General features: G+C 44.4%; 1 protein-coding gene and 1 long non-coding RNA gene across 2 annotated transcripts; both read left to right on the forward strand.

Annotated features, from left to right (window-relative positions):
* Nucleotides 1–3,927: 3,927 nt before the first annotated feature.
* Nucleotides 3,928–77,024, forward strand: LOC143785848 (uncharacterized). Its single transcript, XM_077274988.1, is given in 4 exon segments — nucleotides 3,928–4,297; nucleotides 22,782–22,898; nucleotides 29,933–31,278; nucleotides 74,918–77,024. Coding segments are annotated over 3 exon segments (2,967 nt in total). The 5' UTR covers nucleotides 3,928–4,297; nucleotides 22,782–22,837; the 3' UTR covers nucleotides 76,478–77,024.
* On the forward strand, nucleotides 65,780–68,241 carry LOC143785849 (uncharacterized). Its single transcript, XR_013218112.1, has 2 exons — nucleotides 65,780–66,059; nucleotides 66,915–68,241. It is a non-coding gene; the product is annotated as an uncharacterized LOC143785849 (long non-coding RNA).
* Nucleotides 77,025–144,179: the final 67,155 nt, after the last annotated feature.

Consider the following 144,179-nt stretch of genomic DNA (forward strand, 5'->3'; position numbering starts at 1 on the left):
AGCTGTTTCCTATGATTCTGGCCCAAAACATGACTCCTCCACCTCCTCGCTGACGTCGCAGCCTTGTTGGGACATGGTGCCATCCACCAACCATGCACTACTCCATCCATCTGGACCATCCAGGGTTGCTCAACACTTATCAGTAAACAAGACTGTTTGGAAATTAGTCTTCATGTATGTGTGGGCCCGTTGCAACCATTTCTGCTTGTGAACACTGTTTAAGGGTGGCCGAATAGTAGGTTTATGCACCACAGCAAGCCTTTGAAGGAGCCTACACCTTGAGGTTCGAGGGACTCCAGAGGCACCAGCAGCTTCAAATATCTGTTTGCACCTTTGTAATGGCTTTTTAGCAGCTGCTCTCTTAATCCGATGAATTTGCCTGGCAGAAATCTTCATCATTATGCCTTTATCAGCACAAACACATTTGTGCTCAGATACAGTCACAAATCTCTTAACAGTACGATGACCACGCTTATGTTTTTGGAAAATTTCTAATGTTTTCATCCCTTCACTAAGGCATTGCACTATTTGACTCTTTTCAACAGTAGAGAGATCCTTTTTCTTTCCCATGTTACTTGAAAACTGTGACCTGCTTAATAATGTGGAACATCATTTTTAAGTAGTTTTCCTTTAATTAGAATCACCTGGAAAACCAATTATCACATGTGTTTAAGATTGATTTCAGTGATCCATTGAGCCCTGAGACACAATACCATCCACGAGTTTATTTGAGAAACAAAACAATTAAATCTTTATGACACTTAAATCCAATTTGCATAATTTGGAACACAGTGTATACAGGGTGGACAGCGGGGTGAGCAGCTTCTGCCCCCTGATATCTCCAGTATTAGATCAGATAATTATCGTGGTTTTGAGTGTCTGCAGCCTCTTCTTACCTCTGAGCCCTGATATCTTCCGTATCAGATCAGATAGTCATAGTGGACAGCAGTGTGAGCAGCTTATTCTTACATCAGCACCCCTGTTAGCCTGTCCATCCGTGGGGACCCTCTTTCCAAGTTCATATTGATGTAAGTGTTGCCATCTTGCTCGTTTTAGCGTACGGTTTTCTAATGTGACTGTCACTCCATATAAGGGGAATTTAACCCCGATATTGTTTTTTTTCTGAATACAACCAGCTTGATAAGACACCAAGGCACTACGTGATATAGTGTATAATGTTGTGTCCCCATTCTTCTGTAAATATCCAGTAGTATTATGTATTGTAGCAATTTTTTATTATTTATAGAATTCAATAAAATAATTTTTAAAAAGTTTATGCTCTTTTTGGTTATTTATTAACCATTTTTGGGACACATTGTGTTTAATAGCCCATTTTTCCGGTAGGTCTGAATGCTTTTCTCCCAACAAACGGCATTGTGAGTTATCAGAGCCCCTCTACAAACACTACTATAAGTAATGCACACCACAATTATACTGATACAAAAATAGTTTTATTGGCACACACAATAACAATTAAAACCTAATTAAAACCAGAAAATCATGGCCGCTCAGAGTAGATAATGCAATGCCCAATAGCACCAAAAAAATGCATGAAGAATCCCCAAACTAAACCTAATGGCTCATGAGGCAGTTGTGATGAGTACCCAACAGGAACATCCCATCGGGACCCTAAACAGGACCCCATGAAACAAGAGGACCACAACACACCAGTCCAATAACTGGCTGTTTGAAAGGATCCACTAACGTGGAAGACCCATGAAGCTGAAAACAGTATAAGGTTTAGTTAACAAGTCCTCAGCATGTGAGAGAACCAACCCCTCGAATCCGGGCTCTGAGCGGGGAAGAAACCGTGGCCCCACGTGTGTCGCCCCAACAAGTAGGGCTGACGAAGCCCGGATATGAATGAAAATCAGATCCTGTACACTGGTGACAAAGAGTCTGGATGACCACAGAATGCATTTTCTTTATTAAATAAGTTAGTGAGTGAAACTTTAGGTAACTGCTGGGAAGAGATGACATGTCTGCCCTTTGTGGGTAATGATTCTTTCTCTACCTTCTTAAGGAATAATTGGGTATTGTAGGTGAATTTCTATTTAGTGGAAAGAGAGTGCGCCAAAAGCGTCATTGAGTGATTTTGGCACGGTACCGTGGGAAGTTGGCTCGCCCGCAGCTCATACCCAATCCATTCAGCCGTAGAATAGAACATTTCCCTTCTTCCAGCTGGCTGCTCTTCGATTTTGATTTAGACCCAGACCAGCTCTTCCATCAATGTTCTTCTACTATTCTGCTCACTATGCCCTGAAAGCGTCACTATGATGTGTGAGAAGAAATCACAAATATTTTCTTTAATTACATCCTAATCAGATAAATCTATAGACAAATATTAGCATAGTGATGGTGTATCGCTAGGATGTGCCCAACCTTTTTGATCAGCGGATGTCTAAATTTCACTGAACCTTACCTCGGCCTTCACTTTCATCCTTAGGCCCCCTTCACATGTCCACATAATATTGGTGCCAGAAAAAATGGTACTGGCATCGTCAGCGAGCCTTTTTGTTTTTTACCTGTATGGCTTAAAGCAACACTCCAATGTTTTGTTTAATTTTTATTTTACCGCTGGAGTGGTGCTTAAAATCCAAGACCCATACATACATACATACATACATACATACATACATGCTCCGAATGGGCTCCATATAGTGCTCCGTGCAGAATGGGCTCCATATAGTGTTCCATGCCAAAGCCACTTGCTTCTTGTTAGGCTACTTTCACACTAGCGTCGTACTCGGCCCGTCGCAGTGCGTCGGGCCGACGTACCGACGCTAGCGTTGTATACGCCGCACAACGGGGGCAGCGGATGCTGTTTTTCAATGCATCCGCTGCCCCATTGTGAGGTGCGGGGGGGAGGGGGCGGAGTTCCGTCCGCGCATGCGCGGTCGGAAAAGACTTTCTCGACGCACCAAAAAACGTTGCAAGCAACGTTTTTTGGTGGCGACGGACAGACGCAACACGACGCCACCGTCGCACGACGGTGGCGACGTGTGGCAAAGCGTCGCAAAACGTCGCTAATGATAGTCTATGGAGAAAAAACGCATCCTGCAAGCACTTTTGCAGGATGCGTTTTTCCTGCAAAACGACGGATAGCGACGTGCAGTGCACGACGCTAGTGTGAAAGTAGCCTTAGGCCGGAGACACACTGGTGCGAGATACGGCCGAGTCTCGCTGGTTAAAAGCAAGCTGTGGCGCCGGCACTCCGGAGCGGAGCGTGCAGCTCCATGTATTGCTATGCAGCTGCACGCTCTGCTCCGGAGTGCAGGTGCCACAGCTTGCTTTTAACCAGTGAGACTCGCCGTATCTCGCACCAGTGTGTCTCCGGCCTTAGTCAGATGGTGCATGGAGCTCTCAGAGACAGACAGGTGATTGCTACAGCCCACTAGTTTCCCTGAAGACTGAAATTGAGCAGCTGCGAGGAGAATATAATGTCATCACTGAGCACTGATTGATGATATAGGAAGTTAGGGGCTTAATGGCTTTAATTTTGATGTAGCAAGGACGAAACTGTCCTCAGCAGTGTACCCTTTACAAATTTCAATTTCCTCCTATATAGTCCTCCATACAGTATTATGGACTCGACGTAGTTCTCTATACAGTATAATGTACCAAATATAATGCTCCATATAGTATGAGCCATATATATTACTCCATACAGTATGAGCCTCATACAATGATCCATACAATATAAGCCCCATATACTGCTCAATTCAATATAATATAGTGCTCCATACAGTATAATGAACCCCATATATTCCTCTATACTGTATAATGGACCCCATATATTGCTCCATACAGTATAATTAGCACCAAGAGAAAGAGTACAAAAAATCCACCATACCATAAAATAGACAAATTTTATTAAATGGTTATCAAATATCAACACAATATGTAAACAATACTAAAGCACCATAACAAAAACAATCAAGGAGACATGCTGGTACAGCAGAGAGAGGGTGGACGACATATAGCCAAGGGTAGGCTGGATCGTTTAAATCACCAAGGATTCCTGTGTGGACTGGTTGTTGTTTTCACATTGGGTCTGGGAATTGGTTTTCTTTGACCTTACACATCACAACCCATAGGTGGGGGAAACATCAATATAAAGAGCCATATAATCTAATTATCCTGACCCTGCCTGGAGGTGACCTCACAGGATGGGGGATGAACAACAACCGACCAGGTCTTAAAAATGTGTGTACTTTTGGATGTTGGTCATTTCTTGGAGTCAGTTGAATTGAAGACTTGTCCCGGTTTCTGCCTCTCTGAATCCTAAACACAAAATGTAAGTGATCGGTGTCTGGTTTATTTCCTTTTATTTTAAGAAAATTATATGCAACTTTTTACTGTATGTCATTTATTATCTTCCTCTTGTATTCATTAACACCTTCCCAACTGGGGGACTTGCCACTCTTTTATACTTTTTTGCTTTTTCCTCTCATTTTCCACCAACCATAACTTTTTTTTATTTGTTCCTCACCATGGCCATGTGATGGTTTGCTTTTTGTGTCCTACACCAAATATATATATATATATATATATATATATATATATATATATATATATATATATATATATATATATATATATATATACTATTTTAGAATAGATAACGATAATTTGATCATCATGTGTTACATTTTGTTGCGATGTCCGAAGAAACAACTATGACTCTTTCACAAGTCCTGATATTTCTGGTACTGGAAAAACCAGTACCGGAGATATCCGTGTCTATGTGTTTCATTTGTGTGGTAACTGTATGCAGCATCATTGTCACATGTACCCAGGCCTGGGCATCAGCGGGTACTATTCACGCTGTTCCCTGATGTTGAAGACCGCTCACATCATTGTCCCCTGCTCGCACAGCAATCATCTGTGAGCAGGGGGACTATGTTGAGAGTTGTAGTCAGCTGATAATCAGCTGGGGCCTGCGCTATCAATAAATAATTAAAACAAAAATGGCGGGGGTTCCCCTGTATTTTGGATAACAAGCCAGGCAAAACTACAGCTACAGGCTGTAAACATTCAGCTGTTAGTTTTATCAAGGCTGGTTATCAAGAATAGAGTGGTCCCCTGCAGTTTCTTTGAAATTATTTAACTCCTTAGTGACTGAGACAATTTTGACCTTAATGACCAGGCCAAATATTTGAAATCTGACCTGTGTCATTTTATGTGGCTATAACTATGGAACGCTTGAACAGATCCCACTGGTTCTGACATTGTTTTTTCGTGACATATTGTACTTCATGACTTGCGTTTTATTTGTGAAAACACAGGAAATCTGGCAAAAAAATTGCAATTTTTAAATTTTTATGCCCTTATCCCCTTGCTGACATCGGATGGTAGGTCCGAAGTCAGAAGCCCCGCTTTGAGGTGGACTCTGGCGGCGAGCCCACGTCAAAGCCGTGACATGTCAGCTGTTTTCAACAGCTGACGTGTGCCCGCAAAAGGCTTGGGTGGAATCGCTATCCACCCACGCCTATTAACTAGTCAAAACCTGACAGTGGCATTTAACAAGCGCTTCCAGCCATCGGCCGGAAATACACACGCTGATGACCCCCGTCACGTGATCAGGGGTCAGCAGTGCATCGGCATGACAACCAGAGGTCTCCTGAAGACCTCTATGGTTGTTGATGCCAGATTGCTCTGAGCGCCACCCTGTGGTCGGCGCACATAGCAATGCTGTAATTCTGCTACATAGGGGCGATCTGAGCATCATTCCTATGTAGCAGAGCCGTTCAAGCTATGCCAGGTTCTAGCCTCCCATGGAGACTATTGAAGCATGGCAAAAGTTAAACTTTTTTTTCATATTTTTAAATCACCCCATTCAAAATAAAACAATGGAAAAAAAAAAATCAAACCCACACATATTTTGTATCACCGCGTTCAGAATCGCCCGATCAATAAAAAAAAAAAAAAACTGATTGCTAAACAGCGTAGCGAGAAAAAAATTAAAAATGCCATAGTTTTATTTTGGTCGCCACGACATTGCATTAAAATGCATCAACGGGCGATCAAAAGAACAGATCTGCACCAAAATGGTATCACTAAAAACGTCAACTCGGCACGCAAAAAATAAGCCCTCACCCAACCCAAGATCACGAAAAATGGAGACGCTAAGGGTATCGGAAAATTGCGCAATTTTTTTTATTTTTTTTTTTTAGCAAAGTTTGGATTTTTTTTTTTTTTTTTTACCACTTAGATAAAAAAGAACCTAGACATGTTTGGTGTCTATGAACTCGTAATGACCTGGAGAATCACTATTGCAGTTTAGTTTTAGCATTTAGTGAACCTAGCAAAAAAGTCAAGCAACAAACGTGTGGGATTGCACTTTTTTTTGCAATTTCACCACACCAATGGTGTCGTTCAAAGGTACAACTCATCCCCCAAAAATAAGCCCTAACATGGCCATATTGACTGAAAAATAAAGAAAGTTATGCCTCCGGGAAGGAGGGGAGCGAAAAACGAAAACACAAGACAGAAAAAAGCTCTGGGGTTAAATCAGTCATGTCACACAATAGTTACTACATAGACATGTGGAAAATGTTATTTATTATGTTGGTGACTTCTATTTTAAACCAAGATGATGCAGTAATTTAGTTCAGCCACCAGAGGTCTCCTTTGAGTAACAGACAGACGGAAAACTCTGGAAACAGGAAATAGAGACTTAGGCTGGTTTCACACTTGCGTTTTTGTCTGCAGCGTTTTTTGCACAAAAAACGCATGCGTTTTCCCCCCTATATTTAACATTGAAAACGCATGCGTTTTTTTTGTTTGCGTTTGGTCGCGTTTTCAAACGCATGCGTTTTTTTTCTGCATGCGTTCATTTTCAAAAATGCAACCTGTAGTATTTTTTTGTGCGTTTTTTTTTTTGCCGCGAAAAAACGCATGCGTTTTTTCGCGGCAAAAAAATGCATTGCTGTCTATGTAAACGCATGCGTTTTTAAGCACATGCGTTTGTTTGCGTTAAAAACGCATGCGTTTTTATAGAAAAAACCCAGAAAACAGACTGAAAAGCCACCCACCACCATCAAGGTGATAAAAGGGATCCAAACCCTAACCCTAACTCTACCCCTAACCTCACCCCTAACCGTTTAATGAACATTTTCTGACAGTCATAGTGCCACGTATTTAAGTGCCACGTATTTCAGTGCCACGTACCACGTATTTCAGTGCCACGTATTTCAGTGCCACATACCACGTATTTCAGTGCCACGTATTTCAGTGCCACGTACCACGTATTTCAGTGCCACGTATTTCAGTGCCACGTACCACGTATTTCAGTGCCACGTACCACGTATTTCAGTGCCACGTACCACGTATTTCAGTGCCACGTACCACGTATTTCAGTGCCACGTATTTCAGTGCCACATACCACGTATTTCAGTGCCACGTATTTCAGTGCCACGTACCACGTATTTCAGTGCCACGTACCACGTATTTCAGTGCCACGTACCACGTATTTCAGTGCCACGTATTTCAGTGCCACGTACCACATATTTCAGTGCCACGTACCACGTATTTCAGTGCCACGTATCACGTATTTCAGTGCCACGTATTTCAGTGCCACGTATTTCAGTGCCACGTACCACGTATTTCAGTGCCACGTATTTCAGTGCCACGTACCACGTATTTCAGTGCCACGTATTTCAGTGCCACGTATTTCAGTGCCACGTACCACGTATTTCAGTGCCACGTACCACGTATTTCAGTGCCACGTACCACGTATTTCAGTGCCACGTATTTCGGTGCCACGTACCACGTATTTCAGTGCCACGTATTTCAGTGCCACGTATTTCAGTGCCACGTACCACGTATTTCAGTGCCACGTACTTCAGTGCCACGTATTTCAGTGCCACGTATTTCAGTTACGTTTAGGGGTTAGGGTTACGGTGACCAGGACATTCTTCTAATAAAAAGCTACCCCTAACCCTAGTTAATTCTACTATTAGTGGATTTTCTAGTTGATTTTTTCATGGGAAAAAAAAAAACGCATGCGTCTAAAAAACGCGGCGTTTTGCCGCGATTACATGCGTTTTTCACACATGCGTTTTTTAAAAAAACGCATGCAGATAAAAACGCAAGTGTGAAACCAGCCTAAGAGATTTTCCTGCGTTGATGAGGAGAAAGGAGCCTGTTTTGAGAGAGGAGAGGAATCAATCTCCTTCTTGTTTGGACAGTGTAATTTTAGGGAAAACGGCTCCTGTGAGAAAAGTGTGAGCGGTCACCGACTGTGTACTTAGCTAGGGATAGCTAGCATACCTCCCAACTTCTGAAGAAGGCAAAGAGGGACAAAGGTAGGTGCGCCGGCTGCGGCAAATTTTAGGCCACGTCCCAACCACACCCAGTCAGCACTGCTGATCACACTTTCATAAACAGTAATTATAAACAGAAAAAAATATGACCACACATGACGCTCCATACTGTATAATGGCCACACATGATGCTCCATACTGTATAATGGCCACACATTATGCTCCATACTGTATAATGGCCACACATGATGCTCTATACTGTATATTGGCCACACATGATGCTCCATACTGTATATTGGCCACACATGATGCTCCATACTGTAGAATGGCCACACATGATGCTCCATACTGTATATTGGCCACACATGATGCTCCATACTGTATAATGGCCTCACAGTGCTCTATACTGTATAATGGCCACACATGATGCTCCATACTGTAGAATGGCCACACAGTGCTGGCTGTGCAGGAGGAGTGGAGTCCCATGCGGGACTGCGGGGCACAGTCTCAAAATTGGGACAGTCCCGCAGTATGAGGGACTGGGGGAGCTATGAGCTAGATAGAAGTCGCTACCTATTCAAGTGCATGTAGGATAGCTGCGGAGACACCATCACGTGTTTCTCGACGCAAGCAGTGAATAGCCAGACCTTTCCCCGGGAAGGAACAACCACGGGAAGGGCAGCATCCAATAAAGGAAAACATCCAATACAGGAAGACCACCTATGCCAAGCATGGTATCCATCCACAGACAGCTGTTTCGGGGTGTTTGCCCCTCATCAGTGTGGAGTAGGAATCTGGCTATTAGGAGCAGTGCCTAGTAAAAGGCTGTGAAGGAACAGATGAATGACCTCGGGGAGACCAAAACATCCAACACCGCGGAGACACCAGTGTTCTGGATCACTGCGTTGAGAAACACGTGATGGTGTCTCCGCGGTGTTGGATGTTTTGGTCTCCCCGAGGCCAATCATCTGTTCCTTCGCTACCTATTCAAGGACACAAGGTCACCATGTGATTATAAGTGATAAGGAAGATTTATTCTTCGGGTTGGTGCGATTACAGCAATACCAGATTTATATAGGTTTTGCCAATATCACACAATAAAAATGATTTGTTTCTAAAAAGTAGGGGGTGTTTGTTTTTGTTTTTTTTGTTTGTTTTTTTTTGTCGCCGTATTCTGAGAGCTGTAACTTTTTTTTTTTTTCTTGCAAACGCTGTGTGAGGGCTTATTTTTTGCAAACGAGCTGCAGATTTCCTTCATAAAAATTTGGGGCACACAACCTTTTTTTGATCGCTTTTTATTCAGATTATTCAGAACAAATCTGCAGCAATTTTTTAGAACAAAACCCAGCAATTTAGTTATTGTTTGTTTTTATTTTATTTTTTGCGTCATTCACCGTATGGTAAAAGTGGCAAGACCGATTTGTTCTTCGGGTCAGTACAATTACAGGGATACAGATACAAGATTTATTTTTTATTTTTTTAGCTTTGCTCTTTTTACAGACTAAAAAAAATGGTGTACTTTTGTTTGTTTTTGTTTTATCACAAGCGCTGCATTTTGAGTGGTGAAACAGATTTTAGTGATTTGTGTGCACTTTATTTGGTGGGGGGGGTTTTTTTTTTTTTTTTTGTTACTGTATTACATGTTTTATTTTACTACTTTTCAATTTTCCACCGTGGGACATGTATAATAATTTATTTTTATTGCCTGTCTCATACACTGCTGTACTCGTGTACAGCAGTGTATCAGACTGTCAGAGACTCACTAACTGGTGCCTGTGACTCGGCTTATAACCAGATCTCACAGGCCACCATACCCTGGGGTCATCACATGATCTCAGGGTACCGTGGTAATCATAGGGACCCACGATTTTCATCACGAGGGATCCGATGGTTTCTAAGGGGGTCTTGTGACCCCCTTATAAAAACTTAAATACTGCTGTCACAACTGACCACAGTATTTAAGGGGTTAATCGGCCCTGATCGGTCGCAAAACTATCTGGTTGTGATACCGCAGGGTGTCAGCTGTCACAGCTGACACCGACGGGAATCCCTGCCGCTCGCAGGCGCTATACCCTTATTCTTCAATGCCGTAACAAAGCGGCGCTGACGAATAAGTACCCTTAAAGACCACCATTAAAAGGCGTATCCTTGGTCATTAAGGGGTTAACAACGTAATTTAAAAAACGTGGGGTCCCCCCCACACACTTTTTTTACAACCAGCCAAGCTAAAGCAAACAGCTGGTGGCTGGTATTTTCTGGCTGATAAGGGGGCATGGATATTGGGACCCCAGCCTAAAAATAGCAGCCATCCTAGAAAAGGAGCATCAATTATATGCGCCAATTTTGGCGCTTTGACAGGCTTTTCCCACTTGCCCTGTAGTGGTGGCAAGTGGAGTTCATATTCATGGGACTGATGTCACCTTTGTATTGTCCGGTGACATAAAGTCTATGGGTTGGTAATGGAGAGGCATCAATAAGACGACTATCCATAACTGATCCTATAGTTATATTGTAAATATACACAGCCAGATTAAAGTCCTTTATTTGAAATAACAAGACGCAAAATGTTACTTTTTCATTTAAAAATAACAAGCATACAGTAGTTATGCTCACTTAAAGCCCATTCCATTGAAGCTATGGTCTCCTGTAAATAAAAACAAAAATAAAAACCGTATCCCTCACCTGTCCGACGTTCTGTCTAATCCATGTCTGCCAAGTTGTGACTTTCCAGGGTGAAAACCACTGGAGAATGAGCTGCTGCGAGCATAGCATCAGTGAACAGTGGTGACCTCATCGAGCTTACTGAAAGTCACTAAGGCTTTGTTCCCAGCCGGGCCGATGAACTGCGGTGACCTCAATGAGCTCCGCGCTGCACCGTGAGACTTTTTCTTAGGCCGGAGTCACACTAAACGTTTGACAAATCGGTCCGAGTCTCCCTGCAGAGATTTGTACATGTGTCATGCGAGTACAATCTGATTTTTCACACCTAGCATCCACTTTACATCCAAATGCAGTATGATTGCTATCTGATTGCAATAAGATTTTAACATGAGCTTTTACATACAGCAATTTTCTATCTCATTTACACATCGTATTCAAAGGAAATTTTCATCAAAATACAAACGCATATTATTTATTTAATTTTTTTTTATATAGCGCTAACATATTCCGCAGCGCTTTACAGTTTGCACACATTATCGTTGCTGTCCCCATTGGGGCTCACATTCTAAATTCCCTATCAGTATGTCTTTGGAATGTGGGAGGAAACCGGAGTGCCCGGAGAAAACCCACACAAACACGGAGAGAACATACAAACTCTTTGCAGATGTTGTCCTTAGTGGGGCTTGAACCCAGGACTACAGCGCTGCAAGGCTGCTGTGCTATCCACTACGCCACAGTGCTGCCCGTATTTTAAATACCCCGGCAGAATTTTTGCTTTCTTGGCCTTTTTTTCAGAGAATATGAATGATAACACCAAAACTTTTTCTCCACTCATGGTCAATGGTTGGGTAAAGCCATTTATTGTCAAACTACTGTGTTTTCTCTTTTTAAATCCTAATGATAACCCAAAAAATCCAAGTGACCCTGATGAAAACTTCACATACCCTGGTGATTTTGGCCTGATAACATGCACAGAAGTTGACACAAATGGGTTTGAATGGCTACTAAAAGTAAAATCCTCACCTGTGACCTGTTTGCTTGTAATCAGTGTGTGTGCATAAAAGCTGAGTGAGTTTCTGGGATCCAGACAGACTCGTGCATCTTTCATCCAGCCACTGACATTTCTAGTTTGTGAGTCATGAGGAAAGCAAAAGAATTGCCAACGGATCTATGGGAAAAGGTAGTTGAACTGTATAAAACAGGAAACGGATACAAAAAGAGATCCAAGGAAATGATAATGCCACTCAGCAACGTTCAAACTGTGATTAACAAATGGGAAATCGGGGGCTCTGTAAAAACAAAACCACAGTCAGGTAGACCAACAAAAATGTTCACAATTGCCAGGAAAATTGTTCAGGATGCAAGGAAAATCTCAAAAATAACATCAGCTGAAATACAGGACTCTAAAAAAAAAAAAATTAGCGGTGTGGCTGTTTCAAGATGCACAATAAGGAGGCACTTGAAGAAAAATGGGCTGCATGGTTGAGTCGCCAGAAGAAAGCCATTGCTGTGCATATTCTACAAGGTATCTCTCCCACAATATGCAAAACAACAGAGACAAGCCTCAAAACTTCTGGAACAAGGTAATTTGGAGTGATGAGACCGAAATTTGAACTTTTAGGTCACAACCATAAACGTTACATTTGGAGAGAGGTCAACAAGGCCTATGATGAAAAGAACAACATTCCTACTGTGGTGAAATGTGTCTGTCTATCTATCTATCTATCTATCTATCTATCCGCACCTAGGTGTTAATAGGTACTTCCTTGGAACTAGTAGGAATTCTGTCTCCAGATCTCACTAGGAGGTCTGGCTAAGGCCAAGAACAAAGGAACGCTTGACACCTCTGAGTGCTTGGAGGGGAGATGTTAATTGCTTGGAGGTTAGCTATTCCTGGGAACGATCTCACAAGTGTCTCCAGAGGAAAATAATATATATTCATTAGTAGAGCGGCCGTGCCCAATCAAACAGGCAGCAGTTATGATATTGTCCTGAGGGGCAGGTCTAGAAACCTGACCACAGACCAAAGTTATAAATTTAGGCTGCAGACAGAGAATTGTGTTCACATGTTGCGGGCAGCCTGAGAAGCTGTGGTGATCCAATCTACATTCGTCCTACCCCAGGGAGCAGAAAGCAACTACCAGTTAGATGATTTTCTGTAAGTTTTCTCCTGTTTATTTTGATACTGTTTTGCATAAGTTGTATGTCTTTTTATTATCATATTTTTATACCTTTTCTTATTGTAAGCACTGACCCTTTTGTTATTAAAGTATAAACTTTAACAAGTTGAACCTTGAATGTTCTAAAAGAATCCATAGCCTTAAGGTGTGTGAGCCTTATGAGTGATAGACATATTTTTATTAGTAGGATTATTTCTGGGACTCATCGCCCATATATTCGATGAGTGGTGGCAGCGCGTATGAGCGGGTGTGTGGCCTGGGTCGGTGTGTGATTTATGCTCCCATTACAGCATAGGACAGAGGTTGAATGCTGGACTGAGAGTGGGGAGATAGATTAACCCTTGCAGGCACAAACCCAAGTCACGTGTGAGAGCAGGCACGTGACGAATAAGTGACACCACGGAGTAGGGATCCGTGACACCTACTATAAAGCATGGAGGTGAATTGCTAATGTTTTGGGGATGTGTGAGCTACAAAGGCACATGAAACTTGGCCAAAGTTGAAGGAAAGATGAATGCAGCACGTTATCAGCAACTACTGGAGGCAAATTTGCACTCATCAGCCCAGAAGCTGTGCATGGGACAAACTTGGACATTTTCATGTTAGGCAAAATTTGTTGGGGAAGCTATGTGTTAGTTTTAGATAGCACAAGTGATGCCTATGTATCCTAGGGATAGAGACTCTAACCCATGAACTGCAGTCATGGTGGATATAGTATTGCTCTGAATAGGAATTAGATTGATTAATGACTCTGATGGTTTGTGTATTCCTTCCTTTCCTTATCCTCCTGCCTATTTTTGGTAAGTGCTGTTGTATGATAGAGGTATTCAGTTATCTCTGTTTTGTATATGTGTTTCCTTTACATTTCTGTACCAAGCCCATGAGGTGAGGGAAGGGACAGATTAGGGTTTAACAAGATCATAGTAAGGTTGGAAACCCAGGCCCCTCTACCATCAAGAGTACCCGTGAGACAGGGATAATTAAGGTCCCAGTTCCAGGGACAGTTTTAGGCCCATCTCCTTTGCTTACGTCTGTCACAGCGTGACACCTACATACAGATCCCAAATTGTCCTCCTTACAGTGTACTGACTCCATATAGTCCTCAATATAGTATATAATTGCCCCACATAGTCCTCCATTCTACTATATAATTGTCTAAGGGTACTTCCGTCTGTCTGTCGCGGTTATTTGTTCGCTGATTGGTCTCGGCAGCTGCCTGACATGGCTGCCGCGACCAATCAGCGACGCGCACAGTCCGGAAAAAAATGGCCGCTCCTTACTCCCCGCACTCACTGCCCAGCGCCCGCATACACCCCACCGCTCACACAGGGTTAATGCCGGCGGTAATGGACCGCGTTATGCCGCGGGTAACGCACTCCGTTACCGCCGCTATTAACCCTGTGTGTCCCCAACTTTGTACTATTGAGGCTGCCTATGCGGCATCAATAGTACAAAATGTAATGTTAAAAATAATAAACAACAAAAAAAAAAAAAACCTGCTATACTCACCCTCTGTAGTCTGCTGAGCCGCTCGCAACGCCCGCCATCTTCCGTTGCAGGTTGCGGTGGCAAAGATGGTATGGCAGAAGGACCTGCCGTGACGTCACGGTCATGTGACCACGACGTCAACACAAGTCCTGCGCGCCTGCGCGGAAAGGACTTGACGTGACATCACGGTCATGTGACTGCTACACGGTCAAGTAACCGCGACGTCATCACAGGTCCTGCGCTCAGACCAACCCTGGGACCGGAAGCTGCCGTGGACTACAAGGGGCCCTCGGAAAGGTGAGTATATGTTTATTTTTTATTTTTTAACCTGTGACAAACGTGGCTGTGCAATATACTACGTGGCTCTGTGCTGTAAACTACTTCGCTGTGCAATATACTACGTGGCTCTGTGCTGTATACTACGTGGCTGGGCAATATACTACGTGGCTGGGCAATATACTACGTGGCTGGGCAATATACTACGTGGCTGGGCAATATACTACGTGGCTGGGCAATATACTATGTGGACATGCATATTCTAGAATACCCGATGCGTTTGAATCGGGCCACCATCTAGTACAGTATAATGGCCAAACTTAGTCCTACATAAAGTATAATGGGCTCCACATAGTCATCTATACCGTATATTGGGCCCCACATAGTCCTTCATACAGTATAATGGCCCCACATAGTCCTCCGTACAGTGTAGTGAGCCCCCCACATCTTCCATACAGTACAATAGGCCCCACATATTCCTCCACACAGTATTATGGCCCCAAGAAGTACTCCATATGGTATAATGGTCCCCACATTAAAAATAAAAATACTTAGCTCTTCCCTGTGCTCCAGACTCGACAGCGAGTACTCTGAAGCTTGTGACTGCTCAGCACAGCTGGAGCAGAATAGTGATGTTATCGCACCCGCTGCGCTGGGACAACAGACGCAGAAGGAGAATTATGGCTGAGATTCCTCATTCATTATTACCTTCAACTGTATCAGAAATCAGGATGCTGAACAGTTGGAGTGATGCCGGGAAGGGGGGAGGGATTGGAGCGAACATCGTGGGCCAAATATAATCACTCTGCCAGACAGATTTGGCCCGCAGGCCAGAGTTTGATGTGTAGTTCAAACCATACTGGGCTTCACGTAATTATTAAAAATGGGTAGACAACTTTTCTAACATGACCTTTATATCAGAAATGAATTCCATAAAAAGAAAAAAAATGCTTCCAACCTCACAAAAATAGCATGTATCCCAAAATACAACATCTACAGACAAAACATTGCTTAAATAATGCAAAAATAAAAATGTTAGTGCATTTATCCCCTTAATACGTCTTTTTACTGACCTGAGATATGAGACTAGCATCCCCATACAGGTGACAATCCAGCAGCTGTTGGCTGTACACTGTAGTTGACCAGTTGACCACTTGCTGTATCAGCCACGATCAGTGTTGGCACCGTCCATATCTGTTTATCCCCTTAGATGCTGCTGTCAGTAGTGACCACATCATATGAATGGTTAACAGATTGTCGGCGCTTCATCTTTAATCTCATCAACACCCTGAGATCATGATTGTGTGATCCTGATGTTTGCCATGGCAATTCACAGCCATATAGAGGCCTTAAGGTACCGTTACACTAAACGACTTACCAACGATCACGACAAGCGATACGACCTGGCCGTGATCGTTGGTAAGTCGTTGTGTGGTCGCTGGGGAGCTGTCACACAGACAGCTCTCTCCAGCAACCAACGATCAGGGGAACGACTTCGGCATCGTTGAAACTGTCTTCAACGATGCCGAAGCCCCCCTGCAGCACCCGGGTAACCAGGGTAAACATTGGGTTACTAAGTGCAGGGCCGCGCTTAGTAACCCGATATTTACCCTGGTTACCATTGTAAAAGAAAAAAAAAGGCGTCCACAGGGTTAAAACTGCTTTCGGCAAGAGCGCTGCTAATATGCATGCGCTGCTGCCGAGAGGTTCCCTGCACTGAATGTGTTAGCGCCGGCAGTACAGCGGTGACGTCACCGCTGTGCTCTGCTTTACGGCCGGCGCTGACAGTCAGTCAGTGCAGGGAAGCTCTCGACCAGAGCACGTGCATTAACAGCGCTCCTGCCGAAAGCAGTTTTAACCCTGTGGACGCCGGGGGACGTGACAGACATCAGAATGTGAGTATGTACTGTTTGTTTGGTTTTTTTAACTTTTACAATGGTAACCAGGGTAAATATCGGGTTGCTAAGCGCGGCCCTGTGCTTAGTAACCCGATATTTACCCTGGTTACAAGTGAACACATCGCTGGATTGGCGTCACACACGCTGATCCAAGCGATGACAGCGGGTGATCAGCCACCAAAAAAAGGTCCTGATCATTCCCATCGACCAACGATCTCTCAGCAGGGGCCTGATCGTTGGTCGCTGTCACACATAACGAGATCGTTAGCGGGATCGTTGCTAACGTCACCAAAAGCGTGATGTTGAAACGATATTGTTAATGATATCATTATGTGTGACTCAGCCTTTAGGCTACTTTCACACTTGTCGTTTGGCCTCCGTCGAAATGCGTTGTTTTGGGGAAAAAACGCATTCTGCAAATGTGCCCGCAGGATGCGTTTTTCCCCATAGCCTTGTATTGCCGACGGATCGCGACGTATGGCCATACGTTGCGTCCGTCATGCACTGGATGCATCGTGTTTTGGCGGACTGTCATCACGAAAAAACGTTCAAGGGAACGTTTTTTTTCATTTGTCGCATCCTGCACTTTGGAGTGCGCATGCCCGGGGCAGAGATCTCTAGCTCCTCCCGGGACTTTAGAATGGGCAGCTGATGCGTTGAAAAACTGCATCCGCTGCCCACGTTGTGCCGAATTTTAACATCGTCCGTCGGGCCGACGCTTAGCGACGGCCGCATACTGAAGGAAGTGTGAAAGAAGCCTTAGAGTCTCCCGGCTATAGCAGCCTGTTCAGAAGTTAGTGACATTTAGGCTATGTGCACACGTTGCGGATTTGCCGGATCGGCAGCGTTTTTTTTTCCACGCAGAAACACTGCAGATCCGCAAGTGATTTACAGTACAATGTAAATCAATGGGGGGAAAAAATGTTGTGCTAATGGTGCGGAAAACTCCGCACTGAAAACGCAGCAGATTCAAAAAGGGACCATGTCAATTCTTTTTGTGGATCTGCAGCGTTTCTGCACCCATTGACTTCCATGGAGTCACGCAAAACTGCAGGATGTGCGGTTTTGCTGCGGAGTTGGGTGTGAGAAACGCTGCAGATTGGGAGGGGGAAGAGTGTGTGGGTGGAGACTGTGTGTGTGCGGGTGTTTGTGTGTGTCTGCGGGGATGTGTGTGTGTGTGTGTGTGTGTTAGCGGGTCTGCATGTAGGCAGGCATCGTCTGATGGGACTACTAGTCCCATCCGGCTATGCTTGCTACAGTGACAGGTAGCCAGATGATGGGACAGTATAGTCCCTTCATCCGGCTACTGTGTTAAAGTGTAAAAAAAAAAAAACACATATAGACATACAGTACATATAACATATACAGAACATATATAGTACATACATAGAGTATACATGAGTCGCCCACCAGGGCAGTGGGGTACTCTGGACTGGGTATGGTCGCTATTAAAGAGGTTGTCGCAGTGGCTGCGACCCGGTCCGGGGCCCAGGGACTCAATTAAAGGGGGGAAGGTCTTTTAAGGGAAATTGTGATTAAAGTCTGTCATGACGCCACCTGTGGTGTTCTGTCAATAGGGGGACCGACGCTGCTTTAAAGGGGTCCTCTGGGGGATGTTGTTGCAGCAATGATGGTGATGCTTCCCACAGGTGAAGTGGGGTCCCCAGAGCTCCTAAGGTGTATGGCGATGATGGTGAATGAGTAAAGGACACAGTGTTGCAGTCTTTACCTGGTTTACTGAAGTTGTCACAGGCCTTAGTCCAGTGTACCGGCAACAGGTACATAAGGAGTCCAGGCAGCCCGGAAACAAGTGGAATCCGCTTTGCGCTTGCTATAAGTCCCTTGCTGCCTGAAGTGTCCTAACAAGGTCCTGGTTCTTTCCCCTGTCCTGGGACAGGTACCTGTATGGGTAGGCAGCTTGGGCCGTTCCTTCTGGGGTCTCTACGGTGATTCCAGGCTCCAGGATGCTGCTGTACCAAAGGTTTAAATTGTGCAATATATTTGTAGTTCTGTGCCCTCCGGTTCTGCTATGGAGCTTGCAGCTCCCCACAGCCTCAGGCTCCCGGTACCCGGTCTCTGGCTCATCGGAGGCTCACTTGCGGCCTCCTTGAGCTGTAAAATCTCTCCTCTGCTCCTTTCCTGTCTCTGTTCACTCTCAACTGAACTCTCTGGTCTATATGCCAGACTGAACTGACTCCTCCTCCAGACCAGGATCTTTATTCAGGGAAGCTGCCCTAAAACCAGGTTTTGAGCTCCCCCTCCTGGCCTGGATTCAGAAGGTGTGTGTGTGTGTGATTTACCTGCCAAAGAGATCCCTCTTGTTTCCAGGCATAGCACTACTCTCCCTGAGAGGAAGGCAACACTACTGTGGTACCTGAGCTCCTGGGGTGCCACACACACACATATATATATAGACATACAGTACATATAACATGTACATGCATATAGACATACAGTACATACAACATAGAGGACATACTCACCATTCACCTTGATCCCTAAGCTCTTGCTCACCTGTAAAAAAAAAAAAAAAAAAAAAAATTTAAGCAAATAAACCAAAAATATACACCTTGTGTCCGCAGAAATCCAATTAATATGAGTGTCCCACAACGATCTCTCATGGAGAGCTGCCGCATCAGCTCCAGGAGCTCCGGGATACAATGACGCAAGGTATCCTTCCACACTGTATCCCTCCACTGCTGTGAGTATAGTTCATACTCTCACTTTCCCATGCAGCATTGCCATAAAGTGAGATCAATGAAATACAGTAACCTCTTCAGTGATGCACTGCACTGTCTCCTGTCAGTGTGTCACTGAAGGTCTATAGAGCTGTCACATCTGATGTGACAGCTCTATAGGGGAGATCATCATGGGACACTCGTTAATAATTGGACTCTGTCGGACAGGGAGTATACGGTTGGTTTATTTTATTTTTTGCAGGCGATCGAGAGCGTCTCAGGAATTAGGCATGGTTGTAAGTATGGTAAAATTAAGAATATGAAAATACTTTTTTTTAAGCTCTTTAACTACTATAGGATTAATAATGGATGGGCGTCTTATTGACGCCTCTCCATTATTAACTGGGCTTAATGTCACCTTACAATCAAAGGTGACATTAACCCCTTATTACCCCATATCCCACTGCTACACGGAAGTGGGAAGAGAGGGCCTAAGTGCCAGAATTGGCACATCTTAGAGATGCGCCATTTCTAGGGTTGCTGAGGGCTGATATTTGTAGCCAGCGGGAGCAAATATCCATGGCCCCTCTCTAGGCTATGAATATCAGCCCGCAGTTGTCTGCGTAGCCTTTCTGGCTATAAAATATAGAGGGAACCCCACGTCATTTTTTTGTGGGGTCCCCCTATTTTAATAACCAGTAAAGGCTACACAGACAGCTGTGGGCTGATATTCATAGCCTGGGGAAGGGGCCATCGGTATTACACCCCCTTCCCAGGCTAAATATTAGCCCCCGGCCATCGGCTTTCCCCCTCTGGTTCAGAAAATTGCGCGGGAGCCCATGCCATTTTTTTTTTTTTTTTACATATTGCGTTTAAGGCTGGGGTCACACTTTACGAGAAACTCGCATGAGTCTCATACCTCAATAACTGTCACTGTCGGGACTGGAGTGTGCGGCTGCATATATTTCTACGTAGCTGAACGCTCCTGTCCGAGTGCCAGCGGCAGTGCCGGGTATTGAGGTGCGAGAGTCGTGCGACTTTCTCGTAAAGTGTGACCCCGGCCTAACGCAGATTTTTTTCTACCTATCTATCATCTGTCTGTGTAATGGAGTGTGGGCTGGACGAATGTTAAAGAGGAGGTTGGAGCAGAAATGACATCACAAATCTTTTTTTTTTTTTTTTTTTCAGTACTAGATCTTTATTTAGCTTTCAAAAATGCGTACAAATCCGCATGAAAAAAACGCACCAAAAACTCATCAAAAAACGCGGCAAAAACACAGCAAATCTGCACCTGCATTTTCTGGCAAGAGAGGGAAGATTCTGCACAGAAAATTCCACAGGCAAATCTGCAACATGTGCACATACCCTTAGGTGGTAAAAAATACACTTTTTCATTCCTGTCATGCCATTTTGCATTAATTCGCTAAAAATCTCCTGAAGGGGTAATAAACTACTGGACAGCAGTTTTTAATGTCGGGGGGTGGATGTTTTCAAAATGTATCACTTCTGCAGTTTTTCTAACATATTGGACCCCCAAAGTCACCTCAAATCTGGATAGGTCCCTCAAAAAAATAAATTTTGTAAATTTCTAGGAGAAATTTACTGCTACATTTTTAAACCTCCTTAAAGGATCACAAAAGAAAATAGCATTTTATAAATGGTGCTGATGTAAAGCAGACATGAGGGAAATGTTGTTTATTGATTTTTTTTTTTGTGGTATGACTATCTGGATTATAGGAGTAATCATTTAACGTTTGAAAATTGCTATTTTTTTTTACATTTTTGTCAGATTTCTGGAATTTTTTTTATAGATAAACACAAAATATATCAACCTAAATTTATCATTATTATAAATTATAATGCGCCACAAAAAAACTCAAAATCAGTGGGATTTGATGAAGCGTTCAAGAGTTATCACCACATAAATTTACATTGGTCAGAATTAAAAAATTTGGCTCGGTTACTAAGGGGTTAATGAAGAAAATGACTTTGCCATAATGCAGTTGCAGCGCCCCAGAGTCCTGGTCATTGCAGTACTGTTGCTCCGCCACTAAGGGGGGCTATGGTACGTCTGATGGCACTGAAGGAATTCATCTGACCAGGTATCACATACACCAATACATTTCACAGCCGGGCCTCCAGGGGGAGCTAAGGGTACTATTCACTAGGCCACTCCTCACACTTTGGTAAAACTGGGGGTTAGGCAGGAAGTTAGAGAGAAAGCTGACTGGGTTGGAACCAGGCAACACCTTGTGGCAGAGGGTGTTGCAGGGGAAGATTCGGTAGGGTCCCTGTCAGGGGTGGGATCCTGACAGAGGCCTGGCAATCAGAGAGAAAGTTACGGGACCACGCCTGCACTTCATAGCGGCGGTGCCCTAAGAAGGGATTAGAAGCGAGATTTATTGTGCTGAGTGAGAAATGAGATCAACGCACAAGGAGAAATACCAGTAGGAGTCGTGCTGTTAGACCGAGGCAACATCCTACTGAGGCGCAATTAACCGGTGGCCGGAACGCCGAGGAAGTATAGAGCTCCAGGCAATACTTCAAACCTACGGCAGGACAGTCAGTTACAGGCGGGCTGTCTCACCTAAATCACCTACGAAGACATAGGGGGCACACTAGGAGAGGGGCGACTCTAGGGTCCCGGAAGAGCTCCGAGCCTACCCGTCACATGGGTGCGTCCCAACCAAGGCATCAGGGAGGGACGGAGAAGAAGAACATCATCAGAATCGAGTTGTGAGGGAACACGAGAAACAGACACAACAGTTGTGGGGACTATCCCGTAAGCACAGCAGGGGAGGACCACAACACACAAGCGCTAGCAGGTAGGCACAGATTTCCACCTGCAAAGGGAATCCTGGAGGTGCCATCGGACCGGCCGGACTTGCGCAGCCCGGTTAACCGTACCCAGGACTGAGGACCCTGAGACCTTCAGTAAAGAGGTAAAGAGACTGCATCCCTGTGTCCTTGTGATTGATTGCGTCCTGCACCACACACCGAACTGTTATTCCGTTATTTGGGCGCCCCACAGCAGGGTCACGGATCGGGCCTAGCCACCGTGACAACCCCAGAACTGAGACACAGAGGCCCGGTACCGGGCACCCCTCGGCCCTGCGGCGGTGGGGGCGCCGCACAGTTACTTACAGTGATGCCTGCTTCCTTCACAACACGCCGCTGCATTGACTGAGGGCAGCCCCAGTGATATAGGAGGCGGAGATGTCAGTATCTTTTGGCAGCTCAGGTGCCCCATGAGCTTATAGTAAAAGCCTCCATCTAGAACATTCCATGTTAGTTTTCCTTCTGTCTGTGACTTTTACATCATTACTTTCACAGCTTTGACATCCAGGGAAATATCTGAATAATATCTGAATAACAAAGCTGAAGCTATAATGAAGAAAGGAAAACGCGATGTGCCGGATGATGAGTGGTGCAAAGAGGACGTTCCTACAGGTAACTGCCCCAGTGAGGAGTCACCACTAAATACAGAAAAGAGGCACATTCTCCTCAGTCACCGGATCGGACAATTGAAGTTTTGTTACGTGTTTTTTGTTTTGTTTTTTTGGCCACAAATATTCCCATTCAGCTAAAATACAGATTGTATAGGGCTGACAAACTAATGGTGCAATATGTAATACCGGTTGTGTATCTATAATATGGATTTAAGAATAGACTCGGATTATAGATCATCAAAGACGCGTGACAAACCTCACTGGCAAAGTATCTAGTTTAGTGTTTTACATCATATCTACCATGGTTCTGGTTCCAGGAACCTAAGTAACCTATTGGATAAACTGAACTAGCTGGAGATTTAAAAAAACTGTTTTTAAAACAATTGTCTCATAGTCACAGCAAGGAGTAGATTATAAGAGAAAGCGGAGAATTGCCTGGGCTTATCCATCTTTATATTTGCTCCATGGCCATGTCTGCCTAATACACGACTGTTGTGAATTAGACTTTTTGGCTCCCTCTTGTGGTTACTAGTGATATGACTCTGGGATTGTCTTTCCTCAGTTTGGCACCCACCTGGGCCGTTAGTCCAGGGGTGTTGCTATATAAACTTCCTGGATCCTTAGTCCAGTGCCTGGTATCGTTGTAATCAGATCCTTTCTGTTTGCTCCTGTCTGCTGGTCTTGGTTCGTGCAAAATTAAGCTAAGTCCTGCTTCTTTGTTTTTTGGTTATTTGCTTTGCTCTTATTTTTGTCCAGCTTGTACTAAATGTGATTCCTGACTTTGCTGGAAGCTCTAGGGGGCTGGTGTTCTCCCCCCGGGCCGTTAGACGGTTCGGGGGTTCTTGAATATCCAGCGTGGATATTTTGATAGGGTTTTTGCTGACCATATAAGTCATCTTACTATATTCTGCTATTAGCTAGTGGGCCTCTCTTTGCTAAATACCTAGCTCATTCTTACGTTTGTCTTTTCCTCTTACCTCACCGTTATTATTTGTTGGGGGCTTGTATCCAACTTTTTGGGGTCTTTTCTCTGGAGGCAAGAAAGGTCTTTCTTTTCCCTTCTAGGGTTAGTTAGTTCTCCGGCTGGCGCGAGACGTCTAGAACCAACGTAGGCACGTTCCCCGGCTGCTGCTATTTGTGGTGCTAGGATTAGATATATGGTCAGCCCAGTTACCACTGCCCTATGAGCTGGTTTTTTGTGTTTGCAGACTTAGTAATTATTTCTGAGACCCTCTGCCATTGGGGTCATAACACACGACCATACGTCTCCTCTGTTCTGCATGTAGCGGTCAGCGATTGTGTGAGACGGACAAAACCTATTAATACTGACGCCTGAGCATTTCTCTAAGGGCTCAATTCCACTTGCGAGGAAAACGGACGAGTGCAATCCGATAAAAAATCGGATTGCACTCGGGCCAATGTTGTTCAATAGGTGTGTTTTCATTTGTGATTTTTTTTTTTTCTCAGCCAAGAAAAAATCGCAGCATGCTGCGTATTGCTGCGATTCTCGGACGAGACTCGCCAATGCAAGTCAATGGGTGTGAGAAAAAAAAAACATGGAATACGGACCATCCGTATTCCGTCCGTTTTTTACGGATACCTTAGCATTCTGTGGCATATAACCAGTGGCGTAACTACAAAGTTATGGGCCCCGGTGCGAACTTCCAAATGGGGCCCCCCCCGCCATAAAATTCAATGTAAGCCCCATAGAATACAATGCAGCCCCCCTCATAGTATAATGCAGCCCCTCCATACAGGGGCAGTGACAAAGACACGAGCAAATGGTGACGAGGGGGCAGAGGAGAGGGAACAAGGGGGCAAGGAAGACAGGCACTAGGGGACACATGGGGGCTAGGAGGCAGGGGAGAAGGATACAAGGGGTCTAGTGGGCAAGGGAGACTGACACAAGTGGGCAAGGGAGACTGACACACGGGGACAAGGGACAAGCACAAGGGGACAAGGGAGACAGGCACAAGGGGACACATAGGGACTAGTGAGCAAGAGACTGACACAAGGGGACAAGGGATACAAGCACAAGGGGACACACAGGGACAAGTGGGAAAGGGAGACTGACACACAGGGACTAGTGGGCAAAGGAGACTGACACAAGCACAAGGGGACAAAGGAGACTGACACAAGCACAAGGGGACATAGGAGACAGGCACATGGGGACACACAGGGACTAATGGGCAAGGGAGACTGGCACACGGGGACACAAGCATAAGGGAGACAGGCTCAAGGGGACACACAGGGACTAATGGGCAAGGGAGACTGGCACACGGGGACAAGGGACACAAGCATAAGGGGACAAGGGAGACAGGCACATGGGGACACACAGGGACTAATGGGCAAGGGAGACTGGCACATGGGGACACAATCATAAGGGAGACAGGCTCAAGGGGACTCACGGCCCCCTGACCTGCCAGAGCCGCTTGCAGCTGCGACCGTAGTAGTTACGCCGCTGCCTCACACACACACATACTACAGATATCACACACACACTACAGATATCACACACACACATCATACTACAGATATCACACACACACATCAGTTATTACACACACTACAGATATCACACACACATCATATTACAGATATCACACACATACTAGTTATCACACACACACTACAGATATCACACACACACACACAGACATACTACAGATATCACACACACACACACTACAGATATCACACACACACACACACACACACACACACACACACACACTACAGATATCACACACACACATACACACACTACAGATATCACACACACACACACACATCAGTTATTACACACACTACAGATATCACACACACATCATATTACAGATATCACACACATACTACAGTTATCACACACACACACTACAGATATCACACACACACACATCATACTACAGATATCACACACACACACACTACAGATATCACACACACACACACTACAGATATCACACACACACACACATACACACACTACAGATATCACACACACACACAGATATCACACACACACATCATACTACAGATATCACACACACACACACTACAGATATCACACACACACACACACACACACACACACACATACACACACTACAGATATCACACACACACACACACATACACACACTACAGATATCACACACACACACATCATACTACAGATATCACACACACACTACAGATACCACACACACACACACACACACACACACACACACACACACACCAGAGATACCAGCTCATATACACAACTCACAATCTCCTCTCTGGTACAGGGGTGGCTGATGTAAACCGGCTGCAGCTCCTCAGCTTCTCCTGACTAAGGCTAGTTTCACACTAGCGTCGGGAACAACCCGTCGCTGTGCGTCGGGCCGAGGTTCCCGACGCTAGCGTGGTCTCCGCCGCACAACGGGGGCAGCGGATGCATTTTTCCCACGCATCCGCTGCCCCATTGTGAGGTGCGGGGAAGTGCGGGGAGGTGGGGGCGGAGTTCCGGCCGCGCATGCGCGGTCGGAAAAAGTGGACCGTCGGGAGCAAAAAACGTTACATGTAAGGTTTTTTTCTCCCGACGGTCCACTACCACACGCCCAAGCGTCGCAAAACGGACGCAACGTTTGGCAATGCGTCGCAAATGCGTCGCTAATGTTAGTCTATGACGAAAAAACGTATCCAGCAAGAACTTTTGCTGGATGCGTATTTTCGGCAAAACGACGCATTTGCGACGTATTGCAGTTAACGCTAGTGTGAAACTAGCCTAAAGCGGCTCTGTCCCGCACCTCCCCCCTGCTCTCGCCTTCTGTCCCGGGTTTATTTTGGCTTTCTCTTAAAGGGCACCTGTCACCCCGTTTTTTCCGTATGAGATAAAAATACTGTTAAATAGGGCCTGAGCTGAGCATTACAATAGTGTATTTTGTGGACCCCGATTCCCCACCTATGCTGCCGAAATACGTTACCAAAGTAGTCGTTTTCGCCTGTCAATCAGGCTGGTCTGGTCAGATGGGCGTGGTGTCTTCCCCCAGATCTTGCTTAGTTTTCCGTTGGTGGCGTAGTGGTGTGCGCATGCCCAAGGTCCCGAATCCACTGCACAGGGGAGTGAAAATAGCGCGATGTGCGACATTTCATTGGTGATCGGTGGGGGCGGCCATCTTCCTTTGGCCGCGCGTGCGCAGAAGCGGCGCTCTGCTGGCCGCGGCTTCAGGAAAATGGCCGCAGGATGCCGCGCGTGCCCAGATGGAGATCGCGGCGGCCATTTTCCTGAAGCAGAGATGCGACACCTCGTACACACCCGACTCCGCTCCGTACACCTCGTACACACCCGGCTCCGCTCCGTACACCTCGTACACACCCGGCTCTGCTCCGTACACCTCGTACACACCCGGCTCTGCTCCGTACACCTCATACACACCCGGCTCTGCTCCGTACACCTCATACACACCCGGCTCTGCTCCGTACACCTCATACACACCCGGCTCTGCTCCGTACACCTCATGCACACCCGGCTCTGCTCCGTACACCTCATGCACACCCGGCTCTGCTCCGTACACCTCATACACACCCGGCTCCGCTCCGTACACCTCATACACACCCGGCTCCGTTCCGTACACCTCATACACACACGGCTCCGCTCCGTACACCTCATACACACACGGCTCCGCTCTGTACACCTCATACACACACTGCTCTGCTACATCCACCCAAACCCCTCCTGACCTCACACAAAAGCTTACCCTCCAGCACGATGACAAACAGCACTGCACTACTGTCCTGCACTACACGGAAGCCCTTGATCATGTGACTCCAACTCCTCCCCACCTGTGACCTCATCACAGGTCCTGTGCGCACAGAGCAGTGGCAGCTATAGTAGTGGTGTGCGGCTCTCTGCGGTGGAGGGGCTCTGCTGCGGGTCAAGTGCAGTCCCACCCGTGATCGCGAGTGCACGCGCAGCAGGGCCTGTAAGGAAGAATTATTTAAAGGGCCGGCGGCCCATTTTGTAGCTTAGAGTTCTTAGGAGCCCGCCCAGTCTGCTGGACTGGGTGGGCCCCTAAGCACTGCGGGCCCCGTCGCAATTGCGACCCCTGCGACCGCGGTAGTTACGCCCCTGCATATAACACTGTAAATAGTCCTGTGAATGACTGTGTAAAAATAGTTGCAGAGAAAAAAAAACGGATTGCATACGGATGTCAAACGAATGGTACGATTGAAAAAATCGCATTGAACTCGCATGACAATCACATACTTTTCATCCCTTTTTTTTCGGTCCAGATTACAGACTGTTTTTTTCTAGCAAGTGGAAATGAGCCCTTAGTGACACAATATGAGCAAGTCCTGCACTCTTCACATGGAAGATGGGGAGCCAGTAGTTGATGTGAAGTGTTCACTGAAGAATAGATATAATTTCCACAACACACATCAGAGGATGCAATATGGAAACCAATTATGCTTTATTATTCTAAAACAGTCCAGACCACAGACATAGACATGTAATTAGAGATGTTTGTATAGACATTACTTGTACCTGAAAGCACAAAAAAGTACAGTAAAACCAAAAACACTCTGTTGCGAAAAAAATCACAGTGGACAGCAAATGCTAGTAAAAAGATGGAAAAAAAACAGGGTATTTGGTTGATACGTTTTTTGCAAAAAATGTATATTACGCCGCTCTACCAAACGCCAAGGTATACCCATATCAGAGCAGTCCTAACTAATGTATGTAATCCCTATCTGATGTATTTAAAACCTGGTCATATGTACAATACCTGTATGAGCAGGATTCAGAAAAGGAATGTCCATGTGGACACGCTGGACAGAACGGCTCCTGTGCGCACAGCTCAAAAAAAGAGGGGTGGAGGCCTCTCCAGTCTTGTGGACACAAGAAAGCAATTATGTAATACCAGAACACATGAGCTGCGCGCACAGTGAACAAGCCTGTAGGGACATGTTCACACCACCAAGAGACTTGAAAGCACAAAAAAGTACAGTAAAACCAAAAACACTCTGTTGCGAAAAAAATCAGTGGACAGCAGGTGCTAGTAGAGCGGCTTAATATACATTTTTTGCAAAAAACATATCAACCAAATACCCTGTTTTTTCCATCTTTTTACTAGCACTTGCTGTCCACTTGTTCACTGTGCGCGCAGCTCATGTGTTCTGGTATTACTTGTACCTGAGTCTGCTGACCGCACTGTCTCCGAAATCCACCATAGCCATGACAGTTCGGCCAAGCATTCATCTATTTTCTATGGGCAGAGAGAACAAAGCTGCTCCCATATCATGAATCAGTGCTTGTTACAGGTCATTACCTGCCTGTGTAAATCAACACCTAAAGATAACATGTCAGCTACAAAAATGCGATTTACCTGCAGGTATATTGGTAACCTGTAGGTAAATCATTTTTAAAGCAGGTTAGGCTGTTTTACGGGGAGAGCGGCTACCAGGAGAAATTGAAATATGTTCCCTGCAGCCGCTCACTTAAAGGCATTGAGGTGTTGCTTGAACCTCTGACAGAGAGAGGAGAGAGGTGACTGCTACAGCCCTCTACTTCTGAAGAATAAAATCGAGCGGCTGCAAGGAGAATATAATTTCATCAATGAGCAGTGAGTGATGGTATAGGAAGGTGATTTGGGCTTATTAGCTTTCATTTTGATGAATGAATCCTGATTTGTTTCCTTATCTCATGGCTTTATTATTGCAGAACATCCTCAATTTATACAAAGGGGATGATGTGCTGTCGATGATGATCATTTTTATTCTCATATAAAATATGCACCCAATGACAAATGTTTTATTTGATGTTTGCACTGGCCAATGATTTGAGAATGAACATTAGCACTGTTCTTTGTTGATTCTTTGTGAAATAATCTCATCACGTAATACACTTCAGTCAGTTAATAACAGAACTTTGCTACACATTTTGCAATTTCTATGTAATTTTTTATTTTTACTTAATGTTTTTATATTTAGATAAATATAAGTATTAAGGTTATTTGACTAAAAAAATCACATCAGTTATATTCTTGACAGATGGTCGTACCAGCAGCTCCAAAATCCAAAAAAGCATTGCACAAGACCCATATGAAGAACATGCCAACATCTCAGACATGGATCCTTTTAATGTACAATGTCCTAATTCATCACAGACTGTTAAACTAAATAAAAGTCACAGAAGAAATGTGGAAAATAAAAAAGCTCCCACAAGGAAGAAGCCATTTTCATGTTCAGAATGTGGGAAATGTTTTTCTGCAAAATCAACGCTTGTTACACATGAGAGAATTCACACAGGAGTGAAGCCATTTTCATGTTCGGAATGTGGGAAATGTTTTACAGATAAATCACATCTTGTTACACATGAGAGAATTCACACAGGAGAGAAGCCATTTTCATGCTCAGATTGTGGGAAATGTTTTACTCTAAAATCAACTTTTGTTAAACATGAGAGAATTCACACAGGCGATAAGCCATTTTCATGTAAAGAATGTGGGAAATATTTTAAAGACAAATCAACTCTTGTTACACATGAGAGAAATCACACAGGAGAGAAGCCATTTTCATGTTCAGAATGTGGAAAATGTTTTACAGACAAATCAAATCTTGCTACACATGAGAGAATTCACACAGGAGAGAAACCATTTTCATGTTCAGAGTGTGGGAAATGTTTTACTCAAAAATCAACTCTTGTTACACATGAGAGAATTCACACAGGAGTGAAACCATTTTCATGTTCGGAATGTGGGAAATGCTTTTCAGATAAACCACATCTTGTTATACATGAGAGGGTTCACACAGGAGAGAAACCATTTTCATGTTCAGAATGTGGAAACTATTTTAAAGACAAATCACATCTTGTAAGACATGAGAAAATTCACACAGGAGAGAAGCCATTTTCATGCTCAGAATGTGGAAAATGTTTTACAGATAAATCCTCTCTTGTTACACATGAGAGAATTCACACAGGAGAGAAGTTATTTTCATGTTCGGAATGTGGGAAATGTTTTCCAGATAAATCACAACTTGTTAGACATGAGAAAGTTCACACAAGAAAAAAAACATTTTCATGTTCAGAATGTGGGAAAGATTTTACTCTAAAATCAACTCTTATTGTCCATGAGAGAATTCATACAGGAGAGAAGCCATTTTCATGTTCAGAATGTGGGAAATGTTTTAAAGATAAATCCAATCTTGTTAGACATGAGAGAGTTCACACAGGAGAGAAACTATTTTCATGTTCAGATTGTGGGAAATGTTTTACTCTAAAATCAACTCTTGTCACACATGAGAGAACTCACACAGGAGAGAAGCCATTTTCATGTCCTGAATGTGGGATATTTTTTTTATTTAAGTCTCAACTTGTTAGACATCAGAGAACTCACATTGGGAAGAAGGCATTGTAATTCTTTAGTGATCAAACCTAATTTGTGAAGTCTGAAATATCACTTTTTGCTGTAATAACAATGGAATGTCTCATATCCCAGTTATTCTGAAAATATTTTTTTCCTTATGTGGTGCTTTATTTTGGTAATAACTAAAAATATGCAGTTTTCCAGCTTTGAATACCTGTAAATCGTATAGTTATACTACATAAAAAAACTTACCAAAACATTTGCCTTAATTTTTGACAGAGCCGTAGAAGACTTAAGAGACCACAGCAAAATTTTCAGTTTGTCTGATTTTTCTCTTTATAGGTATATTTTTGAGTAAAATGTAAATTGTTCTTTTACTCTGTAAACTACTGACAACATGTCTCCGAAGTTCCAAGCAATAAATTTTGTAGTTATTTTCTGAAAATGAGAAATGGCCAAAATAACAAAAAAAATGCATTGCTTGTAAATCTCAACTAATGCAAAAAAACAAGTTCATAATAATTTAGAAACAACAACACTAATGTTGTAACTCAGAAAGAGTTCAAAAATCAATATGTTGTAGAATAACCATGATTTTTAATCACAGCTTTCATGTGTCTTGGCATGCTTTCCACCAGTCTTTCACACTGCTTCTGGTGCAAAAATGTAATCAGTTCTTCTTTGTTTGATGGCTTTTGACTATCCATCTTCCTCTTGATTACATTCCAGAGGTTTTCAATGGGGTTCAGGTCTGGAGATTGGGCTGGCCATGACAGGGATTTGATGTGGTGGTCCTTCATCCACACCTTGTTTGACCTAGCTGTGTGGCATGGCACATGGTCCTGCTGGAAAAAGCAGTCCTCAGAGTTGGGGGAACATTGCCTGAGCAGAAGTAATCAAATGTTTTTACAGGATAACCTTGTATACGGCTTGATTCATACATCCTTTGCAAAGATTAACCTGCCCAATTCCAGCCATGCAGAAGCATCCCCAGATCAACACCTGGTCATCTAATGTTTAGACGGAGACCTGGAGAGGTATACAAGCCACAGTGTCTTGCACCCTCTGTGAAATTTGGTGGAGGATCGGTGGTGATCTGATTTTTTTTTTTAACCCTTTCACCCACATGCCTGTTTTCACCTTTGTGACCAGAACAATTATTTTCAGTTCTGTCCAGTGTCACTTTGAGGTAATAACCCTGGAATGCTTCAATGGATCCCACTGATCCTGAGACATACTGACATACAGTGGGGAACATACATATTTGATACACTGATGATTTTCAAGTTTTCCCACCTACAAAGAATGGAGAGGTCTGTAATTATCGTAGGTACACTTCAACTGTGAGAGACAGATTCTAAAAAAAAAACAAAAAAAAACAGAAAATCACATTTTATGATTTTTAAATAATTAACTTACATTTTATTGCATAAAATACGTATTTGATCACCTACCAACCATCTTGTCTCTCACAGACCTGTTCACTTTTCTTTAAGATTCCCTCCTACTCTGCACTCATTACCTTATTATTGTGTAATTGTGAAGTGCAGCGGAATATGTTGGCGCCATATAAATAAATATTATTATTCCTAGCTGTATTAATTGCACAGACCTCTCCATTCTTTGTAGGTGGGGAAAACTTTCAAAATCTGCAGTGTATCAATAAAGTATTTTCCCCACTGTATTGTACTTCATGATAGAGGTATACTTTCTTCAATATGACTTGCGTTTATTTGTGAAAAAATTGGAAAAAATGTAGAACATTTTTCAATTTTCTAACTATTATTTTTTTAAATTCCCTAAAAACAGAGAGACATGTTAAACCAAATAGATAAAACAATAATATTTCCCCCATGTCTACTTTACACCAGCGCAATTTTTGAAACATAATTTTTTTTGTTAGGAAGTCAGAAGGGTTCAAATTTGACCGGCGATTTCTCATTTTTACAATAAAATTTTTTTTTTATGGACCACATCACATTTGAAGTGACCTTGATGAGTCTATATGACAGAAACTACTCAAAAGTGACACCATTCTAAAAGCTGCACCCCTCAATGTGCTCAAAACCACATTCAAGTAGTTTATTAACCTTTAAGGAGCTACACAAGATTAATGGAATGTGGAAGAAAAAAAATGAACATTTAACTTTTTTTTCACAAAAATGTTACTTTATACCCAAATTTTATTTTCACAAGGGTAAAAGAGAAATAATGCACTCCAAAATGTGTTGTGCAATTTTTCCTGATCACGCCTATACCCCATATGTGATTGAATACTACTGTCATGGCAGGGATCACAAGGGAAGGAGCGCTATTTGCCTTTTTGAATGCAAAATTTGCTGGAATCATTAGCGGACGCCACGTCGCATTTGAAGAGCACCTGATGTGCCTAAACAGTGGAAACACCCACGATTGACCGCATTTTGGAAACTAGGCCCCTTAAGGAACTTTATCTAGATTTGTAGTGAGCATCTTGAACCCCCAGGTGCTTCACAGACGTTTATAACGTAAATCTGTGAAAACAAAAAATCACATTTTAAATGCAAAAATATAATTTAGTCCCAAAATTTTTATTTTCATAAGGGTAACCGTAGAAATTGTACAACAAATTATTAGGTCCATTTTCTTCTGAGTACGTTGATACCCAATATGTGGATGACTACTACTATATGGGTGCAGAGCAGGGCTCGGAAGGGAAGGAACACCGTTTGACTTTTTGAATGCAAACATGGCTGGAATAGAGAGCGGATGCCATGTTGTGTTTGGCGTGCCCCTAATTTGCCTAAACAGTGGAAAGCCCCCAAAAGTGACCCCATTTTTTAAACTAGACCCCTCAAGGGACTTATCTAGATGTGTCATGAGCACCTTAAACCCCCAGATGCTTTACTGAAGTTTATAACATAGAGCTGTAAAAATACAAAATCACATTTTACCCACAACTTTGTAGTTTTAGCCCAAAATTATTTATTTTGACAAGGTTAACAGGAGAAAATGGACCCAAAAATGTGCTGTGTAATTTCTCCTGAGTATGCCGATACCCCATGTGTGGGGAAATACTACTATTTGGGTGCACGGCAAGGCTTGGAAAGGAAGAAGTTTGTTTCGGAATGCAGACTTTGATGGACTGTCTGTGGGCATCATGTCGCGTTTGGAGAGCCCCTTATGTGCCTAAACAGTGAAAATTCCCCATAAGTGATGCCATTTTGGAAACTACAGCCCCTCAAGGATTTAATACAGGGGTATAGTGAGCATTTTGAACCCAAAGGAAGTACACAGAATTTGATAACATTAGGCAAATGGTGATCACCAGATACTGACTGGTTTTCTGACTCCACCCCACCTGACCCTCCCAAACAGTGTAAAACTGCATATTTTACAGTGACCACTTATTGTGTCCAGCCTACAGCACCTGTGCAGTTATCATGTGTCTAATCAGCATCTCGATATGACACACCAGTGAGGTGGATCGATTATTTAAGCAAAGGAGAAGAGCTCACTAACACAGATTTAGACAACTTTGTGGACAATAATTAAGAGAAAAAGTTATTTTGTGTACAAAGAAAAAGGCTATGTGCACTCGTTGCAGATTTGCCTGTGGATTTTTCTGCACAAAATCCCCAGCTCTTGGCAGAAAACGCAGACGCGGTTTTGATGCGTTTTTGGCGTGGTTTTTGGATGCGTTTTTGAAAGCTAAATAAAGATGTATTATTGAACAAAAAAAAAAAAGATTTGTGATGTCATGTCTTGTCCAACCTCCTCTTTTACATTTGTCCAACCCACACTCCATTACACTCATAGATAGACAGATAGATAGACAGACAGATGGAATGCGATTGATGTAGATATATGGATAGTTAGGCTACTTTCACACATCAGGTTTTTGCCATCAGGCATAATCTGGTAAGTTTTGAAAAAAACGGATCCGTTTTTTTTTCGCCGGATCTGTTTTTTTTTCTCATAGAGTTGTATTAGCGCTGAATTGCGCCTGATGGCCACACATTTCATCCGTTTTTTGCCCGATCCGTCAAAAGAAACTGTTTCCGGCGGACGGAGAAAATGTACAGAGGAAAGTTTTTTCTGTCCGGCGAAAAAACGTGCAGCGACGGATCCGGCGAAAAACGTATGAAACTGAGATGTGAAATGATGAATCCGGCCTCCGAATGCGGTTTCTCATGCATTTTTTCCATTGAAATCATGCACATTTTCCATTCTCTCTCTCGCTCTCTCTAAAAAAAACAAACGGATCAGTTGCATCAGTTTTTCACTATTTGCAACGGATCCGTTTTTTTCAAAAATTCGCCCGATCCTGCCTGCCGGAAACAAACTGTGTGAAAGTAGCCTAACTATCCATATATCAATCTACATCTATCCATCAGGCAGGATCCGGCGAATTTTTGAAAAAACGGATCCGTTGCAAATAGTGAAAAACTGATGCAACTGATCCATTTTTTTTTTTTAGAGAGAGAACGTAAAATGCATGATTTCAATGGAAAAATGCATGAAAAACCGGATTCGTAGGCTGGATTCATCATTTCACATCTCAGTTTCATACGCTTTTCGCTGGGCGTTTTTTCGCCGGACAGAAAAAACAATTTTCTGTATGTTTTCTCCGTCCGCTGGAAACAGCTGTTCTGACGGATCCGGCAAAAAACGGATGAAATGTGTGGCCATCAGGTGCAATCCGGCGCTAATATAACTATGAGAAAAAAACCTCGGATCCATTTTTCAAAACTCGACGGATTATGCCTGACGGCAAAAACCTGATGTGTGGAAGTAGCCAGATAGATATATGGATAGATATATCTATCTATCTATAAATATATCTATAGATCGATATAGCCATAGTTATCCATCTATAGATATATCCATAGTTATCCATGTATAGATATATAGATTTATCTATGGATATATCTATAGTTATATCCATAGATATATAATAGCGAGGCCTATGTTTCTTACTGAACGTTTAATTTAAAAAAAAAAAAAAATGGCGTGGGCTCCCACGCAATTTTCGGTGCCAGAGGGGGAAAGTCGATGGCCGGGGGCCAATATTTGTAGCCTGGGAAGGGGGGTAATACCCATGGCCCCCTCCCAGGCTATGAATATCAGCCCGCAGCTGTCTGCGTAGCCTTTACTGGCTATTAAAATAGGGGGACCCCCGCAAAAATGTCAAGGGGTTCCCCTATATTTTATAGCCAGAGAGGCTACGCAGACAGCTGCGGGCTGATATTCATAGCCTAGAGAGGGGCCATGGATATTGCCACCCCAGAAATGGCCCTTCTGTGAGATATGCCAATTCCGGCACTTAGCCCCTCTCTTCCCACTCCCGAGTAGCAGTGGGCCAAAAACCAAACCACAAAACAGGATATAGTGGAATCCTAGAAAACTCAGAACACCTAAACACAAGGATCCCTAAAATATAACTTTTATTTAACAACAGTTAAAAAATCCTCTTAACATAAACTATCAAAAATAATAACACAACAAGTTATGTACCTGTTAGGTCCTAGGGCATCACTACACTTGAACCTACCTAGCAGTGGGGGTAGGCACCCTAAGTTACTGCGGTAGGTGCCCCCACTCGACGTAGACTTACCCTCAAACGTCCCTAAGAATCCCTATATAGGGAAACCTGAAACAATCCTAAAAAATCCCTATGGGAAAATACTACCTAGCAGTGGGGGTAGGCGCTCTACTGTGAAGCGGTATGCGCCCCCACTCAACGTCGACTGGCCCTAGGGTCCCTATAAAGTCCCTAAATAGGGATAGAAAGATAAGAAAATGTACCAACAACACCCCTACACCCAAAATGAAATAAAAATAAATAATAAAAAATGACAAAAAAGAAAAATCAAAAACTATTGAGAATTCTCTCATCTATTAATTAGATGCACAAAAATATTCATATATCGGGCATCTGTAAATAAAACAGAGTATGCCCCAACAGAACTAAAGCAGGTAGGTGAACAAGATGTAATAGTATCAGTATTGTCCAAAAAATGAAGCGTATATCCAGCTTCCTTGGTGGTAAAACAGATACGTGTAGGATGCCATAATGAAAATAAAGTATTCACAAAAAAGATAATAATGTTAACTCCTAAAATCCAAGGAAATATAGCCTGGATAAGAACAGCGCCTATTCAATATTAATAATAACAAGCTGGTGCTCATTCAATAACAACAAGCGGGTGTTCAGAATATGCAAATAAATCAGCAGATTATATCTATATTGTTTTCAGTGTGCACTACAATATAGAATGTCCGTAAAAAAGATACTCAGGACATATAAACAAAGCAATAAATCATGTCATTGCCAATTAAAGTGCACAGTGCAATATAATCTGTCAGAACAAGACCCACAAGCCTGGAGGACCCCCAGAGAGGCAATGTTCCATATAAAGGGACCCAATCATCCCAATTAATGCAAGGATAATGCCAGAACATTAATACTCATCTGTAGGCTTGTAATGAACTTGTAGCACTGCTAGATAGAAGAGTCACATCAGGCGCTAGACAGCAGTCTCCCCAAACAATGCCCAACGCGTTTCTCCCCCATACATGTGGTGGGGGTTCATCAGGGGTAATGTAGCCGCAACAAAAGAAAAAGCTTTTTCTACACCATCATCATCTACCTTACTGGGAAGCCCTGGGGACATACTTCACCTGTGGGAAGGTATTCCATCTAGCTGCCATAACATCACCCCAGCGGACCCCTAAGCAGCGTCGGTCACCCTGACCGGACACCACAGGTGGCGTCACGAATAGGGTTGAGCGAAACGGATCGGTCATTTTCATAAGTCGCCGACTTTTGGCAAAGTCGGCGTCTCATGAAACCCGACCTGATCCCTGTGCGGGGTCGGCCACGCGGTACGCGAACTTGGCGCCAAAGTCGCGTTTCGTATAACGTGTTTAGCGCCATTATTGCAGCCAATGAAGGAGCGGCAGAGTGATGACATAGGTGTCAGGGGGCGTGCACAACTAATCGCCATTTTTTCGCTTGTGTGTTGCAGCGATTTGCAAAGTGTAAAACCAGGCGAGGGGTTGAGGGAGGGAGGGGGAGAGAGAGAGAGAGAGAGAAAAAAATAAAAATAAATAAAAAAAAATGTCTTCATTGGGTTTCGTGTTTCGGCCGATCCCTGATTTTTCACGGTGGTCGGCCGATTTCACTCGGCTCGACTTTTAAGACAGTCGGGTTTCGCGAAACCCGACTCGACCCTAAAAAAATAAAGGTCGCTCAACCCTAGTCACGAACACTTGACAAACTACACCTTTAATTGGGCGCCCCTTAGCAGGGCCACGGACCGGGTCGGGCCACTGTGACATCCCCAGAACCGAGACAGAGGGACCCGATACCGAGTACCCCACTAGCCTGCGCCTGGGGGCGATCCATAAGCGCATGAAGTGGAGCAGACTATAGGGAGTCAACATAATCTGGGATGTACCAGCAGGAGGCAGATTCCCAATTCAACATCCGCCTTTGAAAATAAAGCACCCTGACCCGCCTGCTGAACCAGTCTTACTGCCTCATCATGTTAAATGTAAGAAAGACTTGACAAGGATTCATCAATATCATCATTTACAGATACCCCTTTAGGAGATGACAAATAGCGGATCAAATAAAATTTTCCAATCTCCGTTTTGAGGACCAATCCTAGTGTCGAGACCCTCAAATTATCTATTGGTGATAAGGAAAAGGGGTCAGACATTCTACCCATGGTAACCTCTTTAATAAGTTTTCCTAAACTAATTCCATATGATCATCCACTGAAAAAGATTCTTAGGCCCCTTTCACATTGCATTCTTGCAGAATTTCAGGGGTCCCTTGGGGTCTCCATCCGAACCCCTGCAAAACAGGATTTGGACATAGGCGCTGACGGGGCCATAGACTATAATGGTGTGATAGAGTCAACTTGGCTCTGATGTGCATCATTTTCAGACTTATACGCCTACTGGAGGCGACACTCGGATGCAATCTACTACGACAGAATGTCTGAATGAATTCGCAAAGGAGAATGTGTGAATGGGTGACGGAAAATCTAATGTGCCAGATGACTCCATGAATCCATTGTTTGATGCATACTGTATCTTAGTGTTTAACATGGGTATGAGATGTCAGTGGCTGGGTGCAGTTGTCCTACACTGAAAGGTTGAACAGTAAGGCTATGTACACACGTCCGGAATTGCCGCGGAAATTTCCGCAGCAATTCCGGAAGTCCTTGCCGCGGGTAAAACTCATACTGAATTGGCATGCATTTTCCCTGTAAACGCTAGCATTTTGCAAGCGTAATTAGCTTGCAGAATGCTAGTGTTTTCCAAGCGTTCTGTAGCATCGCTTGGAAAACTGATTGACAGGTTGGTCACACTCGTCAAACATAGTGTTTGACAAGTGTGACCAACTTTTTACTATTGATGCATGCCCATGCAGCATCAATAGTAAAAGATAGAATATTAAAAATAATCCCCCCCCCAAAAAAAAAATCATGATATTCTCACCTTACAGCAGCCCCCTCACGATGCTCCTGTTCCCAGTAATGCCTGGCGGCAATGACCCCAGATGACGTAGCATCATGCGAGACCACTACGTCATCACAGGTCATTGTCGCAAACATCACTGGGAACGGGAGTATCGCGAGGAGCGGGAAGGCTGTGAGGACGCCGGAAGGTGAGAATATCATGATTTTTTATTTTAATTCTTTTTTTTTTACAGGTATATTGTTCGCAGGGCCTGGAGGAGAGTCTCCTCCCTCCACCCTGGGTACCAACCGCACATGATCCGCTTACTTACCGCATGCTGGGCATAGCCCCATGCGGGAAGTAAGTGGATCAATGCATTCCTATGTGTGCAGAATCCCCGTGATGCCGCACAAAGAATGAACATGCTTTTTTTTTCCGGAATGCGATTCCACCGCGGAAAAAAACTCAGCATGTGCACAAAAAGTGTGGATTGCATTCTAATAATAGGATGCTTAATGTAAGCGGTTCTTTTAACGGTTTTATCGTGTCTTTATAGCAGAGCTGAAAAAACGGGAAAAATCCTGAACGTGTGCACACAGCCTCACCGATAACCATTCACACCTTCTTCTAGTAAGGCTGTGTGCACACGGTGCAGTTTTGCAGCATTTTTTCTGCATGGAATCGGCCCAAAAATGGTAGGGATTCCTTATACCAGCAAAGTCAATGAGAATCCTGAAGTGCTATGCACATGATTTATATTTTTCCTTTCAGGATTTGTGCTGCTTTTAAATCCGATTGATTGATATCAGTACCCTGGTAAACAACTATAGGAATATATTTGTCTCTGGTGCCAATGTGGCGCCCCAGGGCCTTGGTCGTCACAGTAATGTCACTTTCCTCACGGGGAGAGTGATGTTACATTTGGAGGCAATGAAAGAGATCTCTATTTCAGGTAACACAATGCATGCAAAATATTCACACTCCAGACCAGAAGGGGGAACTCTAAGGCCGGCGTCACACTGGCGAGTTTTACGGACGTAAGAGCGCAGAAACTACGTCCGTAAAACTCGCATAACATACGGCACAATTATTCTCAATGGGGCTGCTCCTATTAGCCGTATATTACGGTTCAGTATTATACGGCTTTCTACGGCCATACAAAATCGCAGCATGCTGCGTTTGTCAGCGTACTGCGCAAAAAAATCGCCAATGAAAGTCTATGGGGGCGTGAAAAATACGGATTCCACACGGACCAGCAGTGTGACCTGCGAGAAATACGCAGCGGTGTTAGTGAAAAGTCGGTAATTCAATTGCCGGCTTTTCATTTCTCCTGCACAAACCCGACAGGATATGAGACATGGTTTACATACAGTAAACCATCTCATATCCCCCTTTTTTTTGCATATTCCACATTACTAATGTTAGTAGTGTGTATGTGCAAAATGTCAGCGCTGTAGCTGCTGAAATAAAGGGTTAAATGGCGGAAAAAATTGGCGTTGGCTCCCGCGCAATTTTCTCCGCCAGAATGGTAAAGCCAGTGACTGAGGGCAGATATTAATAGCCAGGAGAGGGTCCATGGTTATTGGCCCCCCTGGCTACAAACATCTGCCCCCAGCCACCCCAGAAAAGGCACATCTGGAAGATGCGCCTATTCTGGCACTTGGCCACTCTCTTCCCACTCCCTGTAGCGGTGGGATATGGGGTAATGAAGGGTTAATGCCACCTTGCTATTGGAAGGTGACATTAAGCCAGATTAATAATGGAGAGGCGTCAATTATGTCACCTATCCATTATTAATCCAATTGTAGGAAAGGGTTAAAAAACACACACACACATGATTTAAAAGTATTTTAATGAAAAAAACACAGCGGTTGTTGTAATAATTTATTGTACTCTCAGTCCATCAGGAACACCCTCGCTTGGAAAAATAATAAACGCACAAGATACATACCTTCTGCTGTCAGATCAGGTCCCACGAAGTAATCCATCTGAAGGGGTTAACTAATATTACAGGCAGAGCTGCGATAATCCACTCGCTCTGCCTGTAATCCCCGGGTGCTGAAAGGAAAGCAGTGATCTATACTTACATTCAGTTGCGGTGATGCGCCCCTGCTGGATGTTCTCATGAACTGCAGCCTGGGAACTTTTTCCCACGCTACAGGTCATATGAGGACATCCACCAGGGGGCGCATCACCGCGACTGAAGGTAACTATAGGTCATTGACCTACATTTCCTTCAGTCGCGGTGATGCGCCCCCTGGTGGATGTCCTCATATGACCTGGAGCGTGGGAAAAAGTTCCCAGGCTGCAGTTCATGAGAACATCCAGCAGGGGCGCATCACCGCAACTGAATGTAAGTATAGATCACTGCTTTCCTTTCAGCACCCGGGGATTACAGGCAGAGCGAGTGGATTATCGCAGCTCTGCCTGTAATATTAGTTAACCCCTTCAGATGGATTACTTCGTGGGACCTGATCTGACAGCAGAAGGTATGTATCTTGTGCGTTTATTATTTTTCCAAGCGAGGGTGTTCCTGATGGACTGAGAGTACAATAAATTATTACAACAACCGCTGTGTTTTTTTCATTAAAATACTTTTAAATCATGTGTGTGTGTTTTTTTTAACCCTTTCCTACAATTGGATTAATAATGGATAGGTGTCATAATTGACGCCTCTCCTTTATTAATCTGGCTTAATGTCACCTTTCAATAGCAAGGTGGCATTAACCCTTCATTACCCCATATCCCACCGCTACAGGGAGTGGGAAGAGAGTGGCCAAGTGCCAGAATAGGCGCATCTTCCAGATGTGCCTTTTCTGGGGTGGCTGGGGGCAGATGTTTTTAGCCACGGGGGGGGCCAATAACCAAGGACCCTCTCCTGGCTATTAATATCTGCCGTCAGTCACTGGCTTTACCATTCTGGCGGAGAAAATTGCGCGGGAGCCCACGCCAATTTTTTCCGCCATTTAACCCTTTATTTCAGCAGCTACAGCGCTGAAATTTTGCACATACACACTACTAACATTAGTAGTGTGGAATATGCAAAAAAAATGGGGATATGAGATGGTTTACTGTATGTAAACCATGTCTCATATCCTGTCGGGTTTGTGCAGGAGAAATGAGAAGCCGGCAATTGAATTACCGGCTTTTAACACATATCGCGCTGAATGAAATCTAAATACAGAATATATATATATGTGTCTCAATGACATATATATATATATACTGTATATATGTTTTCCCGAACATTTGAGCACATAAATCCATTAGATGTCGGTTTTGCAAGCCTGCGCGAAAATCTCGCAGTACGGATGCCATACGGATTACATACGGAGGATGCCATGCGCAAAATACGCTGACACACCCTGACTACGGATCACTATTTTGGGAACATTTCACCGTATTTCGGCCGTATTACGGCCGTAAAATACGGACCGTATTGTCTTACGCCGAGTGTGACGCCGGCCTAAGCCTGTTTAAGGTGAACTTCCCTATAAGACATCCTGATCTGGAGGGAAAGGAGTCAGTTCCTGTCAGGCCGGTTTCACACGTCAGTGGCTCCGGTACGTGAGGTGACAGTTTCCTCCCGTACCGGAGACACTGACACACGTAGACCCATAAAAATCAATGCATCTGTTCAGATGTCATTGATTTTGTGCGGACCGTGTGCGGACCGTGTCTCCGTGTGCCAAACACGGAGACATGTCAGTGTTCGTGGGAGCGCACGGATTACACGGACCCAATAGAGTCAATGGGTCCGTGTAAAACACGCACCTCACACGGACATTCTCCGTCTGGGGTCCGTGTGGCGTGCCGGAGACAGCGCTACAGTAAGCGCTGTCCCCCCCCACATGGTGCTGAAGCCGCCATTCATATGTTCCCTGTAGCAGCGTTTGCTATAGAGAAAATATGAATGATAGTGTTTAAAATAAAGATCCATGTGTCCGCCGCCCCCCCACCCCCTGTGCGCCCCCCCCCCCGCTGGTCAGAAAATACTTATCCGGGTCCCCCGTCGGCAGTCGCTCCTTCCTGGTCTGGCCGCGCCTCCTACTGTATGCGGCCGATTACACTCATGAATATGTGGCTCCACCTCCAATAGGGGCGGAGCCGCCTATTCATGAGTGTAAATGAGCGGCCCCACGTGACCGCATACAGTAAGCCGCGGCCAGACCAGGAAGGAGCGACTGCCGACGGGGGATCCGGGTGAGTATTTTCTGACCAGCGGGGGGGGCGCACAGGGGGTGGGGGGGGCGGCGGACACATGGATCTTTATTTTAAACACTATTCTTCATATTTTCCCTGCAGCAAACGTTGCTGCAGGGATGATATGAATCGCAGCTTCAGCACCATGCAGAGTGGGTACCACACGCTCCGTGTGGTACCCACTCGCCATACGGGCGGCACACGTGTGCCGCACGTATGGCCTCCGTGAGTTCCCAGGCACACGGACACGGATAACTCCGGTACCGATTTATTCCGGTACCGGAATTATCTGGACGTGTGGGACAGCCCTCAGAGAGATAGCGGGAAAGGAAGGAGAGGAGCCCTGTAGCCTGAAGTGCTGCAGCTCCTGGGAAGAGACACATAGAAAGCAGAATATATTGCAGTGAGCGTGCAGGAAAGCAAAGCACAGGAGAAGATACCAGAGGGGGACCAGCCAGGAGCAGGCTGCCTCCTTCTGAGGGGCAGAACACCGGTAGCTGGAATACCGAGGTTGTAAGGACCTCTACGCCTTACTTCAGAGACCAGCAGGACAGCTAATTGCACGTTACCTGTCCGCACCTACACCCAGGAGGCACGGTGACACCCCAAAGAGCCGGGTCATCTAAGAGATTCTATAAACAGGCTCCAGCCACCAGTCATATGGGTATTGTCCTATTCGACTATGGGGGACAGAGAGAGAGATATAACGTCTGTGAGGACCGTATTCGAGCTTAAGCAGTAAGGGACTACACCACTACAGCGCAAAAGAAGGCTTCTGATTTCCACCTGGATAAGGGGATGCTGGACTTGCCTCCAAACCGACCGGATTCTGCCTGCCCTGTGATCTGGTGCTCTGGACTGTGGCTGCTGAAACCAACAGTAAACAAGGTAAAGAGACTGCAACCCTGTGTCTTCGTTCTTCACTGCACCTTTCACCATTCCATCATCCATGCTGGGAAGCCCCGGGAACATACTTCACCTGTGGGAAGGTATACCATCTTGCTGCCATAACCTCACCCCAGCGGACCCCTTTAAAGCATTGTCGGTCACCCTGACCGAATACCACAGGTGGCGTCACAAACACAAACTTTATCCCTTTAAAGACCTTTCCCTTTTACATGGACATCCCAGGGCCACAGACCGGGTCGCCGCCGTGACATCCCCCTGTGAATACCGGACCCGGTACTGAGTACCCCTTGCCCTGATGGGGTGCTCCACCAACTTTTGTATAATTCTAATCTTCTTTCTGCACTTTGGTCTATCTCTATGTATAGTCCCTCTCTCGGCACAATACTTATATTTATTTATTTCTATTCTCTTATTTGATTTTTCTTCTATTGCTTTATTGTGGCTACAGTTATTTCTTGTGTTGTTTATTTCTGTATTATAATACACTTATTGTAATATCTTTTTGTAGTTCTGAGGAAGGACTTTGGGCTGAAACGTCAAAAATATTTCCTTGCACCACAATGGACACTATGTGAAATAAATCTATTTGCATCATATTCCGGAGTGCCAAATTCTTTTACTAAATTTATTGGAGTGGATTCCTATTTGTGCACCCTGAACACGTAGAGGGTGCCGCGTAGCCTTCTCTATAAACCTAGGGCTTGGTGTGAGCGACAGTTGTGGACACCAACCCCTAATCTCATTACCCCAATGCCACTGCACCAGGGTATCTGGAAGAGCCTGGGCTAAGTGCTGGAACTGGGGCTTCACATGAAATGCTATTTCTGAGGGAGCTGAGGGCTGGATTTCACTTCACTATTCATGTTCTGGGGGGAAGAGGGTTTTCTCACTACTGGACAAGTGGTGGGGACATAATGCTCCGCCAGTGTGGGAGGCAGAAAATACATAGACAACCCACCCCAGACAACTAATTATACTAGAAAGTCGAGTTAACAAACATGGACTCTGTGTGGTCGGTTGCTATGGGCAACGAACAGGTTACATTTGAGATTTGGTGTTTTTGGTTCAGGTTTACAACTTTCCCAATTAATATAAATGCAATTGAAGATTTTGGAAAATGAAATAAAGGAAAAAGTTGTGGGAAGAAGAAGAGTCAAGAGAAACAGGGGCCAGTGTCTGGCGGTCACGTGACGTTGCTACACGTCTCTCAGCGGCCGCCTGGTGCAGGCTCCTCTGTTTCCGGTCGGAATGTCCTGAGCGGCGCACACGGGCGGATACGGAAGCTGTCGTGTGACTGCCAGTCGGTCTGCGGGAAAGGAGCAGTTCGCTGCCGGCAGATCTTTCTCTGTCCTGTGTGAAGCGGACCAGCAGCCATTACCAAGCCGGGGCTGCAGCTCTTCGCCCGGCGCTGGGCCACAGCCAGTGATCATCTGGGGTTTCCCGGAGCCTTTGAGCAGCTGATTAGGTTCATGTGGTGAGTATGCTGGGACTTGTAGTGGTGGTTGCTGTGGTAACGTGCCTGCGGAGCTCAGCGCATACTTCAGCTGACCATTGCTGTTTATTACTGATTCTGGTGTCTGTAGTGTTCTAGGGCTGTGGGACTACAAATCCCACAATGCACTTGTGATGACTGGTTGCAGGGCTCTTCCATGTCCTTTAATTGAAGGGGCTGTAACAATTCCTTCACTGCAGGCTGTAGCTGGGCTGTTCTATACCCATGTAATGGAGAGTGGCCACATAACCCCAGTGCCGGACTGGGCAGTGCCCCCCAATCCTGCAGTCAGACCCCCATAACAGATACTGATGGTGACTAAATCTATATGACAATAAAAAGCTGAATATAAAACAGTCCCTGAACCTAGAGGGTAGAATGGGGATGGAGGTTGTGTGCCCCCACCCTGATCCTGCTTGGGGGTCCCACAAGTGCTGTTACAATCATTGCCTGGATAGAGGCACAATTTACAGGGGGTGCAGATTATCCATCACCCCGTAGTACAAAATGCCGCCTTTAACCCCTTCACCCCCAAGGGTGGTTTGCACGTTAATGACCGGGCCAATTTTTACAATTCTGACTACTGTCCATTTATGAGGTTATAACTCTGGAACGCTTCAATGGAAATTGGCGATTCTGACATTGTTTTCTCGTGACATATTGTACTTCATGATAGTGGTAAAATTTCTTTGATATAACCTGCGTTTATTTGTGAAATAAATGGAAATTTGGTGAAAATTTCGCAATTTTCCAACTTTGAATTTTTATGCCCTTAAATCACAGAGATATGTCACACAAAATACTTAATAAGTAACATTCCCCACATGTCTACTTTACATCAGCACAATTTTGGAACTAAAATTTTTTTTCTTAGGGAGTTATAAGGGTTAAAAGTTGACCAGCAATTTCTCATTTATACAACACCATTTTTTTTAGGGACCACATCACATTTGAAGTCATTTTTAGGGGTCTATATGATAGAAAATTAACCAAATGTGACACCATTCTAAAAACTGCACCCCTCAAGGTGCTCAAAACCACATTCAAAAAGTTTATTAACCCTTCAGGTGTTTCACAGGAATTTTTGGAATGTTTAAATAAAAATGAACATTTAACTTTTTTTCACAAAAAATTTACTTCAGCTCCAATTTGTTTTATTTTACCAAGGGTAACAGGAGAAAATGGACCCCAAAAGTTGTTGTACAATTTGTCCTGAGTACGCTGATACCCCATATGTGGGTGTAAACCATTGTTTGGGCGCATGGCAGAGCTCGGAAGCGAAGGAGCCCCATTTGACTTTTCAATGCAAAATTGACTGGAATTGAGATGGGACGCCAGGTTGCGTTTGGAGAGCCCCTAATGTGCCTAAACAGTGGAAACCCCCTAATTATAACTGAAACCCTAATCCAAAGACATCCCTAACGCTATCCCAACGATAACCCTAACCACACCCCTAACCCTGACACACCCCTAACCCTAATCCCAACCGTAAATGTAATCCAAACCCTAACTTTAGCCCCAACCCTAACTGTAGCCTTAACCCTAGCCCCAACCCTAGCCCTAATGGGAAAATGGAAATAAATACATTTTTTTAATTTTTCCCTAACCAAGGTTGATGAAGGGGGGGTTTGATTTACTTTTCTAGCGGGTTTTTTAGCGGATTTTTATGATTGGCAGCCGTCACACACTGAAAGACACTTTTTTTTTTTATTGCAAAAAATATTTTTTGCGTTTAACACATTTTGAGAGCTATAATTTTTTCATATTTTGGTCCACAGAGTCATGTGAGGTCTTGTTTTTTGCTGGACGAGTTGATGTTTTTATTGGTAACATTTTCGGGTACGTGACATTTTTTGATCGCTTTTTATTCCCATTTTTGTGAGGCAGAATGACCAAAAACCAGCTATTCATGAATTTCTTTTGGGGGAGACGTTTATACCGTTCCGCGTTTGGTAAAATGGATAAAGCAGTTTTATTCTTCGGGTCAGTAGGATTACAGCGATACCTCATTTATATCATTTTTTTTATGTTTTGGCGCTTTTATACGATAAAAACTATTTTTTTAGAAAAAATAATTATTTTTTCATCGCTTTATTCTGAGGACTATAACTTTTTATTTTTTCTTTGACGCTGTATAGTGGCTCGTTTTTTGCAGGACAAGATGACATTTTCAGTGGTACCATGGTTATTTATATCCGTCTTTTTGATCGCGTGTTATTCCACTTTTTGTTTGGCGGTATGATAATAAAGCGATGTGTTTTGCCTCTTTTTTTTTTTTTACGGTGTTCACTGAAGGGGTTAACTAGTGGGACAGTTTTATAGGTGGGGTCGTTACGGACGCGGCGATACTAAATATGTGTACTTTTATTGGTTTTTTTTTTATTTAGATAAAGAAATGTATTTATAGGAACAATATATTTTTTTGGGGGGATTTTTTTTTTTACACTATAACATTGCCCCAGGGGGGGGCATCATGTTATAGTGTAAGATCGCTGATCTGACACTTTGCTGTGCACTGTGTCAGATCGGCGATCTGACGTGCACAGCTCCAGGCTTCCCGGTGCTTGCTCTGAGCAGGCGATGTGAAGCCACCTCCCTGCAGGACCCGGATGCCGCGGCCATTTTGGATCCGGGCCTGCTGCAGGGAGGAAGGAGGTAGGAGACCCTCGGAGCAACGCGATCACATCGCGTTGCTCCGGGGGTCTCAGGGAAGCCCGCAGGGAGCCCCCTCCCTGCGCGATACTTCCCTATACCGCCGGATCACTGCGATCATGTTTGATCGCAGGGTTCCGGGGGTTAATGTGCCGGGGGCGGTCCGTGACCGCTCCTGGCACATAGTGCCAGATGTCAGCTGCGATAGTCAGCTGACACTCGGCCGCGCTCCCCCCGTGAGCGCGGTCGATCAAATATGACGTACTATCCCGTCGGTGGTCATACGGGCCCACCCCACCTCGACGGGATAGTACTTCTAATGTCAGAAAGGGGTTAAAGCCCATGGCACTGTGGCTAACCTCCCTAGATGTGGATGGAAAAGAAAAATTGACAAGAGATTTCAACGAAAGATTGTGCGGATGTTGGATAAAGAACCTCGACTAACATCCAAACAAGTTCAAGCTGCCCTGCAGTCCGAGGGTACAACAGTGTCAACCCGTACTATCCGTCGGTGTCTGAATGAAAAGGGACTGTATGGTAGGAGACCCAGAAAGAGATGCATTGCAAAATTACCCAGAATACTTAGCGGTCTCGCGAGACCGCTAAGTCATCTGGGTAATTTCGCAATGCTTCCTGGGAGCGGAAGATGGCGGCAGGCACGCGCTCATCGCCAGACTTTTGCTGGATCCCAGGGGGTGAATATATAACTATTTTTTATTTATTTTTTTTAACAGGGATATGGTGCCCACACTGCTAAATACTGTGTGGGCAGTGTTATATACTGCGTGGCTGCTATATACTACATGGGCAGTGTTATATACTCCGTGGGCTGTGTTATATACTCCGTGGGCTGTGTTATATACTCCGTGGGCTGTGTTATATACTCCGTGGGCTGTGTTATATACTCCGTGGGCTGTGTTATATACTCCGTGGGCTGTGTTATATAGTGCGTGGGCTGTGTTATATAGTGCGTGGGCTGTGTTATATAGTGCGTGGGCTGTGTTATATAGTGCGTGGGCTGTGTTATATAGTGCGTGGGCTGTGTTATATAGTGCGTGGGCTGTGTTATATAGTGCGTGGGCTGTGTTATATAGTGCGTGGGCTGTGTTATATAGTGCGTGGGCTGTGTTATATAGTGCGTGGGCTGTGTTATATAGTGCGTGGGCTGTTGTATACTGCGTGGCCTGTATTAACGCATTGGGTATTCTACAATATGTATGTATGTATATAGCAGCCACATAATATATGGCACAGGCCACGTAGTATTTGCTATATAATACGTGGCCTCTGCTATACACTTTGTTCCAAATTATTATGCAAATAATATTTCCTCATATTTTCTCTAAATTACCTATTTGAATTGCAGTCATTGTTGTTTTCCAGTCATCTATTATTCTATTATAATTGCAATGTTTTGGAACAAACTGCCTATGAAAACAGTATATTTTTAAAAACAATAAACACTCAAAATGCATGTTCCAAATTTAATATGCACAGCAGAGTTTTCAACCTTTTTTTTTATTTTGAGCAAAAAAAAGGTCAATTGTGAAGTTATAAGCATTATCAGCTTATTACAAAATGAAATCAAACAGTTTTCAAGTGAAAACTTTATTCTAGGTGATGTTACATTTGCACATAGGACCCCTTGTTCGAAAGAAGCTTCTGAACTCTCTCGTCCATTGAATTTGTCAGTTTTTGGATGGTTTCTGCTCCAATTGTTTTGCATGTGGACAGAATACCCTCCCAGAGCTGTTGCTTAGATGTGAACTGCCTCCCGCCATCATAGACACTCCTTTTGATGATGCTCCAGAGGTTCTCAATGGGGTTGAGGTCAGGGGAAGATGGTGGCCACACCATAAGTTTGTCCTCTTTTATGCCCATAGCAGCCAGAGATGCAGATGCATTTTTTGCAGCATGAGACGGTGCATTATCATGCATGAAAATGATCTTGCTGTGGAAAGCACGGTTCTTCCTCTTGAACCATGGCAGGAAGCGTTGTTTTAGAAACTCCACACAGATTATGGAGTTCATCTTTACCCCTTCAGGGATCATAAAGGGGCCGACAATCTCTCTCCCCATGACTCCAGCCCAAAACATTACTCCACCTCCTCCTTGTTGGCGCCTTAGCCGTGTTTTCATGGGGTGTCCATCAACCAGCCATCTATATATGTGTGTATGTATATGTGTGTATGTATGTAACTACGTGGCTGGGCAATATACTACGTGGCTGGGCAATATACTACGTGGACATGCATATTCTAGAATACCCGATGCTTTAGAATCGGGCCACCATCTAATATATATATATATATATATATATATATATATATATATATATATATATATATATATATATATATATATATATATACACACACTAGATGGTGGCCCGATTCTAACGCATCGGGTATTCTAGAATGTGCATGTCAACGTAGTATATTGCCCAGCCACGTAGTTACATACATACACACATACATACATTCTGTCCACATGCAAAACAATTGAAGCAGAAACCATCCAAAAACTGACAAATTCAATGGACGAGAGAGTTCAGAAGCTTCTTTCGAACAAGGGGTCCTATGTGCAAATGTAACATCACCTAGAATAAAATTTTTCACTACGTGGCCTGTGTTATATACTATGTGGCTGCTATATACATACATACATATTGTAGAATACCCAATGCGTTAATACAGGCCAAGCAGTATACAACACAGCCCAAACAGTATATAACACAGCCCACATACTATATAACACGACCCACACAGTAGAATATGCATGCCCACGTAGTATATTGCCCAGCCACGTATGTAACAGGTTAAAAAAGACTTAAAATAAAAAATAAACATATATTCACCTTCTCCAGAGGGCTCCAGAGCTGGATGCAGCGTCGGGGGTCCTCTTCTCAGCTTCCCCCCTCTGCTGGCAGGCACCATGAGGCCAGAACTGCAGGGGTTCCTGGCTCATGGAAATCCACCCGGATCGTCTGCGGGACCAAGCGCCGAGGTAGGGTGAGCGCTGCGGAGCTCCACTATTTCCCCGGGAGTGCAGTGGTAAACTCCGGGGTAAGAGAGGAGGTGGACGGCACCTGCGCTGATGCCGGTGGCAGCGCAGGTGCATAGAGTATGGCCGCGACCCGGAAGTGATTAGCACTTCCGGGTTCAACCGGAAGAAGATGGCGGCCCCCATGTGAAAAGGACGCCGGCGCTAACTCTCCGGCGTCCAATATGGATTCCGTGCAGGACTCTGCGGTGCCTTCTGTGGAAGCTACCGCAACCATCCCACGCAGCCGGGGCAGCAGCAGTCGCTCTAATCAGAGCGGATCTTCTAGGAAGAAGTCGGACCGAGCTATTTCTCTGCCACAGTCTCCTCCTCGTCAGTCGGTACCTTAAACAGACAGCTTCACTGGGGTGAGTGTGCATCTACCCTGATAGGCTGCTTATTGTTCCCTTTCCTTCTATACACCCTAGGCAAAGAAAACTGAAAAGACAAAACACAAGCAGTGTGCGTTATGTATCCAGCCCCTTCCGGATAGTTACACAAAGAGGCTTTGCAAATCATGCATTAATTCCACCTTACGGGAGGAAGCCGCAATTAAATCAGAAGATATCAGACTCATGATTAGGCAGGAATTACGTGCCCTTCATAGTTCTGACAAGGAGCCACGTACCAAAGAAAAGGGTACGTGTCCCCTATATCTGATCAGTCTTCTGATATGGAGAAGGCAGACTCGGATATTACCAACGAATATGTTTCCTCAGATGAGGATCAGGATACATGCTTTCCCACCGATAGTATTGATAACCTGGTGAAGTCCGTTTGTAACACCATGGGCATCGAGGATTCGAAAGTCCCTAAAACGCAGCAGGACATAATGTTCGCTGGTTTATCGGAGAAGAAAAGACCCTCCTTTCCGATAATAGTGGCGGTAAATAATCTAGTCAAAAAAGAGTGGGAGACTCGGGGACAAAGGGGATTACCACCATCCTCAAAAAGGCGTTATCCCTTCAATGATGAAGAGTTTTCAGCATGGACAAAAGCCCCGAAGGTGGACGCAGCAGTGGCATCCACATCAAAAAAATCCCTGCTACCTGTAGAGGATTCAGGCTCATTACAGGACCCACTGGACCGTAAAGCCGACTCTCTGTTAAAAAGAGCCTGGGAGTCATGTACGGGAGCTTTTAGACCGGCTATTTCGGCAACATGCACCGCTAGGTCCATGTTAGTCTGGCTAAATGACTTAGAGGAAGGACTAAAAGGCGGTCTTTCTAGAGACAAACTGAGGTCCTCTATTCCCTTAATTAGGGGTGCTACAGCCTTCCTAGCGGACTCATCTGCCGACTCCATACGCTTGGCAGCCAAGTCGGCAGGTCTCACGAATGCAGCACGTAGAGCCCTGTGGCTTAAGGGCTGGAAGGGTGATCCCCAGACGAAATCCAAATTGTGGCCTCCCATGTCAGGGTGAGTACCTGTTTGGTACCAAACTGGACGAAATCCTCACTAAAACGGGAGAGAGAAAGAAGGGCTTCCCTAATAATAATTACCTTCCGTCCTATAGGAGAGCGTTCCGGAAGCCCGTGTTTAATAAAAGAAAAGCGTTTAAGAACCAAGACCGCTGGACCCCTAGAGACACCAAACAAAGGGGTGCATTCTTTGGGAAGCGCCCTTTCAAAACTGAAGACAAACCCCGTTAGAGCAGATCTACCTGTGGGAGGTAGATTGTCCTCCTTCTCAAACCAATGGAGGAAAATAACATCAAACGTGTGGGCAAATAGTCTCATCACCTCTGGTTTAAAGTTAAAATTTGCCCGAGTCCCTCCGGACTCATTTCTATTGACTTCTTTAAAATCGCCGTCTCAACAGGAGGCATTAGAACAAGAAGTAATGAATCTTCTGTCAAAAGGAGTTTTGGTGGAGGTTCCATTTCTTCAGGAGGGGAAAGGGTTCTATTCCCCTTTATTTTTAATTCCAAAACCTGATGGATCGTTCAGAACCATTATAAATCTTAAAAAGCTGAACACCTTCTTAGAAAATCAAACCTTTAAAATGGAATCTATCCGGTCCACCATAAAACTCCTGTTTCCCCATTGCTTTATGGCGGTTCTTGACTTGAAAGATGCGTATTACCATCTACCAATCTTTAAGGAACATCAACAATATCTCCGCGTGGCGATTGTACTAAATGGGTGTATACGACATTTTCAGTACACAGCGATGCCCTTTGGACTATCAATAGCTCCAAGGATGTTCACTAAACTGATGTCAGAGGTAATGTCATATCTAAGATCAAAAGACACCCTCATAATCCCATACCTAGACGACCTCTTGGTAGTGGGAAAATCCCCTTCACAATGTCAGCAACGATTGTGTGATATAATTTCATCTTTGCAGAAATTAGGGTTGTTAATAAATTGGGAAAAATCTAGGCTAGTCCCGACAACTCGGCAAACATTTTTGGGGATTATATTAGACTCTATAAAACAGAAATGTTTCCTCCCAGAAAACAAAAATATAACAGTTAGAAATAAAGTTCAGTCTGTATTAGATAAACCTATAATATCCCTGCGGGAAGGCATGTCCCTACTTGGCTCCTTCACGTCGTGTATACCGGCTGTTGCATGGGCTCAGTTCCATTCAAGGTGTTTACAGTATGCAATTTTACATGAGGAGATAAAATTACAAGGACGATTAGACGGTAAAATTTCCCTTTCCGGTGACGTAATCCAATCCCTAACCTGGTGGCTAGAACCGGATCATCTAACTAGCGGGGTTCCCTGGGTGGTTAAACCCTCAAACATAATATTTACAGATGCCAGTCCTAATGGTTGGGGAGCACATTTAAGGGACCAGATAGTCCAAGGGCTATGGTCGGTTACGGAGTCAGATGACTCATCTAATAAAAAAGAACTAAAAGCTATCTATCATGCCCTATGTGAATTCCTTCTGCAGCTACACGGAACACATACCAGAGTTCTCTCAGACAACATGACATCAGTGGCTTACATCAATCATCAAGGGGGAACAAGATCAGGCACTCTCATGTCTATAGCCGAAGACATCCTAACTCTAGCCGAGAATCATCTTCTGTCCTTGTCAGCTCTACATGTCCGAGGAGTAGACAACTCAAAAGCGGACTTTCTCAGTCGCCATACCCTCCACCAGGTGGAGTGGGTGTTAAATCATCAGATATTCAAGATGATAACCATGAAATGGGGTATACCCCACATAGATCTCTTCGCTACAAGAGACAACAGGCAGGTAAAAACATTCGCCTCAATGTTCCGAACCGACAACCCCGATGTTCTCGATGCCCTCCAGGTTCCATGGACATTTCAGAAGGCATATGCCTTTCCTCCGTTGATTCTTCTTCCAACAGTAATCAGGAAGATAAGGGAGGACAGAGCGAACATAATATTGATTGCCCCGTTTTGGCCAAAGAGACCATGGTTTTCCCTGCTCAGAGCCATGTCCATCTCGGATCCATGGATTCTCCCAGAGGATCAGGATCTTCTCTTCCAGGGGCCCTTCAACCACCCTCATGTGAAGGGACTACGGTTGACAGCCTGGAATTTGAGAGGCAGCTGTTAAAACTAAGAGGCTTCTCTGATAAAGTAATTGATACCTTATTGCTAAGTAGAAAAAGATCCACTACATCTATCTATGTAAGAGTGTGGAAAAAATTCTTAAGCCTCTATCCATCAGCCCTGTCAAATGAAATTCCGGTCTCTATTATTCTCGAATTTCTCCAGAGAGGACGTGATTTAGGCCTTGCAGTTAGTACCTTAAAAGTACAAGTTTCTGCACTAGGAGCCTTGTATAGTCACAACATTGCGGGTGATAGGTGGATAGCCAGATTTATTTCAGCCTGCCAGAGATCAGAACCAGTTCAAATTCCCCACTTACCTCCTTGGGATGTTAATCTAGTCCTTGAAGCCTTGACAGATCACCCGTTTGAGCCTCTACACTCAGCTCATATTAAACACGTCTCCCTCAAGACTGCTCTTCTTGTCGCTCTAGTATCGGCAAGAAGGGTAAGTGACATACAGGCACTATCAGTAGATCCTCCCTTTATGTCAATATTGCCAGATAGAATTGTCCTGAAAACAGACCCTTCCTACCTACCTAAAATGTGTACTAAATTTCATAGGTCTCAAGAAATTCTTCTTCCTTCCTTCTATAATAACCCTACAAATCAGGAAGAGGAGAAGTACCATACTTTAGATGTAAGAAGGGCTGTAATAACTTATCTAGACAGGACTAGCGCCTGGAGGAAGAGCAGGGCTCTCTTTGTTTCCTTTCAGGGTCAAAGGAAAGGAGCTGGTGTTACAAAAGGCACTTTATCCCGATGGATTCGGGAGGTGATATACCTGGCCTATTCGTCTAAAGGGGAAGATCCACCTGAGACTGTGAAGGCACATTCCACCAGAGCGATAGCATCATCTTGGGCTGAGCGGGCAGAGGTTCCAATAGATCTCATATGTAAGGCCGCAACTTGGTCTTCTCCTACTACCTTCTATAGTCACTATAGACTAGATCTATCTGCCTCCACTGACTTGTGTTTCGGTAGATCAGTTCTTAACACAATAATCCCCCCCAAATAACTATCTCTGAAAGTCTCTCAGTGGGTGCTGTCGTGGCGAAGAGAAAACACCGGATTACGTACCGGTAATGCTCTTTTATAGAGCCACGACAGCACCCCTTCACTTCCCTCCCTTATATATTAGTTTGCATATGAGCACTATTAAGGGTGATTGGTTCTTGTAAATATACGTAATTAAGTTAAGATAAAATGTTAATATAGAATGACCTACTAAAACTGGTGGGCGGTTCCTCGCAATCTCTGTAACCCAAACTGTGGGAGCGAGGGGGACCGCCCCTTTTATCTCTCCGTAGGGTTTCCTGTTCCTAGGGGCGGATCCCCTCTCTCAGTGGGTGCTGTTGTGGCTCTATAAAAGAGCATTACCGGTACGTAATCCGGTGTTTTGTTTTTTTTTTATTATTATTTGTAACATTAGATATTTTTACTATTGATGCTGCATACGCAGCATCAATAGTAAAAACTTGGTCACACAGGGTTAATAGCAGCGGTAACGGAGTGAGTTACCTATTGTATTTGATGATAGTGGTAACATTTTTGGTATAACTTGCGTTTATTTGTGGAAATATTGGAAATTTTGTGAAACTTTTTGATTTCCTTAGCTCCGTCAACTTAGAGGTAGTAAACAACTATATAATTATAGTAAAAGTCCTGATAGAGTATTTTCACGATTTCACTCAATAGTCCACCACTTTATGTAGCAAAACCATCAGTAGCTGGATACAGGACTCCGTTATTATTCCAATTGCACTTAAGGTATTTAGGGAGTCCTCCGTATCTGTTAAACATATTAAATAAGGGAACAAACTAGTAGTCGTAGCAGAGTTGTAAATTAGCTTCTCAACCAAGTCACTCAACCCTTATTAAGGGAAGAGGATGCAAACCTTAAGGTACCTTCACATTAAGCGACGCTGTAGCGATATCGACAACGATGCCGATCGCTGCAGCGTCGCTGTGTGGTCGCTGGAGAGCTGTCACACAGACAGCTCCCCAGCGACCAACGATGCCGAAGTCCCCTGGTAACCAGGGTAAACATCGGGTTACTAAGCGCAGGGCCGCGCTTAGTAACCCGATGTTTACCCTGGTTACCAGTGTAAATGTAAAAAAAAAAAAACAGTACATACTTACATTCCGGTGTCCGTAACGTCCCCCGGCGTCTGCTTCCTGCACTGACTGTGATTGCCGGCCGTAAGGCACAGCACAGCGGTGACGTCACCGCTGTGCTCTGCTTTTACTTTACGGCCGGCACTCACAGTCAATGCGGATGGCGGGGGACGTGTGACAGACAGCAGAGGTGAGTATGTACTGTTTGGGTTTTTTTACTTTTGCAATGGTAACCAGGGTAAACATCGGGTTACTAAGTGCGGCCCTGCGCTTAGTAGCCCGATATTTACCCTGGTTACCATTGTAAAACTGCTGGCATCGTTGCTTTTGCTGTCAAACACAACGATACACGCCGATCTGACGACCAAATAAAGTTCTGAACTTTCAGCAACGACCAGCGATATCACAGCAGGATCCAGATCGCTGCTGCATGTCAAACACAACGATATCGCTATCCAGGACGCTGCAACGTCACGGATCGCTATCGTTATCGTTGCAAAGTCGCTTAGTGTGAAGGTACCTTTAATGTAAATCAGAAAAACAACTAAAACATCGTAACAACCATATTTACCTATGAAGAACCAGAGATTACGGTATGAACAGCATACCAGGAAACATGATAAAGAAGAGTAGAGAGAATAGAACAAGATGAACTTAGAGGTAGTGAACAACTATAGAATTATAGTAAAAGTCCTGATAGAGTATTTTCACGATTTCACTCAATAGTCCACCACTTTTTGTAGCAAAACCATCAGTAGCTGGATACAGGCCTCCGTTATTATTCCAATTGCACTTAAGGTATTTAGGGAGTCCTCTGTATCTGTTAAACATATTAAATAAGGGAACAAACTAGTAGTCGTAGCAGAGTTGTAAATTAGCTTCTCAACCAAGTCACTCAACCCTTATTAAGGGAAGAGGGTGCAAACCTTAATGTAAATCAGAAAAACAACTAAAACATCGTAACAACCATATTTACCTATGAAGAACCAGAGATTATGTACAGCATACCAGGAAACATGATAAAGAAGTGTAGAGAGAATAGAACAAGATGAAAGAGAGAGAGAGAAAGCAAAGTAAAAAAAAAAAAAGGGGGGACCTAGGGATTAAGATAGGAGTAGATAGACATTTCAATAGGATAAAAAGAGGGGGGGGCCCTCTGCAGCATAACTGAGCAGGCTAATTTTTGTGAAGTAGATCTATGTGAGATGAGCAAAATCAAAAGGGAGACGATTTAAGTCCAGCACAGGCGAACTCACTATCCAGATACAGTTTAATCTAGAGGTGCCCCAAATGCTTCATTAAATCTTAAAACAGGACCCATTGACTCCAGGTACGAAGGAATCCATTCCTGGTACCAGTCATCTCTGCAGTAAGGTTTTCCATCTTGTAAGGCTAGGTTCACATTTGCGGTGGAGTCTGCAAATGCATGATAATGCAGCGTTTTTTATCTGCATCAGCTTACGCATGATGGCAAAAAACCCTGCAGCTTTTGCGCTTTTTATGCGCATGCGTTTGATATTTCCAGGAGGACGTGTCTAAATCAGTTCCTGGACATGCGCAATCTGAAGTACGCTAGGACATCGAACGCATGCGTACGCAAAGACATGCATACGCAGGCGTTCCCATAGACAGTAATGCTTTTTTTTTCACACACTCATCCGCATGTGCATGCCTGCGTATATGTGACGGAAATTTGCCTCCTCAAACATTCCAACATGGTGCGTTAGTTGCGCCACGCCACACACCGTGAAAAAACGTATGCGTAAGGAAACGCGGGCAAACGCATGCACCTGCGTCTACAATGTTAAAGATGGAAAATCAAGACGCATGCGGATGTATTCATCAGAAATGCTGCGGACACAACCGCAAATGTGAAACCAGCATAAATCCGACCCATTTCTTCAAACCACTCAGTCAGTAAAGGACAATGGGGTGTCTTCCAATGTCTTGGGATGACCGCTCTAGCCGCCGTGAGGCAGATTCGGAGTATGTCCTGTTTTTGGGACTTAATGGAGCCCGGTAGTATTGATAATAGGGTTACAAGGCATTGATGGAGATCTATCTATCTATGTATCTATATACTATTTTAAAAAGTTATGCGGACCTGTTGTCTGACAAGTAAGATTTGTATATGTACTTTTGGTAATTTACAGTGTCATTGCTGATGCTATATCCTATCCTATGCTATGTTATTCTATCCAATGTTATGTTAAAAAAATCAATAAAAATTATGCTTAAAATAAAGTATGCAAAGAAAAACCCACAAATAACATCAGCTGAAATACAGGACACTCTGAAAACAAGCGGTGAGGCTGTTTCAAGATGCACAATAAGGAGGCACTTAAAGGGAACCTGTCACCCCGTTTTTTCGGTATGAGATAAAAATACTGTTAAATAGGGCCTGAGCTGAGCATTACAATAGTGTAGTTTGTGTACCCCGATTCCCCACCTATGCTGCCGAAATACGTTACCGAAGTAGTCGTTTTCGCCTGTCAATCAGGCTGGTCAGGTCAAAAGGGTGTGGTGTCCTCCCCCAGATCTTGCGTAGTTTTCCGTTGGTGGCGTAGTGGTGTGCGCATGTCCAAGGTCCAGAATCCTCTGCCAGGGGATTTCAAAGAGCGCGGTGTCCGTTATTGCATTGGTGATCGGTGGGCGCGGCCATCTTCCTTTGGCCGCGCGTGCGCAGAAGCGGCGCTGTGCTGGCCGCGACGCTCTGCTGGCCGCGGCTTCAGGAAAATGGCCGCGGGATGCCGCGCGTGCGCAGATGGATATCGCGGCGGCCATTTTCCTGAAGCCGCGGCCAGCAGAGCGTCGCGGCCAGCACAGCGCCGCTTCTGCGCACGCGCGGCCAAAGGAAGATGGCCGCGCCCACCGATCACCAATGCAATAACGGACACCGCGCTCTTTGAAATCCCCTGGCAGAGGATTCTGGACCTTGGACATGCGCACACCACTACGCCACCAACGGAAAACTACGCAAGATCTGGGGGAGGACACCACACCCTTTTGACCTGACCAGCCTGATTGACAGGCGAAAACGACTACTTTGGTAACGTATTTCGGCAGCATAGGTGGGGAATCGGGGTACACAAACTACACTATTGTAATGCTCAGCTCAGGCCCTATTTAACAGTATTTTTATCTCATACCGAAAAAACGGGGTGACAGGTTCCCTTTAATATGGGCAGCATGGTTGGGTCGCCAGAAGAAAGCCATTACTGCGCAAATGCCTATAATACACCAAAGAGCACAGAGACAAGCCTCAAAACTTCTGGAACAAGGTAATTTGGAGTGATGAGACCAAAATTCAACTTTTTGGCCACAACCATAAACGTTACATTTGGAGAGAGGTCAACAAGGCCTATGATGAAAGGAACAACGTTCCTACTATAAAGCACGGAGGTGGATCGCTGATGTTTTGGGGATGTGTGAGCTTCAAAGGCACAGGAAACTTGGTTAAAGTTGAAGAAAAGATGAATGCAGCAAGTTGTCAGCAAATACTGGAGGCAAATTTGCACTCATCAGCCCGGAAGCTGCGTATGGGATGTACTTTGACATTCCAACATGACAAAGATCTAAAACACAAGGCCAAGTCAACCTGTCATTGGCTACAGCAGAACAATTTTTTTCTTTTGGATCTGTACAGCATGGAGTGTAGCAAGAGTGGCTTCCCCTGTACTGAGAATCGTACTCGTATAGCAGGGGTGAGCTGTATTTTTTCTATTTTTGCAATTTTAGAGGCAGATGTTTTCTGAATATCACATCCATCATCTGCTGGCAGAGATGTGGGCTCAATTATTGAGCTTGCATCAAGGTCATAGTTGCCAACCGTCTGTAAATTTACGGACAGTACATAAAAACCTGATGCTTTTCTCTGCTGTCCGTAGCATCCGGCAGAAAAAAACACCATCCATTGAATTGCCTTCCCGACCCCTGAAGTTTGTACTGTACATGCGCTAAAATGGCTGCCATGTGCAGTACAAACAGGACCTGTCCCGGAAGAAGACTAGAAGAGTCATGTGGGAGCCTGAAGGGTGGTGGCAGAAAATGGCGGAATTCTGCTGCAGACCTTCCTGCTGCTGCTCCCGGCTAGCTGAGCTGATGCTCTGGGACTCGGTGCACTACAGGTAGGGGGGCCCGAATCCGATGCCAGCGCGCTGGTGTCCGCTGCTCCAGTCTGCTTAGCGTCATTCTATCTGAGATGTCTCAGTGCAGAGGTCACGTTGTTGTCACTACAGCGCACTCTCTGTGCCGAGATGTCAGATAATCAGAACTTAGAATGTGCTGAGGAGACCTGACCGGAGCAGTGGACTCTGGAGCTCTGGCAGCGGGGAATACAACAGGGAGAAATGAGTATTTGTTGTTTTTCTTTTTTTAGAAATGTAGTAACATATGGGGCCCATTATTCTGTACTAGATGGTGGCCCGATTCTAACGCATCGGGTATTCTAGAATCTGTATGTATGTATGTATATAGCAGCCACATAGTATATAGCACAGGCCACGTAGTATATAGGAGCCATGTAGTATATAGCCGACAAATACTACGTGGCCTGTGCTATATACTATGTGGCTGCTATATACATACATACATACATACATATTGTAGAATACCCGATGCGTTAATACAGGTCACACAATATATAACAGTGGCCACGCAGTATATATCACGGCCCACGTACTTTATAACAGCCCACGCAGTATATAGCAGCCACGCAGTATATAACACAGGCCACGCAGTACATAACAGCCCACATAGTATCTAACACTGGCCACGTAGTATATCAGTGTGGGCACCATATCCCTGTTAAAAAAAATAATTAAAATAAAAAATAATTATATACTCACCCGCCGGGATCCAGCGAAGCTCTGGCGATGCGTGCGCGGTTGCCGCCATCTTCCGTTCCCAGGATGCATTGCATTGCGAAATTACCCATATGACTAATTTCGCTATGCATCTCTGGGAACGGAAGATGGCGGCAGCTGCGCGTACCTCGGTGGACTATGGAAGGTGAGAATAGCAGGTTTTTGTTTTTTTATTATTTTTAACATTACATCTTTTTACTATTGATGCTGCATAGGCAGCATCAATAGTAAAAAGTTGGGGACACACAGGGTTAATAGCAGCAGTGCGTTACCCGCGGCATAACGCGGTCCGTTACCGCTGGGATTAACCCTGTGTGAGCAGTGACTGGAGGGGAGTATGCGGGCGCCGGGCACTGACTGCAGGGCAGTAGGGAGGGACTAATCGGACTGTGGCCGTCGCTGATTGGTCGCGGCAGCCATGACAGGCAGCTGGCGAGACCTATCAGCGACGTGGGATTTCCGTTACGGAAGTTACAGACAGACAGACGGAAGTACCCCTTAGACAATTATATATATATATAGATTGAGAAATTTATGGGGCCATTATACTGTATGCAGCGCAGCATTATATGGGGTCCATTCTGTATGGAGCATTAAATGGGGGGGCCCATAGGGATGGCATATTCAGAATACCAAATTACCCAGATGGTAAATAAGCCCTAATTAAGGGATGCATTAAAACATGGATTTTATTATACTTTGTTAAAAAATAGTGGTACATAAATTAAAAAAACACCCAGCAGTGTGCCTGTTAAATCTCACTATTATAATCTCTTTAAAAAAGGTATAGCCCCAACCATATGAGGAAGCTTGTTAGGTAAAACTTGTTGGGGAAGCTATGTGTTAGTTTTAGATAGCACAGGTTATGCCTGTGTATCCTAGGGATAGAGACTCTAACCCCTAAACTGCAGTCATGGTGGATATAGTATTGCTCTGAATAGGGATTAGATTGATGAATTAATAAGATGGTTTGTGTATTCCTCCCTTTCCTTATCCTCCTGCCTATTTTGGTAAGGGCTGTTGTATGATAGTAGTAATCAGTTATCCCTGTTTTGTATTTGTGTCTTGTTTCCCTTACATTTCTGTACCAAACCCCATGGGGTAGGGGAGGGGACAGATTAGGGTTTAACAAGATCATAGTAAGGTACCCCTGAGACAGGGATAGTTAAGATCCCAGTTCTAGGGACAGTTTTAGTCCCCTCTCCCTTACTTCTGTCACAGCGTGACACCTACATACTGTATAATGGGCCCCAAATTGTCTTCCATACAGTGTAATGACGCCATATAGTCCCCAATACAGTATATAATGGCCCCACATAGTCTTCTATACATTATAATGGCCGCACTTAGTCCATACATTATAATGGGCTCCACATAGTCATCCATACAGTGTAATGACTCCACATAGTCCTCTATACAGTTTATTGGGCCCCAAATAGTCATCCATACAGAATAATGGTCCTCACAAAGTCTTCCATACAGTATAATGGCCCCACATAGTCCTCCATACAATATAATGGCCCCAAGAAGTACTCCATATGGCATGATGGTCCCCACATTAAAAAGAAAAATACTCCGCTCTCCCCAGTGTTCCAGGCTCGACAGCGAGTACTCTGAAGCTCTTCACTGCACAGCTGGAGCGGAATAGAGATGTTATCGCACCCGCTGCACTGAGACATCAGACGCAGAAGGAGAATTATGGCTGAGATCCCTCATTCATTATTACCTTCAACTGTATCGGAATCCAGGATGCTGAACAGTTGAAGGAGTGATGCCGGGGAGGGGGCAGGGATTGGTGCAAACATCGTGGGCAAAATATAATCACCCTGCCAGACAGATTTGGCCCATAGGCCTGAGTTTAACATATGTGGTTCGAAACATACTGGGCTTCATGGAAATATCAAAAAATGGGTGGACAACTTTTCTCACATGACATTTATATCAGAAATGAATGCCATAAAAAGAAAAAAAATGCTTCCGACCTCACAAAAAAATAGCATGTATCCCAAAAATACAACATCTCCAGACAAAACATTGCTTAAATAATGCAAAAATAAAACAGTGCGTTTAAACCCCTTAATATGTCTTTTTACTGACCTGAGATATAAGAGACTATCATCCCCATACAAGTGACAATCCAGCAGCTGTCGGCTGTCCGCTATAGCTGACCACTTGCTGTATCAGCCACGATCAGTGTTGGCAGCGTCCATATCTGGTTATCCTCTTAAGGTACCGTCACATTTAGCGACGCTGCAGCGATCTAGACAACGATCCCGATCGCTGCAGCGTCGCTGTGTGGTCGCTGGAGAGCTGTCACACAGACAGCTCTCCAGCGACCAACTATGCGAAGTCCCCGGGTAACCAGGGTAAACATCGGGTTACTAAGCGCAGTTTTCTAAATGGTATCACTTCTGAGGTTTTTTCCAATATATAGGACCCCCAAAGTCACTTCAAATCTGGACAGGTCCCGCAAAAAAATAAATTTTGTTTATTTCCATGAAAAAAATGATAAATTACTGCTACATTTTTAAACCTCCTAAAAGGCTGACAAAATATAATAACATTTTATAAATGGTGCTGATGTAAAGCAGACATGAGGGAAATGTTATTTATTAATGTTTTTCTGTGGTATGACAATCTGGATTAAAGGGATAATGATTGAAAGTTTGAAAATTGCAATTTTTTTTTACATTTTTGTAAAATTTCTGATATATTTTATTTTTAGAAATAAACACAAGACATATCAACCTAAATTTATCATTATTATAAATTATAATGTGCCACGAAAAAACATTCTCAAAATCAGTGGGATTTCTTGAAGCATTCCAGAGTTATTACCACAAAGTGACATTGGTCAGAATTCAAACATTTGTCCCAGTCACTAAGGGGTTAATGAAGGAAATGACTTTGCCATAATGTAATTACTTACAGTAACGCCTGCTTCTATCACTACACGCCGCCGTACTGACTGCGGGCAGCACCAGTGAGGCGGAGATGTCCGCATTAGTGATGAGCGAGTATACTCGTTTCTTGGGTTTTCCCGAGCACGCTCGGGTGGTCTCCGAGTATTTGTAAGTGCTCGGAGATTTAGTTTTCCTAGCCGCAGCTGCATGATTTCCGACTGTTAGCTTGGTTACATGTGGGGATTCTCTAGCAACCAGGCAACCCCCACATGTACTCAGGCTGGCTAGTAGCTGTAAATCATGCAGCTGCGTCAACAAAAACGAAATCTCCGAGCACTAACAAATACTCGGAGATCATCCGAGCGTGCTCGGGAAAACCTGAGCAACGAGTATACTCACTCATCACTAGTCAGCATCTTTTGGTGGCTCAGGTGCCCCATGAGCTTGTAGTTAAATCCTCCATCTAGAACATTCCATGTGAGTTTTCCTTCTGTTTGTGACTTCTACATTATTACTTTCACAGCTTTGACATCCAGGCAAATATCTGAAGAATATTGATGTTGAGGCCATAATGGAGAAAGGAGAAAATGATGTGCAGGATCATGAGTGGTGCAAAGAGGACGTTCCTACAGGTAACTGCCCCAGTGAGGAGTCACCATTAAATAAAGCAGAGAATAGTCACATTCTCGTCATTCACCGGACTGGAAAATTGAAGTTTTGTTATGTGTTTTCTCAGTTTTTTTGGCCATAGATTTCCCCATTCAGCTAAAATACAGATTATATAGGGCTGACAATGTAATGGTGCAATATGTAATAAGACCGATTGTGTATCTATAATATAGATTTAAGAATAGACTGGGATGATAGATCATCAAAGACATGACAAACCTCTCTGGCAAAGTATCTAGTGTTTTACATCATATCCATCATGGTTCTGGTTCCAGGATTAATACATAACCTAAGTAATCTATTTGTTATACTGAACTAGCTGGAGATTAGAAAACAAAACCTGTTTTATGACAATTGTCTCAGTCACAGCCAGGAGTAGATTATAAGAGAAAGCAGAGAATTGCCTGGGCTTATCCAGCTTTATATTTGCTCCATGGCCATGACTTCCTAATACACCACCTAGTAGTACTGACATCTGAGCATTTCTCTAGGCACAAGTAACACAATATGAGCAAGTCCTGCACTCTGTCACATGGAAGATGGGGTGCCAGTGGTCGATATGTAGTGTTCACTGAAGAGTAGATATGACTAGCTGAAGAGCCCGGCGTTGCCCGAGCATAGTAACTAACTGTGGTTAGTTATAATAAATTACAATGATTATATTGCACATAAAACATTTCACATCATATACTCAACACTACAGATTTGCAACACAAATTAACTAAACGATTACCTAAGTATTGATAGTATTTTATTTTCAACTCATTCAAGAGCCTTTTGGATAAACAACATTTTTGGTTTTTCCTTCCGGTGCAAAGATTAACAGATTTTTGGCAGTTCCAACTCTTGAACAGGCCACGTAAAGTTGACCATGAGAAAAGCATGGAGATTGCAAATCGATCCCTACTACTTTCAAGGACTGTCCCTGAGCCTTGTTAATGGACATTGCAAATGCCAGTCCAACTGGAAACTGGAGGTGTTTAAAAACAAAAGTCAAATCAGATGGAATGAGAGGAATTCTTGGAATGAAAAGGTCCTCTCCTTTGGCACATTCTGTTGCTGAGCCGTGTATTTAATTTTGTCCTGTGTGATACTGATACTGTCTGCTAAGCCGTGTATCTAATCCTATCGGGTCATTCCACGTCAAGTGAACCAATGATTTTTACCCCTATATTTTTAATTCTTTTGAGATTTTGTTATTTGGTAATAGTATTTATTTTATTTTTTTATTGATTTTCAAAGTTCGGAAAAAATGCTAATTTTGGTGTTGCCTGCCTCTACATTTCTCCTCATAACTCAGGCTAGAAAATAGATAGCGAAACAAATTAATCACCATTCTACTCAGAACTGTACAGCCTTTCACCAGATATGTCACAAGAGCATCTTTGATAATATTTTACCCATGCGAATGCAAACGCAAAACCTTAAAAAGCATTTCCGAAAAAAAAAAGCTTAATTTAAAAATTTCAAAAACTGCACATGTGTCTGCTATGCTCCTAGTCACATCTGTACCAAAATACAAGCTGGGATCGTGATGGGATCATATTTTAAAAAATAAAACTATTACAGTGTCAGTTCAAAAATCTTGAATTCAGACCTGTTCAGCCTGTGGTCTAAAAGTGTGGGGTCTATATTTCCCAAATAATCCATGATTTTTAGATATTACTGTATTATTTTTTTATGTTACAGCTTAGAAGCAGGAGAGGACAGAGGAGAAAGCTTTGTTAGGGCCCAACCTGAGAATGACAAGGGGTAGACAGTTAATGCAGAGCACATGACAGGCCGGCAGCTCGGGCCTCCACAGGCCATATTCGGACCAAATCTGAACACCTATGCAAGTCTTCAAATGGAGAGAGAAAAAGATTCTTAACATCCAGTTCATGTATTGTACAAACCAGGACTACGAGGAGGAGGAGGAGAGTTTGTGAAAACATCGGTTACAGGAAGCAGAACCCATCACGGACTCAGCAATACCGCATTGTCATTCCATGTAGTGAAACAGAAATAAAAACAAATATTTTTTCATTCAGCGAAGACCGTGAAGTCCATGAAGTGGTAGAAGGCGGCACAAGATCGGCAATGAATGACATAACTGGTTATGTGACCTGTGAATATGATTGGCACTGGTGGCGGCTACTGGACTCTCCAAAGATTGTGTAAATGAAGAAGTAGAAGTGACTTTTCTGCACCTTCTGGTCCAGCGCCGTCCTTTGTGTATCCAAGAAAGCCAGACATTTTAAAAGTGAACAAAAATCAGATATTGACTCAGGTGGAGCCGAGCACCATGACAGGCCGTGCATACTCTGACACAAAAGGAAATGGCCATTTCTAGTAAGCGCTTATGGACAAGATTACATTTCACCCACTAGAAGGGACACATCTATATATATAATCGTCTCAGCGGTACTTCCGTCTGTTTGTCTGTCTTTCTGTCTGCCTGTCACAGAAATCCTGCATTGCTGCCGGCCACGACCAATCAGCGACGGGCACAGTCCAGCCGCTAATTCGCCCCTTCCTACTCCCTGTCAGTGCCCCCTCCAGTCAGCGCTCACACAGGGTCAATGGCTGCATTACACAACGTTACGCCGCGGTGTAATGCAGTCCGTTAACACTGCTATTAACCCTGTGTGACCAACTTTTTACTATTGATGCTGCCTATGCAGCATCAATAGTAAAAAGATCTAATGTTAAAAATAATAAAATAAAAAATGATTATATTCTCACCTTCCGTCGCCTTTCCCGCTGCTCCTCGCGACGCTCTGGTCCATGCATTGCGGTCTCGTGAGATGATAATGTAGCGGTCTCGCGAGACCGCTATGTCATCATCTCACGAGACCGCAATGCATTCTTGAGACCGGAGTGTCGCAAGGAGCATCGGTAAACGCCTGGGCTGGATCCGGGGGCCGACGGAAGGTGAGTATATAACTATTTTTTATTTTAATTATTATTGTTATTTTTTTTTTTAACAGGGATATGGTGCCCACATTGCTATATACTACGTGGGCTGTGTTAGATACTACGTGGGCTGTGATAGATACTGCATGGGCTGTGTTATATATTACGTCGCTGTGGTATATATTACGTGGCTGGGCAATATACTACATCGCTGTGCTCTATACTACTTGGCCTGTGTTATATACTGCATGGACTGTGCGATATACTGCATGGACTGTGCTATATACTACGTGGCTGGGCTATATACTATGTGACTGTGCAATATATTACATGCCTGTGCAATATATTACGTGGCTGGGCAATATACTGCGTGGGCCGTGTTATATACACTATGTGGGCTGTATGCTACTTGGCTGTGCTATATTTCTCTGCTGTATCTGTGCATCATGAATCGTGGTAATTGTTAAAGAGGGGGGCCCACTGAGATTCTTTTGCCCAGGGCCCTCAAAAACCTGGAGCAGGCCCTGGCTTCACTGATTGTTCGCAGTCAGGCGTGGCCAGTCAGCGACAGGCGCAGTCCGGCCGCGAATTGGCGCGGAATTTGAACCACGCTTCGCTAATTGGTTGCACCCAGCCGGCCGAATCCTGTGTATAAATTGCATTATTCTGATAACTTCATAAATAAACTACCGTATATACTAGAGTATAAGCCGACCCGAGTATAAGCCGACCCCCCTAATTTTGCCACAAAAAACTGGGAAAACTTATTGACTCGAGTATAAAGCCTAGGGTAGGAAATGCAGCAGCTACCGGTGAATTTCAAAAATAAAAATAGATGCTCCATACTGTTCATTATTGCCCCATAAGATGCTCCATATAAAGCTGTGCCATATATAATGCTCCATACCGTTGATTATTGCCCCATAGATGATCCATATATAGCTGTGCCATATAGAATGCTCTGCACCGTTCATTATGGCCCCATAGATGCTCCATACAAAACTGTGCCATATAGAATGCTCTGCACCGTTCATTATGGCCCCATAGATGCTCCATATAAAGCTGTGCCATATAGAATGCTCTGCACCGTTCATTATGGCCTCATAGATGCTCCATATAAAGCTGTGCCATATAGAATGCTCTGCACCGTTCATTATGGCCCCATAGATGCTCCATATAAAGCTGTGCCATATAGAATGCTCTGCACCATTCATTATGGCCCCATAGATGCTCCATACAAAACTGCCATATAGAATGCTCTGCACCGTTCATTATGGCCCCATAGATGCTCCATATAAAGCTGTGCCATATAGAATGCTCTGCACCGTTCATTATGGCCCCATAGATGCTCCATACAAAACTGTGCTATATAGAATGCTCTGCACCGTTCACTATTGCCCCATAGATGCTCCATATAAAGCTGTGCCATATATAATGCTGCTGCTGCAATAAAAAAAAAAAAAATGACATACTCGCCTCTCTTGCTGCCCGCAGCTCCTCAGCGTCCCGTCTCGGCGTCTCTCTGCACTGACTGTTGAGGCAGAGGGCGGCACGCACACTAGTACGTCATCGCGCCCTCTGACCTGAACGGTCAGAGCAAAAGGACGGGAAGACGGAGCGGCGCCCGGTGTGTGGAACGTGGACAGGTAAATATGTAATACTCACCTGCTCCCGGCGTCCCTGGCTCCTTATCCCGGACAGATGGTCTCCGGGTGCCGCAGCCTCTTCCTCTGTCAGCGGTCACCGTTACCGCTCATTAGAGAAATGAATATGTGGCTCCACCCCTATGGGAGTGGAGTCCATATTCATAACTTTAATGAGCGGTCCTATGTGACCGCTGAACAGGGGAAGATCTGCGGCACCCATGGGACCATGGGACAGGCAGGGGGAGCGCCAGGAGCCCCAGAAGCAGGTGAGTATATGACAGACTTCTCTCCCCCTCACCCGCCGACCGTAACTCAAGTATAATTTGGGCTGAAAATCTCGGCTTATACTTGAGTATATACGGTACATACATATTCTAGAATACCCGATGCGTTAGAATTGGGCCACCATCTAGTTGATGATAAAAGGCCAGTTTAAAAACGTACTATTAATTGTTTGATTAGTTCATATTTTATAGAACGAGGATTTAACTACTGTACTATTCTTCTTAAACACTTCATAAATGACATGTTTAGTGATATATTAAAAATAATTTACATGTATAAATAGGTGGTAAAAATATTGGTTCTTTTAATCTTGTTTAACATATCATTAGGATGAGACTGAATATCGAAAATCACATTTGAGGATATGATCACCTTTTTTCTTTTGGTTTGTTCAATGCATTCAGGTTAAAAATGCTGTGCAAGTTGTGTTATGATGATTAAGATGTATTTCTTCTGGCACTTCGGTATTTGTTTTTTGTGTTTCTACATTGTTACATATAAATGTTGAATTCAATAAGTTGTAATTTGAAAAGAAAAAGGGAAGAAACTCACTCAAACATAAAATCAGATGATTCAAGGCTTAAAAAATAAAATAAAAATGTGATAGGTCCCAAGTTGAATCCCTGTATAAATATAAACAAGAACACAAGTAACACACAGGCATTTTTTCACAAATTTAAAACATACGTTTTTTTTCACAATTGCACTTCAAAATTTTGAATTTGATTTCTCCAAAACAAAATATAAAGAAACATAGTCTTGTGACATATCAAATGAAAGCCGGTACCGTTCTGAGAAAAATGATGCCTCTCCCATCTCTTTACCTTAATTCTAGCCCGAGATATGATAAAAAATGTAAAGCCATACCAGGCCAAAATTTGTGCTTTTTCAAAACTTCGTTAGTTCATTTTTTACAGACTACTAAAGAAAAGTATTTAAAATTCCAAACTTTTAATTTGTAATGAACTAAAGTTGTACTAAATAAAAAAAAAAAAATAACCTATAGACGTCAGGTAAAAAAAATAAATTCATATTTGGATCACTTGATATCGAATTACCCTATCCTGTGTGATACTGGGCTGTGTATCTAATCCTCTCCTGTGTGATACTGATTGCTGAGCCGTGTATCTAATCCTATCCTGTGTGATACTGGGCTCCCCCTGCAGTCTGTGTCAGCACGGTAATACATTTTTTCCAGCTTTACAGAGGGACAATAACCATAGAAATGATAATAATAATAGGCCTCTGTTACCACAACTGTCCACAAGGAAAACTGTTCCTCATAGCAACCAATCACAGCTCAGCTTCTTATAAACAGCTCTGGTGAAATGAAAGCTGCTTAGTGATTGGTTGCTATGTGGAGTGGGCGTGGCTGATACACACATGCTTAGTGATTGGTTGCCCACACACATGCACTCATATTAGATAGATTTCCACAGCACACACCACAGGATGCAATATGGAATCCAATTTTGCTTTATTATTCTAAAACCATCCAGACCACAGACATAGACATGTAATTAGAGATGTTAGTACAGACATTACTTGTACCTGAGTCTGCTGATCGCACTGTCTCTGAAATCCACCATAGCCATGAGGGTCCGGACAATCATTCATCTATTTTCTATGGGGAGAGAGAACAAAGCTGCTCCCATATCATGAATCAGTGTTTGTTACAGGTCATTACCTGCCTGTGTAAATGAACCCCTAAAGATAACATATCAGCTACAAAAATGCGATTTACGTGCAGGTATATTGGTAATCTGTAAGTAAATAGTATTTAAAGCAGTTGGGCTGTTTTACTGGGAGAGCGGCTACAAGGAGAAATGGAAATATGTTCCTTGCAGCTACTCACTTAACCCCTTACTGACATTGAGTGTAATGGTACTCCGATCTCAGTATCCCTCCCTTTGATGTTGGCTCCGGCGGTGAGCCCACATCTTTCCCGGGACATGTCGGCTGTTTTGAACAGCTGACGTGCGCCCGCAATATCCGCGCGTGGAATCGCGATTCACCTGCTTCTATTAACTAGTTAAATGCCTCTATCAAACTCTTGACAGCGGCATTTAAATGGCGCTTCCTACACTTGTGCCAGAAATACGCACACCGGTGACCCCCGTCACGTGATCGGGGGTTACCGGTTCATCAGCATGACAACCAGAGGTCTCCTGGAGACCTCTCTGGTTGTCAGTGCCGGATTGCTGTGAGCGCCACTCAGTGGTCTGCGCTCATAGAAAGACAGTAATTCAGCTACATAGAGGCGAACTGATCATCACCTCTATGTAGGTGAGTCGATCGGGTTGTTTCAGCTTCTAGCCTCCCATGGAGACTATTGAAGCATGCCAAAAGTAAAAAGAAAAATGTTTTTAAAAATATTAAACATTTTTAAAAAAAGTTAAAATCGCCCTCCTTTCGCCCCATTCAATATAAAACAAAAAAAATCAAACCTACACATATTTGGTATCGCCGAATTCAGAATCGCCCGAACTATTAAAAAAGAAAGAGTTAACCTGATCGCTAAATGGCGTAGCGAGAAAAAAAATCTAAATGCCACAATTACGTTTTTTTGGTCGCCACGACATTGCATTAAAATGCAATAACGGGCAATCAAAAGAACGTATCGGCACCAAAATGGTATCATTAAAAATGTCAGCTTGGCATGCAAAAAATAAGCCCTCCCCCGACCCAAGATCACGAAAAATGGAGACACTGCGGATATAGGAAAATGGCTCATTTTTTTTTTTAACAAAGTTTGGATGTTTTTTTTTCCACCACTTAAATTCTAAAGAACCTATACCGGTTTGGTGTCTGTGAACTCGTAATGACCTGGAGAATCATAATGGCAGGTCAGTTTTAGCATTTAGTGAACCTAGTAAAAAAAGCCAAACAAAAAACAAGTGTGGGATTGCACTCTTTTGCAATTTCACCGCACTTGGAATTTTTTCCCCATTTTCTAGTACACGACATGGTAAAACCAATCGTGTCGTTCAAAAGTAAAACTCGTCCTGCAAAAAACAAGCACTCACACGGCCATATTAATGGAAAAATAAAAAAAGTAATGGCTCTGGGAAGAAGGGGAGCGAAAAATGAAAACGCAAAACCCAAAAAAGCTCTGGGGGTTAAGGAGTTAGTCATTGAGGTGGTGCACGGAGCTCTAACAGAGAGGTGACTGGTACATCCCACTACTGCTGGAAAATAAAATCGAGTGGCTGCAAGGCGAATATAATTTCATCAGTAAGCAGTGATTGATGGTATAGGAAGGTGATTGGGGCTTATTAGCTTTCATTTTGATGAAGGAATGATGATTTGTTTCCTTATCTCATGACTTTTTTATTATTGCAGAACATCCTCAATTTATACAAAGGGGATGATGTGCTGTCAACAACGATAATTTTTATTCTCATATAAAATATGCGACCAATGACAAATGTTTTATTTGATGTTTGCACTGGCCATTGATTGAGAATGAACATTCTTTGTCAAAACATCACATCTTGTAAATTACACCTTTAGTCCGTTAATAATAGAACTTTGCTACACACTTTGCAATTTCTATGTATTTTTTTATTTTTACTTGTCTTAATGTTTTTTTTATATTTAGATAAATATAAGTATTAAGGTTATTTGACCCAAAAATCACATCAGTTATATTCTTAACAGATGGTTGTACCAGCAGCTCCAAAATCCAAAAAAGCATTGCACTAGACCCATATGAAGAACATGCCAACATCTCAGACATGGATCCTTTTAAAGTACACTGTCCTAATTCATCACAGACTGTTAAACAAAATAAAAGTCACAGAAGAAGTGTGGAAAATAAAAAAGATCCCACAAGGAAGAAGCCATTTTCATGTTCAGAATGTGGAAAATGTTTTACAGTAAAATCACGTGTTGTTACACATGAGAGAATTCACACAGGTGAGAAGCCATTTTCATGTTTGGAATGTGGAAAATGTTTTGCAGTAAAATCACGTGTTACACATGAGAGAATTCACACAGGCGAGAAGCCATTTTCATGTTTGGAATGTGGGAAATGTTTTACAGAGATATCATCTCTTCTTAACCATGAGAGAATTCACACAGGCGAGAAGCCATTTTCATGTTCAGAATGTGGAAAATGTTTTACACGGAAATCAACTCTTGTTACACACGAGAGAATGCACACAGGCGAGAAGCCATTTTCATGTTCAGAATGTGGAAAATGTTTTACACGGAAATCAACTCTTGTTACACACGAGAGAATGCACACAGGCGAGAAGCCATTTTCATGCTCAGAATGTGGAAAATGTTTTACACGGAAATCAACTCTTGTTACACATGAGAGAATGCACACAGGCGAGAAGCTGTTTTCATGTTCAGAATGTGGAAAATGTTTTATTAAAAAATATCATCTTGTCACACATGAGAGAATTCACACAGGAGAGAAGCCATTTTCATGTTCAGAATGTGGAAAATGTTTTACACTGAAATCAGATCTTGTTACACATGAGAGAATGCACATAGGAGAGAAGCCATTTTCATGCTCAGAATGTGGAAAATGTTTTATACGGAAATCAGCTCTTATTACACATGAGAGAATGCACATAGGAGAGAAGCCATTTTCATGCTCAGAATGTGGAAAATGTTTTACACGGAAATCAACTCTTGTTACACATGAGAGAATGCACACAGGCGAGAAGCCGTTTTCATGTTCAGAATGTGGAAAATGTTTTACAGAGAAATCATCTCTTCTTAGACATGAGAGAATTCACACAGGAGAGAAGCCATTTTCATGTTCAGAATGTGGGAAATGTTTTACAGAGAAATCATCTCTTCTTAGACATGAGAGAATTCACACAGGAGAGAAGCCATTTTCTTGTTTGGAATGTGGGAAAGGTTTTACAGCGATATCATATCTTCTTAAACATAAGAAAATTCACACAGGCGAGAAGCCATTTTCATGTTCAGAATGTGGAAAATGTTTTACAGAGAAATCATCTCTTCTTAAGCATGAAAGAATGCACACAGGAGAGAAGCCATTTTCATGCTCAGAATGTGGAAAATGTTTTACACAGAAATCAAATCTTGTTACACATGAGAGCATGCACACAGGAGAAAAGCCATTTTCATGCTCAGAATGTGGAAAATGTTTTACACACAAATCAACTCTTGTTACACATGAGAGAATGCACACAGGAGAGAAACCATTTTCATGCTCAGAATGTGGAAAATGTTTTACAGAGAAATCACGTCTTTTTACACATGAAAGAATTCACACAGGCGAGAAGCCATTTTCATGCTCCGAATGTGGAATACATTTTACAGAGAAATCATCTCTTCTTAACCATGAGAGAATTCACACAGGCGAGAAGCCATTTTCATGCTCAGTATGTGGAAAATGTTTTACACGGAAATCAAATCTTGTTACACATGAGAGAATGCACACAGGAGAGTAGCCATTTTCATGTCCTGAATGTGGAATATTTTTTTATCTAAATCTCAACTTCTTAGACATCAGAGAACTCACATTGGGAAGAATGCATTGTAATTCTTTAGTGACCAAACCTAATTTTTGAAATTTGACATGTCACCTTTTGTAGTAATAATGATGGATTGTTTCGGGGCCGTGGCTATGTAAGCACTGAGAGGTTGCATCTGAGAGGAGCTCCAGCCAACTGTACATTATCCTGCATCATACCTGACATCTGAGGCTCTGGTAAGCCTGTAAACTTCATCATCCTGGGGTGGATTTAGCCTGGCTCCAAAGGGGCTGTTTTGGTTCAGCCTCAGTTGGGCAGGGAACTGCAAATCAACCATACAGAATACAGCTCTGGAGGTGTCAACGGCGATCTTGGGTCCACACTCTAAGGGTACCGTCTCACAGTGGCACTTTTGTCGCTACGACGGTACGATCTGTGACGTTCCAGCGATATCCATACGATATCGCTGTGTCTGACACGTAGCAGCGATCAAGGACCCTGCTGAGAATCGTACGTCGTAGCAGATCGTTTGGAACTTTCTTTCGTCGCTGGATCTACCGCTGTCATCGCTGGATCGTTGTGTGTGACAGCGATCCAGCGATGCGTTCGCTTGTAACCAGGGTAAACATCGGGTTACTAAGCGCAGGGCCGCGCTTAGTAACCCGATATTTACCGTGGTTATCAGCGTAAAAGTAAAAAAAACAAAAAACGTACATACTCACATTTCGGTGTCCTTCAGGTCCCTTGCCGTCTGCTTCCCGCTCTGACTGTCTGCCGGCCGGAGCAGAGCACAGCGGTGACTGCACCGCTGTGATCTGCTTTCACTTTACGGCGGCAGTCAGTCAGAGCGGGAAGCAGACGGCAAGGGACCTGAAGGACACCAAAATGTGAGTATGTACTGTTTTTTTTTTTTTTTACTTTTACGCTGGTAACCACGGTAAACATCGGGTTACTAAGTACGGCCCTGCGCTTAGTAACCCGATGTTTACCCTGGTTACCCGGGGCCTTCGGCATTGTTGGTCGCTGGAGAGCGGTCTGTGTGACAGCTCCCCAGCGACCACAAAATGACTTTCCAACGATCACGGCCAGGTCGTATCGCTGGTCGTGATCGTTGGAAAGTTGCAGAGTGTGACAGTACCCTAACTCTCTAACAAACAATAGACACAGGCTGAGTGTCACAGGACCCACAGTTCATAAAAAAACACAGGAATTGCATATAAATGGACTAGGCTGTTACCAAGGAATATAAAATACCCCAAACAGTGAGCAAAGTCCTATATTGCCTAAGGCCTCTTTCACACTTCAGTCTTTTTGTTTAAGTCAAAATCCGTTGTTTTGTGAAAAAACAGAACCAGCTAATTTACCCGCTGGATCCGTCTTTTTCTCATAGACTTGTATTAGCGACGGATGGCCTCACGTTTCATCTGTCGTGCGCTAGATCCGTCGGAATTTATCCGTAGTCTGAGGATGACAAAGTAACATTTTTTGTCTGCGTCGAAACGTCAGACCGCGACAGATCCAGTGCCGTCCATCGTTGGCTAGAATGGAAGCCTATGGGCGCAGGATCCGTCGCTGTCCGTGAAATGACGGAATCCAGCGACGGATTCTGTTTTTTTTACACTGAGCATGCTCCATATCTGTATTTAGTAGCCAATTGGCCAGACAGCCCCAAATCTAAACCTGCCATGTGGCTTCATTCCTCAATGTGCCAGCAAGAGGACTGCCAGCCAACGGATCTGTTGAAGAAACGGATGAAAAGACGGATGCAACGGATCTGGTTTTTCGACAGATCCGCTATACGGATCTGTAAAAAAAACAGATTCGTTTCCGTTTTTCACTATTTTTGATGGCTCCGTCGCTACGGCGGATTTTGACTAACGCCAGAAGACTGAAGTGTGAAAAAGGCTTAAGCCATTAACTGAACTCACTTTATTAAAAGACTGCTCACACCCCCTACAGAATGAGTCCTGGGAAGAGTTCAAATGTGGCAGAAAAGCTTAAAAAATATGCCAGGGCTGAACAAGCTGACTCCCACGTGCCTCAAGGGAACAACATATCTCATCAGCTAAAAATACAGAGCAGAGCAGATCCCAAATAAGCGAGAATGAGGGTAATGAATATCAAGAGGATATGACTATGAAGCAAGTAACTGAACAGCTTCTACACGCTATCTCTAGCTGTAAAACATCCCCATCAGGGAAAATTGAGGAGGTACATTCTGAAATGGGGCTTCTCCGGCAAGATATGCAGGCCCTGAGAAGCTGTGTAACAGAGGCCGAAAATAGATTGTGGAGCTTGGAGGACAGGGTGGATGGCCACTAAACTAACAAAAGTGTCGGGATTAGTGATGAGCGAATATACTCGTTGCTCACAGCCGCACCTCATTTTCAGTTATCGCCCCTCCACGCACCCTAGATGTTCTTAGATACCAGAGCTCTAATGATGGGACAACCCAATAGCACATACAGAAAAACATTCAGCGAGGTTGGACAGGACTCCCCTATTTTTGTGCGATTTCAGAGAAGTTGCCAAAATTGACAATTCCACTTTACAAGAAAAGATGATTCACGAAAAACCAAGTGTACAGCTCATGAAACATTGTGATTAGTGATGAGCGAGTATACCCGTTACTCGGGTGGTCTCCGAATATTTGTTAGTGGTCGGAGATTTAGTTTTCATCGCCGCAGCTGAATGATTTACATCTGTTAGCCAGCTTGATTACATGTGGGGATTCCCTAGCAACCAGGCAACCCCCACATGTACTCAGCCGGGCTAGCAGCTGTAAATCATTTAGCTGCGGCGATGAGAACTAAATCTCCGAACACTATCAAATACTCAGAGGACCCCTGAGCGTGCTTGGGAAAACTTGAGCAACGAGTATATTCGCTCATCACTAGTCGGGATCAATAAACGCCTGGCGTCAAAAAGCGGATGACTTGGAAAATCACCTGCGCTGCAATAATTTGCGCATCATCGGATTACCAGAGCGCACAGAAGGGCAACAACCTGAGTGTTTTCTGGAGGAGTAGCTCAAGAACACGTGGGGACAAATTTTTAACAGTTTGCGGTAGAAAAGCATTGAATCCCGACCAGACCTCTCCCACCCGGTGCCCTCCACGTCCAATTCCTTGCATGTATTCTAAATTGTAAGGACCGAGATACCACTCTACGCTTGGCGACACAAAAAAGCCCCATCAAGCATGATAACGCCACAATCTCAATATTTCCTGACTTCTCGGTGGACCTACGAAAACATCACGCCCAATTTCTGGATGTGAAACGGCCCCTTTGTGAAGAAGCTGAATAGCGAAACGGTGCTCGTCGGGCGCAGGGTTTTGGTACAGTCCTCCATCCACACTGCATATTACTCCAGCATCTAACGTCAGGTAAAGAGATGTTTCTGTGACCAGATTCCTTTTATGTATCTCTTCCATAATAGAAATCTGCAGGGGTCAAAAAAGGAAGAAATCCGCAGAAAAATCTGCAACGTGTGCACATACCAAAAAATGGTGCAGATTCTGACCTGCGTTTTCTGCCAAATTCAGAATCTGCACAGAAAATTCCACAGTTAAATCTGCAACGTGTGCACATAGCCTTACAGCTTTAGGGTATGTGCACACGTTGCGGATCCGCAGCGGTTTTTGAGGTGCAGAAACGCTGCAGATCCGCAATTGATTTAGCAAGCTGCTACTGTTCAGAGATCCTATATATATATATACACATTTATTTATTTTTTTTTTGGGGGGGGGGGAATAACCGCAAGGGTTTACTGAGATACTTAATGATTCATTATCCCACAGGCTGCTACTGGTCAGACATCTTAATATATATACTTTCCATTCCTGTTGTTATGTGACTGTATTTACATTTATATTTTCTGAATAGGGGTGCAAAAATAGATAATGTGACACTGTAGTCAATTCTATTTAACAGGCCCATATACCTTTTCAGGAAAACACTGTCTTAAATGCAGATAATATGTATATTTTCCATCTGACTGTACCGTTCCCTGATATCATTTGGAGGTCCCTTTTTCTATCTTTTCCCTGTCTTTTTAAACTATTTTAATCTTTGTTTCAATAAAGAATTATTTTATTCATTTACCGCTTAGTCACCTCATACCTTTTTTGGTAGATGATGTGATATATTGACAATTTGAAGTTCTTTTGTTGCCAATTTAAATAGGATTATGGGATTAATAGCTCAAAGGAAGGTCAGGTTTATAGGTTCTCTGTTATGATCCCAGTGGCTTAGGATCACAAATCTAACCAGCTAAGTCAGAGATAATAGGACAAGCTCTGGGGATGTGGTAAATGAACTGACCGCAAACCTGATCCTAACCAAACACACTAAAGGTAGCCGTGGAACGTTTCCTGAAATCCTAGACGTCTCTTCACGGCCTGAGAAACTGACTACCCCTAAAGAGAAAGTAAAGACCTCACTTGCCTCAGAGAAATCACCCCAAAGATATAAAAGCCCCCACAAATAATAACGGTGAGTTAAGAGGAAAAGACAAACGCAGAGATGAAACAGATTAAGCAAATGAGGCCCGCTAACGCTAGATAGCAGAAAATAGCAAGGGATCTGTGCGGTCAGTAAAAAACCCTATGCAAAAATATCCACGCAGAGAATGCGAGAACCCCCACACCAACTAACGATGTGGGGGGAGCAACTCAGCCCCCCAGAGCACCAGCAAGCAGGGAAATCACATATTAGCAAGCTGGACTAAACACATCATATACTAGGACACATCTTGAACACAGATGAGCAAAAATAAGCACACAAAACTTAGCTTCTCTTGGAGAGACTGAAAACGGATGTAGACAGGAGCAAACAGAATAGCACTGAATACAACGACAACAGGCAACAACTGAGAGTCCAAGTGAACTAAATAGGAAACCAGCCAACAGATAACGAGACAGCTGATCCAGCCTCAGACCTGCAGAATGACACTCACACAGTACCACTTGTGACCACAAGAGGGAGCCCAAAAACAGAGTTCACAACAGTACCCCCCCCCCTTGAGGAGGGGTCACCGAACCCTCATCAAAACCCCCAGGGCGATCAGGATGAGCCACATGGAAGGCATGAACCAAATCGGCCGCATGAACATCAGAGGCGACAACCCAGGAATTATCCTCCTGACCATAGCCCTTCCACTTAACCAAATACTGAAGCCTCCGTCTCGAAATACGAGAATCCAAGATCTTCTCCACCACGTACTCCAATTCGCCCTCAACCAGCACCGGGGCAGGGGGCTCAACAGAAGGAACCACAGGCACCACATACCTCCGCAACAAAGACCTATGGAACACGTTATGAATGGCAAACGACGCTGGGAGGTCCAAACGAAATGACACCGGGTTAAGGACTTCCAAAATCTTATAAGGACCGATGAAGCGAGGCTTGAATTTAGGAGAGGAAACCTTCATAGGAACATACCGAGAAGACAGCCATACCAAATCCCCAACACGAAGTCGGGGACCCACACCGCGACGGCGGTTGGCAAAGCGCTGAGCCTTCTCCTGTGACAACTTCAAATTGTCCACCACATGGTTCCAAATTTGCTGCAACCTATCCACCACAGAATCCACCCCAGGACAGTCAGAAGGCTCAACCTGACCCGAGGAAAAACGAGGATGAAAACCAGAATTGCAGAAAAAAGGCGAAACCAAAGTAGCAGAACTAGCCCGATTATTAAGGGCAAACTCGGCCAATGGCAAAAAAGTCACCCAATCATCCTGATCAGCAGAAACAAAACATCTTAAATAAGTTTCCAAGGTCTGATTAGTTCGCTCGGTTTGGCCATTCGTCTGAGGATGGAATGCCGACGAAAAAGACAAATCAATGCCCATCTTGGCACAAAAGATCCGCCAAAATCTGGACACAAACTGGGATCCTCTGTCAGACACAATATTTTCAGGGATGCCGTGCAAGCGAACCACATTCTGAAAAAATAGAGGAACCAAATCGGAGGAGGAAGGCAACTTAGGCAAGGGCACCAAATGGACCATTTTGGAAAAACGATCACACACCACCCAGATGACAGACATTCTCTGAGAGACTGGAAGATCCGAAATAAAATCCATGGAAATGTGCTTCCAAGGCCTCTTCGGGACAGGCAAAAGCAAACCGCTGGCACGAGAACAGCAAGGCTTAGCCCGAGCACAAATCCCACAGGACTGCACAAAGGAACGCACATCCCGCGACAAGGAAGGCCACCAGAAGGACCTAGCCACCAAATCCCTGGTACCAAAAATCCCAGGATGGCCTGCCAACACCGAAGAATGAACCTCGGAAATAACTCTGCTGGTCCATCTATCTGGGACAAACAGTCTCTCTGGTGGGCAACGGTGAGGTCTATCCGCTTGAAATTTCTGCAGCACTCGTCGCAAATCTGGGGAAATGGCAGACAAAATCACTCCCTCTCTGAGGATACCAGCCGGCTCTGAAACTCCCGGAGAGTCAGGCACAAAACTCCTAGAAAGAGCATCAGCCTTCACGTTCTTCGAACCAGGCAGGTACGAGACCACAAAATCGAAACGGGAGAAAAACAACGACCAACGAGCCTGTCTAGGATTCAGGCGCTTGGCAGACTCGAGATAAATCAGATTTTTGTGATCAGTCAAGACCACCACACGATGCTTAGCTCCCTCGAGCCAATGTCGCCACTCCTCAAATGCCCACTTCATAGCCAACAACTCCCGATTACCAACATCATAATTCCGCTCGGCAGGCGAAAACTTTCTTGAAAAGAAAGCACAAGGCTTCATCACAGAGCAATCAGAGCTTCTCTGCGACAAAACAGCCCCTGCTCCAATCTCAGAAGCATCAACCTCAACCTGGAAGGGGAGAGAGACATCTGGCTGAAATAAGACTGGAGCTGAAGAAAACCGGTGCTTCAGCTCCCGAAAGGCCTCCACGGCCGCAGGAGACCAATTAGTCACATCAGAACCCTTCTTGGTCAAATCCGTCAAAGGTTTAACCACGCTAGAAAAATTAGCGATGAAACGACGGTAAAAATTAGCAAAACCCAAGAACTTCTAAAGACTCTTAACAGACGTGGGCTGAGTCCAGTCATGAATAGCCTGGACCTTGAGAGATAGCCAGCAACGCTTTTTCTGCCTGATTCTCAAGATTAGGCTCCTCATAAAGCAGTCCAAGAGCCAGAAAAAATGCATCTACATTAAACAATGCAGGATCTCCTGGCGCCAGAGAGAAAGCCCAATCTTGAGGGTCGCCACGCAACAAGGAGATAACAATTTTAACTTGCTGAGCGGAATCACCAGAGGAACGAGGTCTCAGAGATAGAAATAACTTACAATTATTCTTAAAATTTAGAAACCTAGATCTATCTCCAGAAAACAACTCAGGAATAGGTATCTTTGGTTCTGACATAGGGCTATGAATAACAAAATCCTGAATACTTTGCAACCGTGCAGTAAGATGATCCACACTAGAAGTCAGAGTCTGAACATTCATGTCTGCAGCTGAGCTCAAAACCACCCAGAGTTCAAGGGGATGAAAGCAGTTAAACAGACTGCAGCAAAGGAAAAGCGGGAGGAAAAAAAAAAATGTACTCAGGTCTTCTTTTTATCCCACTTCTGCGATGCATTAAACACTTTTTGGCCTGCTCTATTGTTATGATCCTTAGTGGTTGAGGATCACAAAATACTCCAGCTAAGTAACAAAACATAGGACAAGCTTTAGGGAGGTGGTAAACTGGACTGACCGCAAATCTGAACCTATCCAACACACTAGAGGTAGCCGGTGAACGTGACTAAAATCCTAGACGTCTCGAGCCAGCCTGAGGAACTAACTACCCCTAGAGAGAAAGAAAGACCTCACTTGCCTCCAGAGAAATAATGCCCAAAGATATAGAAGCCCCCAACAAATAATAACGGTGAGGTAAGAGGAAGGCACATACACAGGGGTGAAAGCAGATTCAGCAAATGAGGCCCACTAATACTAGATAGCAGAAAATAGAAAAGGGGTCTGTGCGGTCAGTAAAAAACCCTTACAAAATATCCACACTGAGATTTCAAGAACCCCCGAACCAACTAACGGTGTGGGGGGAGAAACTCGGTCCCCTAGAGCAACCAGCAAGCGAGGAAATCACATTTTAGCAAGCTGGACAAGAAACATGATGAATGCTGATAATCAAAAAATAAACAAACAAAAACTTAGCTTGTCTTGGAGAGACTGGGAGCAAGGTAGTCACAAGGAATCTGAAGAGCACTGAATACATTGAGAGCAGGCAAGGAACTGAGTATCCAGGAGAGCTAAATAGGAAACCAACCAAGGATAACGAACCAGCTGATGCTGCCAACCTGCAGAAAGACAACACTACACAGTACCGCTTGTGACCACTAGAGGGAGCCCAAAAATAGAGTTCACAACAGAAAACTATCTTGCCTCATAGAAATCCCCAAAGGATAGGACAGCCCCCACAAATATTGACTGCGAGTGGAGAGGGAAATGACATACGTAGAATGAAACCAGGATGTAGCAAAGGAGGCCAGTCTAGCTATATAGATAGAACAGGACAGAATACTGTGCGGTCAGTAGTAAAAACTAGAAAAATCCACCACAGAGTTTACAAGAATCTAAACACCTGACTAAAGGTGTGGAGGGTAAATCTGCTTCCCAGAGCTTCCAGCTTAACTGAATAAATCCATACTGACAAGCTGGACTAGAAAAAACAGAGAAAGTGCAGAAAGATAAAGTCCACAACCAGTGGACTGCAAAAGAACAAAGCAAGGACTTATCTTTGCTGAACAGGTCAGAATATCAGGAAAATCCAAGCAGAGATGTAAATCCAACCAGGAACCATTGACAACTGGCACAGGCTGAAGGAAGGAACCAGGTTAAATAGCCGAGCCAGAAAAACAATCAGTGGAAGCAGCTGCAGAATACTAAATCCAAGGAGCAGCAGTACCACTTAAAACCACCGGAGGGAGCCCAAGAGCAGAACTCACAAAAGTGCCACTTACAACCACCGGAGGGAGCCCAAGAGCGGAATTCACAACACACCTCTGCTTCTGAGGATAAGTTTATCCGAGTCACCATCCTCAGAAATTGCAGGTTAACAGCAGCTCAGATTAGAGACCAGGTCAATGCCGCACAGAGTTCTAGCAGCAGACACATCTCTACAACAACTGTTAAGAGGAGACTTTGTGCAGCAGGCCTTCATGGTAAAATAGCTGCTAGGAAAACACTGCTAAGGACAGGCAACAAGCAGAAGAGACTTGTTTGGGCTAAAGAACACAAGGAATGGACATTCGAAGAGTGGAAATCTGTGCTTTGGTCTGATGAGTGTTATGATCCGGTGACCTTGGAGCCGCATGAGACTTTCTCAGGAGAAGGTGGAACCTGTACTGACCGCAAACCCTAAACTGACACCGCAACTAGAAGTAGCCGTGGGGTGTACCTAACACATCCTAGACACCTCGACACAGCCGGAGGACTAAATACCCCTATAGATGGAAATGGGAATTCTATCTTGCCTCAGAGCAGAACCCCAAAGGATAGGCAGCCCCCCACAAATATTGACTGTGAGTATTAGAGGAAAGACACACGCAGGCAGAAATCAGGATTTGGCAAAAGAGGCACGCTAGCTAAATAGGAAAGGATAGGACAGAATACTAAGCGGTCAGTATTAAAACCCTAAAAATATCCACAGCAGATAATACAAAAATTCCACCATCTAACTAAAGACATGGAATGTATATCTGCATCTCCTGAGAATCCAACTTGACTGAAAAATCCAAACACAGTCTAAGCTGGACAAGAGAAAACAATGAATAGTACTGAATTGTAAAGCACACAGCATGTGTGCTGCAGAAACAAAAACCAGACACTTATCTTTGCTGATTTGGCAGCAGGGCAGGAGGAACCAGACAGATGCAAAGCCTCCAAGAACAATGGACAACTGGCAAGGGCTAATGAATCCTGCACACCTAAATACCCCAGTCAGAGCTGCAATCAGCAGGGACACCTGCCCAGGATTGCAACCCAGGGACAACTGTATTACTACCAACAACAACCGGAGGGAACCCAAGAGCAGAATTCACTACAGATGAGTCCAAATTTGAGATCTTTGGTTCCAACCACCGTGTCTTTGTGCGACGCAGAAAAGGTGAACGGATGGACTCTACATGCCAGGTTCCCAACGTGAAGCATGGAGGAGGAGGTGTGATGGTGTGGGGGTGCTTTGCTGGTGACACTGTTGGGGATTTATTCAAAATTGAAGGCATACTGAACCAGCATGGCTACCACAGCATCTTGCAGTGGCATGCTATTCCATCTGGTTTGCGTTTAGTTGGACCATCATTTCTTTTTCAACAGGACAATGACCCCAAACACACCTCCAGGCTGTGTAAGGGCTATTTGACCAAGAAGGAGAGTGATGGGGTGCTACGCCAGATGACCTGGCCTCCACAGTCACCAGACCTGAACCCAATCGAGATGGTTTGGGGTGAGCTGGACCGCAGAGTGAAGGCAAAAGGGCCAACAAGTGCTAAGCATCTCTGGGAACTCCTTCAAGATTGTTGGAAGACCATTCCCGGTGACTACCTCTTGAAGCTCATCAAGAGAATGCCAAGAGTGTGCAAAGCAGTCATCAAAGCAAAAAGGTGGCTACTTTGAAGAACCTGGAACATAAGACATATTTTCAGTTGTTTCACACTTTTTTGTTAAGTACCGTATATAATTCCACGTGTGTTAATTCATAGTTTTGATGCCTTCAGTGTGAATGTACAATTTTCTTAGTCATGAAATACAGAAAAATCTCTGAATGAGAAGGTGTGTCCAAACTTTTGATCTGTACTGTATATATGTGGTGATACTAAATATCCAAATTATTTTTTTAAAACATATTTTTTGTTTGTTTTTTGTATGTTTTTATTGGATCACCCAATGGGCCTCTAACCTGCGATCCATCGATGACTTGTACACTGCACTGCTTTGCTGTAATTATTCCAATACTCGTAAATGTCAATCTCACTACAGACAGAGGCTTCTGGGGGGGTTCAAATAAATTTGATTGCATCAGTTACACTGTATAACACAGCCGGCATCCTTGCTGTATGGAGTAGGCTCAGCTCTGGAGCCTGCTACATACATGCAGTGCGCGTATACAGCATGTATCATGAGTGGAAGTTTGGGCTGAGTGTCCGCCCCTCCATCCCTTAGTACAGTGGACCCTGACACTTGCCCCGGTATGCCAGGTGCTGGTGCCAGCTGTGACAGGCAGGGCTTGTTCTTCCAGCACATCTCACAGATGTTCTATCGGTCTGAGAAACCTTAAATCCTTTGTCGTGATCCTCAAATAGTTTCTGAGCATTTTTTTCAGAGTGGTATGTCACATTATCCTGCTAGAAGAGGTGTCTGCTTCCACAAGGGGTGTTACTCAGTCTGTCCATTATTTAGGTCGCTGATATATGTCACATCCATGTGAATGCCAGGATCCAAGGTTTCGCAGCAGAGCTTTATCCAGTGCAGCAGACTGGCTCCTCGCCATAGTGCATCTTGGTGCTCTCTCATCCCCAGGTCATTACAATTCAGAAGCTGATGCAATGGATGATTGTAAAAATAGACGATGGGTTTGATGGCTGGTAATGGGTGCCGTGATATTTCTAATGATTAGCATCACTTTTCTCAGATGGCATACTGTAACAACCCTGCCGGCATCACTGCATGGCCTCCCATCCCCCACCTGCCTGATACATCAACTTTCTCCGGGCCATTCTGTGAGTTCTGTCTGCTGCCGGCTCCATGCTGTGTGCCTCATGTCTGCCTGCTCTGTGCATGCTTCCTGGCTGTGTGCATAGGAGGCGGTACTGGCAATTCCAGATTGTTATTGAGACTGTGCGCACCTCCCTAAGGTGTCCCCGGCCAATTGCCTAGAGGCCTCTGATGCTTAAGGCATCCTCACCCATTGTAGGATATCTGAGCAAATGATTTCCCTCAGTATCTTGCTACTGAGCTGCCAGGTCCTGTCTCTGCCTTCTGGGGGCTGCAATACCCAGGCCTATATCCATGTCGAGTTCATGTATCCGTGTCTGTCCCTGTCAGTACTCTGGTCTATGTCTGTTCCTGTTGTTCCTTGCTTGTTTACCTTTCCCACTCTGCTGTATGTACCTCTGTGTTCTCTCCCTTATGCTCTGCTCAACCTGTGGCTCTGTGCCTCTCTGCTCGCCACAACCTGTGGCTCTGCGCCTCTCTGCTCGCCACAACCTGTGGCTCTGCGCCTCTCTGCTCTGCTCGCCATCAGCTGTGGCTCTTCGCCTTACTGCTCCGCTCTCCGCAACCTATGGCTCTGCACCTCGCTGCTTTGCTCGCCGCAACCTGTGGCTCTGCGCCTTCCTGCTCTCTCCTCCGCCTCCAGTGGTTCTGCTCTTGGCTCTACTTTCGGCGGCTCAGCTCTTGGCTCTGCCTCCAGCGGTTCAGCTCTTTGCTCCGCCTCCTTCTTTTCTGCTCTTGGCTCTGCCTCCTTCTTCTCTGCTCTTGGCTCTGCCTCCTGTGTTTCTGCTTTGCATCCGCTCTTGCGGTTTTGCTCTTCCTCCGTTCAGTAATTTGCGGGTCAGGTTCCTACCTGTTCCCATATACCCTCCTGTCAGAACAGGTTTCTACATGTTTCCATATATCTGCCTGAATTCCGGTGCCTACCTGTCCTGCCAGAGTACCAGCCCTGTCCGCCTGTCCTGCCAGTGTCTCAGCCGTGCCCGTCTGCCTGCCAGTGTCTCAGCTGTGACTGCCTTCTTGCCTGTGTTCTGTCCCCCAATAGGATCAGCAGCCACAGCCAAACACCACCCTGGATTGGCACCTGGCAGCTCAAGATAGCTGCTTAGTTACGTCCCTCCCAGGGTAGTCTGGTTAGTGGTCCCGTGGGGCCACACCTCCCACGCCAACCAGCCAAGGTGTGAGCGTTACACATTATCCTAAGAATCCTGTTCCAAAAATGGTTGATTTCCACTGAAAATCTACATGAACAGATGATGTTGGGGTAAATAAGGATCGGGTGTTTGAAAATTATTCTGATGCTTTTGTTTACTGGGGAGATGATTCTCAGACGCGGTTCCCTCATGTAGAAACACAGGAAGGCTGAGCTGAGTGTTGTGCATTTAGGAGATGGGAGGAAGATGTCGGCTCAATGATCGTTTGTCTGTCAGCTTGTAATGGGTAAGGCTAACTTTCGGCCTGTTCATTGGAGGAGCGCTTGTGAACTGACGGCCTAAGTGAGCTCGTTCCTCACAGTAGCATTGGTGGCCAAAGTCTAGAGCGGCTTGTCCATTGCAGGATATGGTGGGCTGGAGGCCAAGAAGTTTGGCACAAGGCCTGTAGAGACACTGAAAAGTAGAGCATCTGGCACTTTTTGGGAGAGAACGATTAGCCTAATACTGCTATGCAAGACCCAGAGACAGTCATTGCGGGCAGACTGGAAACTTCTCAACAGTCATTTTAGTCAAGAGGGTACTGAATATACGACTTCAAGGCATCAAAAAAGTTCTCTCATTTCAAGTACGGCTGCTGAGACTCCCACTAGTCGGGAAAGACCTGAAGCCCCCTATATGAATGGGGCAGGAGTGAGCATACGTGACCACCACTTCTACAGACAGTGAATGGACCAATAGTGGTACATAATTGCTACTATTACATTTAGGCCGGCGTCACACTCAGCGTAGGGAAATATGGTCCGTATTTTACGGCCGTAATACGCATTAATTGTCCCAAAACACTGTTCAGTATTCAATGCGAGGATGCGATTTTTACGCACAAATTTATCCGTGTGTTATCCGTATGGCGATTTTTTTCTCGCAGGCTTGCAAAATGGACATATCATGGATCCATCGACTCAAATATTCTTAAAAACATATATACAGTCTATATACAGTATATATATACAGGTCCTTCTCAAAAAATTAGCATATAGTGTTAAATTTCATTATTTACCATAATGTAATGATTACAATTAAACTTTCATATATTATAGATTCATTATCCACCAACTGAAATTTGTCAGGTCTTTTATTGTTTTAATACTGATGATTTTGGCATACAACTCCTGATAACCCAAAAAACCTGTCTCAATAAATTAGCATATCAAGAAAAGGTCCTCTAAACGACCTATTACCCTAATCTTCTGAATCAACTAATTAACTCTAAACACATGCAAAAGATACCTGAGGCTTTTAAAAACTCCCTGCCTGGTTCATTACTCAAAACCCCCATCATGGGTAAGACTAGCGACCTGACAGATGTCAAGAAGGCCATCATTGACACCCTCAAGCAAGAGGGTAAGACCCAGAAAGAAATTTCTCAACAAATAGGCTGTTCCCAGAGTGCTGTATCAAGGCACCTCAATGGTAAGTCTGTTGGAAGGAAACAATGTGGCAGAAAACGCTGTACAACGAGAAGAGGTGACCGGACCCTGAGGAAGATTGTGGAGAAGGACCGATTCCAGACCTTGGGGAACCTGAGGAAGCAGTGGACTGAGTCTGGTATGGAAACATCCAGAGCCACCGTGCATTCCCCAGGTAAAGCCACTTTTGAACCATAAACAGCGGCAGAAGCGCCTGACCTGGGCTACAGAGAAGCAGCACTGGACTGTTGCTAAGTGGTCCCAAGTACTTTTTTCTGATGAAAGCAAATTTTGCATGTCATTCGGAAATCAAGGTGCCAGAGTCTGGAGGAAGACTGGGGAGAAGGAAATGCCAAAATGCCTGAAGTCCAGTGTCAAGTACCCACAGTCAGTGATGGTGTGGGGTGCCATGTCAGCTGCTGGTGTTGGTCCACTGTGTTTCATCAAGGGCAGGGTCAATGCAGCTAGCTATCAGGAGATTTTGGAGCACTTCATGCTTCCATCGGCTGAAATGCTTTATGGAGATGAAGATTTCATTTTTCAGCACGACCTGGCACCTGCTCACAGTGCCAAAACCACTGGTAAATGGTTTACTGACCATGGTATTACTGTGCTCAATTGGCCTGCCAACTCTCCTGACCTGAACCCCATAGAGAATCTGTGGGATATTTTGAAGAGAAAGCTGAGAGACGCAAGACCCAACACTCTGGATGAGGTTAAGGCCGCTATTGAAGCATCCTGGGCCTCCATAACATCTCAGCAGTGTCACAGGCTGATTGCCTCCATGCCACGCGGCATTGAAGCAGTCATTTCTGCCAAAGGATTCCCGACCAAGTATTGAGTGCATAACTGAACATTATTATTTGATTGTTTTTTTGTTTGTTATTAAAAAACACTTTTATTTGATTGGACGGGTGAAATATGCTAATTTATTGAGACAGGTTTTTTGGGTTATCAGGAGTTGTATGCCAAAATCATCAGTATTAAAACAATAAAAGACCTGACAAATTTCAGTTGGTGGATAATGAATCTAATATATGAAAGTTTAATTGTAATCATTACATTATGGTAAATAATGAAATTTAACATTATATGCTAATTTTTTGAGAAGGACCTGTATATCAGTGAGACATATATATATATATATATATATATATATATATATATATATATATATATATATATATATATATATATATATATATATAGTAGAAAAAAATTGGAACAGCACAAATCTTATACTTAGCTTCGGGTGCAAAGCCTGAACAACCCGTCCATCAGTTATTAGTCCATAAGTATCACAAAAGCAGGCAGCACTCCATGTTCTTTGAGAAAATGTGCAGGTGTTTATTAAGCTCACATCTCCATGCAACGTTTCGGCTCTAACTGAGCCTTTCTCAAGCAGTGAACAATCCTTTGTACAGCGTATATATAGGGAAATACCCCTACCATCCTCTGAATATAGCCAATCAGTGAACATCATAAATTTACAAGTAATTACAAATAATCATAAAGTGTATTAGTGCCAGCGGTGTACTATTAAAAACATGGATCAAACTCCTTAATACAATCATTGTCTGTTAATCCATTCAGCCTACCTTTGGAGGGACATATCGCTAATGGAGGAAACAATGTGCTGTCGGCGTTCTAACTCAGCTACTGCGCAAGTCACACCGCTTCTGTTGTGCATCCTGATCACATGTGAGGAAGGAGGCCAATAGACATAGCTGATTCCCATACGGCGCTTCGCGCATGCGCCGTAGCGCTCGAAATCGCCATCTTAGTTGTGGAATCAAATCTATGATTCCATAGCGTATCGGGCATGCGCTGTGTATATATATATATATATATATATATATATATATATATATATAATTTTTTTTTTTTTAATTTATATTTAATACAGCGCTAGATAGCAGAAAAGCCGGTAATTCAATTGCCGGCTTTTCCTATCTCCTTCACAAACCCGACAGGATATGAGACATGGATTGCACACAGTAATGGATTGTGTCAAATTTGGGGGCTCTAGCTATTAAATTAAAGGGTTAAATCCCGGAACAAATTGGCGTGGGCTCCCGCCAATTTTCGTCACCAGAGTGGGAAAGCCACTGAGTGAGGGCAGATATTAATAGCCTAGAGAGGGACCATGGTTATAGGACCCCCCTGGCTAAAAACATCTGTCCCCAGCCACCCCAGAAAAGGCACATTTCTTACATTAGTAAAGAGGAATATGTAATAAAAGAAGGGATATGAAATGGTTTACTGTATGTAAACCATGTCTCATATCCTGTCGGGTTTGTGAAAGAGATAGCAAAAGCCGGCAATTGAATTTCCGGCTTTTCTGCTATCTAGTGCTGAATTAAATAATTTCTCACTTATATATATATATATCTATTCTATGTGTACACATTTATTCTACCTATTCTATTCTGTCAGTGTGATTTTACTGTACACCGCACTGAATTGCCGGCTTTTCTATAGAACACCTGCGATTTTCTACGGCCGTAACATACCGTATAATACGGATCCGTAAAATACGGCAGATAGGATCTGACCCATAGAGAATCATTGGGCCGTGTGCAATGCGTATTTTCTGCGCTCATACGTCCGTAAAACTCGCTAGTGTGACGCCGGCCTTACAGTACACAGGTGGTTTTTGGATCCTCAGTCTCTAGAATAGTGGAGGTCCCAGCAGCGAGACCCCCAGCAATCATACAACTATAACTTCTCCTGAGGACAGGTGAAACCTAGCGGATTTGGAAAATGTGTGTCTAAAAAAAGTATCACATGACCTTAAAAAGTGCAAAGTGTGAATATACCCAAGAATTACAGAGGATAGGTACCGATCTGCCAAAATCAGAGCACAGGTTCACATCTTGCTTTTATCTTATGTTTGGTGTGTATTTTCCTGACTTCTGTGCCTATCAGGTCCACAGGTTACAACATACTTTTAGCGATGCCGCTATAGAAACATTGATCGATCTGTATTCCCCACGGCCGCACCTCATTTTCAGTTATCGCCCCTCCACGCACCCTAGATGTTCTCAGATACCAGAGCTCTAATGATGGGACAACCCAATATCACATACAGAAAAACATTCAGCGAGGTCGGACAGGACTCCCCTATTTTTGTGTGATTTCTGAGAAGTTGCCAAAATTAACAATTCCACTTTTCAAGAAAAGATGATTCACGAAAAAAAAAGTGTCCAGCTCATGAAACATTGTGACGCCTTTCTCAATGTATTCACGAGTAGAAAATATTATGCGCTTACAGCTCACCTCACAAATGCTCCGTTACATCCATGGGAAGTGCTCAGATGAAAAATTCTGGTTTTGAAGGAATCAATAAACCTACAGAAAAAAAAGAGACATCAAGTAAGAATTATTTTTAAATACTTGCAAATCACCCAACTTCTTAAAATCTCAGGGCGGTCTGCAGATAACTGCAAGGACTTTATAAAAGTAAACTGCAGAGTTAGCAGCTGCACGGAAATCATACAGCTGCTGTCAGAAACGGCCAGAATCCCCATAGAGAAGGCAGAGATGACTTATTACCATCTCTGCCTTCCTCGTCACTGCACAGACAGCACTAAACAAGTATAGGAAGCAGAAACAGCGCCTCCTCCTCCGGACCCCAGAGATCATACGATGGCCGGACCCCGGAGCTGTGTGGTGTTAGCAGTCCCAGATTAGCGCTACAAGTGCAGGCCGCAGGCTGAATGTCCCCTGTAACCGACCCTAATGTGCCAGCCCCAGTTACAGGGGAAATCGCCAATTACATGAAATGTATAAATATTGAATTGTCCTCCCCACAAAGGTCTTATATGACCATATTGGGGTACAATGTAGGAAATAAATGAAAAATGATAATGTCTGTAAAGTGCTGTGGAATTAAAGGTGCAATATCAGTGAGTAAAATAAATAATGAAAAAATAAGGAAAAAAAATACTAACAAAATAATAAAAAAAGAAAGGCCAATCTGTATCGCTGTTTCTAGCCCTGCCGAGCCCCCCGTCCCCCAACTATTCAATGTATAAAAATAATTGCTACCTAACAGGGACCCGATTCAGAATATATGATAGGGCTCCCATGTGTGGGAAACAATAAATACGTGAAAAAGATGCGTGAAAAACAAGCCAGATATTTCCTCTTTTTGTTTTTACACTTTCCCTCAATAGCAAAGAAAAAAATACATGAAAAAGATAAGATTATAAAAATGACAAAAAAAATAGATTAAAATAAGGTTTGAACAAGGATTCATGAAATAAAGAGGCAAAAATTATTTGGATGCTGAAATGAGAAAACATTTTAGAGCTATTAAAAGCATTTAAGAAATAAAAAATAAAGTGTCTGGTCGCGATATGGTTAATGATTTTTCATTCTCGATTATCACTGATTCTATAAAGAAAGTTATCACTCTGCAACCAAGCTTTATTAGCGCTCCCTAACCAGAATCAGCGAGAGCCAATGGGATCGCAGAACGTCATTCTCAGGCTGCCGTCGCAGATTGATGACCTCACACAAACTATAGTGATGCATTAAAGTAGTATCCCTCCGCTACACAATATCCTGCTGGCTAAATACTTTGTTTCCCCCACTGTATATCACCTGAACAACAAAAAATACAGAAATGCATCATCAGAAGCCCTAGAACAATCAACAGTACATAAATACAAAAGTACTGAAAGTACTGAAATGCATCACCAGAACCACCATCAGTACAGAAATTCATTAACAGATGAACCAAAAGTACAGAAATATAGCAGCATAATCACTATTGGTATATAAATACATTACCATAACCACTATCAGTACATGAATATATAAAAAGAACCATTATCAGTACTGATACCAAGCCATATATTCTTCTCTTCTGATACTTATATAGCAGTGTATTCCATCTGTGCAACGCAGAAGTGATGTTGACGTTGCCCTGACCCCGAATTGCTTCAATTGTGCTAGTTCCTGAAAGGCAATTCAATCTAGGGAGTCGGCATTTTCCACAGTTTGGAGAATGGCCAAGGGGGAGCAAGCGAAATGCAGTCACCTGGGAGACACTTCAACCCACCACATCAGGCAGCCGGACAGTCCAATCAGATGTACCCAGGGCAAATGCATCACCTAGATAGGCTTCTTTGCAAGGCTATGCTCCCATTGTGCAAAAACATACACTTATGGAAAACCTGCTGCATTTTAAAGCAGAATCATATGACAACGCATGCTGCAGAATGCACTCACTCCGGGTGAGAGGCGCAACATGTCAATTTATGCTGCAGATGTACTCGTGAATTTCAACCTTTGCAATGCAAAAGATTAAAATGTGCGGATCCCCCAGTTATTAACTTGCAATGATATCTGCAGCAGAAAAAGCCGCAGCGTTATTCGCAGAATCAATTACCGCTACGGGAGATTCACAGTGGAGATGCCTAATGGGAATGTAACCTACTGGGTTTGTAATTATTGTCAACATTGCTCCACCTGAGGGCTCCAGGACACTATGTTCTCACAAAGATGGTCTCCAGCCACTCCTTACTGGACCACCCGTCACCAAGACAGGAGCTGATCATACACAGTGCACTAATTATTACAACAACTGGTTAAATTCAAATTTTCTGAAATATTGATGGGTTTTTTTGCATTTTCCGAGTACAAAAAAAAGTCTGTTTTGACCCATTTCTCTTCGGAACATGTAGAAATCCAGCTTGCTTGTTGTCTAGACTGGGCACGGAGTGACACTGTGCATTATCTGAGCCCTGGCACGCTGCCCCCTCCCTTCTATTGTATGGTATCAGGGGATAAATGCAGGGGCAGTGTGATCATCTGGGCATCAGCACCACACCACCATGCGCTGCCTCGGGACGCTGGCCCTGCTGCTCTTGTTTACTGCGATTCTGCTGCTTGGTTCGTATACTTGTTGTCTTCAGAGCATGACTGCCTTCTGTTGGATGTAGCAGAGCTGCATGTGTTATTTGTGGAGCGTGACACCTGCCTGGGGTAAGGTAGGGCTTATCATGTAGATTTATCCTGCCATAGAAGTTGTATACCTTTATCATACGACCTTCATGGAAGCCATTACACCTCGTGCACGGTGGAGTCATGGTGGACAACTCATGGTGGACAACCCTTTGTATTGTGGATTCATGAGGGACACATAGAATCAACGATTAATCTGTGAGGACCCATGAGTTGACACTGGTGAAAACCTCAGAATATTGTGCTTGGAAATTTCCAGATCTCCAAGAAAATATTCACTATAGTCCCTGTTCAGACTAACGTTGGCAGATTTTTTTTCCAGAATTGGAGCATGAGGATTAAATCTAAAATTCGAGTCGCTATTCAAAGTTTTGACATCTGGAGAAAGGGATCCCACCAAAAGAAAGAAGAGTGACCTCCTAGAAGGAACCTTTATTTTTCTTGCAGGATGCAGATTGGTTTTGGACCATAAAAAAACAACAGTGTCCTCAAACAATATTGTGGTCTTATTGTTTTTTTCCTTCTTGTATCCCTTTTGTTTGGAGAAAAAAGCAAAAACAGAATGTAGATTTTTAAATACATCTTTTATTCAAAAATTACTGAGCAGTAGTGATAAGAGAACACAAGCGAGAATTGCAGCTGCGGGGACTCCAACATATTTTTCGAGCATGCCGAAGACACTTGGTTAGCACACCGGCATTAAAATGTAATCTTGTTACCTATAGAGTTGAGCGACTTTAACTTTTTGGGGGTCGAGTCGGGTTTTGCGAAACCCGACTATCTCAAAAGTCGAGTCGAGTGCAATCGGCCGATAATCGCGTAAAGTCGGGGATCGATCGAAACACGAAACCCAATGCAAGTCAATGGGGAAGCATAGTCGGCAGTGAGTGGGGGCCAGGAAAACACCTACAGTGCCCATTTTGATGGCAAAAACATCCATTCTTGGTTGTGAAGCTTGTCAATCTTAATTAACTTTATAATAATAGTTAGGCATTGGAAATTGGAGGTCATTTGGCTAAAGTTGTGGGGGTAGGGCCGGTTCAAGTTTTTAGTGGGCCCAGGAAAGGTGGACTACGTCACGGCGGTGGAGCAGTGAGAGGTAAGTATTTCCACTTTGCAAGTGCTGTGATCCTGAGCAAGCAGGGGGGGGGGGCACTCGTTCGCATTGGCACTGGCACAGGGCCCCTCAAAGTATGGCGGTGTGTTTGCATGGCGGGGGCGCCTCCCACCGGCAGCGACACTTCTGCGGGCCCTGTGCCTGTGACGTCGTCAATGAGTATGCACTTTCTTCTGCACCTTTCTCTTTGTCCCTGTGTAAGGTGGTATAGTATGCGGGAAGCGGAGCCTGACTTTCAGCAGGGTCAGATTGTGGCTGTGTAGCGTGCAAGGGGAATGTAGTGGTCTGGGTCAATGTACCACAAGAGTCATCTAGCACTGGCTGGGCAATGGGCAGGATGAGGATGAAACACAGATATAGGCCCAAATAATAAAGTGGGATAAATGCAGTTCAAAATTGGTAACAGGACTAACCAGGCGGCATTGGTTTGTTTAGTGGAGAATAAAACACAGGAGCGGCAGACACCGTTTTAAGGGCCCAACCACAGTAGTAGGCCAAATGCAGTTTAATATTACAAATAAAGGCCGAAAGCCTGAAGATTGAAGCTCTGGAAAATAACACAGGGCAACACCAAGGTGCTATGCAGCTTCCATTATGTGGCAGGAGTACACAGGCAGCATTGGTGTGCTCGGTGGAGGACAATTGGAAGGAGGGACCGCAGACAGTAAGTACTCCAAAAAACTAAATACACTGTGTTCCAAATTATTATGCAAATTGGATTTAAGTGTCATAAAGATTTAATCAATTTGTTTTTCAAATAAACTCATGGATGGTATTGTATCTCAGGGCTCAATGGATCACTGAAATCAATCTTAAATACATGTGATAATTGGTTTTCCAGGTGATTCTAATTAAAGGAAAACTACTTAAAAATGATGTTCCACATTATTAAGCAGGCCACAGGTTTCAAGCAATATAGGAAATAAAAAGGATCTCTCTGCTGCTGAACAGTGTTAAATAGTGCAATGCCTTGGACAAGGTTTGAAAATATTAGATATTTCATGAAAACTTAGGAGTGATCATCATACTATGAAGAGATTTATGACTGAAACAGAGTTCATGCAGATAAAGGCATATTGAGGAAGGTTTCTGCCAGATAAATTCATTGAATTAAGAGAGCAGCTGCCAAAATACCATTACAAAGCAGCAAAAAGTTATTTGAAGTTGCTGGTGCCTCTGGAGTCCCTCAAACCTCAAGGTGTAGGATCCTTCAAAGGCTTGCTTTGGTGCAAAAACCTACTATTCGGCCACCCCTAAACAGTGATCACAAGCAGAAATGGTTGCAGTGGGCTCAGACATACATGAAGACTATTTTTCAAGCAGTCTTGTTTACTGATGAGTGTCGAGCAACCCCGGATGGTCCACATGGATGGAGTAGTGGATGGTTGGTGGATGGCCACCATGTCCCAACAAGGCTGCGACGTCAGCAAGGAGGTTGAGGAGTCATGTTTTGGTCCAGAACAGCTGGTAGGGCCCTTTAAGGTTCCTGAAGGTGTGAAAATGACCTCTGCAAAGTATATAGAGTTTCTGACTGACAACTTTCTTTCATGGTATAAAAAGCAGAAATGTGCCTTCAGGAGCAGAAGCATCTTCATGCTGACAATGCACTATCTCATGCTGTCATGCTGCAAAGAATACATCTGAGTCATTGGCTGCAATGGGCATAAAAGGAGATAAACTCATGGTGTGGTGTTGTGAATTCAGTTTGTGGGCTCCCCCGGTGGTCTGTTATGGTAGTGCCTCTTATGTGCCTTCCTCCATCTCTGATTACTTGTCGCCACCCTTTAGGGGAGTTTCCTATTTAAGGCTGCTTGGCTGTTAGTCTTATGCCGGCCAACAATGTATCAGTAGCATTCTGTTGCATTCTCCTGCCTCAAGTTCCAGTTCAGCTAAGTTGAATTTCGTTTCTTGTTAATGCTATTTTTGTCCAGCTATCTGCAATGTGACTCTTCAGTGCTGGAAGCTCTTGTGGACGGAAATCACTACTCCAGTGGCATGAGTTGTCACTGGAGTTTAAAGTAATTTCTGGATGGTGTTTTTTGAGTAGTGTTTTTTAAGTTGACCGTGAAGTAACTCTTTCCTGTCCTTCTGCTATCTAGTAAGCGGACCTCACTGTGCTAAATCTGCTGTTCATCCTACGTATGTCATTTCCTCTGAACTCACCGTCAATATCTGTGGGGGGCTACTATCACCTTTTGGGGTTCATCACTGGAGGTAAGGCAGGCCTGTGTATTCCTCTTATAGGGGTAGTTAGATCTCCGGCTGGCGCGTGGTGTCTAGGGCATCGTAGGTACATCCCCTGGCTACTTCCAGTGTTGTGTCAGGTTCAGGTCACGGTCAACTTAGTTTCCATCACCCGAGAGCTAGTCCGTTTGTTATTTTTTCCTCCTGCCATTGGGGTATCATAACAGTTTGGCCGGCCAGTAAAAAATCTATGTGTAAAATATGCACTAAAGCAGGAAGGAGGAGAAAAGGTTTTTTTTTTTTTTTTTCTGTGTTTGAAAGTGCACCCTGGTTGCTCATTGTATTTCTTGCTTAAACTGCAGTCTTCAGCCTTTTTTTTTTTTTCCTCCTCTCCTCTTAACCTCTGAATGGCTTGGGTTACACCCATCTGAATCATGGATCCACAGAGTTTAGTTGCAGGTTTGAATAACCTTGCGACAAAAGTACAGAACTTACAAGATTTTGTTATACTTGCTCCAATGTCTGAACCGAAGATTCCTCTGCCTGAATACTTTACCGGAGACAGATCCCGGTTTTTGAGTTTCAGAGAAAATTGTAAATTGTTTTTGTCTCTGAGATCTCACTCTGCTGGTGATCATATACAACAAGTTAAAATTGTTATTTCTCTACTGCGGGGTGACCCACAAAGTTGGGCTTTTGCATTATCGCCAGGGGATCCTGCGTTGTTAAATGTAGATGCGTTTTTTCAAGCTTTGGGGTTGCTTTATGAAGAACCTAATTTAGAGAGTTTGGCTGAGAAAGCCTTGATAGCTCTTTCCCAAGGGCAAGATGAAGCTGAGATATACTGCCAGAAATTCCGTAAATGGTCGGTACTTACTAAATGGAATGAGTGCGCTTTAGCAGCTAATTTCAGAGAAGGTCTCTCTGATGCCGTGAAGGATGTCATGGTGGGGTTCCCTGTGCCTACAGGTCTGAATGATGCCATGAAATTGGCTATCCAGATTGATCGGCGTTTACGGGAGCGCAAATCTGTGCACCATATGGCGGTGTCTTCTGAGGAAAAATCGGTGCACCATATGGCGGTATCTTCTGAGCAAAAACCTGTGCACCATATGGCGGTGTCTTCTGAGAAAAAACCTGTGCACCATTTGGCGGTGACCGCTGAAAAGGCACTAGAGCATATGCAATGCGATCGTGTTTTGTCTAGAGGCGAACGTCAGAATTACAGGCGCAAAAATGGGTTGTGCTTCTACTGTGGAGATCCAGCTCATGTTATATCTGCATGCTCTAAACGTATAAATAAGGTTGATAAAAAGGTTGATAAATCTTTTTCTACAGGTACCTTGCAGTCAAAATTTCTTTTGTCCGTGACATTGATTTGTACCTTATCATCTGTTACTGTGAATGCTTATGTGGATTCTGGCGCCGCTCTGAGTCTCATGGATTGGTCCTTTGCCAAGCGTTGTGGGTTTGATTTGGAGCCGTTGGAAGTTTCTATTCCCCTGAAGGGTATTGATTCTACACCTTTGGCTAGCAATAAACCACAATATTGGACACAAGTGACTATGCGTCTTACCCCAGACCATCAGGAGATTATTCGTTTCCTTGTGTTATACAACCTACATGATGTCTTAGTGCTTGGATTACCATGGTTACAGATTCATAATCCCGTCTTGGACTGGAAATCTATGTCTGTGTTGAGCTGGGGATGTCGGGGTATTCATGGGGATACACCTTTGGTTCCCATTTCTTCATCTACTCCCTCTGAGATCCCAGCATTTCTGTCAGATTTTTATGATGTCTTTCAAGAGCCTAAAATTGATTCTCTCCCTCCTCACAGAGAGTGTGACTGCGCTATTGAATTGATCCCCGGTAGTAAATTTCCTAAGGGTCGCTTGTTTAATTTGTCTGTACCTGAACATACTGCTATGCGGGAGTATATTAGAGAATCTTTGGAAAAGGGTCATATTCGCCCCTCGTTGTCTCCACTAGGGGCAGGATTTTTCTTTGTGGGTAAAAAGGATGGTTCATTGAGACCTTGTATCGACTATCGACTTCTGAATAAGATTACAGTTAAATACCAGTACCCGTTACCTTTACTGACTGATCTGTTTGCTCGCATAAAGGGGGCTAAGTGGTTCACTAAGATCGATCTACGTGGTGCGTATAATTTGGTGCGGATTAAGCAGGGGGATGAGTGGAAGACCGCATTTAATACGCCTGAAGGCCATTTCAAGTATTTGGTAATGCCTTTCGGTCTCGCGAATGCTCCTTCCGTTTTTCAGTCCTTTATGCACGATATTTTCCGTGAATATCTGGATAAGTTTATGATTGTGTATTTGGATGATATTCTTGTTTTTTCGGAGGACTGGGAATCTCATGTTCAACAAGTCAGGAGAGTTTTTCAGGTTTTGCGAGCTAATTCTCTTTTTGTAAAGGGCTCAAAGTGTAGTTTTGGAGTTCAGAGAATTTCCTTTCTGGGATATATTTTTTCCCCTTCATCTATGGAGATGGACCCTGTCAAGGTTCAGGCTATTTGTGATTGGATACAACCTACTTCTTTGAAGAGTCTGCAGAAGTTCTTGGGTTTTGCTAATTTCTATCGCCGATTTATAGCGGGTTTTTCTGCCATTGCTAAACCTTTGACTGATTTGACCAAAAAGGGTGCTGATGTTGCTAATTGGTCCTCTGCGGCTGTGGAGGCCTTTCAGGAGCTTAAGCGCCGCTTTTCTTCCGCTCCTGTGTTGCGCCAGCCTGATGTGTTGCTTCCGTTCCAGGTTGAAGTAGATGCTTCGGAGATCGGAGCAGGTGCAGTTTTGTCGCAGAAAGATCCTGACTGCTCAGTGATGAGACCATGTGCGTTTTTCTCCCGAAAGTTTTCGCCCGCTGAGCGAAATTATGATGTGGGAAATCGGGAACTTCTGGCCATGAAGTGGGCGTTTGAGGAGTGGCGTCATTGGCTTGAGGGTGCTAGACACCAGGTGGTGGTCCTCACTGACCACAAGAATCTAATTTATCTTGAGTCGGCCAGGCGTCTGAATCCTAGACAGGCGCGCTGGTCGTTGTTTTTCTCCCGATTTAACTTTGTGGTATCATATCTGCCTGGGTCTAAGAATGTGAAGGCGGATGCCCTCTCTAGGAGTTTTGAGCCTGACTCGCTGGGTGATTCCGAACCTACCGGCATCCTGAAGGATGGGGTGATATTGTCAGCTGTCTCCCCAGACCTGCGGCGTTCTTTGCAGGAGTTTCAGGTGGATAGGCCTGATCGCTGTCCGCCTGGTAGACTGTTTGTCCCTGATGATTGGACCAGTAGAGTTATCTCGGAGGTTCATTCTTCCGCGTTGACAGGTCATCCTGGAATTTTTGGCACCAGGGATTTGGTGTCTAGGTCCTTCTGGTGGCCTTCTTTGTCTCGAGATGTGCGCATGTTTGTGCAGTCTTGTGATGTTTGTGCTCGGGCCAAGCCCTGCTGTTCTAGAGCTAGTGGGTTGTTGTTGCCCTTGCCTATTCCTAAGAGGCCTTGGACGCACATCTCTATGGACTTTATTTCTGACCTTCCGGTTTCTCGTAGGATGTCTGTCATCTGGGTGATTTGTGACCGTTTTTCCAAAATGGTTCATTTGGTACCTTTGCCCAAATTGCCCTCCTCCTCTGAGTTGGTTCCTCTATTTTTTCAGAATGTGGTGCGTTTGCATGGTATTCCTGAGAATATAGTGTCTGACAGGGGTACTCAGTTTGTGTCTAGATTTTGGCGGACGTTCTGTGCCAGGATGGGCATCGACTTGTCTATTTCGTCTGCATTCCATCCTCAGACTAATGGCCAGACTGAGCGTACTAATCAGACCTTGGAGACTTACTTGAGGTGTTTTGTGTCCGCTGATCAGGATGATTGGCTTGACTTTTTGCCATTGGCAGAGTTTGCCCTTAACAATCGGGCCAGTTCTGCCACTTTGGTTTCTCCATTTTTTTGTAATTCAGGGTTTCACCCTCGGTTTTCGTCCGGTCAATTGGAGTCTTCGGATTGTCCTGGAGTGGATGCTGTGGTTGATAGGATGCATCGGATTTGGGGACAGGTTGTGGACAATCTGAAGTTGTCCCAGGAGAAGACTCAACAGTTCACTAATCGTCATCGGCGTATTGGTCCTCGTCTTTGTGTTGGGGACCTGGTGTGGCTGTCTTCTCGATTTGTTCCTATGAAGGTCTCGTCTCCTAAGTTTAAGCCTCGGTTTATCGGCCCTTATAGGATTCTGGAGGTTCTTAATCCTGTGTCCTTTCGTTTGGACCTCCCAGCATCTTTTACTATCCATAATGTTTTCCATCGGTCATTATTGCGGAGGTATGAGGTACCGGTTGTTCCTTCTGCTGATCCACCTGCTCCTGTGTTGGTTGAGGGTGAATTGGAGTATGTGGTGGAAAAAATCTTGGACTCCCGTGTTTCCAGACGGAAACTTCAGTATCTGGTTAAGTGGAAAGGTTATGGCCAGGAGGATAATTCTTGGGTGACAGCATCTGATGTTCATGCTCCCGATTTGGTTCGTGCATTTCATAGTGCTCATCCAGATCGCCCTGGTGGTTCTGGTGAGGGTTCGGTGCCTCCTCCTTAAGGGGGGGGTACTGTTGTGAATTCAGTTTGTGGGCTCCCCCGGTGGTCTGTTATGGTAGTGCCTCTTATGTGCCTTCCTCCATCTCTGATTACTTGTCGCCACCCTTTAGGGGAGTTTCCTATTTAAGGCTGCTTGGCTGTTAGTCTTATGCCGGCCAACAATGTATCAGTAGCATTCTGTTGCATTCTCCTGCCTCAAGTTCCAGTTCAGCTAAGTTGAATTTCGTTTCTTGTTAATGCTATTTTTGTCCAGCTATCTGCAATGTGACTCTTCAGTGCTGGAAGCTCTTGTGGACGGAAATCACTACTCCAGTGGCATGAGTTGTCACTGGAGTTTAAAGTAATTTCTGGATGGTGTTTTTTGAGTAGTGTTTTTTAAGTTGACCGTGAAGTAACTCTTTCCTGTCCTTCTGCTATCTAGTAAGTGGACCTCACTGTGCTAAATCTGCTGTTCATCCTACGTATGTCATTTCCTCTGAACTAACCGTCAATATCTGTGGGGGGCTACTATCACCTTTTGGGGTTCATCACTGGAGGTAAGGCAGGCCTGTGTATTCCTCTTATAGGGGTAGTTAGATCTCCGGCTGGCGCGTGGTGTCTAGGGCATCGTAGGTACATCCCCTGGCTACTTCCAGTGTTGTGTCAGGTTCAGGTCACGGTCAACTTAGTTTCCATCACCCGAGAGCTAGTCCGTTTGTTATTTTTTCCCCCTGCCATTGGGGTATCATAACAGTGTGGCCACCATCCTCCCCTGACCTCAACCCTATAGAGAACCTTTGGATTATCATCAAGCAAAAGATCTATGAGGGTGGGAAGCAGTTCACATCAAAACAGCAGCTCTGGGAGGCTATTCTGACTTCATGCAAAGAAATACAAGCAGAAGCTCTCCAAAAACTCACAAGTTCAAAGGATGCAAGAATTGTGAAGGTGATCTCAAAGAAAGGTTCCTATGTTAACATGTAACTTGGCCTGTTAGGATGTTTTAGAGTTAAATAGCTTTTTTGTCCAGTGAATGTGACCTCCTAATGCTGCAAATTCCACAAATGAGCATTTTCAGTTCTTTAAAACATATCAAATGTTTAGAAATCCTACTGTGCATAACAATTTGGTACAGTGCATTTTGAGTTTTTATTCCTGCCTATTTTAAATACTCTTTCTGATAGCATACTAGCTGCTGGGCAAGCAAGCTCCTGCAATGCATATTCGGCCAATTCAGGCCAGGTGTCTATTTTGGATGCCCAGTAATCAAAGGGGAATGACGGTTGAGGGAGAACATCGACAATGGCGGAAAAATAGTTAGTAACCATACTGGACAAATGTCTCCTTTCACTTTGAATTGATGCTGCAGTACCTGTCGTGTCTGCGGTCATTGCGAAATCACTCCACAACCTGGTCAGAAAACCCCTCTGTCCAACGCCACTTCTGATTTGTGAACCTCTAACACCTCTGCCCTGTTGCCCCCTGCAGCTCGTGTGAAAACCATCACCGGCGCTGTGTGCTGGGAATGCCTGAATCAAACGGTCTACAAGAGTTGCTTGTTTGGTTGCCAATATTTGTTCAAGGTTCTCATGTGGCATGATATTTTGCAATTTGCCTTTATAGCGAGGATCAAGGAGGCAGGCCAACCAGTAATCGTCATCGGTCATCATTTTAATAATGCGTGGGTCCCTTTTGAGGATACGCAAGGCATAATCCGCCATGTGTGCCAATGTTCCAGTTGTCAAATCTGTGCATGTGTTGGGTTGAGGAGCACTTTCGGGCAAATCAACGTCACTTGTCTCCCTCAAAAAAACAGAACCCAGCCTTGCAACGCCAGCAGTTTCTGTTGCCCCCTGAGAAGCTTCCTCATCCAAAAAATATTCATCCCCATCATCCTCCTCTTCGCCCGCCACCTCGTCCTGTTGACTTCCCTGAGCAGACAATGGCTGACTGTCATCTAAGCTTCCCTCGTCCTCAGCTGCAGACGCCTGCTCCTTAATGTGCGTCAAACTTTGCATCAGCAGACGCATTAGGGGGATGCTCATACTTATTATGGCGTTGTCTGCACTAACCAGCCGTGTGCATTCCTCAAAACACTGAAGGACTTGACACAGGTCTTGTAGCTTCGACCACTGCACACCTGACAACTCCATGTCTGCCATCCAACTGCCTGCCCGTGTATGTGTATCCTCCCAAATACATAACAGCACGCCTCTGTTCGCACAGTCTCTGAAGCATGTGCAGTGTGGAGTTCCACCTTGTTGCAACGTCGATGATTAGGCAATGCTGGGGAAGTTGCAAAGACCGCTGATGGTTCTGTATACGGCTGGAGTGTACGGGCGAACGGCGAATGTGCGAGCAAAGTCTGCACACTCTCAGGAGCAGGTCGGGTAACCCCGGATAACTTTTCAGAAAGCACTGCACCACCAGGTTTAAGGTGTGAGCCAGGCAAGGAATGTGTTCAGTTGTGAAAGGGCTATGGCAGCCATAAAGTTCCTTCTGTTATGACTCACTACCTTGCCTGCCTCAAGATGTACAGTGCCCAGCCATGACTGAGTTTCTTGCTGCAAGAACTCGGACAGTACTTCGGTAAGGTGTGTCTGTTGTCCCCCAAACACTTCATTGCTAATACAGCCTGCTGACGCTTGCCACTAGCTGTTCCATAATGGGACACCTCATGTGCAACAGTGGCAGCTGCGGATGGACTGGTCGTGCGACTGCGGTCTGTGGACGAGCTCTCACTTCTGCTGGAGGACGAGGAGGAGGAGGGGTACGAACGCCTACAGCCAACTGTTTCCTAGACCGTGGGCTAGGAAGAACTGTCCCAATATTGCTGTCCCCTGTGGACCCTGCATCCACCACATTAACCCAGTGTGCAGTGATGGAGACGTAACACCCCTGGCCATGCCTACTGGTCCATGCATCTGTTGTCAGGTGCACCTTTCTACTCACAGATTGCCTGAGTGCATGGACAATGCGGTCTTTTACATGCTTGTGGAGGGCTGGGATGGCTTTTCTCGAAAAGAAGTGTCGACTGGGTAGCTCGTAGCATGGTACAGCGTAGTCCATCAGGGCTTTGAAAGCTTCGGTTTCAACTAACCGGTAGGGCATCATCTCTAACGAGATTAGTCTAGCAATGTGGGCGTTCAAACCCTGTGTACGCGGATACGAGGATGAGTACTTCCTTTTCCTAACGAGAGTCTCATGTAGGGTGAGCTGGACTGGAGAGCTGCATAGGGTGGAACTAGCGGGGGTGTCGGTGGACATGGCAGACTGAGAGAGTGTTGGTGATGGTATTCTTGCTGTTGCCCTACATACAGTGTTTCCTACCACGAACCTGGTGATTCCCTGACGGCTTTGGCCTTGCGACGAAACCGCCACATTTACTGCAGGTGGTGTGGTAAACGGTGGGCTTACAGTGAGGGAAGGGATGTAGCGTTGCTGACTAGCTTCATTGCGAGAGGGTGCTACAACGTTAAGGGACGTTTGGTAGTTAGTCCAGGCTTGCAAGTGCATGGTGGTTAAATGTCTACGCATGCAACTTGTATTTAGATTTTTAACATTCTGACCTCTGCTGAAGGTCCTTGAGCATTTCTTACAGATGACTTTGCACTGATCATTTGGATCTTGGTTAAAAAAATGCCAGACTGCACTCTTCCTACTATCGGATACCTTTTCAGGCATTGCACACTGAGCTACTTTAACCGGATGGCCACGCTGTCCTACAACTGGTTTTAGTTTTGCCACACGTTTTTGACCAGATACGGGCCTGCCAGATGGAACCTGTTGTGATGTTGATGCCTCCTGCGGCTCCTCCTCCTCCGCTTCAGAGCTACTGCTGCCTGCACCCTGTTCCCCCAATGGCTGCCAATCGGGGTCAACAACTGTGTCATCTATGACCTCCTCTTCTATGTCCTGGGCATCTTCCTGTGGGTCACCGTGTAAGCCGGTGCTATAGTGTTCGTGATGGGGCTTAATAGTGTCATCAGGGTCAGATTCTGGATCAGTACACTGCGAGGGCAATGTTCTGATCTGAGTCAAAGGAACAGCATAATAATCTGGCTGTGCATCTGTGCACTCCATGTCCGATTCATCTTGTAATGGGCATGGCCTGTTAACAATTTCACTTTCTAACCCAGGAATGGTATGTGTAAATAGCTCCATGGAGTAACCTGTTGTGTCGCCTGAAGTATCCTTCTCTGTTGTTCTGGGTGAAGAACACAAAGAAGCGACTTGTCCCTGACCAGGAACATCCACTGACTGCTTTTACATTTGGTACTTTCCGAGGAGGAGGCGAAAGAGCTAGAGGCAGAGTCAGCAATGAAAGCCAAAACTTGTTTCTGCTGCTCCGGCTTTAAAAGCAGTTTTCCTACTCCCAGAAAAGGGAGCCTTCGAGGCCTTGTGTAGCCAGACGATGCCGCTGGCTCAACAACTTGAGCCTTAGGTGCTATTTTGCTTTTCCCACTACCACCAGATGCTCCACCACCACCATCATTACCAGCTGGCAATGACCGCCCACGGCCACGACCTCTTCCACCAGACTTCCTCATTCTTGGAAAAATTTAACCAAACTAACAACCATTATGTGGTCCTGTACAAGCAGGTAGAAGGTGTACGTAAACTTGTTGTGAATTTAAATCTCCCTTTTTTATGTGTGGGAGAATGCTGGAAAAAATGGGGCCCACTGTATTACACTACACAGTTTGATTGGCAGAAAGAGGCTGGCAGATATGCCACGAACAGGACTGACGCACGCAGATGCACACACTGGCAATAGAAATCTCACTCTTTATGTGTGGGAGAATGCAGGGAACAATCAGGCCCACTGGATTACACTACACAGTTTGATTGGCAGAAAGAGGCTGGCAGATATGCCACTAACAGGACTGATGCAGATGCACACACTGTCAATAGAAATTTCCCTCTTTATGTGTGGGAGAATGCAGGATTTAATCAGGCCCACTATGTCACAGTATAGTTTCTGTGGCAAAAAATGAATGACAGATACCACAGACAGCACTGGCACAGATGCACAGATTTGGCAAGATTATTCTCCCTTTATTTAAATTTTTTTTTATATGGGAGACAAGTGATTTAATCAGGCCCACTATATCACAGTATAGTTTCTGTGGCACAAAATGAAAGACAGATACCACAGACAGCACAAGCACAGATGCACTGATTGGCAATATAAATCTCCCTTTTTAGGTGTGGGACAGTGCAGAAAAATACAGGCCCACTGTTTTACACTACACAGTTTCAGGGGCTGAAAGTGGCTGGAAGATAATAATAATAAAAAAAAAAGGGACTGTACTACAATCACTATCTCCCTACAATAATCTCTGAAAAGTATGGCAGGCAGCAATAAAAAGGACTGCTGCACACAAAAAATGAGGACAAACAAACAAGATAGCTGTGCAGAAAGGAAGGAGCAACAGGATTTGTGCTTTTAAAAAAGCAGTTGGTTTGCACAGCGGCGTACACACAGCAATGCAGCTATCAGGGAGCCTTATAAGCTACAGAGCTGTTGCACAGAAATCTTGCCTCCACTGTCCCTGCAAAGAAAAGGTGGTGTTGGACAGTGGAAATCGCTACAGCACAAGCGGTTTTGGGGTTAATGGACCCTGCCTAACGCTCTCCCTGCTTCTGACGAAGCTGCAGCAACCTCTCCCTATGCTCAGATCAGCAGCAGTAAGATGGCGGTCGGCGGGAACGCCCCTTTATAGCCCCTGTGAAGCCGCAGAAAACAAGCCAATCACTGCCATGCCCTTCTCTAAGATGGTGGGGACCAGGACCTATGTCATCACGCTGCCCACACTCTGCGTGCAGCTTCATTGGCTGAGAAATGGCGCTTTAAGCATCATATGAAACGCGACTTTGGCACAAAGATCGCGTACCGCATGGCCGATCCCATGCTGGGATCTGGTCGGGTTTCATGAAACCCGACTTTGCCAAAAGTTGGCGACTTATGAAAATGACCGATCCGTTTCGCTCAACCCTAGTTACCTAGCGTATAAATGCTGCTGTTTTCCTGAATCTGGCGATGTTTTTCTTTTGTTCCTGCTCCTCTCCGTTCCCAAGATACGGCCCCATCTTCCTTGTCTATAAATTTGTCTTTTGGCCAAGTGTGCATGAAAGAGGAGGTCACATCTCAGGAATGTAGAGGAGCAGGAACGAAAGAAAAGCAATGCTGGATTCAGGAGAACAGCGGCATTTACACCAGGTAACAAAATTCCAAATTTTTGGCATGTGACAGGTCCAGTGTAAACTGGTATCACATCCCTTGTAGCTACAGATCCACTTCCTATCACTTTCTCCACTCATCTGCTAAACTTTGAGATCTTAAGGCTTTTCTTGACATTGGGTCATGACCCTCAAACATATGGAAGACCTCCAAAATGATTCCATTACTGGAAAATATATTTGCGTTAACCAGAATTTATTGTGCAGAACATCTAGTCAGATTTAAAGTAATTACATTTTGTGATCATCATTTATTGAATGGTCAGACACCAGCAATGAATGTCTGGAGGACACTTCAGAACATCTACCTTGGATGGACTCTCGGTTCCTAGATTTCTAAAACTTGGACTCCATATCCATTAATAAACTACTTATCCATCAAGAGTCCTCCTCCTCTCAATGCTCGGTGACAAAACTACATTTTAAGATTAGCCTTTGGGTCACAAGCCTTGAGTCGTTTGTAAAATTAGCTTTAGGTCTAAATTTCAAGAAGATTGCACTTCTCGTAAATGGTGGCTCTGGAGTCCATATGGTTCCAGGAGCTTCTCGGCCTACTTTTTAGGATGTTTTAACAAGTTTTCTTCTTAAGGAAGCCAGATAACTCCACTTCTTGATTTATGGGGGTGGTAGAACATATTTCTCACGAGAGTTTTAGCCACTTTCTTTGCTCTCACTCAGCAATTTTCAGAACTTTCACAGCAATGGAAAAAATGTGCTCAAACGCGTCCATCACTCAATTACTGAGAGCGCGCATCGGGGTCCTCTTCTAGAAATGGATGCAGATGGTACAAAACAATTACACATAAGGTTTCTGCCACTCAAAGTCACACCCTGCTAATCAGTTATGCTGGGAAATGGGGCGATGATGTGACAACTTCCTATCGATTTACACTATGTAGAGAGGCAGGTTGTCAACACTTGCACATGGAGCGGCTGATGCTTTAGTACTAGGGCTCAGTATCTTAGGAACATTGTTAATCCTGTGACAGAAATCAGAGTGTCGATGGAGTTCCCCTTTAATAAAGTCATTATTATTGCAGCTGGCAGCAGTAAGGACCTGAAGTTCTCCTTATGGACATGTGGAAACCACCAGGGTTACTGTCGTCGCTACTGCTTTACCCATGAGAGCTCCGTAGGGGCATTTGGTTGTCCTCGAAAATTCAGGTAGCGTAAAGTTTTCCTGGTGCTTGGAGCGGTCGCAATATTTTCTTGTAAATTAGGTCCACACTTTTTTTTTACAGTCATTTTTCTGTCTTATCTTTTTGTCTTTGTCTAGTAGATTATTCATCTTTAACTGCACAAAATAAAATCTTGATAGCAAGAGTTTATAACTTATTATCTTCCTTCTTCTGAGCTTTTTATAGCCAATTTATGACTATAGGATGGTTGGACTGAACTTTGTAGAAATAAATCAGCCAAAAGGAGCTTAGAGGACGGAAGGTAAGTGTTAAACTCTCCCATCAGAAGCCGCTCACTGATGGATTCTCAGTTAACTCAATGCTAAATTTAAAGGGATAGCCAAAAAATTTTTGAAGGCTTCTTTCTCCTTTAAAGGGAGCCTGTCATTAACTAGTGGCATGTAGGTAAAGGGGCTTTAATCCTGATTAAATCCTATATTCGCACAAAGAAATCTGCAAGGTAAGGATTTTCTCAGCAGCAACGTGTCTTTACATACATGAAATTAGTTTGGGGTATAGAAATCCCGATTTCCAATTCTCTTTAAATGCATATACAGTGGGGCAAAAAAGTATTTAGTCAGTCAGCAATAGTGCAAGTTCCACCACTTAAAAAGATGAGAGGCGTCTGTAATTTACATCATAGGTAGACCTCAACTATGGGAGACAAACTGAGAAAAAAAAATACAGAAAATCACATTGTCTGTTTTTTTAACATTTTATTTGCATATTATGGTGAAAAATAAGTATTTGGTCAGAAACAAACAATCAAGATTTCTGGCTCTCACAGACCTGTAACTTCTTCTTTAAGAGTCTCCTCTTTCCTCCACTCATTACCTGTAGTAATGGCGCCTGTTTAAACTTGTTATCAGTATAAAAAGACACCTGTGCACACCCTCAAACAGTCTGACTCCAAACTCCACTATGGTGAAGACCAAAGAGCTGTCAAAGGACACCAGAAACAAAATTGTAGCCCTGCACCAGGCTGGGAAGACTGAATCTGCAATAGCCAACCAGCTTGGAGTGATGAAATCAACAGTGGGAGCAATAATTAGAAAATGGAAGACATTCAAGACCACTGATAATCTCCCTCGATCTGGGGCTCCACGCAAAATCCCACCCCGTGGGGTCAGAATGATCACAAGAACGGTGAGCAAAAATCCCAGAACCACGCGGGGGGACCTAGTGAATGACCTGCAGAGAGCTGGGACCAATGTAACAAGGCCTACCATAAGTAACACACTACGCCACCATGGACTCAGATCCTGCAGTGCCAGACGTGTCCCACTGCTTAAGCCAGTACATGTCCGGGCCCGTCTGAAGTTTGCTAGAGAGCATTTGGATGATCCAGAGGAGTTTTGGGAGAATGTCCTATGGTCTGATGAAACCAAACTGGAACTGTTTGGTAGAAACACAACTTGTCGTGTTTGGAGGAAAAAGAATACTGAGTTGCATCCATCAAACACCATACCTACTGTAAAGCATAGTGGTGGAAACATCATGCTTTGGGGCTGTTTCTCTGCAAAGGGGCCAGGACGACTGATCCAGGTACATGAAAGAATGAATGGGGCCATGTATCGTGAGATTTTGAGTGCAAACCTCCTTCCATCAGCAAGGGCATTGAAGATGAAACGTGGCTGGGTCTTTCAACATGACAATGATCCAAAGCACACCGCCAGGGCAACGAAGGAGTGGCTTCGTAAGAAGCATTACAAGGTCCTGGAGTGGCCTAGCCAGTCTCCAGATCTCAACCCTATAGAAAACCTTTGGAGGGAGTTGAAAGTCCGTGTTGCCAAGCGAAAAGCCAAAAACATCACTGCTCTAGAGGAGATCTGCATGGAGGAATGGGCCAACATACCAACAACAGTGTGTGGCAACCTTGTGAAGACTTACAGAAAACGTTTGACCTCTGTCATTGCCAACAAAGGATATATTACAAAGTATTGAGATGAAATTTTGTTTCTGACCAAATACTTATTTTCCACCATAATATGCAAATAAAATGTTAAAAAAACAGACAATGTGATTTTCTGGATTTTTTTTCTCAGTTTGTCTCCCATAGTTGAGGTCTACCTATGATGTAAATTACAGACGCCTCTCATCTTTTTAAGTGGTGGAACTTGCACTATTGCTGACTGACTAAATACTTTTTTGCCCCACTGTATTTTGGGCTTTCAATTGTTTTGTTTTTCAATTGAGTTTCATCGAAAATTTAGCATAGAATTAACTGAGAATCTGTGATCGAGCTGCTTCTTATAGGATAGTTTAACACTTATGTTACAGTTCCCTTTAAAAGGAGAAACACTTTTTTTAAAAAAACAACATTTTTTCCCTTAAAACTTTACATATGATCGGAAACCTCCTTAAATCTGCATAAAATCTACTCAATTTCTTAAAAGAACAGTCTAAGAAAAAAGTTTTTGGAGTCAATATATTCCCTACAGAGACAGAAAACTGTCTGGATAGGGATACACCAATCAGGACAGTAGAAAATCTGAGTGCCCGCCCCCAAGGGATCTGTAATGGGGTCTGACAATCGTTATACTGTTCTTTGATCAGAATTCTCTGCTCTTCCAGATGTTGCATCCCCGGGACTTAAATCTTCCTTGTTGAGACTGAGGATCGCCTACAAGTTGCGGGTCCAATCATAAAAATGGCCTGACGGTTACAGAAAGAAAATGCAGCAGAAGCCTTCCAATCCCTCAACAATGTGAACGAGATACTGAAGTAATAAAATTTATTTATTAGAAATCTGTGTATCCGGTTGGCAGGTCCGTCTTTTTTATGCATGGTCTTGTCCCTGGCCAACATGATTTCCCTACGAAAAAAGGATCTGCTGAGGACGAAGTCACCTTAATGGAGAGTGCTCAGTATCGGGCAGTATGAGACCAGGTGTCCGGTGCTGCTCACTGGCCAGAAGTATTCAGTGCTGGGAGTTTCTGCTGGGAGAGGGGCAGAGGAAGCTTTATCAGCCGTAGTCTCAGATTTCATTAGTGAAGGTTCCGATGTGTCAATGTGAAAAAAGAAATGTCTCTGACTTGCACTCCGCAGTCCATCATGAATGGAAACAGCAAATGGATCAACGATACTGGAGTTGGAATAAGTATCTTATATCACTGGGCTGGCATGCACTCGGACCCCACACTTCCTTTACAGCTTGACACATACTGTTTAGTTACTGATTTAATTGAATAGTGGTAGAATTTCTACAAATACAGCGCCACCTCCATGTATGGGTCATGTGTGGTATTGCAGTTCCGGGTCATTCACTTAAATAGAGCTAATCTGCAATACCAGACATAACCTGTGGCCAAATGTGGTGCTATGTTTTTTTTTTTATATTTAAGCCTCCATGGTTTTTAATTAGTTCACCATCTGCAGCAATTGCTGTAGATCCTTCATCAATGGAACTGCAACATTCTTTACAGAAAAAGGTTTGGTAGGTCACGGAGGTCATACAAAAAAAAGGCAAATGGAGACTGAGATGAGCAGTAGAGGAGGGGAGAAAAAAAAAGAAAGCCTTGGAGAAAGCGCAGACTAAGTTTCACACGTCCGTTATTTTCCAGTACCAGAGATGACAGTGTTAGTGTCCAATACTTGCAGCACATGTGTGGCAACCATGTGCCACATCAGTACCACACAGACGGGCTCCAGGGAAGAGGCGCTACAGTAAGCGCTGTTCCCCGGCGCCGGGTGCTGAAGATGACTCATCATTCTCCCCTGCTCTGCCAGTGATTGGCGCGAGCAGGTGAAAATGATGAGTTATATTCAACTGATAACAGCGAGAGCAAGCAGTGGCTGATGGGACTACTACTCCCATCAGCCTTCACCTGCTGCTGCTAATGACAGTGACAGCAGGAGTGGCTGATGGGAGTATTCATCATCCACCACCTGTGCTAGGTGGATTCATGAATCCTATGTCTAATAAAACGTAACGTCACTGGCTGCAAAATATCATTAAGTTTCTATACACAGGTAAAGCTCATGGCATCATCTCACTTTTATGGTATGTGTCCATGGGCCATATTACATCCGGAATAGCTGCGGATTGAACGCTGCATAGAGCCGCAGTGTTCAATCCGCAGCGTCCAGATGTTACAGCATAGTGGAGGGGATTTTGTGAAATCCCGTCTCCACTATGTGTGCGAACACGCACCCAGTGGCCCCGCATTTCCGGACATAATCACCGTCCTCCAGCTCTGATTGCTGCGGCTGCGCAGTAGCATCACCAGCCTGAGCAGGCGCACTTCCACTGGAGCTGGAATGACGAGTTTTTTGTGCACGAGCAGTGATGTCCTTTGCTCTGCCCACAGTGGGGGAACACACCAGAAGAAGCACAATGTGTAAAGAAAAAGAGGCATGGATAACGAAGAGGCATGGATAACGAAGAGGCATGGATAACGAAGAGGCATGGATAACGAAGAGGCATGGATAACGAAGAGGCATGGATAACGAAGAGGCATGGATAACCAAGAGGTATGGATAACCAAGAGGCATGGATAACCAAGAGGCATGGATAACCAAGAGGCATGGATAACGAAGAGGCATGGATAACGAAGAGGCATGGATAACCAAGAGGCATGGATAACCAAGAGGCATGGATAACGAAGAGGCATGGATAACGAAGAGGCATGGATAACGAAGAGGCATGGATAACCAAGAGGCATGGATAACCAAGAGGCATGGATAACGAAGAGGCGTGGATAACGAAGAGGCGTGGATAACGAAGAGGCATGGATAACGAAGAGGCATGGATAACCAAGAGGCATGGATAACCAAGAGGCGTGGATAACGAAGAGGCGTGGATAACGAAGAGGCGTGGATAACCAAGAGGCATGGATAACCAAGAGGCATGGATAACCAAGAGGCGTGGATAACGAAGAGGCGTGGATAACGAAGAGGCGTGGATAACGAAGAGGCGTGGATAACGAAGAGGCATGGATAACGATGAGGCATGGATAACGATGAGGCATGGATAACGATGAGGCATGGATAACCAAGAGGCATGGATAACCAAGAGGCATGGATAACCAAGAGGCATGGATAACGAAGAGGCATGGATAACGAAGAGGCATGGATAACGAAGAGGCATGGATAACGAAGAGGCATGGATAACGAAGAGGCATGGATAACGAAGAGGCATGGATAACGAAGAGGCATGGATAACGAAGAGGCATGGATAACGAAGAGGCATGGATAACGAAGAGGCATGGATAACGAAGAGGCATGGATAACCAAGAGGCATGGATAACCAAGAGGCATGGATAAATCGGCATCTGTTACTTTTCACGCCTGTGCAAAGATTTAGCAAGGATTTACAGATGCTGATTTACACATGAGCGCACTGAACAGGCTTTGGAAGATTGACTGCGCACGCGTCATGAGTGTACCCAGATGCAAACATGATTACTTCATTTCATCACACACGTTCACTGTTCATGTAGCTTTAGTAACATATCATTTTTGAACAAACGCTCAGTGAGGCTGAGCACATGGACCTTGTCTTCCATAGCTGCTAATAATTTAATTGATTTATTATCTATCTATATGCATATAAACAGAACTTCATATGTTTTCAGCTTGTTCCCTTTTGCCTCTGATGAAGCCACAGTTTTCATGGCGATACGTGTGGGTCTCTACCCCGATCTCTTTATAGGTTGACACCGTATTTTCCTCTTGGACTTATCATCGGCTTCTTGGACTGTGTCGGTAGGATGTTGGTTATGGTCTTGAACCATTTGACTATACCTCATTATCAGGTCATTTGGGGATGCTACGCAATTCCAGCATTTATCATACTGATATTTATGTTGACATTACTGACTGATCAGCTTTTATCATTTATAGCGGGTTCTTATTCAAAACAGTGACAGATGGGGGAGACTGGAGTCTTATTTTCGGCCTTTGTTCTAGTTATTTTATTTACATTTTTTAAATGTATGTTTTTGGCTCATGTGTGAAATATTAATATCCGTAGGTGACCTCTTGGCTTTACATACCTCTTTTTCTACACAAATCTGGTGATGCTACTGGGCAGGTGCGAGACTTTGGTGACGTAGGTCACATCATCCACATCAATCCAAGCAAGAGGATGGACGTGAGGAGCAGAGAGGAGGCACAGACGCCCAATAGACCAACCACCCTCATTTAAATCCAGCAAGGGTTCAATTCAAGTAGTATTTTGGGGGTGTTTACAGGAGGAGTCAGGAGATGATGAACACATCGGGCAGGTTCCTTTTAAGTCAGATGTGTACGTGTACTAGTGATGAGCGAGCATGCTCGGATAAGGTGTTATGATGCTCCGGTGCTAACCGAGGGTCTTCGGTATAGTCGAAAATATGTTCGCGTTCCCGTGGCTGCATGTCTCATGACTGTTCGACAGCCACAACATATACCAAGATTGTCTGCTTGTTAGGCTGTGAAATATGCAGCCACTGGGACTCGAACATACTATTCGAGCACGCCGAAGACGATCATTTATTACCTGAGCATGCTCAGACAACACCATGAAAAAGCTGATTTAATCAGTCATTGGGTGCCTCCGACAGTCGCTTTGACAGCAGCATTTAGCACGCACCAACAGGGAGGAGAGTCATTCAATACTCTCACTGGCACACCCATGATGCGATGGCGGAGCACCGATGGATTGGTTCGGTTGATGACCCCCATGCCTGTAATTACAATACTCCCATGAAAGCTGGCTTTTAGTTAGCATTCATAGATCATCATGATTTTCACTACACATAGCAGTGTTGATGCCCTGCTATGTATAGCACAAGTAATCAAATGATCGCAGTTTCAAGTCCCCTAAAGGGACTATTAAATAAAGTAAAAAAGGGAGAAGGGAGAAGTAAAAATATGAAAAAAATAGAAATCGAAAGTTCAAATTCTCCCCTATTAGAACATCAAACAAATAAAAAACAAAACACACACACACTTGCTATCGCTGCGCTTGTAAAAGTCTGATCTGTCAATATATAAAATAAATTAATTTCTTCTATAAACGGCGTAAGAAGAAAAAAAAGCAAATAGCAAAAAATTATGGGTTTTTTTGGCCGCACTGCAATAAAACGCAAAAGAGGAGATCCAAACATTATATCTACCCCAAAATAATATCAGTAAAACGTCAGCTCAGGGCACAAAAAAAAAATCTCTCACAGCCCTATATCCCAAGAAGCGAAAATGTTACGGGCCTCGAAAAATGGAAGCAAAAACAAACTTTTTTTTCATTTTTACTTTATAATTATTTATTTTTAAATTTGATTTTTTTTTATACCACTGCTCTAAAAAGTTCCTCTCGGCCATTTAATAATACAAGTTTAGAAAAATAGGAATAAAAGAGTTATATACTCTCAAGTGACAACAAACTCGCTGAATGCTAAATGGATTTAATTGAAGCCCCTGGATCTGGTCATGTCAGGTCAGCTGGAGAGGTGAGTCAAGGACATCCCAATGCCTGCGGAAATACCATCACATACAGGATTGGACAACAGTCTCCGATTTGCCAGTCATCTATGGCTTTTGTCCCCCCAATTGGGATCAAAAACTACATCCAATTTAATCTCAAAACAAAAAAAGTCACAAAAGCCGAATGAGGACAACGACCCCTTCTATTGTCCTAAAAAGCAGAATGTAATTACTAGAACAGGATGTATAGAAAATATCCTACAATTGCCACAGAGTTCCACTAGTGGTTGTAAAACTAGAGGGACATTGACAACCAAAAAAACGTATGCCTGGCAAGTTGTCAAAAACACAGACATTTTTATTTTGAGCCATGTAAGGTCAAGGCGTCCAAGAACATATCTGCTGTAAAGTTACGAGAAGCCTTCATGACTCCAACAGGCGTCCACACCAACACCGCCAATATTAATGACAGTAAATCCAACGTGGCAAGCTGCATAAAAGATGAGATTTCCGGGATCCTGGTGATCCAGATGATCAGGCACAGTAACACAGCTAGCAAAAAAAGACATTTGTCCATCCAGTTCAGCCTATATTTAGTCAGAATAAATCCCCAGATCTACGTCCTTATAAAGAACCTAATAACTGTAAGATACTATATCGTTACGCTCCAGGAAGACATCCAGGCCTCTCTTGAACCCCTCGACTGAGTTCGCCATCACCACCTCCTCAGGCAAGCAATTCCAGATTCTCACTGCCCTAACAGTAAAGAATCCTCTTCTATGTTGGTGGAAAAACCTTCTCTCCACCAGACGCAGAGAATGCCCCCTTGTGCCCGTCACCTTCCTTGGTATAAACAGATCCTCGGAGAGATATTTGTATTGTCCCCTTATATACTTATACATGGTTATTAGATTGCCCACCAGTTGTCTTTTTCCTAGACTAAAAAATCCTAATTTTGCTAATCACTCTGGGTATTGTAGTTCTCCCATCCCCTTTATTAATTTTGTTGCCCTCCTTTGTACTCGCTCTAGTTCCATTATATCCTTCCTGAGCACCGGTGCCCAAAACTGTACACAGTCCTCCATGTGCAGTCTAACCAGGGATTTTTACAGAGGCAGTATAATGTTCTCATCATGTGTATCATCATCATCATCATCATCATCAGGCAGCTTGGAAACTTCAGCTGATTAGTCACGAACATTGTTAGCTTTTTCCATTGGACAGCTCACCACTAGAGATCAGCGAATGGAAAAGCGTTCGCCAATCTTAAGTTCGACACGAACGTAGCACATTCAGATTCGTGTTCAATTTTCCAAGCATTTTACCTCAAAGTTGGCAAAATTCGGCCACAGATCGGTAAAATGATCGCACTTCTACTAATGCTTTTGATTTCACTTGTCTAGGATAGTGATGAAGATAAGTGGGGGGACAGGGAGATGTGTTTTATGAGGGGAAGGAGTGTATCTAAGTCAGAGGAGCTGCTGAGTGTAATTTTTTTAAAATAACTTAATATGTGAACACTCCGGCAGTCAAAGGGCCCAGAAACCATCCACAATGTCATGACACGAGGGCTTCTGTGATTAGAAACCGAAGTCACGTTTCCCTCCATATACAAAGCTGACATGTTGTTTTGCCGGGGCCATTTTCTTAGTGTAACAGCGAAGAGAGGCCGCTCTTGCTGCTGCGGAAAGTGAACTTGCCATTAAGTTAGACAGGATCATCTCCTGCTTGAAATCGATCTTCCAGCATCTAACTAGTTTTTGCTAATAGTTTTGTGGAGGCAGGAGTCCACATTTCGTATGTAAAATTGTTTGGGCAAAAACTGTGTTGTAGTCAGTAATCAGGAGTCCCCATTGGCTAATCAAAATTGTTAGGCCTAATATTGGGGTTCAGCAAGGAGGCCCTATTTGCTAATCAAAATCGTTAGGGCTAATAGTATTGTTCAATCACAGTATCTAAGAAAATAAATAGTGATTGTTCATTTAGTGACAGGTGACTGACGGATGTGAGCCTAAGGTTGCTAAACAGCAGGGTACTAGAGGGGAAGGCTACATACAAAATGAGTGGGAAAAAGCGCGGTCCTGATGGAAGGGGAATGGGCTTGGTATTCGACGTGTACGTGGGTTAGGTGTTATTGTTAATGAAAGCTCAACTGAACAAACACTGTCTCGTCCTATCCAAAGACAACTGACAATATCTGTTACCTGAAGGTCTACTTGAGTCCCTTTCCAGTGGATTGCAAGCGCTGCATTAATTCGCCTCTCCTCCTCTTCCTCCACCTTAGCATCACACACAGTACAATCCTCATAGATTGCACCCAAATCACCCTTGTTTCACAAAATTCCAATCACCCCATTGACTGTGTGGAACCACAGATGGGCCATACTGAAGAGCTGTCACACATTTTATTCCTTAAGCATCACAGGTCTGCTCCATAGATTCACAGAATCCAGAGGAGGAAAGCCTCTGCACCAATGCTCTGCTCACAATATTTTCCTGTTGGATCCGGGACAGACAAACTAGAGTCCGAGCAGAATCCCGACTTTTCTCTTTAGATCAGAGCCACGTGGTTGGAAGACTCAGGTCTTCTCAGACAGGAGGAGGAAGGAGAGAAATGGTGAGGAGGTGGCTTACAGAACATGACAGAGATTCTGTACCTCCTCCAGAGAGAAGAAGAGCTAGAGATCCATCCAGGAGCTCGGTACCAAAGGAGACCAGATACAGGAGCCGTTCGCCACATAAGCCGCTTTCTGACCATCCCAGCTCTCCTGAGGCTTCACCACCGAGCATGTTTCCTGACCGCCCTAGCTCTGCTGAGTCTTCACAACCGAGCATGCTCACTGACCATCCTAGCTCTGCTGAGTCTTCACAACCGAGCATGCTCACTGACCATCCTAGCTCTGCTGAGTCTTCACAACCGAGCATGCTCACTGACCGTCCCAGCTCTGCTGAGTCTTCACAACCGAGCATGCTCACTGACCGTCCTAGCTCTGCTGAGTCTTCACAACCGAGCATGCTCACTGACCGTCCTAGCTCTGCTGAGTCTTCACAACCGAGCATGCTCACTGACCGTCCCAGCTCTGCTGAGTCTTCACAACCGAGCATGCTCACTGACCATCCTAGCTCTGCTGAGTCTTCACAACCGAGCATGCTCACTGACCGTCCCAGCTCTGCTGAGTCTTCACAACCGAGCATGCTCACTGACCGTCCTAGCTCTGCTGAGTCTTCACAACCGAGCATGCTCACTGACCGTCCCAGCTCTTCTGAGGCTTCTAGATAATAGATAGATAATATAGATAGATAATAGATAGATTATAGATAGATAATAGAAAGATACATTTCTACCTGTCATTTATGACATTTTCTGACATTCTAATACAACTTTTCTCTTTAGATCAGAGCCCTGTGGTCGGATAACTCAGGTCTTCCCAGACAGGAGGAGGAGGGATGGAAATAGAGAGGAGGCGGCTTACAGAAGATGACAGAAATTTTGTACCTTCTCCAGAGAGAAGAAGAGCTAGAGATCCATCCAGGAGCTCAGGTTGCACTCTTGCAGGAAAGAAAATGGCAGAGAGGAATGAGAAGGATATGGCAAATCCAACGCCTTCCTACCAGGAGCGCCACAGGCCAGGAGGAGATTCCTTCTTGTGTCATCTGTGATAGATAGATAATAGATAGATAATAATTAATAGATATATAGATAGATACTAGATAATAGATAGATAATAGATAAAAGATAGATAATATAGATAGATTTATAGATAGATACATATATACTAGATAGATAGATAATAGATAATAGATTGATAGTTAGATAATAGATAGATAATAGATGGTAGACAGATAATAGATTATAGATAATAGATAGATAGATAGATAGATAGATAGATAGATAGATAGATAGATAGATAATAGATAGATTTCTACCTGTCATTTATGACATTTTCTGTGGCTCCGCGAAAATCGCATCTGTCCTCTCTGCCGCCAAAACTGTTTCCAACACAACAGACAGAGAAGAGCCTAAATCCCAACATGTGCTCGTGTCCATCCCCATCTTGTAAAGAGGACACTAACAACTATTATTCCTTTTCTTACAACATAAAAACCTTCTGTAAATCAAACCTTCTACTCACTGATCTGGGAACTGATATGGCAGCCATCCAACTCCTGGCGGACATACCTGCCTTGGAAGCGGCTCCAGCACCAATCCGCTATGTACCGTAAGGCTACGAAGGAGACCTTGTGTACCTACACAGGGCTCTGACCACCACCCAGCATTAACATGGCCTACTACACCTGAGCGCGAACCTTAGGAACCAAAAACTTCCTCTGATATCAGATCCAGAATATGAAGTGTGAGAAAAGGAAATCAGATGAATCTGATTGGAATGTAAAAATAAAAAACGATTAAGAAATATATGAGAATTCCATTATTTATTGGTGTCGTAGGATTGAGGACTGAGGTTCAATGGCACAAAATAAGAGGCATCAGCACTATGCCAGCGGGATGGAGGTAATGACTGACGACTTGTAGCTTCGTTCATAAATACATAATTGGGGTTATGGCCTCATACACATTAGATAACAGTCATCCAAACCCGGCTCTGTCATAGAGAACACAGGAATGTTCCTGTATATGGGTCAGGGATCGGATCCATCGTGAATCCAGCAGCTATATAATGTGTAAGGCCAAGTTCAGCAGCGCAGCTACCAGGGGCAGAGGGGGCCATCGCCCCAGGTCCCTCGTTCTGAGGGGGCCCACCCGGAACTACACTACTGGAACTGTATCGGTGTGCACATCGCGCCGATACAGTTACATTCTGCAGCAGTGCAGGGAGAATTGATCTCACTGCTCTGCCGCCCGGCCACAATGGGGCCCCTGAGCAGGTGGGGGGCCCTGTGCCAGCAGTGGGCCCCCCGCACATCATCGCAGGGCCAGCTGTATCAGCTGGATGCCGATACAGCTGACCGCAGTAATAAGAGAGGGAGCTTTACGCTCCCTCTCCCATTATCCCTCTGTCAGCATCTAATGTCACTGACCCCGACATTGACAGTGGTTGCAATGATGCCAGTACTCGGCGCCTGCAGTCAAAAATGAGCGGGAGCAGCGCAGGAACCAGGAGGAAGAGAGGTGAGTATTTTGTTTATGGGGCTACATTACACTACAGAGGGTGGCTATGGGGGTGTATTATACTACAGAGGGTGGATAAGGGGGTGCATTATATTATAGAGGATACCTATGGGGGTGCATGACACTATAGAGGCTGCCTATGGGGGAGCATTATGCTACAGAGGCTGCCTATGGGGGTACATTATGCTATAGAGGCTGCCTATGGGGGTGCATTACATTATAGAGTCTGCCTATAGGGGTGCATTAGATTATAGAGGATGCCTCTGGGGAGTACATTACACTTCAGAGGCTGCCTATGGGGGTGCATTATGCTATAGAGGCTGCCTATGGGGGTGCACAGGAATGAACGTATGTGGCAGCTGTGACCCAGAGTCAGGCTACGGCTCAGAATCAACTCCAGAGATTAGAGGATAAGTCTCAGACAGAACTGCCAGAACAGGAGGACCATACTGTGGTCCCAGAACCTCCTCACATGGCAGACCCAACAAGGTCCCTGATAACCGACACTGAAGACTCAGCTTCAGACCAGGGCCTGGCAGTCACACTAGGCCAGAGCCTGCAAACTGACAGTCAGAGCCTCCAGTAGGCCCTGAGGACACATGTCAGTCTGCAGAAGCTCTGATGTCTTGCAGACCGACCCCCTACTGCTTCTGACAAAGAGAGAGTATACTGGGACCAGGGCAGACTGTATAAAGAGACACTCCCCACGGATACTACAGAATCTTGGGACTGTGAAAAGCGACTGGTCGTTCCTTATCTATTCAGAGAACAATTATTGAGAATTGCTCATAAAATTCCTCTGGCCGGACACTTTGTAATACAAAAGGCTAAAGCTCAACTGACACAAGACTAAAGCCCCCGTCTCACTAAGCGAGATCGCTAGCGAGATCGCTGCTGAGTCACAAGTTTTGTGACGCAACAGCGACCTCAGTAGCGATCTTGCTATGTGTGACACGCAGCAGCGACCAGGCCCCTGCTGTGAGATCGCTGGTCGTGTCGGAATGGCCTGGACCTTTTTTTGATCGTTGAGGTCCCGCTGGGTAGCACACATCGCTGTGTTTGACACCTTACCAACGACCTCGTTGACGACTCAGACACTGAATCGTCATAATAGCTCCCATGTGACATCGTTGTACAGGTCGCTACAGGTCGCTGGTGAGATGTCAAACAGTGAGATCGCAGCAGCGATCGTTGGGAAGATCTCACTGTTTGACATCTCACCAGCGACCACATAGTGACGCAGCAACGATCCCTGACAGGTCGTATCATTGTCGGGATCGCTTTAGCGTCGCTAAGTGAGACGGGGCCTTAAAGCTCAACTGACACATAACTTCTATTGTCCCAAGATGGGTACAGATATTGCCAATTACTGTCGGTCATATGTAGTTTGTCAGAGAGTTGGAAAGTTCGGGAATATACAGAAAGCTCCATTGATACCACTGCCAGTGATAGATGAGCCTTTCCAGCGAGTGGCTGTGGATATCATAGGGCCACTTGCCATCCCTAGCAGCTCTGGCAAAATGTTCATTATCACAGTGGTGGACTATGCTACACGATACCTGGAAGCTGTGGCACTGTCCTCCATCCGAGCAGACAAAGTGGTGGATGTTTTACTGACTGTTTTCTCTTGTGTGGGGTTCCCCAAGGAAATGTCAACCGATCAGGGAACCCAATTCATGTGCAGTCTGATGGATAGCCTCTACGAGAAAACACAAGTGCAGCATTTTGTGGCCAGCGCATATCATCCCCAAACCAACGGACTCTGCGAGCTTTTTAATGGAACATTAAAACAAATGCTGAAAATGCTGGTGGAGACTGAAGGGAGAGAAAGGGAGCGGTACCTCCCCATCTGCTTTTTATGTACAGAGAGGTACCCCAGGGGTCTACAGGATTTCCCCCCTTTGAACTGGTTTATGGGAGGGTAAGGGGGCCACTTGATTTGTTTAAGGACTGTTGGGAGGGTGACCCCAAAACTACAGGAGTCTCAGTGGTTGAATATATACTGCGACTCAGAGAAAGAATGCAAAAACTGAGCAACCTAGCCCATGAGGACGTGACCCAGGCCCAAATCAACCAGAAGGTCTGGTATGACCGCAATGCCAGACTGAGGGCCTACGAGGAGGGGCAGAAGGTTTGGGTATTGGTCCCTATGTTGTGTTCGTGACACCACCTGTGGTATTCGGTCAGTAGGGACCGACACTGCTTAAATGGGTCCTCTGGGGTGATGTTATGGCAGCAAAGATGGGGTAACTTCCCACAGGTGAAGTAGGTCCCCAGGGCTCCAGGTGTATAGATGGAACATGGTGAGAGGTGCAATAAAGAACGAGGACACAGGTTTGCAGTCTCTTTACCTGGTTTACTGAAGCTTCAGGCAACCGCAGTCCAGGGCACCAGATCACAGGTACAGGCAGGGTCCGGCCAGCTTGGAAGGGAATCCAGAGTCCCCTTTACCTGGTGGAGATAAAAGCCTTCTTCAAAGCGTGGTGGTGTTGTAGTCCCTTACTGCCTATGGCTTCTGATAAGGTCCTCGCAGTTCCTCTCTGTCCCCCATGAAGGTTAGGACACAAACCCGTATGACAGGTGGCTCGAGCCTATTTACAGGGTCTCTATCATGACCCGGGCTCTATATGCCACTGTGCCTCCTGAGTATAATGGTAAATTAAAGTCCAGCTGTCCTGCCAGTTTCCGCTATGCCTCTTAGAGACTGACACAGCCTCGGTCTACCAGCTACCAGAATTCTACGCTCAGCCAGGGAGGTAGCCAAATCACTACTCTGCTCCACTGGTATCAATCTCCTGTGCTTTACTCTCCGACACACTTTCTACAAGCTGTCCTTTCCTTCTCTGTTCTCTTTTTCCAGGAGCTGTAGCGACTCTGGCTACACGGACCCTTCAGTCTTGCTGACACTTACTGTCCGACTGCTCTCTTCCTGTCCTCCTGACAGACTGTTCTCTAACTTCCCCTCCAGCCAGAATATATCAGGGAAGTTCCCCTCAATCCATGTTCATAGCTCCTCCATCTGGCCTGGAGTACGAACATGTTGTGTGTGATTACCTGACAAAAGAGATCTTTCATCGCTTCCAAGCGTGACATCACTCTCCCCGTGAGGAAAGCAATGCCACTGTGACGACCAGGACCATGGGGTGTCACATACACTGTACATAAGTGGCTAAATGATGTTAATTATGTGGTGACCCTAGATGAACATGCAAAGCGTCAGAAAGTATTTCATGTAAATATGTTGAAGGCTCATCATGACAGGGAGACCTGTGTCTTACCTGTCTGTAGCCAGGCTGAAGAATGGGAGGCTGATCTGTTACTAGATCTGGGGGCTGGGACTTAGCACATGGAGTCCCTGGAGTCAGCAGAGTTTAACCCTGAGCTATCCCACAGTCAGAGGTCTGAGCTGATGGGGGTGCTTAGTGAGTTCCCAGAAGTCTTCAAAGGGGAGCCTGGGAGGATGCACTTAGCAACTCACCATGTGGACACTGGTACTAATCCCCCAGTACAGCAGTCTGCATACCCGGTGTCAGCAGAGGTGAAGGCACACATGAGGGAACAGGTAGAGGAGATGCTAAACCTTGAGGTAATACAAAAATCCCAGAGTGCCTGGGCCTCGCCTGTGGTCCTTGTCCCGAAAAAGGACCGTACTACCCGGTTCTGTGTAGAATACAGGAAATTAAATCTATTGACTACATGTGAGGTTTACCCCATGTTGAGGATAGATGAGCTGTTAGAGCAGCTAGCTAAGGCATCGTACCTCACCATCATGGACCTAAGTAGGGGATATTGGCAGATACTTCTGACCAGAGAAGCTCAGGAGAGGCCTGCCTTTATAACGCCATTCGGGCTGTTTGAGTTTCTGGTGATGCCATTTGGTATGAAAAATGCCCCTGCCACCTTCCAGAGGTTGCTTAATCACTTACTGGAACTGGAAGGATTTGAGGGCTTTGCCGTTGCTAATCTCGATGATATAGCCATTTTTTTAGTAATTCTTGGGAGGAACACCTCGTACATCTTTCCCAGGTGTTGCAAAGGATTAACGCAGCTGTTAAGCCACGGAAGTGTCAGGTAGCCAGGTTCCTCGGACATCGGGTGGGGGGAGGGCTGCTAAAACCTGATCCAGGGAAGGTAGAAGCCATTACAGCCTGGACCACCCCACGAACCGAGAAGCAGATACTGTCCTTCCTGGGTATGGCTGGCTACTATAAGAGGTTTGTACCAAGCTACAGTGCAAGCAAGGTGAGGAGCACCCAATTCTCTACCTAAGCAGGAAACTCCTGCCAAGAGAAATGGCTTATGCCACCATTGAAAAGGAATGTTTACCAATTGTGTGGGCTCTGCTGAAACTGCAACCATACCTCAAATTCACTGTGATAACATCATAACCTATGGAGTTGGCTCAAAAGAGTAGTTGGGGACAATGGGAAATTGCTTAGATGGAGCCTAATATTCCAGCAATATGATTTTACCATCCAACATAAGAAAGGGATCGATCACGGCAATGCTGATGTCTTATCTCACCAAGGTGGGGGGGGAACCAGATATGCTCTCGGGAGCTGACCTGTAAGTCAACTCCATGCATGTTCATAAAGAGGGAGGTGTAGTGAAATATGTATATGTGTGGCTGGCAGTTAATTAACATCTGTCTTGAAGATTGCAGGTCTCACCAAGGTGATAATATATGCTATCCTGAGAAAAGGCAGTTTTCTGTTCTCAGACCACAGAGGGCCTTCTTGGGAAGACACAAAATTGGAAACATTTAACACCTCTGATGCCTCAAAGGCAGATGCCAAATGGGACCTAGTGCAGCATGACAATTTCTATTTACTATGAGAAAGAATGGTACACAAAGAGTGTTCAGAGGAAAATAATGTATTCATTAGAAAATAGCCAGTATCCAGCCAAAAACCAAAGATTAGAATAGTGACCTGGGAGGCTGGTCTAGAAATCTGACATCCAAGTTAACTCTATAAATTAGGCCTGTACACATAGAAAGATGTTCACAGTGAGGGACAGCCAAGCTGGTGTGATCCGTTCCATATTTCACCTCCCTCAGGGGCAGAATACCAGACTGCAAAGTTCCATATTTCTGTAAGTTCTCCTTTTTAATTTAAAACAGTTTTTGCATATTTGTATTTCACTTTTAATTTCCATATTTTTGTATCTTTTATTGTAAGCACTGTACCTTTCCTATTAAAGCTTAAAACTATAATAAGTCTGAACCTTGTATGCTCTAAATAATCCATAGCCTTAGAGTGTGTGATCCTTATAATTGGCAGACAGCAGAAGTATTTCTGAGACTCATGGCCCATGTGTTTGGTGAGTGGTGGCAGCGTGTATGAGCAGCGTGTGTGGACTGTCGTGGTGTGAATTGTGCTCACATTGCAGCATGGGACAGAAGTTGAATGCTGGACTGAGACAGAGTAGATAGATTAACCCTTGCAGGCGCAACCTCAAGTCACATGCTGAGAAGTGGGTACGTGACAATTTCTCATGTGGAATATTGGAATATAAGGATGCTGTATCAAGGGTGACCTTTTTATTTCAATATAAGTGTCCACAACTTCTTAGCAGGTGCCATTCTGTTCACATATAATCATTAAAGGGGTTGTCCACTACTAGGACAACCCCTTCTTGTTCAAAAATGTTTGGCCCCCCCTGGGACCAGGAGCCGAGCAGACGTGCCTTGGATGTGCTCCTCGGTCCCCTTCAGAATTTAAGGTTGAATTCTACTTTTTCACCCATCGGAACCCGGACTAAAAGGCCCACAATATCCCACACACATCCGGGCTGACACACCTGCCGGTGCTCGCTACCGACGTGAGCCAGAACGCTTCCACCGCGAGCCGCCATCACTGCCCGTTGGCTGGAGCACGGAGGCAGAAGCGCACTGCTCCGGTGACAGAGGAGCAGCGGTGAGGGGGCCGGCGTGAGGCAGCACGCCTGGAATCGCGGCGCTGCCCAGAGAGGATCCGGTGAGTGTGGAGCCGTTGGAACGGGTGGACAGCAGCCACCAGAAGACGCGGCGGCCATCTTTAACACCGGAGTACTGCTCTAAAGGGTAGGCAGACTGTGGCTCCGGTCACCAACGGGGAGACCCCGCTTCAGCCCCCCCGGTGGTCACTCACCTGCCGGTTCGGTACCCGTGGTGGGGCATCCGGTTGCGGCGCCTGCAGGTCCCTGGAGGCGCCATACACGCTCTCCTCCCTGATCTCCTCTTTTGGCGCCAATAGCCGCCATCTTGCGGGGTGGCAAAAACTCAGCCTGAGACCCAGTTCACCCATTTAGGACAGCGCTATAATGCGCATTGTGCTGGACATCTAAAGGTCCTTAGGACGGGGGGCGAGACCTGACTACACTACGGTCTGGTCGCACTAGTTAGGAGCTCCTGCACTGACTTGCTTATTACATTAAATCACCTGGAGCGACATATTGCGGTTACCAAGACAACACTAATCAGGCAGAGAAGTGTTTCTCTTTTAACCCTTAATACCGCTCAAGCTGTCTCTTCTACTGACAAACTTCTCCTTTGGCAGAACTTAAAAAGGGGAAAATAGTGTTTAAACTTTCTTGTTATAATAACTATGGAAGGTGCTCTGCAGTTTCTTTCCTCTCATTAATGTCCCTACGGCGACACCTAGTGTCCATTCCTAAAAATTTGTGCTAATCTCAAACATATGTGCACATCAAAGTGGAGTTAAGCTCCTCCATGAGAATTTTGTGATTTTTTGATCATTAGATTGTCCTGCCATAGTGTTCTGTGCAGCGGTCCCTGGCCAGAACAGTAGTGAACCTCTGCCCATACAACACTTTCACGGACCCAACAACCCTAGCCCTGACGGCTCTCCAGACATTATTGACACTTCCATACCTCCCAACTTTTGAAGATGGGAAAGAGGGACAAAGTTTGCGGCGCGCAAAGCGCGCCGCGGCAAATTTTAGGCCACGCCTCTGACCACACCCATTCATAATTAGTCACACCCATATCCACGTCCCAACCACACCCATTTAGCACTGCCGATCACACTGTTTCATATACAATAGTTATAAACAAAAAAATATGGCCACACAGTGCTCCATACTGTATAATGACCACACATGATGGTCAATACTGTATAATGACCGCACATGATGCTCCATACTGTATAATGACCACACATGATGCTCCATACTGTATAATGGCCGCATATGATGCTCCATATTGTATAATGGCCGCACATAATGCTCCATACTGTATGCTGGCTGCACATGATGCTTCATACTGTATAATGACCGCACATGATGCTCCATACTGTATAATGACCACACATGATGCCCCATACTGTATAATGGCCGCACATGATGCTCCATACTGTATAATGACCGCACATGATGCTCCATACTGTATAATGGCCGCACATGATGCTCCATACTGTATAATGACCGCACATAATGCTCCATACTGTATGCTGGCTGCACATGATGCTTCATACTGTATAATGACTGCACATGATGCTCCATACTGTATAATGACCGCACATGATGCTCCATACTGTATAATGACCGCACATGATGCTCCATACTGTATAATGACCGCACATGATGCTCCATACTGTATGCTGGCTGCACATGATGCTTCATACTGTATAATGACCGCACATGATGCTGCATACTGTATAATGACTACACATGATGCTCCATACTGTATAATGACCGCACATGATGCTCCATACTGTATAATGACCGCACATGATGCTCCATACTGTATGCTGGCTGCACATGATGCTTCATACTGTATAATGACCGCACATGATGCTGCATACTGTATAATGACTACACATGATGCTCCATACTGTATAATGACCGCACATGATGCTCCATACTGTATAATGACCGCACATGATGCTCCATACTGTATGCTGGCTGCACATGATGCTGCATACTGTATAATGACCGCACATGATGCTCCATACTGTATAATGACATACAGGCAGGCAGCTCACACACACGCTCACACACACGCAGCACACACACAGCTCACGCAGCTCACACACGCACGCAGCATCACACACACAGTATCACACATACACACGCAGCATCACAAACGCAGCTCACAAACACATGCAGCTTTGACACAAATGCATCACACACGCAGCCATCACACACACACACAGCCATCACACACACACGCAGTCATCACACACACACACAGCCATCACACACACATGCAGTCATCACACACACACACGCAGCCATCACACACACACACGCAGCCATCACACACACACACGCAGCCATCACACACACACACGCAGCCATCACACACACACACACACGCAGCCATCACACACACACACGCAGCCATCACACACACACACATGCAGCCATCACACACACACACACAGCCATCACACACACACCCAGCCATCACACACACACACGCAGCCATCACACACACACACACACAGCCATCACACACACACCCAGCCATCACACACACACACACAGCCATCACACACACACACCCAGCCATCACACACACACCCAGCCATCACACACACCAGATACCTCATACACACATGACACACACACAAATGCAGCATCACACACACACAATGACACACACATGCAGCATCAGACACACACACACATATCACACACATCACACACACACACACACACACAATCTCCTCTGTGGTGCAGGGGCGGCTGATCTGTCCATGTGCAGCTCTTCAGTTTCTCCGGCTGCTCACAGCTCTGCACTGTCCCGGCACCTCCCCCGTCTCTCCTTCTCTGCCGGGATAGCAGCTAAGAGAAGGAGAAGCCGGAGCTCCGTGCACACACAGGAGGAAGTGAGTCGCTGACCTCTCATCTTGATCGCTGCTGGCTCTCTGCCTCAGCGTGGCAGCGCCGCACACACAGGGGGCGGGGGGTGGGGGGGGGCGGGATCGGTCGGGAGGAGACCCAGCATGTATGATGCAGCAGCATGACCAGACAATAGATCATGCCGGCCGCTTACGTCACTCCTGACCCCGCCCGGAGTGCGGGAGTCCTAATCGGGCTCTCTCTACGTCCCGGAAGTGGGCGGGGCTTCACCGGCGGCCGCAAATTCGGGATTTTAAATGCCCGAAGCGGGACAGCGGGACCCCGGTGCCAAAGCGGGACTGTCACGCTGAAATCGGGACGGTTGGGAGGTATGCACTTCGTTATCAGGCGACATGGACTGTGGTGCTCTAATTTTAGGCCTCTCTGAGGCCACTCTAATGGCCTGAACTCAGCTCCCCCCTAATCCCAGTAAGGGACAACGCACAGTATGCATCATCCTTGACTCTACTTCTTCAAGCTGGTCGTATAAAACCGTGGTTCTCCATCCACTCCAACTGCTCCCATGACTAAGCTGCGCAAAAATAATCCTAGGTATGCTAGCAATAGATTCCAGGCGCTGACCAATCTGGAGGATAATATGCCTTCAGGACCTCTTTCCCAGTCCGAATCCTCCAACTCCTCCATAATAGACGGAGCAGAGTCCGAAACAATCCCAGCCTCTACCACCAGGACTCCGAGTACCCCAGCTCCGGATCATAATGCTCTACTCTCTCAATTTCAATCTATTTTACATACGGAACTATCCAAAATGTCTGACAAACTGACTAAAGATTTAACGAAGGAAATTAGGGAGCTGGGATCTCGTACCTCAGACTTGGAGGACAAAATGGATTTGTCTCTCGCCACCATTGCTACCCATGAAAAAGACATAGAGGCGCTTCACGAGGAGATTTATACCCTCAATAATAAGCTCGAGGACTTCGAGAATCGTGCTCGTAGAGGCAATATTAGAATTAGAGGCCTGCCAGAAACCATCACAGATCTTCAATCTGCAGCTACAGCCCTGTTCCAGGAACTCCTACCGGGCATTTCCATTGAACGCCTTGAGATGGACCGTATTCACAGAGCCTTAACCAGGAAAAACCCTAAAGGCCCCCCGAGGGACATAATTTTAAAGCTACATTATTATAAAACTAAAGATCAACTTCTCCAGGCCGCTAGAAATTCTACTTCTTTGGTTTTCCAGGGGCATTCCTACGAACTGTTCCCAGACTTGGCCCCCACTACTATCGCGAAAAGACGGGCAATGAGACCATATTTGGAAGTTTTACGTTCCAAAAACATTAAGTATCGCTGGGGATTCCCCTTTAAGCTGATGTTCCCCCACGGGGAGATGGTCCATACTGTCCTTTCCCCGGAAGGAGCAAGCCGCTGCCTCGCCAAGTTGCAGCTCATGAATCCCCCCTCACCTGCCTCAATGCCATCTGCGTCAATGCCACGGTCGGGGGACAGACGACCTGAACCGCAGGTCTCATCGGACCCCCCTTGAGATCCAGCATTTACCATAGCTCTACATGGAGCTTGGATATACACCTAGTCAATTCACATCTGCAGCCTTGGAACCGTCTAGTATCAATATTCCTTTTTTCCCTTTCATTTTCTTGGCTGTTTTATAGCAGACAGAAAATCGGTGTTAATAATGTTGAAGCATCTTAGTGTCTCTTCATTTTATAGTTTAAGATTGTTTTACAGTTTTCATTTAGGACTCTTCGGTTTTAGGCCCTCACTGGACGCCTACATGGAATTCGGTTCCGAAATGTTATTTCACCAGCTTTGAATGCCTGAGAGGGTCCCTTTTTCTTGCAATGCTTCGTTATATTATCTGTATTATATTTGTATTTTCAGGTTATCGATACTGACCTCACACTATGTATTGTTTTGGTGAGCTGTTGCGGCTGTAGGGTCTCCCTTCATAACCACCCCTATAGGTCTGGCATAGTTGACAACACACATGTCCTGATATACTGCTAGGCCTTATTGGTGTTTCACATACCCAGCTTTCCCCCACCTACCCCCCCCTTCCTATACATCTAATTATTAGGTTTACTCTAAATTGCGTTGTCCCTGAACTGTCCCTATGCCCCTACAGTGTCCTTATACACTGCTGCTCAGCACGTTGTGCTTAGCCAATGTTATGGTTTCTCTTGTTACCCTTATATCCCTGTTGTACCCAACTCTCCTTACTTGTGATGTCCCGACTACTCAATCCTCCTCCCCCATCTTACACCCGAGTAAAAGCAATCTACCTCGCCAGAGTCGGGAGGACTTCCTCACTTCCAACCCAAAAATACGAGTGATAGCTAACATAGGCGATCCCCATATCTCTTTACCATGCCGCTAACGATCATTTCACATAACGTACGAGGTTTGAACTCTCCACACAAACGTACCAAGGCCTTTCGCTATTATAGGTCTCAAAGGGCTGACGTGGTTTGTCTCCAAGAGACACACTTTTCGGCCAGTTCTTATCCAAAGTTCTTGTCCGCTTCCTACCCATTATATTATTTAGCCACCGCCCCTAATAAAACTAAAGGTGTGGCCATCTGTTTTAAGAGGTCCGTTCCCTTCGTCTTTAAATCCTCAGTAGCTGATAAAGAGGGGCGTTACTTGATAGTTACAGGCAATATTTCAGACGAACTGGTCACCATCGTCTCATACTATGCCCCTAACACCCATCAAACCGCCTTTTTCTCAAAATTATGCGAATTAATCACCGAACATGCCCAGGGAGCCACGATACTTTGCGGTGACTCTAACTGTATACTCAAACCCCATTTAGATAGGTCAACTACTGCACAATCTCTTCCTATCCCATCGCCACTTCCGTCGACGGACTCGTCCTCCCTTAATAAATTCCTTTCCCAATACCAGTGGGTAGACCTGTGGAGGGACTTGCACCCCTCTCAAAGGGATTATACATATTTTTCCTCGCGACACCTAGTCCACACTAGAATAGATCACATATTTGCCCATCCATCCTTCATTCCTAACATCTCTAACATTTCCATCCTTTCCACCCCATGGTCTGACCACTCCCCAATCTTGCTCATATGCTCCGCGCTGCACCCTAAACCATATTCATTTAATTGGACCCTGAATGATTCTCTGCTCTCCTACCCTGAGATCGCTTTAAAATTAAAAAGCCACTTAGAAGAATATTTTTCTCTCAATCTTCAGTCAGCCTCTTCTCTGATTTTTTTGTGGGAAGCGCACAAGTCAGTATTGAGAGGTCTGTGTATTCAAATAGCCTCCCGTAGGAAGAAAGAACGACTTGCGAGAGAGGCTGAATTGGAAGATAGGGTATCAGTGCTTGAGACTCAACTGAAAAATGCACCATCCCCGGATGTATACAGAAATCTCACTCACGCCCGAACTGAGCTTGACCTCTGTCTATCTGAAAACGCTGACCGAGCCTTACGCTGGTCCCAACAACGGTTTTATGCCCTCAATAATAAAAATAATTCTAACCTAGCGCGACGGCTAAAATGTTTACCTCAACCCCGCCCCCCAGTAAGACTACGTACTCCTTCAGGAATCACGTCCAACCCACTGAAGATCACTCAATTGTTCCAGCAGAAATTAATACAACTATATAGTGCCACTTCAACCGTCGATTCCAGTGAGCTGGATGCCTTCTTGGATTCTGTCCCGCTCCCGGCGCTGGGACCAGGTCTGATTGACCTGTTAAACCAACCTATTTCTTCCAACGACATAGAGCTAGCAATTCAACAATTGAAAGTCAATAAAAAACCCGGCCCAGACGGTTTTACAGCCTTATACTATAAAAAATATGCCCCACTCTTGATACCCCATCTTACTAATTACTTTAATTCCTTGAGAGACGGAAATAAACCCGGAGAAGCATCGTTGATAGCAGCTGTGTCTATGATACCTAAGCCTAATTCTGATCAGTTAGCATGGTCCAACTACAGACCAATATCTCTAATTAACATAGACCTTAAAATATTAGCTAAAATTTTATCTCAACGGTTAAACTCGGGGCTGGGGACCATAATACATAGAGATCAGGTGGGTTTTGTTCCCAATAGACAAGCATCAGATAACATAAGACGAGTCTCTCACCTGCTGCATCATTGTAGACAGCGCAATTTACCAAGCATGTTATTATCGCTTGATATTAAAAAAGCCTTTGACTCCGTTTCTTGGCCTTATCTGTTTGCGGTCTTGCGGAAGTGGGGTTTCCCTCCTTGCTTTCTTACAATGATTCAGGCTCTTTATAGCTCCCCTTCTGCATATGTTAGATACAATGGCTTCTCCTCCCCACGCTTCCCTATTCAAAGAGGCACTCGCCAAGGATGTCCCTTATCACCCATATTATTTCTTTTAGCCTTTGAACCCTTGGCGATACACATTCGGCTCAACACATCCATCCAGGGAGCTACTATAGCTTCAGTTCCTCATAAACTCTTCCTTTTTGCTGACGACATGCTGCTCCTCTTAACATCACCTCGCTCATCCCTCCCAGCTCTACTGCAAACTCTTAACAACTTTGAGCGCATTTCGGGTTTACAAATTAACCCCTCTAAGTCCTACGCTATGAATATCAATCTCCCCTCCTCTGTCACCACATTGTTAAAACAAGAATTCCCGTTTCAGTGGACCTCTAACCATTTGGACTACTTAGGAGTGAAACTCACTTCGGAATACGGTTCGCTATATGCGACCAACTACCCTCATATGCTCCGTAAAATCCGCCTAATACTCCAGTCATGGGGTAAACTTCATCTTTCTTGGCTCGGCAGAATACGCGCACTAAAGATGACTATTCTCCCTAAACTACTTTATCTATTCCGGGTCCTCCCGGTCTCGGTCCCCACACAATATCTGAAAATAGCCCAACGAGCAATTAATTCTTTTGTTTGGAAGGGGGGTCTCCCTAGGGTTAATAGAGCCACCCTTTACCGCCATCGTCTAAAAGGGGGACTGGGGGTCCCAAACCTCTCGAAATACTATCAAGCAGCTCAAATAGGTCAACTGACGTACCATGCCTACTCTGAACCCCCCCTGTGGCTAGCTCTAGAGGCCTCGGAACTTCACTCAAGTACCCTCGACACGATACTCTGGACTCTCCCAGTTAACCGGAGAGAAAATACTAACCCCATCATGGTTCATTCCCTTAGAATCTGGGATTCAATAAAATACTCCTCGCACTTAATTTCACCATTTTTGCCCTTGGCCCCCCTTTGGGGTAATGCCCAGTTCCCTCCGGGAATGGATTCCCTTAGGGACTTTCGATTATGGGTAGCTGCGGGAATAACTAGAGTTCATCACCTCTTTAACGTGGATGGAATTGTCCCATTTTCTGTATTGAGTGAGAAATACAATCTCCCATCGAGAGAAATATTCCGATACCTGCAACTTTAAAATTTTGTTCAATCCTTACTAAGAACCTCAGCCCCCCCTTATTCTTTCACCCCCTTTGAACAGAGATGCCGCCAAAACCCACATGCCCCAGGAATCATATCCCTTCTTTATTCACATATTAATTCCCCATCCCAGAGGAGGTCCTTGGGTTATACCGTTCGCTGGGAGTCTGACATAGGTTCAACGCTGACAGACTCGGAGTGGACCCAAATCTGGTCTTCCTCCACTGGGGGTTTGCTCAATACCCTCATGTTGGAGACTAACTACAAAGTATTAACCAGATGGTACCTGACCCCTGCCAGAGTAGCAAAGGCTGTGGCTAACTATTCCCCAAATTGCTTTCGGAAATGCAACTCCATAGGAGATATGCTTCATATCTGGTGGCTATGCCCAATATATACTATAGTAGAACACGGCACTCTGGGTATCTGAGAGGTGCTCAAGTCAGGTATCCAACCCGTAATCAATCAGCAATAATATACTTGGCACTCAGGAGAACTTTGTAGTGAAGTCAAAACATCATTTATTCAGTGCGTCCAGTTCAACATGAACGTTTTCGGTCCAAACATAGGACCTTCATCAGACAGGATTTTTGAATACTGTAATGTACATATACAAAAAATACAAAAAGATATTTTTTAGAGACAAAATTCATGATGCACTTTGAGCATACAATGTATTATATTCAAAGATATGTAATACAGAAAACCAAATATCATTAGTAAGGTGATCAGACAACAATAGTGACGGACTTTGGTGAATCCTGACTTGGAGCGTGAGATGTGAGCTTCTTATCGAAGAAACAGAGAGCTGTGAATGTGTTGGTAAGAGGATTACGATAAGGTGACCATGCTGGGTCTGGACAAGGGCCTGCCAGAATGGGGAGATAATGGTGAAATTGCCCCTGAATCATGCAGGGTGAGCTGCCTAAAATACAAGAATACATACACGTAAAACATGTGACAACATATGAGGATACAAAAGGGTATACCAAAACAACGGGCTGCCGTATATGAGAGTAAGTACTAGAGTATATAGCGTGTGTGACCACCGGAGCTGTGTATGAAACCCCTATGGATCAAAATGGCTACCAAACTTTATGATGACATGCTGAGGGTAGGTGTAAGCAGTCCCCCCACTAGGAGTAATACTATTATATACCTGGAATACACAGTATGTCTGTATGGGCCCACGGATGGTGCCAGAGTCAGACAGAATCCAGAAGGTGTGGTACCGCCTACGGAGAAGGACATATTGTGGCAAGTGTGAGTACATGCCCATAGGTACTATAGAGGACCTCATGGTAAATGTAGGGCAGAGGGACACATTACCTTGTACAGTATGTGCGAATGCGCTGCCAAAGGGCGAGATGCTCGCTGGTGCAGGGAGCGCTGCAAGAAATGAAGGTAGTGCCAAATAAATAAATAAATAGTTTGGGCACGAGAGGTAAAGGCAGAAAAATTGCCAATAGGCACTATAGAGGAACCATGGTACATCCTGGGCAGAGGGACACAATACCTGGTGTAATAAACGGAGCTGCGCTGCAGATAGGCGAGGTACTCGCTGTTGAGGAAAGCGCTGTAGGGAATAAAGGAGGTGCCAATAAGATGTAAAATCCGGGCATGGGGAATAAGGACAGGAGTGTGACAGAGCGCCGCTGTACCTGGTGCTGCAGAGGAGAAAGGCGCCGTGCAGAGAGTCCTCCCGGAGACGCTGGCACTCCAGCGTTACTTCCGGGTTTATGTGTGCACCGTCAGGGGGTCAGCTGACCCGCTGCGTCATCGGCGTCACATGACGGTGCCGGCCGCGCATGCGCAGGATCGGGGGGAGCGCTGGGCAGATTTACAGGCCAACTGGCGCCTGTATATGACATAAAAAGTGTACTAATGCACCGCACAGCTAAAGTGTCAAAGCCACAATCGGGGAGATTTAGTGGGCACTGCAGCATATGAATGAAAAATGAGGAATAAAAATGAGGAATAAAAACCGCAGGGTGGCTATATGTGGGAGTTACATGTACACATAAGGGGTAAATGAGTAAAACCCCGGGGGATTCCCAATGGTGGTCACACAACTGTAATATAGAGACAAAGCTAATACTCTATATTAGAATGGCATGGTGTGGAAATACTATACCATGTGAAGGATAGTCGGTGCTCAGTGCATAGTAGTGCAGCTAGCGATTCTGTGAGGATATAAAAGGAGAAGAAGAAGTTAATATAACTTACAAAGCATAACAGGAATCATAATGCAATATTCACAGTCATTTTACAAAAAAGCTGAGACGTCGTAGTCCCTATTCAATCCCTTTGGTTCTAAAGTCTGTAACGTGTAAATCCAAAAAGCTTCCCTTCTCTGGAGCATTTTGGTACGGTTCTGACCTCTCCTAGGGGTATCAACTTGCTCCAGAACCTGGAACCGGAGCTGGGCGATACTGTGATTTTGTTCAGAAAAGTGATGTGGGAGGGGGAGGTGTGTCTTTTTACATCGGATCGTGGACTTATGTTGGGCCACTCTATCCCTCACCATTTGAGTAGTCTCCCCCACATAGGCTAAACCACACGGGCACTTTATAAGATATACCACAAACGTGGATTCGCAGGTATAAAATCCTTTTATGGGAATTGCCTTGCCCGTTTGTGGGTGAAAAACAGAGGAGCCCCTCTGTATGTTGCTACACTGAAGACAATTCAAGCAGGGGAATGTCCCCTGTCTTTGAGTTTGCCCAATAGTTCGAAGGTTCTGGACCAGAGTTTATTTCTTGATTCTCTCAGTTACGAATATTAACCTTAAGAAAAACCCCTGGGAAGCTCTATTAAATAAGCGTATTTCTAATATTCCTAGATATTCCCGGGCCCTTATCACATTTATATTTTTAGCAGCTAAACAAACTATATCCTCGGCATGGAAAAAAACAGGCTTGGATTTATCGGGAGTTAAATCTCGCCTATCCTGGTATATGGTTAATGAAAAATTAACTGCTATACTAACTGACAGAGTCGACAGATTTGAACTTATTTGGCTCCCCTGGGCAGAATACACAAGCCACACCCCTTTTGCGGATCCGGTATCCCGATTGTCTAACCTTAATCCTCAGGCGCCTGACTAAACTACCCAAACGGATACAGACTTACTATAATCCCTTCTCGGGTTCCCCTCTCCCTCTCCCTTCCCCCCCCCCCAAACCCTTGTCCCACTTTCTATGTTTGTCTTTGTTTTTGCTGTTACACTCGTCCTTCATTATGACTTGTGTTAAGTTTATTGCTGGTAACTGGAACATAAATGAAAGACTGTCATACTGTCTATGATGCAATGTACTATTGGATAACGTTAAAGTACCTTCCTTTCCTGTACCACCTTTTTTTCGCAAACTTCAATAAAAATTTATTGTTAAAAAAAAATGTTTGGCCCCCATAAAACAACGCTTATACTCCCCACCAATGCCGGCTCCATTCCCATGGTGTTAGCACTCGCTCTCTGCAGGACTCTCCTCCAAGTCAAAACTTTCCTCCACCGCTCTACTGCTTATGTTATATACCTTATAGAGTGCACATGTGGGTTGCTCCATTCAGCAACTATGAACTAAAATACAATTACATGAAGCATATCGTCTCTAGGCATACTCTACAGACACAAAAAAGCAACTTCTCTGTGTTTACTATCACGCCAATAAAACACAGCCACATGTTCACCATTAATCTTCAACAAAAGAAAAACTGAAATATCCCATGGTCATAAGTATTCAGACGGTTTGCTCAGACACTCATATTTAAGTCCCATGCTGTCCATTTCCTTGTGATCGTCCTTGAGATGGTCCCACTCCTTCATTAGAGACCAGCTGTGTTTAATTAAACTGATAGGACTTGATTAAGGGTATCCTCTCCATCTCAAGCACTCCTCTACGATCCACAGTCATATACGGCTTGATCACGGAGCTGGTCCTCCATATTATTCACACTTTGGTTTTTCTCTTATTTGTTACAGCAGCACATTAAGTCATTCATTCCTACTCATATCGTTCCCGTCACATGGCAGCACGGAGTAGCCTCTCATTGTCTAAACTCTATTACACATGCTTTGGCATCAGGTCGCCTAGGATAACGAGCCTCTCATGTCTCGTCCTATCGTTCCCTTCACCACTGGTCTTAAGCTAAGTTCTGGGCAGACGGGAGGTGGGTTGGCGACTCGCCCTTAAAATCAGTTAATGCACAAGACTGCCTCTTTATAGGAAACCTCATGTTTCCTAAGCTGGGTCATTGAATCATCCTGGTTAGTGTTCCACCTCCATGGTGACACGTTTCACACATTTAAGCACTTTGCAATATGTTTTTTCGATCTACAATTGTATAGTTTTATTGTATATTTTAGTATAAATGTTAATGGGATATTTTGGTTGATACTGGTGCTCTTTTTGTAAGTATATAAAGCATTTAATGCATTGCATCCATTGATACCTTGTCAGTAAAGTAAAAAGAGACAATGTCCAATTCCGGTGGAAAAAACTGCAAGGTTTTATTTACTCTTCCGTAGATGTGATGTTTCGACCAGCAACAATGAAGCATGAAACAGACATAAGGCTGGTCAAAATGTTGCATCTATGGCAGAATAAATGTAACCTTGAAGTTTTTTTTCACCTGAATTGGATACTGTCTCGTTCTTCTATTGAATTTTTTCCTAGTGGACGCCTTGGAATTTTTTTGATGGTGCGTCCTTTCTGTGCCTATGTGTCCTTTGTAATTGTCCAATATTTGAGTGCTACAAGTCACCTTCTTTTTTATTACTGTCAATAAGGAAATCTTTCCCAACTTTTTGCATTATTATATTGTCAACTATTCCGATTATAGTTGTGAGGGTATTCCTTGTGGTGGGGTTCCCATCCATATCCTTCCTACATCTTTGAAGAAAACATTCCCGACGTCATTACTGCACCTTCATCAGGCTGGCAGGAAGGGCTTATCCATCTACAGGCATCAGAGGAGCCAGGGTGTGCAAAGAAAACATTCCCTACACCATCATGCTGGCAGGAAGGGCTAATCCATCCACAGGCATCAGAGGAGCCAGGGTGTGCCAAGAAAACATTCCCGACACCATCAGGCTGGCAGGAAGGGCTTATCCACAGGTATCAGAGGAGCTAGGGTGTGCCAAGAAGACATTCCTTACACTCAAGCTCAAACTTTACCAGCTTGCACTGTTGACGCCTGAACAAAGGTTCATAGCTTTACGCTGCTTGCTACTGATGCTTTCCCATCAGTAGAGTGCATCAGAACTCAATCTGACCAGGTGATGTTTTTCCACTGCTCGGTAACACAGTATTTGAAGTCCTTTTTTAGAGATGAGCGGTGTTCGAGTCGAACTGTTTTCCAATTTCAAA

This window comes from Ranitomeya variabilis, chromosome 7, assembly GCF_051348905.1.
Source record: "Ranitomeya variabilis isolate aRanVar5 chromosome 7, aRanVar5.hap1, whole genome shotgun sequence".
NCBI lineage: Eukaryota > Metazoa > Chordata > Amphibia > Anura > Dendrobatidae > Ranitomeya > Ranitomeya variabilis.